Source organism: Triturus cristatus, chromosome 6 (assembly GCF_964204655.1).
Source record: "Triturus cristatus chromosome 6, aTriCri1.1, whole genome shotgun sequence".
NCBI classification, from domain to species: Eukaryota; Metazoa; Chordata; class Amphibia; order Caudata; family Salamandridae; genus Triturus; species Triturus cristatus.
This window is the reverse complement of record NC_140589.1, coordinates 216,063,306-216,207,484: the sequence shown is the minus strand read 5'-3', so window position 1 is coordinate 216,207,484 and position 144,179 is coordinate 216,063,306. Positions and strand designations below refer to the sequence as shown.

The 144,179-nt window shown below is 45.3% G+C and overlaps 1 long non-coding RNA gene across 1 annotated transcript; it reads left to right on the top strand.

Moving 5' to 3' along the window:
• Positions 1–56,954: 56,954 nt before the first annotated feature.
• On the top strand, positions 56,955–122,726 carry LOC146816668 (uncharacterized). The gene is made up of 4 exons (XR_014962932.1): positions 56,955–57,109; positions 111,369–111,517; positions 120,563–120,607; positions 121,171–122,726. It is a non-coding gene; the product is annotated as an uncharacterized LOC146816668 (long non-coding RNA).
• Positions 122,727–144,179: the final 21,453 nt, after the last annotated feature.

The window sequence follows — 144,179 nt, the reverse complement described above, 5'->3', positions numbered from 1 at the left end:
CCATGCATACCCTGGGGTCTGAGTCTGGCACAGGACACACATGGGCCACAATGTATCATCCAATACAGACATGGAGCACCATACTCACCCGTGATGGGCCCAACCAGCTGAGGGGGTGCCTGCACAACTGTGCGGACAGACCTATTTCGAAGAGCAACAGTCATGCGCAGAGGTCAGGGATCATGTGGAGTGTCCTGGGGTGGGAGTCCCAGGTATGTGTAGCCAGGTGGGAGAACTATGTCCTGCAAGCAGGAGTCAGGTGGATGTGGAGAATGGTGGCCAGGCCAAGGTTGGATGCATGGAGATGGCACAATGGGGTCTTGGATGACAGTGCCACATGGTTGTGTTGGGGGCGTGGTCGTGGGCTGCATCCTGAGTGTGGCCGTGGATTGTGAAGGTCATCCTGCAGATGACAGTGATCCATTGCCGCTATCCCTGTTGGACGGTGATGTGGCTGGGTTGCCGGATGTTGAAGCAGAGCTGTGCAGATGCACCCTGGATGTGGAAAAGTGTCATGGGAGTTGTAAGGTACTTCTCCCAAGAGTGCAGGGTAGGATTGGACATGGATGTCGAAGTTGACCTGGGGGATGGTCTGTCTTGCTTTGAGGTGGATCGAATAGTGGACCGTGTGCATAATGCAGAGTGTTCTGAGACCTGAGGTACAGATGCTGGTGATCAGCATAGCACATGTGAGCAAGCATTCCATGATGCACACCAGCTTGTGTGCGTGGACACTGTGTACCTGTGCAGGGCCCTTGCGGGTCGGACACAAGCAGTTGACCCAGCTGTAAGGGGACAATCCGCAGATGAACACCTCAGTCGTGTACAAGTCCAGCATCAGGTGGCCAACGTGCAGCCATCTGCCAATGGATACCATGCATTATTCAATATGGGAACTGGCAAGGACTGTGTCTTTGGGGAGGGTGAGGAGCACCTGCCTGTCAATGGGACACCAGATGATGATGAGATGCAGTGCGCATGTCATGGTGTAGAGGGGTATCCTGGACACATTGTAGACTGACACGCTGAGACATGATACCTGTGCCATGTGTCCCACAACGACACCATACTACATGCAGAGGCCTGGAGTACCACTCACATGGCCATGTTGGGGTACAGAGCTGGTGGGGAGTAGGAGGGACATGACCTGGTTGGTGTGACAGGGCCTGGAAGGCGTGCCAGCGCTGTGTAGGCAGTTGGAGTTGCACACTCATTATGCAAAGGTGTTGTGTGGGCGATGAGTGCATGCCTGAGTGCATGCAACAGATGTCTTGGATGGACATTGCTTGGTGGGTGACCTCAACATCATGGTGTAGCGTGATGTGGCACATTCAAGGACATGAGGCACGTGCAATGTGCACGTAGCATGTGCAGACGGTCCAGCCTTTGCCACCGCAACTGTGTCACACACAAGCAGATTACGCCAAAATGAATGGGTGGAGGGAGGAAGGGGGGGTGTCTTAGAGGCATGTGTGTGAGGGCAAATCTAGAAACTCTGTGTGTCCTTGCTGCAGGGCCTGCAGCAGCAGGCGCCATGTCCTGGAAACCATGCCACAAGTTGCACACTAACACAAGCATGTCAGAAAGGACTACTGCAAAAGGTGTATGAGAAGGGAGGAGTGTCTGGTTCAACATGGCACACACACAGACAATGGATGCACATGCAGCAAAGTGGCCGTTGTGGCAGTGAGATGGCAGAATACCTACACAGCCATGTACATCGTGCACAATACATATCATAATCCCTGACAAACAGCTTGCATCTTGCGACTCTACACATAGACTCATATGCACAATCTGTGACAACTATGCCAGACATGCCGCATGCACAGTGGCAAGAGACCTACATTGACAGAGATGAGGCACCTTGGAGGCTGAGGGACACCTTTATTAGTCATGTTTGCCAGAAGGCAAATGCATCTATATTAACAGATGCACAGGTCATGTGGATAAACATGTGGAACCTACACTGGCACCCCCCTTTGCACCACAGATGCAGGAAACCCATAGAACTGGCACACAAGTGACAGGTTTGAGGCAAACACCCTCTGCAATTCACCATTGAACCACTAATGGGGATGTCCCACACTATGTCAACCCGGTGCATCCCGTATGTTTCCAAGGGCAGTGTTACACACATTGATGCCTTCATCACAATCCACAATCACATTACAGATGACTGTCACCAAGTGTGACTATCAATTCAGGTGAATCCAGCTCCATGTCATGTGACCCATGGTGATTCTACATGTATGCTAAGTAACCAAACATGAACAGGAGCAGTGCACACACATTCCAAACACATAGCACACCCAAAAAGCCGTGGTGCATCCCTTACCCTAAGGTGATTTTTCGACATGTCCGTGCATTTTACGCTGATTCAGCACACGTTGCTGTATTCATGAGGAATAGCAGGAGCACAACAATGCTACCAGCAGAAAGCATGTGCAAATACCTGGGGATGAGAGACACACAAGATGTGAGCCAAAAGAAGCACATCCGCATGCATGGGCATGTACTCGACACTTATAAGGTTGTCAACATGCCATGCTAGGTGAAAATAGTGTCTCAGGTAAGACATACTGTTATTACACCATCACTCGAGTGACACATCCAAATACACCTCTGACTCACTTGCCAGACATGCAGATGGACCCACACATTGCAACACATGCCACACAAGGCTCAATGCGTGCACACTCAGACACTGCAACTCACCACTAAGCAAAGAAGTTGCGTATGAGCCGACTCCGGATGTCCTCTTCCTCCTCCTCCTCTACATCACTTGCCTCGTCACCAAGCCCCTCGTCCTCCACGGGTGGATGTTCCTGCTCATCCGGATCCAGGATGAGTGGTACAGCTTTCTTCACTGCCATGTTGTGCAGCATGCAGCACACGAGGAAGATTTTGCAGACCTTCACCGGTGCATATGGGAGTGCGCCGCCGGTCTTGTCGAGGCACCGGAAGCGGCTCTTCAGGAGGCCAAAGGTCCTCTCTATCACTCGCCTGGTCTGCCCATGGGCGTTGTTGTACCGGTGATCGGCAGCCGTTCTGGGGTTACGGAGAGGTGTGATCAGCCATGGCATGTTGGGATAGCCAGAGTCCCCTACATGGAAACATCATGGACAGAAGTGGGTCAGGAGAAGCAGTAAGACAGAAAGATGACGCTAAATACAGGAGTAACAGAGTATACCCACTAACAAGACATGCTCGTTCGTTGCGCAGCTGCAGCATCATTTCAGGCACCCTGCTACGCCTCATGATGTAGGCATCGTGTGCTGACCCTGGAAAACGGGCACAGACATGGGAAATCAGCATGTTAGCAAGACACACCACAAGGGCATTAATGGAGTGGTAATGTTTCCTGTTCCTATAGGCTACCTCCTGTGCCTGTGGTGGTACCAAAGCCACATGTGTCCCATCAATAGACCCAATGACATGGGGCATCCCTCCCAGGGCATAGAAGTCACCCTTGACACCTGTCAACTGCTCAGGAGTTGGGAAATGTATAAACTCATCCAGGTGAACCAACATGGCCTCTAAAAAATCATGCAGGACACGGCTGAACATGGTCTGGGACATGCCACCAACATGAGCAATGGTATGTTGGAACGTACCCGTGGCAAAGAAATGTAGGGCTGCCATCACCTTCATCTTGGGTGTCAGTGCAGTAGGATACCTGTGTAGCGGTTGGAGGTGTGGTGCCAGCCTTGCTGTCAAGTTCAGAATCAACTGTTGGGTGAAGCGGTAGCGGCGTATACAGTCACGTTCCCTCAGGGCAGCTAAGTCTGCGATTGGTCGGGGGAGAGGCGGAGCCCTGCAGTAATTTGGAAGGGACAACGAAGAGTGAGTACAGTACAACAACACTGTCAATGTACTGAGCACATGTTGAACAGCTAATACACATATGCTACATGCAGAGTCAGGTCTGTGCAATATATCCTGGACACGTATGCCAGGCAGGTGACACTCCTACCAAGAGCCATCTACAAACGTGGATTCACAAGCTCAACATGACATGGCATGAGACTAGCTGTGGGCCAGTGTAAGTGAACAGGCAGACGCATTACAGGAGTGACAGACATCCACATGTGTGCAGGAGAAGGATGTTTATCATACAGACAGGTTGCGGAACACTAGAGCCACAGGTCACATGTCCCTGAAAAAAGGACAGACCACACACCTTGCCATGAAGGTTTACATGTCAAAACTGATCACACATACATTGATACTACGCAGATATGTCCTTGTCTCGCAAGTCCATGTTCGATGCATACATACACATGTTATGTCTGATTCCACATGTGTCCTGGTGTGCATTATAGTGTGCCATGCCCATCCACACACATGCACATGTTGGATGCAGGAACTGCAGATGTATTGGACGGTACACCAATAGCAAGCTTATGGGAACACATGACACACACATGACATACTCACATCATGCAAAGCCGGTAGTCACATGTCAGGTGTCATTATCCGTGTACCTGGCATCAGGGGACAGTTGCGGGTGTTGGTGACTGTGCCATGCCAGTGACGCAGTGCTCAACAAGTCTGTACTACATGCACACATGTCAAAGGAGTGAAGGGGATGTGTGGCACATAGTGCAGCTTGACACATGACATGTGTACACAGCTCATCACACATCTACTGGGTTCAAGCATGAGGAGATTAGTGCCACATCACAGCCTGACACACCAAGGCCCGACTGAGACATGTAGCACTGCACTGACAATGACTTGATGTCCAGCCTCGGCCAAGTATGACAGCTCAATTCCTTTCTGTGTGCCGCCTGTCACCAGTGTAAGGTGTGAAACGCACCGTACACATGCTCTGAGGGTGTGTGTAGGGTCCTTATCACTATGGTAGTGCAGCCGTAGGCGTACGCCATAGGGATACGGTCCGTACACGCGTGTGTAGGGTCCGTACCACTATGGTTGTGTCGCCGTAGGCGTACACCGTAGGGATACGGTCCGTACACACGTGTGTAGGGTCCGTACCACTATGGTTGTGTCGCCGTAGGCATATGCCATAGAGATACGGTCCGTACACGCGTGTGTAGGGTCCATACCACTATGGTTGTATCGCCGTAGGCATACGCCATAGGGATACGGTCCGTACACACGTGTGTAAGGTCCGTATCACCATGGCGTACACGTACGGCAAAACTATCATAGTGGTATGGACCCTACACACGCGTGTACGGACCGTACCCCTATGGCGTACACCTACGGCTGCACTACCATAGTGGTACGGACCCTACACACGCGTGTACGGACCGTATCACTGGAGTAGTGGTGCCCTAGGGGCGTGGAACGCTCTGTACCTGTGTGTGTATAGTGAAATTACATAGGGGACACATGAGGGACAATTATAAGGGCCTAAATGCATGCTGGTTATCATGGAGACCCAGTTTCAAGTTCACATTTTTTCATCAGGTGGCCAGCAGAAGTTGGTTGGAGACAATATACAAAGTTGCAAAGTGGTTGTTGACTTGTCATCATGCTCATTTTTTATAACATGCAAAGGCACCCACTGGGGTAGGTTTAAAGGGATTGGAGGAAACGTAGGATGCAAATGAGATTGACCAATCACTCTGTACTCCTGTAAATGAAACAGACCAGCAAGGCAAATATAAGGCAGCCAGGCCCCATTAGAGAGCACTTGCCTGCACAACCTTTCATTCCACACCACTGCTGCTGCTCGTGATTCCTCTGGCACCATGTCCAGGTCTGTGGAGAGGGCCCAGCCATTCACCCAGGAGGAGAAGCAGGCCCCGCTGGACGTGATCCTCCCACAGTACCCTTGCCTGTATGGGAGACCAGGGGAGCAGGTGACTCCATTAGCTCAGACTGTGCCCCTGTTTTGTGACTGTCACTTCTGGCATTGTGTCCAGGTGTGACAGACATGCAATGTTCTTCAGAGTGGATCCCAGGGGGGGGAATGCCTCATGTCTCCCATGCAGAGCATGCTGTAGTGCATGTCTGCACTCCTCACTTGCATGGTGCTTACTGTGACAATCACTGCATGGTGCATGCCACATTCAGCCTGGCTAATCCTCTTGGGAATGTTGTTTCTACAGTCCTGATGTGATTCTGTGGGCCCCCCAGTGGGACAGGTGACTGTACCCACAGATGTGTGTGAGTTGAGTGTACTTGTGGTGAGAGTGTCCAAATGATGTGTTCGTCCCCTGGACATTGGTGTGTGTGTAAGTCCCCTGTCATGTGGGTGAGTGTCTATGTGGAGTGTTGCACCCCAGCTGCATGAGAGATGCATATACCCTACCCATCTGATGTGAGCAGGGAGCAGTGCTGTGTGTCTGACGTGCTGAACCTACCCCACACCTGTGACACCCCCCGGTCTAGTGCCACATGTGCAGAGTGATGTTTGTACCCGCAGTTGCTAATGGCAGGTGATTGTCCTGTGCCTGTGTGTGTCTGTGTACCCTGCTGAGGTTGCGCCAGTTGCCTGGGGCATGTGACTGCTTTGAGGTGCTGTACATAATCGTGGTGTAGCTTGTGATGCACAGTGTGAGCCGGGATCAGTGATTGTATTGCACCCCTCATTCCACCTGTGTACTTTCAATGCCACGTCGAGCATTTAGCCTTCCCCAGAGGATAATGTCCCTATGATGAAGGTGCAATGATTTTGCTGCATACTATGCACTGTTCAAACCAGCCAAATTGTTCAAATGTGTGTCTCTGTGACATGTAGCAGGTGTATTGATGTTGTCTCACTTTGTCATCCTCACAGGTAGGCGTCCATGCCAAGGGGGAGATCTGGAGGGAAGCCGTCAGTGCCGTGAGGTCGGTGGAGGGTCGGAGGCGGCGCCTGCCCCAGGTGAGGAAACGCTGGCAGGATATCCGGTGCTGGACCAGGAGGATCGCCCGGGTCCTGCTGGGGGACTCACCTGAGAGCCACAAGAACCGTGGGCGCCGGCGCCTGACCCACCAGATGAAGCGTGTGCCGGCGGTGGTCTTCCCTGACTTGGATAGGCGCCTAGCGGAGAAGCAGTAGCAGGAAGGGGGTAGGTACATGTGTGTTTGTTGTGTGTCACCAGCTTTTGGAAGTGCGCAGTTGCATGGATACACTGCCAGGGTTCATATGTGCAGTACATATCCTGTTCCCCAAAGTAAACCGTTGCTGTTCTTCCTCCCTTCCCCTCCTTGACACGTGTTCCCTGGTCTGTGTGTAGTCACTCTTGCACAAGGTCATCTAGGCTGCCAGTTAATCCAAGTGCCCAATGCTTGCAGCATCATGTGTGGGGGTGGTGTGTAACATGTGTTGGGACCTTGCCTGTGCCCTGGCCAGTTCAGTCAATGTGGGGTCCATGTTAGTTGGCACTGATGCTGAGTCCCTACATAGGAGTGTGTTTCTGAAAAGTGTACTGCCTTACAGCATGCATGACCAATGTTGTGGCCTCAGACATGATGTGCATGAGTGGGAGATATGCATAGTGCAGGGACGTTTGCTTCTGTTGCAGTCATATCCATCCCGGACCATGGAGGAGTGTGGCCACTACAGTCCCCTGGGGCACCTTTTCCTAGGTATCATGTGTGTCATCCAACAATGTGGACATTCACTGTGTCTTCAGCATAGGTTGGGCTCTGTGGCATTGTACCCTGGCCTAATGTGTATATACGTAAAGTGAGCTACATGTGTCCACTGTACAGGGTGACCCAATTTGGCTTGTGCATACTCACAGTGGCCGGTGCCAGTGTTTTTTGGTACAACTATCTGATGATGGTTGTTTGTCAATTGTATGTGTGGACAGGCGCACAAGGGTTAGTTCGTGTACATTCAAGATTTATTGAAGGGCATTTTAGTAATCCCTAAGTAAGAGGTGTAAGTACTTCCTCTGTGTCACTCACATTGTCTCAGGTAGGAGGGGGTTTGTGCGGGAAAGGCCTACATGTCCAAACCGTATGTGTCCTTGCCAGGTCTGGCCTGTGTGTGATGATTGTCTGGACATACACTCAACATGCGGTGACCCAGTCATGTTGGGCAGGGTTTAATGTATTTGCTAAGCAGCATGTGCCAAAAGTTACAAGACATGGTTCCTGCTCATCCCTTTTTTGGCTACGGTGTGTGGTCCAGATGCTGTACTCGACTGTCCCCAGAGACTTGCTCCTCTGTCTAATTTGATATCAAGTTCTTTGCTGTCGTGTCATGCTCTCCATTATTTCTCAGTGGCATGGTGGGTCAACCAACTGTGTGGTGCAGGGCCTACATATGTGCTTAGTATTGTAGATGTTACTCATGTTGCTTTTCATGCTATGCACTGTGACCTATGTAGTTTTGAATCATGTGTCATATGTATACAGGTGTCTGATTATTTCCTGTCTCTTCACCTTGCCCACAGCAGCGTCGGGGGAAACTGAGGGAGACACTGGCACGGAAATTGAGGAGGGATCCAGCAGCGGTGCCACCAGTGCTGGCGAGTCTGTCTCAGCGAGTGGCACGGAGGCGGAGGGGAGTGCGGCGGAGGACCAGTCCAGTCCCACCACCGACTATGACGCTGATGGGTCCGAGGCTGAGCTCCCTGAGAGGGCGGACGCTGCTCCCAGAGCTGAGAGCAGCACTCCATCTGTCGCCGCCCTCTCCATTCCCATCACCCGCCTCCCACCTGCTCGGGTCCCTTCCCACCGTGCTAGGCGCCAACAGGTCTCCTTCATGCCAGGCACCACACCCCCTGCCCCTGTCTCCCCTGCTGCCGTCAATGCCGAGTCTGTGGACATTCAGTGGCAGTTGCAGGTTGGTCAGGCATCGATGCTTACTGTCCTCCATGAGCACACCAGACTGCTGACACAGATGTTGTCGTACATGGAGGGCATGTCAGCAGCGATGTCTGATCAACGGATGTTGCTGAAGTCCATAGACTCCTCACTGACTGCAGCAGTGGATCTCCAGCAGCGCTCCGTCCCCCCCTACCCCTGCACCATCCACACTTCCTACTCCTATGTCTGTCCCACGCACACCCAGACGTCCCCATGCACGCACCCCACCAGACACAGGCAGCACACTACCAGGGAAGGCAAAGCGCACTCCTCCAGTCATGCACACACAGGGGGAAGTAGGCACACCCACTGGGTCTGGGGGCAAACGGCAGGCACGCAGCCAGAGTGGGAGTCCACATTCTTCAAGACCCACTTCCTCCAAAACCAATCCCCTTAGCTCTCCTGGCCAACTGTCACCGAATGAGTCCTTGGTGGCCACTGTGTCCCTCAGCCCCAGTGTGGCACCACCCCGCAAGCGGTGGAGGCAGTGCCCGGCCACGGGAGTAGAGTCCCCCCCCCTGTCCACACACCCCCCCGGGAGCGCTGCAACCCATCCCTCTGACCCCCCCCTCCTTGGGGCCTGTGGTACATTCGGGTGCAGGGGAGACGCTGGGCAACATGGCAGTAGTGTGTAGCGCCGTGCTGGAATCCACCTTTGGCGCTGCCCTACCCCCTGTGGTGGAGTCGTCCGTCCCTGCACCCACAACACCTACCCTTGCCCCTCCTGTCCCTGCGGTGCCTGGTCCTTCCCCCCCCACATGATGCCCCTCCTTCTGTGGATGAAATGGACATGTGAACTGTGCAGGCAAGCTAGGGGACACACGTCCTGATGTGTACCCCCCAGGACTTTGCTGATGGCCTGGCCCATGGTCCTTGTAAATAGTGGACATTTAAAACAATTTATTTTGAATGCTGAATAAAGCATTTTGTTTTTTCTTTTGCACAATTATGCTTTCCTGGACTTGCTAATGGTGGTGCTGCTCCATGATTTGGGGTGGTGATAATGTGTTAGGTGTCTGGGAAATGTTGTAGTGTGCTGCTCATGGGGTGGACCCTGGTATCTGTGTGTCATCACAAGGGCTCTGCAAATAATCTTTGATCACGTGGGCTCTTATTGTATGGTGATATTGTCCCAAGGTGTGTTCCTTCCTCTGTGGACCCTGACATCTTCCCTGCAGGCTGTTTCCCAATTGTTGTGCTGAGCTGTGTCTACATATCCTGGATGTGTGACGGATCCCTTCAACTTTGGCCATGCCTGCTCAGCAATGTCTCCACCTGCATCATTTGTGGCATCCTTGGTGATCACTGTACTAGTGTATGGAGTATATTGACATGACTTCATGTGGCCATGTTCCTCTTTACGCCCTATGCATGTGTGTACTCCCAGCCTCGCACACATGTGTTACGTGTTCTGCAGGGTCTTTGGTCACCTGACTGACAATTGTGGGCATTGTATCTGTGGGTACTCCACCCTTTTCCTTCCATGGGAGGCAACAACTTGTTGGCTGCCCCAGCACCTGTACATTCCTATCAGTCCTGGACTGTGCGTGACAGTGTGTGTTCCCTTTGGGTCTCTTAGTTTAGTAGGGTGGCACATGAGTATACAGTCTTGTTGCATGCTCTCATTGTGTGTATTGTGCTGCCAGCACCAGGGGTGGGTATGCATGTGTCATATGTCTGGGCACTGCTGGGGGGACTCTGCACCCACCCCTCCTATGTCTGGGCACTGCTGGGAGTGATAGGCACACACCCCTCCTATGTCTGGGCACTGCTGGGGTACTCTGCACCCACCCCTCCTATGTCTGGGCACTGCTGGGGGGAATCTGCACCCACCCCTCCTATGTCTGGGCACTGCTGGGGGGACTCAGCACCCACCCCTCCTATGCCTGGGCACTGCTGGGAGTGATAGGCACCCACCCCTCCTATGTCTGGGCACTGCTGGGAGTGATAGGCACACACCCCTACTATGTCTGGGCACTGCTGGGGGGACTCTGCACCCACCCCTCCTATGTCTGGGCACTGCTGGGGGGACTCAGCACCCACCCCTCCTATGTCTGGGCACTGCTGGGGGGACTCTGCACCCACCCCTCCTATGTCTGGGCACTGCTGGGAGTGATAGGCACCCACCCCTCCTATGTCTGGGCACTGCTGGGAGGACTCTGCACCCACCCCTCCTATGTCTGGGCACTGCTGGGAGTGATAGGCACCCACCCCTCCTATGTCTGGGCACTGCTAGGAGTGATAGGCACCCCTCCTATGTCTGGGCACTGCTGGGAGTGATAGGCACCCACCCCTGATATGTCTGGGCACTGCTTGGTGGACTCTGCACCCACCCCTCCTATGTCTGGGCACTGCTGGGGGTCTCTGCACCCACCCCTCCTGTGTCTGGGTACTGCTGGGGGGACTCTGAACCCACCCCTCATATGTCTGGGCACTGCTGGGAGGACTCTGCACCTACCCCTCCTATGTCTGGGCACTGCTGGGAGTGATAGGCACCCACCCCTCCTATGTCTGGGCACTGCTGGGAGTGATAGGCACCCACCCCTGATATGTCTGGGCACTGCTTGGTGGACTCTGCACCCACCCCTCCTATGTCTGGGCACTGCTGGGAGGACTCTGCACCCACCCCTCCTATGTCTGGGCACTGCTGGGGGGACTCTGCACCCACCCCTCATATGTCTGGGCACTGCTGGGAGGACTCTGCACCTACCCCTCCTATGTCTGGGCACTGCTGGGAGTGATAGGCACCCACCCCTCCTATGTCTGGGCACTGCTGGGAGTGATAGGCACCCACCCCTCCTATGTCTGGGCACTGCTGGGGGACTCTGCACCCACCCCTCATATGTCTGGGCACTGCTGGGAGGACTCTGCACCCACCCCTCCTATGTCTGCGCACTGCTGGGAGTGATAGGCACACACCCCTCCTATGTCTGGGCACTGCTGGGAGTGATAGGCACCCACCCCTCCTATGCCTGGGCACTGCTGGGAGTGATAGGCACCCACCCCTCCTATGTCTGGGCACTGCTGGGAGTGATAGGCACACACCCCTCCTATGTCTGGGCACTGCTGGGAGGACTCTGCACCCAACCCTCCTATGTCTGGGCACTGCTGGGGGGACTCTGCACCCACCACTCATATGTCTGGGCACTGCTGGGAGGACTCTGCACCCACCCCTCCTATGTCTGGGCACTGCTGGGAGTGATAGGCACCCACCCCTCCTATGTCTGGGCACTGCTGGGAGTGATAGGCACCCACCCCTCCTATGTCTGGGCACTGCTGGGGGGACTCTGCACCCACCCCTCATATGTCTGGGCACTGCTGGGAGGACTCTGCACCCACCCCTCCTATGTCTGGGAACTGCTGGGAGTGATAGGCACCCACCCCTCCTATGTCTGGGCACTGCTGGCAGTGATAGGCACACACCCCTCCTATGTCTGGGCACTGCTGGGAGTGATAGGCACTCACCCCTCCTATGTCTGGGCACTGCTGGGAGGACTCTGCACCCACCCCTCCTATGTCTGGGCACTGCTGGGAGTGATAGGCACCCACCCCTCCTATGTCTGGGCACTGCTGAGGGGACTCTGCACCCACCCCTCCTATGTCTGGGCACTGCTGGGGGGACTCTGCACCCACCCCTCCTATGTCTGGGCACTGCTGGGGCTGATGGCCACACACCCCTATGTGTCTGTCCACTGGTGTGGTACGACCCGTACCCACGTCCTACGGCCTGGGTACGGCCCATACCACCATTGCAGTGGTAATGTAGGGTTACGCTTGGTACAAGCCGTACCCACGTCCTTGAGCCATGAGTACGGGTCGTACCCCCATTGTTGGGGTGCCGTAGGGGTACGTACTGTACCCATGCCTTTAGGACGTGGGTACGGCCCGTACCAAGCGTACCCCTACATCGCCACTGCAATGGTGGTACGGGCCGTACCCATGCCTGTGGGACGTGGGTACGGGCCGTACCACCATTGTGGCGGTGACGTAGGGGTACGCATGGTACGGGCCGTACCCATGCTCTGGGGGCGTGGGTACGGGCCGTACCACCATTGTTGGGGTGCCGTAGGGGTACGCACCGTACCCATGCCTTTAGAACGTGGGTACGGCTCGTACCAAGCGTACCCCTACATCACCACTGCAATGGTGGTACGGGCCGTACCCATGCCTGTGGGACGTGGGTACGAGCCGTGCCACCATTGTGGCGGTGACGTAGGGGTATGCGTGGTACAGGCCGTACCCACGCTCTGGGGGCGTGGATACGGGCCGTACCACCATTGTTGGGATGCCGTAGGGGTACGCATCGTACCCACGCCTTAAGAGCGTGGGTACGGGTCGTACCACGCCCACCCCTACGTCACCCCAAGAATGGCGGTACGGCTCGTACCCATGCCTTTGGAACGTGGGTAGGGGCCGTACCGCCATTGTTGGGGTGACGTAGGGGTGGGCGTGGTACGACCCGTACCCACGCTCTTATGGCGTGGGTACGGTGCGTACCACAATTGTTGTGTTGCCGGTTCGCGTCCATGTTGACTTCCGTTGTGGCGGACGCAGGCCTTGGTGGAGACGCCCCCACCCCCGAAGTAACCAGGCCCTGGGGGTCAGGTATGTACAGGGCATGTTTGATTTTGGACTTGGGTGGGGGTTATGTTTCCTGCCCCTGCCCCCCCCCCTTTGACCCTGGGTGTTGTTCTGACCTTCTGCGGCGTCTGCGTCGGTTCCTGTACACCAGGTGGACTGCAATGAGGGCCAGGATGACACGTAGGTTTGGGTCCATGGCTGTCCGTCGCGTACAGGTGCTCCTTGTGCGCGTCGTCCTGATTTCCTGACAGTTTTTGGCTCCCGTAAAATATTGTCCGTGCGGAGTGACGTCGGTACGAATCGTACTTGCTGGTTCGTGAAACGCTGCCTGACTCCGTCCGGACGTCACATCCGCGGTGTTCCGGATCGGAATTGTGGGTATTTTTTGTTCGGTCGGTGTTTTTTACGATTCGTACGCAAATGGTGTTTGCGTACGAATCGTACTTGCATGTTTGTAAGGTATTTCGGCCGGGTACGAGTCGGACGGAGAAAACGCTCCGTCCGACGGTTCGTACCCGGTTTATCCAGGATCGGAATCGGCCCCCTTGTGTTTCCCACTCAGGGCCCATCCTCCTCCCCAGAAAGGCTATGCCTAACCTGCTAATCAATGTGCTGCAGCGCTTGCACTTTTCCGGCCTTCGGCACTCCAGCTTTTGAACTGCAAGAATAAAGCTACCATGGATTAGAAATCCCTGTCTGCAGCATGATACCCTCAATCCCCTGGTGTTACCCTTATTATTGTGTATCAGTCAGTGGTTTCCAAACTGTGTGCTTGGTGCACATCTATTTGCGGCACCCCTGGCTACTTTTAATGGCTCACTGCGGTGCTGTGGCACACAGATTGGGAACCACTGGTATAAGGTGTACTGCATATGTGCTCATACTGTTTAGTAATCATGGTGAAACAAACACCTGTAGGAACAAAGGGGCTCATTATGATGGCGGGAGGATCGCCACCGCCGGCTCCCGCCATCACAATGTGATTCACCCACCGCCAAATTAGGATGGCGGTGGGAATCACATTGGTTCTGCAATGGACGGGAAGTCCGTCCACAATGGTCCCACAAGCCGGTTCTTTTCTGCCCGCCTTGTGGAACTCTGAACCAGGGCATCATTGCAGCGGTTTCATTATGATGAGCTCTTCTGCCTGTCTTTTTGCGGCAGATATCCTGGTGCAAAAAGACAGGAGGAGACTGGTTTTGGTGGCCCGTTGTGGGACCCCTCTGTGGGGGGGTGCACTGGGGGGGTACCCATGGTACCTCCCTACATTTCCATGCACAAGATGGCAGGCACGGCGTGGTGACTGCCACGTTATGCATGGAAATGCATATCGTGGCATTTTCACATTGCGGACGGTGCTGCAGCCGGCAGCACCATCCGTAATGTGGAAAGGCAAGGATGCGCCCGCCAGTGTGGCGGGTGCATCCTAATTGGGCTGTTGGGACCGCCGCATGTCTGCGGTCCCATCACCATTATGATGGCGGGCGGGCGGACTGATGCAAAAAAAATGTAATCAATTAGTTGGTGCAAGTGGCCATTCGTATTATCAATGCCTGCACCTAAATTCAAATGACCATATCATACAATGTTAACCAGTAACAAAGTAGACATTAAAAATCTGTTGTCTTACCTGCCATCATGGTAAAGAAAAATAAGTACTTCACATTTGAGTCAGAAACATTGCTAGGAATGAAATACCTGCAAAGGAAAAATCATACCAGGACTAATTGACTGAAATCAAAATAATGGGTTTATTCCCAAAATTAGAGAACTCTCTCAAATACTCCAAAAGGCAGTCCATAACTTTTTTTTTTTTTTGCAGAGTTTTATATAGCGCGAACTAGACCTGAATCCAATCAGGTATCAGAGCGTAAGTGGAACTTTCTCAGGAAGGTCCTTCTAGTGGGCAGATCAGGCACCTCAACCAACTTACATGGGAAGGGGGGGCTTGCATTTGAGAGGGGTAGATTTGGGTTTAGTACGGGTGGTTTCTGGTTTGGAAGAGGTGGGTTGGGATGTGGAAGGGGGTAGCTTTTTGTTTGGTAGGATTGGTTGTGGGTTTGGAAGGGGTTAGGGCAAGGAAAAAAAGGACATCTTCTACAGGAAAATGGATAGGATGTTCAACAGGGACTTGGGTTTGGGAGCTAAAGGGTGTGGCAGTGGCTGATGTGCATGTGTCTGTTGAGGGTGCAGGTGCCTGCGAGTCTCGTGTATGTCATGCATGTTTGGGTGTGTCTTGCTTACTAGGTGTCTGTTGTTGGGTTGACTGTGGGGGTTTGTGTTTTTTGGAGTGTGGATTCTAAGGTGTATGTGTGTGTGTATGGATGGGGGTGCTATGGAGGTCATTGGCTTGGTTGTGGTGCACCTGGATGGGGTAGTGCATGTGGATGTGGTGGTGAGTTCAATGTCTGTGAGTGTGCTGGTTGTGGGGTGGTACATGTGGGTGTGGTCTCTTTGGGTGTACTGGTTGTTGGGGTGGTAGATGTGCGTGTGGTGGTGGGTGCAGTGTCTGTGGAAGTGTTGATGGTGGTGCATGGGGGTGTGGTGGTAGGTGCACTACCTGTGCTAGTGGTGGTACATGTATGTGAGGAGGTAGGTGCGGTGTCTGTGGGTATGCTGGTGGTGGTGAATATCGATGTGGTGTTGTGTGTGGTATCTGTATGTTTGGAAGGGCACCTGTGTTTTATGTGGTGTTTGTGCTTCTGTGTGGTTGTGCTTCTGTGTCTGTTTGAGTGGGTGCATGCAAAGGTGTGAGCGTGCTTGAGACAGGTCTGGTAATAGGGAATTGGGATGGTGCGGCAGGTGGGACAAAAGGATGGTATGGTGGGGAGGCAGCAATCGGTGAGGAGGCTAGAGCTTGAAATGTCCTCTTTAGGCCAGACATAGCACTGTGAATGCCTTCCAGGTATGCTACCATTTGTTGCATATGGCAGCCAAGCCCCTGGATGGCATTCATTGGTGCAGTCTGACCCACAAAGATGTTCCAGAATAGCCTCCTCACTTAGCGTTGCTGTGGGGACAGGGGGTGTGATACCTGGAACGAAGGAGACACCGCCACTTTTAGTGGGGTGGCTTTGGTCAACTGTGGGGAGCAAGAGAGAGGGTAGAGATGGTACTCTGGGTAGCAAACTAAGATGCAGTTGGTAGACTTCTTAGGTAGTTGGTAGAAAGTGCTTGCTGGAGGAGGCCTCCGAAGGTGTTGAGTAGCTGGTGGCCTCCATTGCACTCCCCTCACCCTCCATGCTACTGGGTCCCACGGTGTCAGTGGTGTCAGAACCTGAATCACAGTGGCCAGCTGCTTATCCGCCTCTGTGGCCATTGCCTTCTCTGCCTGCTCCTGATGTTGTTGAAATGACAGATACAATAGTTGTATTGAAGCTGTGCAAACAGAACTGATCATGAACTTTGAGCACAAAGCAGTTTCCAAGTTTTCATATTTCACCTGATTCAAGGCTTTCAAACTTTGGTTCTATATTAGCATAAACTCATTCATGTAGGCAACATTTTCAGAAAACATTTGGTCACAGTTTTATCGTTCCCCATAATAGTTCCTAAATCATGTATGATCTTGTCTCTTATCCATTAGTATGTCTCTCCAGGAACTGCTTAACACCTCTGAATGGTTGGGCTTTGTTGTTTAGAATAGTGAACTGATGTCACTAAAAAGGATATCAACCAAAAATACCTTTGTACAGTGTGTTCACAAGGCCCTAAAATCTGCATACTTTTAAATCTCAATAAATAAAATATGAATAAATGTGTGTTAACAAAGGTTGCAATGTTGTACCAATATTATTCTAAAATGAAAGCAGGTTACTTTTGTATGGGCATTTCATAAGGGTAACACTTACTTAAAGTAACTAAAGTATATGTCAAATGTAAAAAAATATAAATGGATTCTGTACTGCAGTAGCTTAGCAATGTATCAAATACTATGTAGATACATATGCTGTTTAAGATAGTAAGAAACGAATATTTGAGTGGATTGACAAATTACTTCTACAGCATTAGTAAATAAATAGCCCTTGAAACATTTCTAATACACTTCAGTACAAAGCAAACACATTTTCACATTTGTCCGCTAATTGTCTCTAGTTAGCTGAAGTTTGTTGAATCATTGTGAAAGTGTTTAAGTAAATATGCTGGCTTTCACTGTAGTAAAAAAATGTGTAGAACATCACAGTAAATATTACATACACTGATTCATATATAATCTTTACTTAAAAGATTCAAATTTAAATCACCATATGCAACATCTTACACTTTGCTGCATTTCTACATTTGTCATGAGTTGGGCCTGATTTTGAGTTTTCCTGATTGGGTACTCTTACATTTATGTGATGGAACATTCCATCTTTCAAAACCTCTTTAAGTTTCCCATTTTTCTCCATCGTTGGTTTATCATCTTGACATGACAAAGAACAGTGAGAAATGCTTTTGGGTATGTGTTACTCTGTCACCAATGCGCACACATTCATGTCTGTGTTTTAACAAAACTGGAAGTATGCCTATCACAATTATTTGTCCAAACACAGACTTACTTACACACATATCTGTGAAGAGTAAGACATCATGTAAATGGGTCACCTTTAATATGTATGAAACAGTATTTCTTATGCTAAACACCATTTGAATATGCTTTGATTCCAAAATGTTACCATTAATTCTCATGTCACTAGTCATTTTGGATAACATGCTCACTCTTGTTTGTGTAGAATCCCAACTTATCAATGCGGCATTTGGTATATCCACTGTGTGATAAGTGCATAATATGCTATGTCACATGTCATAGGGCTACCATTACATCATCCACAATAGTGAAGGAGAATCACATCTTTATTACATCAAAGAACCTTATGTATATGTGTTTTCAGGCAGCCATGTGTCTGCTCAGAACTGTCCTTTGATTGTGAACAGGAATCAGGTGGGATCCTTTCCAACAATAGACAAAGCACATCAGCATGCACATTGTTGAAAACTTACACCTTCAAGAACTCTTCTTGTGTGTTAGACATTGGTCACCCTTAATATTGATGGGAAATATCCTGTCTGTAAGCGAAAATTAGTCATGCAACATGTGAAACTCTAATATGAACTTATCTCCTCCCTGCTGCTGTTGGGCCCATCGAGCTTCAGATAGGTCACCGCAAGAATGCGGGCCATTTTGGATGGTCAGGGTGCAGCGCACACACTTTCCATGTCGGGAGGACTGCCTGAGCTGGACGTTGCTGACTATCTGGTCCAGCTTTGTAGGTCCTCCCATCTCTTCCTGATGGGTGTTGACCTACATGGATACGAGAAACAAAAGACAGAATAATGGTTTTGTGACTTTTTGTTTGTCTGTATTGACGTAACACAATTTTACTACATCTATCACAAGCATGACTCATAATTTTCCATACAACATGTATATTTTTACATGCTGACCAAAACAAATATTTTAATACACACTTTTGTAGTGGCTTGTTGACTACCCTCATCCCATGTCACAGCGTAAACTCACTAATCAAGGCCTGTGACATATTCTAGCCCATATTCTGTGATGTGACTTCTTTTGATCAGTGCAAAACACTGTGAACTACTGAAGGCTAAACATAAATTCTTATTACACAGTGAATACTGGCCACTGGGAGTAAGGGACCTGCAATTTGGACATGAAACACTTTGAAATTGGAGTAAAATGAAATGAAGAGTTAGCTCAAGAAGTTATGTAACTCTCCATTTCAATTGTCGTCCATTTAAGAGCGTTCAGAGGCATGTTTTTAAGCACACCTCAAAATATGACTTGGCAAGGATATATGTTTATGACAGATATACCTCAGTGCTTCAGTTGTTTGTCCCTGTGTCACAGCCACAGCCTGGTCCATGATTCTGAATGGAAAGTGCTCTTTGTCAGGCCCTGCTATCTGCAGCCTGATGATCATGATGTCGCATGAACACAGCCTTCCCTTAACTTTTATATGAAGAAATGGCCTTGTGCCCATCTACTAAGTGGCCGCAAGGCAGTGTGCTACTCCGAATGGGTCTGGGAGCTACTGGTATCTCTCAAACAGCTGTTTGGAGACCCCTGATCTAGGTTGAGTGATTTGTGAGACGATACACATGGCTAACATCTTTTTTATTTGGTTTTTAAAGAAAAAATATTTGTTTAAAGAGTATATTATGTGTTTTATGATTAACATGATGTGAGTTTTTAACATATCACATGTAAATCAAACATACATAAATACATACATATTTCTCTACATACACATCAAAATGAATCTCTGGCTTTAAACACACAACACATACTAATGTTGTTTTTAACACTGTCAAGTGCATACATATGCCAAACATCCTTGTCCTATGTAAGGAACAGAATATATTTGACAGTTAACATCAATCTCTACACTTCACTCAGGAATACAAATGGACATAGTAGCCTGTGTTAATGGAAAAAAACAGTTAGACAGATCCGCATATGCATTTCAAACATGTACTTATTCCTCTGGTGAGCTATGGAGCTGGCCATAAGGGGAAAGGACATCCTTTGTCAGCAACTACAGCTCCTTTGGCAAGAAGGCCCCCTCACCTGCAAAACCTGGCAGTGTTGCTCCCAGAGATCACAAACAGCAGCAAAAGTGAAGGAGGTAAGTGAGTTTTTTCCAACTGTAACATACACAATCTTCAGTGGAGACGGACACAGCGGTTGGCCTTCATATTTTGGTTTCACACACGTTAGTCTATGGTTGTGTCCGTCATGGAGTTGAACACCAACTATGTGGTTGACTTCTGCCTCAGAAGTCTGGTTACAAATGTTCTGATGACGAGGTCAGGTAAACGCCATTCCAGAAGGGCAAATAATGTGTTTGTGACTGTTAAGTGCGTCACCACCACTCAAAATGGTGGGTAGTTTGTTTACATAATCCAACTTTGAAGAATGCTAATATATGTTATAAGAAAAACATTTATATGTAGAGAGTTACTGTGGTTAAATGCGATATTTGCGTGGTGTTGTTTACACCTACGTTAATGGTATTTTGTTATAAAAAAAATAACGTCATTGAAAGTGTAAAAATTATTAGAAATGTCTTGACACATTTTTTCATATTTAAATTATGTGAAGTAGAAATGACAACAAATGAATGTTAGATTTTAATATGTTTTAAAACCACATATCTTTTTAGCACAACTTCACATTTGTGTTGTTAAAAAAAAGAATTATGAGGAATTTTTTTTAATATGTACACAATTCTTTTAATGCAGACATTTTAACCCAGGGAGAGTGAGGAGATGACAGACTCAAGTGTATCACTCATTTCCATACCTTGCCACCATGGAAGAAATCCCACATATATTACCCCAATTGTCAAACTCATAGCATTTCTTCATTTTGAGACCACAGGATCATTCGAATACACTGTGGCAGCATCTAGTGGAATATCACAACCAATTTCCAAAGCTGTGCTAAAAGAAGTTCTTTCGTCAACGATGAGACACATCAACAGCTTCATCCAGTTTTCATGACATGAGGTCTTTTTGATTGTTAAGGGCGATTTCTATGCTTTGGCTCACCTACCACATATGGTTAGAGCAATTGATGACATGCATATTGCCTTTGTGTCACCAAACGTCAAGGAACAAGTCTACCGGAATTGAAAGCACTTCCATTCAATCAATGGGCAAGCTGTCTGCTTAGCTGATTTGTACATCACAAGCATCTGTGCTCGTTTCCCGGGATCAGCTCATGATTCCTTTGTACTACGGAACAGCAGTTTACCCCTGCAAATATCACATCTTGGGGCATATAATCAAGGATGGTATTAAAAATTATCACCGGTTTAGCGGCAGAAAACTGCCGCTAAAGCGGCGATAATGGGCTTGATAATATGCCCTTAAGAATTCCAATAGAAGTCCATGTTCTGGTGTGAACATGGGCTTCTATTGGAATTCTCCAGGGCATATTATCAAGCCCCTTATCGCCGCTTTAGCTGCAGTTTTCTGCCGCTAAACCGGCGATAATTTTAACACCGTCCTTGATAATATGCCCCTGAGTCGTGAGAGGGCCTGGCTATTGTTGGTAAGCACAATCTGACATAATATTGTTTGGGAAATTTCAAGCTGAATCATCTAAAATGGTTTTACATTTCTTGGCTCTTTTCTTTTTTTCCATTTAGGAGACCCAAATTATCCTAACCCACCATGGTTGTTGACACTGCTCAGGAATCCAACAGCGCCAGGGAAAGTCTGCTTCAATGAGGCCCGTGGAAGAACACGGAGGCCATTGGCGTGGGCGTTTGGGCTCCTAAAGGCTGTATTTCATTGTCTGGGCAAGTCTGGTGGAGCCTTCCTCTAATCACCCAATAAGGTCTGCCAAATCACCATGGCCTGCTGCATGCTGCACTATATAGCCCTGCTACAGAACATCCTTTACATCGCAGTGGATTGAGACCATGAAGAGCCACCAGTTGATGATCCTGAAATGCCAAATGAAGATGATAGTGGTGAGGAGGAAGGAGTTGACTTACGTCAGGATGTCTTTGACACTTCTTCACATGAATGTAAGTATCTCTTTACATATTACCACATTAACTGTTAAAACAACTATTAATGTAATGAGGAAAAAAGTATGTGCTGGACATGTTTTAGGAAAGTCAAGTTCAGGGAAATCCAGGCCACATGCCTTTGTTGGTCAACGTTTTGCCACATTATTTGATTACTTATCTCTGATTGTATTTTTGAAAATGTGTCCTTAAAAAGATGACTTTGTAATGTGTACATTTTGTCATGTTTCATTACTCATCTTTTTGTTTTAATATGTTTTGGGTAGCTTCACCATGCCATCTTCAATTGAACATTTCATAGTAGTGATATTTGCAGTTATTTTGTGCTGTTTGAAGTACAAATGGATAAAGGGTTAATCCTGTTAAAGAAAGACACAGACTGTTGGGTGTACATATCCTGTACCAAGACAGCTTGCATAGAGATTGTATGGATATTTGAAGATTGCATTGGACTCATTCTCTGTGGTGCGTTCGCACTACGCCAATATATGTGCCAAAGCATACTAAAATCCCTTCACATCGTCTAAATCCTCATTTAATGTAATGTGTATGTGTCTCATCATTGTAGGACAAACCTTTTGAAGCATACCACTTATAAATTGTTTGAGACATTCGCCCAGATACTGGGGCAGTGTATTGGAATAATACTGTGTCTACCAAATGTAGTGCCGCCATGATTTGGTGTTATTAATGTGGGATTCCTTGTGTGAGCCATATGATCTAGCTCCAGCTGATCACATACATGAATAATGGTTTACCTATTGAATCTGGCTCTTTTTGTTCTATCCCTGTCTTTCATGTTGGCAAGGTCTGAAATTGGCAATATGAAAATGGCACTGAGTATTTGTGTACTGTATGGATTGAAATGTTTATGAACCTGTTGACAGAAAAATCTTTGACACGTGATAAATTACTAGTTGATGAGTTATTGGTATTTGTATTTCGTTGTCATTGTTGAGACCTTGAGAGAAACATTACCTACTTGCAATGCATTTATGATAAGACAATAATTTGCTTTTTGACATTGTAAAGTTATAAAGGAAGGAAAGAAAGGAAATAATTGAGTTGATAAATACAACACTAGTCTTTTATTTTGTGAGTTGGGATTTTATTAAACAAAATGTAATGTACTAAAACAGGATAGAAATGAAAAAATGTACCCAAAAATAGGAAAGGTCAGTCATGATGAATGAAACCATTCTTAAAGAGTCAAACCTGTTTTAAATCCAATGTCCAAAATAAAGTGAAATCACAAAGGTAAATGTGTTCATAAGTAGTCCACAGAGTGAATGGTAGTCCCACACTGGAAGGAATTAGGTTTGGGGTATCTTGCTAGTGGTGGCAGAGGTCTTGCCATCCTCACCTGCTGTTAGTCTGAATGGTTGTCCCCTCCTGCGGGGGGTGGATCCACAGTTGCAGGGACTGGGATGGGTGCCGGTTTTTCTACTTGTGACAGGGCCTCCCTTTTTGTGGTGGCGACAGATGTACTCGAGCCAGATGTTGTAAGCCCACAAAAAGGGGTAGATGGTGCTCGGAAAACCCTGTACGTATGTGTGTGAATGTCATGCAGCACTCCAGTCAGGGAGCCCAAATTGGAATTGAGATTCTCCATCTGTACATTGTGCTCCTTCTACAACTGCTTTATGTCCCAAATCTCTATGAGAACCTGGTCAATCATGTATTGGGACTGATGGAGGGATCCCCAGTGTACAAATTTACAATAATTAAATCTTTATTTCAACAGATTTTGATTTGTGCAACTCATGACATCAATTCAATTACATGACAAGAAAAGGACAAACAATTTTCAATAGAAAACATTAAATAGATTTGACACTTTACCATATGATAAAAAAGTATGAAAAGGGAGAATAACCAAAATGACATAGCAATATGATTTTCAAAAAACAGAAACAAGGCATCATGGTAGTTGTAGTTATTTCAATGATACATTCAGTACCCTTGCAAAATTGTAACTTGAACGTACCTCGTGTAACTATGCAGTTAAAAAAGAAAGTGCATGCACTTACAGGCACCAGAACATCATGTGAAATGTGATGGCTAGTGAAACCTGTCATCCTAAATTCAACTCAATACATTCATACAGACAAGTCAAACAAGATATGACTTCTATATTTAGGTTTGTATGTAAAATTAATTGTACTGAACAAATTAGCAACAGCTACCTTTAATACAAACAGGACATTTAGTCATTTAGTCTCCACTCCTCCAGGGACTCCTGTCAAGCCTTCAGGATGTAGGATCTGCAAGACCTTTTCCTCCCAAGAATACAGTTGTAATGGGAGTCTGGGGGGACCACCACCAGTCCTCTGGGCCTCTAGGTGACGCTTGGAGGCCAGGGACTGCACTATTCCCTACAGGTCATTCCACATCTTCCTAATTTCCTCCTGTGTGCACAGGTTGCTTGCTACATACAGCATGCACTCTGTCATCTATTCTGGCACACATTTCCCTTTTTCTGAGATAAATGTGTATTTTGGACTTGGGCTCCAAACAATTCTATACTCTTAGGATTTTACCCACCATGACTGACAATTCTCACACTGTAAAACGTGGATTTTTGTGCCCTCACATTATGAAATTATAAACTTAACTGATTGCAATTTCAGGGCATGTTTGATTTTGGACTTGGGTGGGGGTTATGTTTCCTGCCCCTGCCCCCCCCCCTTTGACCCTGGGTGTTGTTCTGACCTTCTGCGGCGTCTGTGTCGGTTCCTGTACACCAGGTGGACTGCAATGAGGGCCAGGATGACACGTAGGTTTGGGTCCATGGCTGTCCGTCGCATACAGGTGCTCCTTGTGCGCGTCGTCCTGATTTCCTGACAGTTTTTGGCTCCCGTAAAATATTGTCCGTGCGGAGTGACGTCGGTACGAATCGTACTTGCTGGTTCGTGAAACGCTGCCTGACTCCGTCCGGACGTCACATCTGCGGTGTCCCGGATCGGAATTGTGGGTATTTTTTGTTCGGTCGGTGTTTTTTACGATTCGTACGCAAATGGTGTTTGCGTACGAATCGTACTTGCATGTTTGTAAGGTATTTCGGCCGGGTACGAGTCGGATGGAGAAAACGCTCCGTCCGACGGTTCGTACCCGGTTTATCCAGGATCGGAATCGGCCCCCTTGTGTTTCCCACTCAGGGCCCATCCTCCTCCCCAGAAAGGCTATGCCTAACCTGCTAATCAATGTGCTGCAGCGCTTGCACTTTTCCGGCCTTCGGAACTCCAGCTTTTGAACTGCAAGAATAAAGCTACCATGGATTAGAAATCCCTGTCTGCAGCATGATACCCTCAATCCCCTGGTGTTACCCTTATTATTGTGTATCAGTCAGTGGTTTCCAAACTGTGTGCATGGTGCACATCTATTTGCGGCACCCCTGGCTACTTTTAATGGCTCACTGCGGTGCTGTGGCACACAGATTGGGAACCACTGGTATAAGGTGTACTGCATATGTGCTCATACTGTTTAGTAATCATGGTGAAACAAACACACCTGTAGGAACAAAGGGGCTCATTATGATGGCGGGAGGATCGCCACCGCCGGCTCCCGCCATCACAATGTGATTCACCCACCGCCAAATTAGGATGGCGGTGGGAATCACATTGGTTCTGCAATGGACGGGAAGTCTGTCCACAATGGTCCCACAAGCCGGTTCTTTTCTGCCCGCCTTGTGGAACTCTGAACCAGGGCATCATTGCAGCGGTTTCATTATGATGAGCTCTTCTGCCTGTCTTTTTGCGGCAGATATCCTGGTGCAAAAAGACAGGAGGAGGTTTTGGTGGCCCGTTGCGGGACCCCTCTGTGGGGGGGTGCACTGGGGGGGTACCCATGGTACCTCCCTACATTTCCATGCACAAGATGGCAGGCACGGCGTGGTGACTGCCACGTTATGCATGGAAATGCATATCGTGGCATTTTCACATTGCGGACGGTGCTGCAGCCGGCAGCACCATCCGTAATGTGGAAAGGCAAGGATGCGCCCGCCAGTGTGGCGGGTGCATCCTAATTGGGCTGTTGGGACCGCCGCATGTCTGCGGTCCCATCACCATTATGATGGCGGGCGGGCGGACTGATGCAAAAAAAATGTAATCAATTAGTTGGTGCAAGTGGCCATTCCTATTATCAATGCCTGCACCTAAATTCAAATGACCATATCATACAATGTTAACCAGTGTATGCATTTAACAAAGTAGACATTAAAAATCTGTTGTCTTACCTGCCATCATGGTAAAGAAAAATAAGTACTTCACATTTGAGTCAGAAACATTGCTAGGAATGAAATACCTGCAAAGGAAAAATCATACCAGGACTAATTGACTGAAATCAAAATAATGGGTTTATTCCCAAAATTAGAGAACTCTCTCAAATACTCCAAAAAGGCAGTCCATAACTTTTTTTTTTTTTGCAGAGTTTTATATAGCGCGAACTAGACCTGAATCCAATCAGGTATCAGAGCGTAAGTGGAACTTTCTCAGGAAGGTCCTTCTAGTGGGCAGAGCAGGCACCTCAACCAACTTACATGGGAAGGGGGGGCTTGTTTTTGAGAGGGGTAGATTTGGGTTTAGTACGGGTGGTTTCTGGTTTGGAAGAGGTGGGTTGGGATGTGGAAGGGGGTAGCTTTTTGTTTGGTAGGATTGGTTGTGGGTTTGGAAGGGGTTAGGGCAAGGGAAAAAAGGACATCTTCTACAGGAAAATGGATAGGATGTTCAACAGGGACTTGGGTTTGGGAGCTAAAGGGTGTGGCAGTGGCTGATGTGCATGTGTCTGTTGAGGGTGCAGGTGCCTGCGAGTCTCGTGTATGTCATGCATGTTTGGGTGTGTCTTGCTTACTAGGTGTCTGTTGTTGGGTTGACTGTGGGGGTTTGTGTTTTTTGGAGTGTGGATTCTAAGGTGTATGTGTGTGTGTATGGATGGGGGTGCTATGGAGGTCATTGGCTTGGTTGTGGTGCACGTGGATGGGGTAGTGCATGTGGATGTGGTGGTGAGTTCAATGTCTGTGAGTGTGCTGGTTGTGGGGTGGTACATGTGGGTGTGGTCTCTTTGGGTGTACTGGTTGTTGGGGTGGTAGATGTGGGTGTGGTGGTGGGTGCAGTGTCTGTGGATGTGTTGATGGTGGTGCATGGGGGTGTGGTGGTAGGTGCACTACCTGTGCTGGTGGTGGTACATGTATGTGAGGTGGTAGGTGCGGTGTCTGTGGGTATGCTGGTGGTGGTGAATATCGATGTGGTGTTGTGTGTGGTATCTGTATGTTTGGAAGGGCACCTGTGTTTTATGTGGTGTTTGTGCTTCTGTGTGGTTGTGCTTCTGTGTCTGTTTGAGTGGGTGCATGCAAAGGTGTGAGCGTGCTTGAGACAGGTCTGGCAATAGGGAATTGAGATGGTGCGGCAGGTGGGACAAAAGGATGGTATGGTGGGGAGGCTGCAATCGGTGAGGAGGCTAGAGCTTGAAATGTCCTCTTTAGGCCAGACATAGCACTGTGAATGCCTTCCAGGTATGCTACCATTTGTTGCATATGGCAGCCAAGCCCCTGGATGGCATTCATTGGTGCAGTCTGACCCACAAAGATGTTCCAGAATAGCCTCCTCACTTAGCGTTGCTGTGGGGACAGGGGGTGTGATACCTGGAACGAAGGAGACACCGCCACTTTTAGTGGGGTGGCTTTGGTCAACTGTGGGGAGCAAGAGAGAGGGTAGAGATGGTACTCTGGGTAGCAAACTAAGATGCAGTTGGTAGACTTCTTAGGTAGTTGGTAGGAAGTGCTTGCTGGAGGAGGCCTCCGAAGGTGTTGAGTAGCTGGTGGCCTCCATTGCACTCCCCTCACCCTCCATGCTACTGGGTCCCACGGTGTCAGTGGTGTCAGAACCTGAATCACAGTGGCCAGCTGCTTATCCGCCTCTGTGGCCATTGCCTTCTCTGCCTGCTCCTGATGTTGTTGAAATGACAGATACAATAGTTGCATTGAAGCTGTGCAAACAGAACTGATCATGAACTTTGAGCACAAAGCAGTTTCCAAGTTTTCATATTTCACCTGATTCAAGGCTTTCAAACTTTGGTTCTACATTAGCATAAACTCATTCATGTAGGCAACATTTTCAGAAAACATTTGGTCACAGTTTTATCGTTCCCCATAATAGTTCCTAAATCATGTATGATCTTGTCTCTTATCCATTAGTATGTCTCTCCAGGAACTGCTTAACACCTCTGAATGATTGGGCTTTGTTGTTTAGAATAGTGAACTAATGTCACTAAAAAGGATATCAACCAAAAATACCTTTGTACAGTGTGTTCAGAAGGCCCTAAAATCTGCATACTTTTAAATCTCAATAAATAAAATATGAATAAATGTGTGTTAACAAAGGTTGCAATGTTGTACCAATATTAGTCTAAAATGAAAGCAGGTTACTTTTGTATGGGCATTTCATAAGGGTAACACTTACTTAAAGTAACTAAAGTATATGTCAAATGTAAAAAAATATAAATGGATTCTGTACTGCAGTAGCTTAGCAATGTATCAAATACTATGTAGATACATATGCTGTTTAAGATAGTAAGAAACGAATATTTGAGTGGATTGACAAATTACTTCTACAGCATTAGTAAATAAATAGCCCTTGAAACATTTCTAATACACTTCAGTACAAAGCAAACACATTTTCACATTTGTCCGCTAATTGTCTCTAGTTAGCTGAAGTTTGTTGAATCATTGTGAAAGTGTTTAAGTAAATATGCTGGCTTTCACTGTAGTAAAAAAATGTGTAGAACATCACAGTAAATATTACATACACTGATTCATATATAATCTTTACTTAAAAGATTCAAATTTAAATCACCATATGCAACATCTTACACTTTGCTGCATTTCTACATTTGTCATGAGTTGGGCCTGATTTTGAGTTTTCCTGATTGGGTACTCTTACATTTATGTGATGGAACATTCCATCTTTCAAAACCTCTTTAAGTTTCCCATTTTTCTCCATCGTTGGTTTATCATCTTGACATGACAAAGAACAGTGAGAAATGCTTTTGGGTATGTGTTACTCTGTCACCAATGCGCACACATTCATGTCTGTGTTTTAACAAAACTGGAAGTATGCCTATCACAATTATTTGCCCAAACACAGACTTACTTACACACATATCTGTGAAGAGTAAGACATCATGTAAATGGGTCACTTTTAACATGTATGAAACAGTATTTCTTATGCTAAACACCATTTGAATATGCTTTGACTCCAAAATGTTACCATTAATTCTCATGTCACTAGTCATTTTGGATAACATGCTCACTCTTGTTTGTGTAGAATCCCAACTTATCAATGCGGCATTTGGTATATCCACTGTGTGATAAGTGCATAATATGCTATGTCACATGTCATAGGGCTACCATTACATCATCCACAATAGTGAAGGAGAATCACATCTTTATTACATCAAAGAACCTTATGTATATGTGTTTTCAGGCAGCCATGTGTCTGCTCAGAACTGTCCTTTGATTGTGAACAGGAATCAGGTGGGATCCTTTCCAACAATAGACAAAGCACATCAGCATGCACATTGCTGAAAACTTACACCTTCAAGAACTCTTCTTGTGTGTTAGACATTGGTCACCCTTAATATTGATGGGAAATATCCTGTCTGTAAGCGAAAATTAGTCATGCAACATGTGAAACTCTAATATGAACTTATCTCCTCCATGCTGCTGTTGGGCCCATCGAGCTTCAGATAGGTCACCGCAAGAATGCGGGCCATTTTGGATGGTCAGGGTGCAGTGCACACACTTTCCATGTCGGGAGGACTGCCTGAGCTGGACGTTGCTGACTATCTGGTCCAGCTTTGTAGGTCCTCCCATCTCTTCCTGATGGGTGTTGACCTACATGGATACGAGAAACAAAAGACAGAATAATGGTTTTGTGACTTTTTGTTTGTCTGTATTGACGTAACACAATTTTACTACATCTATCACAAGCATGACTCATAATTTTCCATACAACATGTATATTTTTACATGCTGACCAAAACAAATATTTTAATACACACTTTTGTAGTGGCTTGTTGACTACCCTCATCCCATGTCACAGCGTAAACTCACTAATCAAGGCCTGTGACATATTCTAGCTCATATTCTGTGATGTGACTTCTTTTGATCAGTGCAAAACACTGTGAACTACTGAAGGCTAAACATAAATTCTTATTACACAGTGAATACTGGCCACTGGGAGTAAGGGACCTGCAATTTGGACATGAAACACTTTGAAATTGGAGTAAAATGAAATGAAGAGTTAGCTCAAGAAGTTATGTAACTCTCCATTTCAATTGTCGTCCATTTAAGAGCGTTCAGAGGCATGTTTTTAAGCACACCTCAAAATATGACTTGGCAAGGATATATGTTTATGACAGATATACCTCAGTGCTTCAGCTGTTTGTCCCTGTGTCACAGCCACAGCCTGGTCCATGATTCTGAATGGACAGTGCTCTTTGTCAGGCCCTGCTATCTGCAGCCTGATGATCATGATGTCGCATGAACACAGCCTTCCCTTAACTTTTATATGAAGAAATGGCCTTGTGCCCATCTACTAAGTGGCCGCAAGGCAGTGTGCTACTCCGAATGGGTCTGGGCGCTACTGGTATCTCTCAAACAGCTGTTTGGAGACCCCTGATCTAGGTTGAGTGATTTGTGAGACGATACACATGGCTAACATCTTTTTTATTTGGTTTTTAAAGAAAAAATATTTGTTTAAAGAGTATATTATGTGTTTTATGATTAACATGATGTGAGTTTTTAACATATCACATGTAAATCAAACATACATAAATACATACATATTTCTCTACATACACATCAAAATTAATCTCTGGCTTTAAACACACAACACATACTAATGTTGTTTTTAACACTGTCAAGGGCATACATATGCCAAACATCCTTGTCCTATGTAAGGAACAGAATATATTTGACAGTTAACATCAATCTCTACACTTCACTCAGGAACTCAAATGGACATACTAGCCTGTGTTAATGGAAAAAAACAGTTAGACAGATCCGCATATGCATTTCAAACATGTACTTATTCCTCTGGTGAGCTATGGAGCTGGCCATAAGGGGAAAGGACATCCTTTGTCAGCAACTACAGCTCCTTTGGCAAGAAGGCCCCCTCACCTGCAAAACCTGGCAGTGTTGCTCCCAGAGATCACAAACAGCAGCAAAAGTGAAGGAGGTAAGTGAGTTTTTTCCAACTGTAACATACACAATCTTCAGTGGAGACGGACACAGCGGTTGGCCTTCATATTTTGGTTTCACACACGTTAGTCTATGGTTGTGTCCGTCATGGAGTTGAACACCAACTATGTGGTTGACTTCTGCCTCAGAAGTCTGGTTACAAATGTTCTGATGACGAGGTCAGGTAAACGCCATTCCAGAAGGGCAAATAATGTGTTTGTGACTGTTAAGTGCGTCACCACCACTCAAAATGGTGGGTAGTTTGTTTACATAATCCAACTTTGAAGAACGCTAATATATGTTATAAGAAAAACATTTATATGTAGAGAGTTACTGTGGTTAAATGCGATATTTGTGTGGTGTTGTTTACACCTACGTTAATGGTATTTTGTTATAAAAAAAAATAACGTCATTGAAAGTGTAAAAATTATTAGAAATGTCTTGACACATTTTTTCATATTTAAATTATGTGAAGTAGAAATGACAACAAATGAATGTTAGATTTTAATATGTTTTAAAACCACATATCTTTTTAGCACAACTTCACATTTGTGTTGTTAAAAAAAAGAATTATGAGGATTTTTTTTTACTATGTACACAATTCTTTTAATGCAGACATTTTAACCCAGGGAGAGTGAGGAGATGACAGACTCAAGTGTATCACTCATTTCCATACCTTGCCACCATGGAAGAAATCCCACATATATTACCCCAATTGTCAAACTCATAGCATTTCTTCATTTTGAGACCACAGGATCATTCGAATACACTGTGGCAGCATCTAGTGGAATATCACAACCAATTTCCAAAGCTGTGCTAAAAGAAGTTCTTTCGTCAACGATGAGACACATCAACAGCTTCATCCAGTTTTCATGACATGAGGTCTTTTTGATTGTTAAGGGCGATTTCTATGCTTTGGCTCACCTACCACATATGGTTAGAGCAATTGATGGCATGCATATTGCCTTTGTGTCACCAAACGTCAAGGAACAAGTCTACCGGAATTGAAAGCACTTCCATTCAATCAATGGGCAAGCTGTCTGCTTAGCTGATTTGTACATCACAAGCATCTGTGCTCGTTTCCCGGGATCAGCTCATGATTCCTTTGTACTACGGAACAGCAGTTTACCCCTGCAAATATCACATCTTGGGGCATATAATCAAGGATGGTATTAAAAATTATCACCGGTTTAGCGGCAGAAAACTGCCGCTAAAGCGGCGATAATGGGCTTGATAATATGCCCTTAAGAATTCCAATAGAAGTCCATGTTCTGGTGTGAACATGGGCTTCTATTGGAATTCTCCAGGGCATATTATCAAGCCCCTTATCGCCGCTTTAGCTGCAGTTTTCTGCTGCTAAAACGGCGATACTTTTAACACCGTCCTTGATAATATGCCCCTGAGTCGTGAGAGGGCCTGGCTATTGTTGGAAGCACAATCTGACATAATATTGTTTGGGAAATTTCAAGCTGAATCATCTAAAATGGTTTTACATTTCTTGGCTCTTTTCTTTTTTTCCATTTAGGAGACCCAAATTATCCTAACCCACCATGGTTGTTGACACTGCTCAGGAATCCAACAGCGCCAGGGAAAGTCTGCTTCAATGAGGCCCGTGGAAGAACACGGAGGCCATTGGCGTGGGCGTTTGGGCTCCTAAAGGCTGTATTTCATTGTCTGGGCAAGTCTGGTGGAGCCTTCCTCTAATCACCCAATAAGGTCTGCCAAATCACCATGGCCTGCTGCATGCTGCACTATATAGCCCTGCTACAGAACATCCTTTACATCGCAGTGGATTGAGACCATGAAGAGCCACCAGATGATGATCCTGAAATGCCAAATGAAGATGATAGTGGTGAGGAGGAAGGAGTTGACTTACGTCAGGATGTCTTTGACACTTCTTCACATGAATGTAAGTATCTCTTTACATATTACCACATTAACTGTTAAAACAACTATTAATGTAATGAGGAAAAAAGTATGTGCTGGACATGTTTTAGGAAAGGCAAGTTCAGGGAAATCCAGGCCACATGCCTTTGTTGGTCAACGTTTTGCCACATTATTTGATTACTTATCTCTGATTGTATTTTTGAAAATATGTCCTTAAAAAGATGACTTTGTAATGTGTACATTTTGTCATGTTTCATTACTCATCTTTTTGTTTTAATATGTTTTGGGTAGCTTCACCATGCCATCTTCAATTGAACATTTCATGGTAGTGATATTTGCAGTTATTTCGTGCTGTTTGAAGTACAAATGGATAAAGGGTTAATCCTGTGAAAGAAAGACACAGACTGTTGGGTGTACATATCCTGTACCAAGACAGCTTGCATAGAGATTGTATGGATATTTTGAAGATTGCATTGGACTCATTCTCTGTGGTGCGTTCGCACTACGCCAATATATGTGCCAAAGCATACTAAAATCCCTTCACATTGTCTAAATCCTCATTTAATGTAATGTGTATGTGTCTCATCATTGTAGGACAAACCTTTTGAAGCATACCACTTATAAATTGTTTGAGACATTCGCCCAGATACTGGGGCAGTGTATTGGAATAACACTGTGTCTACCAAATGTAGTGCCGCCATGATTTTGACTATTGGTGTTATTAATGTGGGATTCCTTGTGTGAGCCATATGATCTAGCTCCAGCTGATCACATGCATGAATAATGGTTTACCTATTGAATCTGGCTCTTTTTGTTCTATCCCTGTCTTTCATGTTGGCAAGGTCTGAAATTGGCAATATGAAAATGGCACTGAGTATTTGTGTACTGTATGGATTGAAATGTTTATGAACCTGTTGACAGAAAAATCTTTGACACGTGATAAATTACTAGTTGATGAGTTATTGGTATTTGTATTTCGTTGTCATTGTTGAGACCTTGAGAGAAACATTACCTACTTGCAATGCATTTATGATAAGACAATAATTTGCTTTTTGACATTGTAAAGTTATAAAGGAAGGAAAGAAAGGAAATAATTGAGTTGATAAATACAACACTAGTCTTTTATTTTGTGAGTTGGGATTTTATTAAACAAAATGTAATGTACTAAAACAGGATAGAAATGAAAAAATGTACCCAAAAATAGGAAAGGTCAGTCATGATGAATGAAACCATTCTTAAAGAGTCAAACCTGTTTTAAATCCAATGTCCAAAATAAAGTGAAATCACAAAGGTAAATGTGTTCATAAGTAGTCCACAGAGTGAATGGTAGTCCCACACTGGAGGGAATTAGGTTTGGGGTATCTTGCTAGTGGTGGCAGAGGTCTTGCCATCCTCACCTGCTGTTAGTCTGAATGGTTGTCCCCTCCTGCGGGGGGTGGATCCACAGTTGCAGGGACTGGGATGGGTGCCGGTTTTTCTACTTGTGACAGGGCCTCCCTTTTTGTGGTGGCGACAGATGTACTTGAGCCAGATGTTGTAAGCCCACAAAAAGGGGTAGATGGTGCTCGGAAAACCCTGTACGTATGTGTGTGAATGTCATGCAGCACTCCAGTCAGGGAACCCAAATTGGAATTGAGATTCTCCATCTGTACATTGTGCTCCTTCTACAACTGCTTTATGTCCCAAATCTCTATGAGAACCTGGTCAATCATGTATTGGGACTGATGGAGGGATCCCCAGTGTACAAATTTACAATAATTAAATCTTTATTTCAACAGATTTTGATTTGTGCAACTCATGACATCAATTCAATTACATGACAAGAAAAGGACAAACAATTTTCAATAGAAAACATTAAATAGATTTGACACTTTACCATATGATAAAAAAGTATGAAAAGGGAGAATAACCAAAATGACATAGCAATATGATTTTCAAAAAAACAGAAACAAGGCATCATGGTAGTTGTAGTTATTTCAATGATACATTCAGTACCCTTGCAAAATTGTAACTTGAACGTACCTCGTGTAACTATGCAGTTAAAAAAGAAAGTGCATGCACTTACAGGCACCAGAACATCATGTGAAATGTGATGGCTAGTGAAACCTGTCATCCTAAATTCAACTCAATACATTCATACAGACAAGTCAAACAAGATATGACTTCTATATTTAGGTTTGTATGTAAAATTAATTGTACTGAACAAATTAGCAACAGCTACCTTTAATACAAACAGGACATCTAGTCATTTAGTCTCCACTCCTCCAGGGACTCCTGTCAAGCCTTCAGGATGTAGGATCTGCAAGACCTTTTCCTCCCAAGAATACAGTTGTAATGGGAGTCTGGGGGGACCACCACCAGTCCTCTGGGCCTCTAGGTGACGCTTGGAGGCCAGGGACTGCACTATTCCCTACAGGTCATTCCACATCTTCCTAATTTCCTCCTGTGTGCACAGGTTGCTTGCTACATACAACATGCACTCTGTCATCTATTCTGACACACATTTCCCTTTTTCTGAGATAAATGTGTATTTTGAACTTGGGCTCCAAACAATTCTATACTCTTATGATTTTACCCACAATTCTCACACTGTAAAACGTGGATTTTTGTGCCCTCACATTATGAAATTATAAACTTAACTGATTGCAATTTCCCACCCCAAAAAATGTAAAAACGAGAGAGAATGTACAAGTAACAGGTAACAGGAAAAGCAAAATGAAAACCTGAGTTGAATGTGAAATCACCGTGGATGAATGTTGTGGTGCTGTGGAATGACAAAGGAGTCTGAAATGGAGTGTGTTTTATAGTGTGGTATGCAGGTGCAAACAATTAGTCAAAGCACAACAGGTGTGTGACACTAGCATCCAGCCTACAGCCACAGGAATAGTCCAATGCTAACCACGTTCCGCGACAGATTCACTCCGTCAGCACACCACTGATGATGACAGCGTACTATTTGCCAGCATTGGAGTCTGCTGCGTCTGCAGCAGTAGAGCTATGTACCAGACACAGATGGAGTGTCAGCCAGCATGCATCTAAATACAGTGGTCGGACCACTGCCATCTCGACAGAGGACTTGGGATCGCCGCCGCCGCGGGTCAGCGGTAGTACCACCAAGATTAATTTCAGGCCCTAAGTCCAGACACAAAGATCTTCAATGTGCAAAGGCACCAGTAGTATTCAGTCAGCAAGGAACCTTCCTTGGGTGCGAATTTAGAATTTCTCCCACTCAGTGCTTCTCTGCCACAGCCTGCTGCATTGCCACGCTGAAGATTTTTGACTTCCATTTCAGAGATTTAGGTCAATCAATCAATGATAGCATTTGTAAAGCGCGCTACTCACCCGTGAGGGTCTCAAGGCGCTGGGGGTAGGGGGGGTAGGAGATGCTACTGTTCGAAGAGCCAGGTCTTAAGTTGCCTCCTGAAGGTGAGATGGTCCTGGGTCAGCCGAAGGTGGGTGGGGAGGGGGTTCCATGTTTTGGCTGCTAGGTAGGAGAAGGATCTTCCTCCGGTAGTGCTTCTGCGGATCCGTGGGACGGTGGCGAGGGCGAGGCTGGCGGATCTGAGTTGGCGTGTGGGTGTGTAGAACGTGAGGCGGTTGTTGAGGTATGTTGGGCCCAATTCGTGGAGGGCCTTGTGTGCGTGGGTGAGGAGCCTGAACGTGATTCTCTTGCTGACGGGGAGCCAGTGCAGGTCTCTCAGGTGGGCAGAGATGTGGCTGTGGCGAGGGATGTCCAGGATGAGTCATGCGGAGGCATTCTGTATGCGTTGGAGTCTTTTCTGTAGTTTGGCTGTGGTTCTAGCGTAGAGGGCGTTCCCGTAGTCCAGTCGGCTGGTGGCGAGGGCATGGGTGACTGTCTTTCTGGTCTCGGTGGGGATCCATTGGAAAATCTTACGGAGCATGCGCAGGGTGTTGAAACAGGACGATGAGACGGCGTTGACCTGCTTGGTCATCGTGTCCTGTTTACAAGCTAAGGTGATATTAATTGCCCCTAATAAATAATGATACCATGGGCCAAGTTATTTCTTGGGTGTGGTAAATAACACCTATTATTAGTTCATGGGGAAAAACATGTGGATTTTGGTGCATTAAACAACATACAATATGTTTTCCCTTGTTAAATTTAAGCAGGTTTGATAATTATCAGATATGTTAATTACCTTCAAACTCTTAATTCTGACCAATAAGTAAACAGGAGTTTATGCATGGGTCTGGAATATTTCAGGGAGCTTGTGATCTTACCCTAAGTCTGAAGGTAAAACTTCCGATTTGGTCAAACCTAGTTTCTGTATCTGAACCGCCCTCCATAGCGATCACATCTAGAATCGACACTGGTGAAGCGGAACCAGATGACCTCAGTTGGTGCTAAATACCTTTTTGGTGCAATTTTTGTTTTGAACTTTAAAAATATTATCTCCAGCTCCTCTTTTTGAAGTTTAGTCATTTTGGTGTAATTTTGTTCTTTAAAGTATTCTCTATTTTTATTAATTGTTTTTTTTAATCAGTTACTTGTTTTGCTTTTTAACTGTTTTGGCATTTCTAAATGGTTTACACAGGTTTAAACCTGACTGCTCTGTGTTAAAGCTACCAAGGGTTGAGCTCAGTTTTAAATTACTGAAATCTTTACAGGATCCAATAAGAATATTGACATTACTTGTGTTGAACTACCATTCAAATCTATATAACTCCACCGTCGAACACAATTATATCAGAATTCCATACTTATATTGCAATGAATTTGGAAAATCAAAGATGGTGAAAACTTCTATAAAAAGACAAACATTGTAACATGCATTTGCTCACTAGGACAAGATTGACATCTTTAATACTTGCACCATAGTGACTTTCCTCATTATGCAGAATTTATGAAATCCTCTTTATGTATGATTGAATATTGGCATAATGAATGTCTACTTTTTCATGTTTTTTTAATGACAAGCATCAGTGGGCAAGGAGAAAACCGAACATGTTTAATAGGAGTATTGAGCAGGGACAAATACCAGTTTACAAACAGTGGAAAGGATGAGAACCTGAAGAATATACTGAGTATAACTGAAAGAAAGAGAGCTTTCAGGAAGAATACAAGAAAAAAGAGAGAACAAACTAATGCTGACAATTGACAGTTGAAGAGAAGTGTGTAGAAGAAAAATGTTATCACAACAGCACTATTAAAAGTATAAGAAGATGAGGATGATAAAACAACGGAAGGCATTGCGAAAAACTGGTGCTCATCCTTGTTCATGGAAGCAATGGGCAGCAAAAAGGGGGACAAGGAATTATAAAGAATAAAAAAAGTTACCACACTAATGAGAAACAGAGAGTAATTAAGATGATATATCGGAAAACACATTGCAAATAAGAATATGATCACTAAAGAGAAAGAAACAGACCGCAGAAATGAAAAAATGGGAACACTGTAGACAATGCAAAAATAACACTGAAGGTAAGTGAAGGAGTTCTCAGGAAGGAGAGAGATAATTAAAAGAAAAAACTAATAATAAACTTTTTCAAGGAGAAAACAAAACACCACTGAGAAACAAGGATGGAAAAAGAAAGTAAGAGGAAGAAGTCACCCAGGACGCTTATGTTGGTTAGGATGTGAACTTGGGTATGTATATGAAGCAAGTGGTAACTCAAAGTAGTCAGTATTGAGTAGGCAACAAAGGAAAATCCAAACTCATATTGAACTCATTCCTGCTTCATAAAACATCACGGAAAACTCATAATCAAACTGAGCATATGTAAGTTTGTGGCAAGATTCCAGCCCAACACTATGTTTCTAGATGGTAATTTCAGTCCAAACCATGAGAGATTATATCAAAATGTTTACGACATGGAATGCCCCCTTGACATAAAATATTGCAAAGTTGTGCATACCTCTACTTTGTAGTATTTTTGGCAACTGAAAAAAACAAAAGTTAAAGCTATTGTGAGAAATTGGGATGTTGGTTGAAGAGGTGGGTGACCCCTATTCAATCAACAGCCACAGTCCCTGTCAGGATGAATCACAAAATGTACAATAAAGTGAAAACAGAACACAAGGAAAATGCCACACCAATGTAAAAAAATAGAGTAAAATGTCATACATAATTTGACACTAAAAAAGGCAAACATTCTATAGGGAGAACCAGAGATATGCAACTTTAAAAATGTAAGTAAAAGAAGGTGCCTAGAAGCACAAAGCACCAACTGTGATTATCTAGTCGTGCCCGACCAGAACAAAGTCACAAGTTCAGTTCAACTGCGATTGAGTGGGGCCGGATACAGGGACCAAGTTAGGCCTGCTGAACAAGAGTATTTTAAATCCTGGTTTTGAGGCTGCGATGTGAGGTCCTGCATCATCATTGAGGATGCTGTTGACGAGGGGCTTGCGATGCAAAGTGCTGCATCATAGATGCGTCATGCACCAACGGTTCTGAAGAAGTTGCGAGGCTTGCGCTGAGGAGGTCTGTGTCATCGTCAAGGATGCCGTCGAGGAGAGGCTTGCAATGTGAATGTCTGCATCGAGAATGCATCATGCAGCGGTGGTTCCCTGGAGACCGAGGGCTGTGATGCAAAGTCCTGCATCAGGATGCATCATGCAGCAGCGGTCCCAAAGCGGAGATGCGAGAAGATGCCTTGCATCCACAGGACCACAGCTGGGCTGGCAGAGCATCTTCAGGTCCACTTTCAAGGGTCCAGGACTGGGGTGGCACTACTTGTGGGACAGGACTCACAGCAGACTGAGTCCAGGTGCTGGGTTCAAGGTAGTTGAATACAGATTCATACCGTTCTGTCCCTGAGGCTTCTGATCAGGAGGCTAGCCAATTGGCCCTTGGGGTCACTCTGGTTGTCCAGCCATTCACTCAGGCAGGCAGCACAAATGCAGGCCAGCAGGGCAACAGAGTAGTAAAGCAGCACAGCAGTACGTCTGAGTCTTCCACATGTCCAGAGGTGTACTGAAGAGTGGATCAGTTGGCCCCTTTTTTTTATAAATGGTGCCTTCTTTGAAGTGGGAGAAGTTTTTAGAGAATTACCATTGAAGCACTTGATGTTTCCTGACTCCCCTGCCCTGGAACTCCTAACCCCTCTATTTTGTGGCTGTCTGGAAGGAATAAACAAAGTCTAACTGTCAACTTCACCCAGGCATGTGACCCAGGAGAGGCTGTAGGCACAAATATTTTAGGGCAAGAAGATGCCAACTTTCCAAAAGCAGCATTTTCAAAAGTGTAACTTAAAATACCAATTTACCGGAGGCGTGGCTTGGACGGCAAGGGGGATGCTTGTACGAATCAGCCGCTCCGTCTTTCCGGGAGGAAAAACAACGATCCCATGAGTTTACACTGGGAGAACTGGGGGAGAATGAACTGTTATGGATATCGGACGTTCGGCCCCAGGCGATGATAGCAAATTCACAAGGCTCTCCCCCGAAACAAAGGAGAAACTGACCGTTATCACCTGAGACCAAGTGGCAGCGAGGAAGAAAGAAAATGGCGCCGCAAAAAATGAAACCGCTACCAAGAGGGACTCTAACCAAGTAGAACTGCACACAGTGAGCGGGGAGCAGAGCAGAGCGTATACCACTTAGAGCCACAAAAGTCCCTGTCCCAGAACCACAACCTAATGCAAGGGCTCCCATAGTGGAAACACAGGTGGACGAGTAAGCGAGCGCCGACATTCGGAGACGTTCAATGGCGCGGTGTAAGCCCAGAGCAGTGCGCTAGATCAAGCGAGGCGGTGAAGCTACACCGGAGCCCATTGGAGGACAAAGGGACGCTACAAACGCAGCAAAACAGACACAGTATAAGGAAGAGCGGAGTCATCACTGGAACGGAAGGTGAGGGGTGCGTTAAAAACAGGACAAAGACTCGGCGTAATCGAAACCAAATGCAACTGAGCAACAACCGCCATCTTAGGGGGTGGAGAAGTAGCAGCAAGGCCATCTGCTTACACAGTCAAGACAACCGAGTGCAGGGGAGGCGACACTCAGCTGAGGAGAGTAGCGCTAAGAGGAGACAAGCCCCTCCTGCCCGAGGCTCATACCCAAAACACACGCGACAGAACAGCGGGCAGCCATCGTTCCAGTAAAACCGAAGGCAGACGCGGAGCCAAGCAGCCGAAGCTGAGGAGCACTGAGGGTCAACCTCGCGTAGGCAGGACAGAGAGGGGCGGGAATGGAGAGCTGGAAGAGCCGCGCCAAGAGAGAGTAGCGTGTTGAGGGGCAAGATCGAGGTCCCACAGAAAACGGTGGGCTGGGAGCAACGAGCGGGACAAACCACGGTAGGAGAGGAGCTCCCTCCCAAAACCTCCCGCTTCCCTTCCCCCAAACTGCCAAGAGAGGATCCTTCACAAGAGAAGAGGGGAGCAACTCACAGATATGGAAACAAGCGCAAGAGAGTGAGCAGCGCTGTGCGAGAGCACCCGAGGCATAGTCAGGGTCAGAGCGGGGTGGCACAGAGAGCTGGATGAGCCAGGCTCAGCGCTAAAGGAAGAGAGAGGGGCCATCGAGTGCAGGAACAAGACTACATGCAGAGTGCCTACAGAGAGGAGCACAACAGCACACAGAGAGGAAAAGGAACGGCCGCTGAGAACAGGGGGAGGCTCCCGACCACCATCTGCAGACAAAGCACCACAGTCCCATAATAAATAATGCACCAGCGTGAACAGTGTAAAGAGGCGCTAGACGAGCACCACAGTAGCACACCCAACGTCTAACCAAACGTCAAAAGGTGGAAGAGAAGAGCGTGGAGAGCGTCGGGAGTGTGGACGTAAGACACCAAAATGCAGCCAACGACTACACTCGTCAATAAAACTTGAAACAGGGGAACATCATAACAGCGCCGACGCCATCACAGTGAACAGCGGGGCAGTAGCGAGATACGGAAGGTGGCTCAGGGTACCAAGGGACCCGCAAGTAACCAGGCAACGTGCCAAACAATGAGCAAACCAGGCCCCCGACGAGCATAGCCAGCATACCGGGTACTCAGAGGATAAACTGCTGCCCCCGTGAGGGAATACACCCAGAAGAGCTAACTGTGGAGACCAAACAGACCCAACAGTCACAACGAGAAACTACGCAAAAGCATAAAGTGCTGGCCGCTGCTCCAGGAAGAGGGAGAAGATTTGAGCTCCACCAGACGAAGAGAGGGATAACAAGCATAGCGGGGAGCGAAGCAAGAATCCAACAGCAGCTAAAAAAGAACAAGGGAGAACCCACGCTAACTGACTCACCCATCAAGCAGAAACCTGATATGAACAGCACACTGGAGATGACTCTAAAAAAGCTAGCAGATGTTCACGATCTGGCCAAGTCCACAAAGCAGAATACTGATGCAATCCAGCTAGAACTAGCAACATTAAGGCCGGGCATGCACGCGGCAAACAACAGACTGTCAGCAGCTGAGCAGAGAATAAGTGACATTGAAGATGCGGACAGGCAAGTAAACAAAGATCTAAAGGCCTTAACCAAGGCTACAGCCACACTCCAGAAACAAACGGCGGAGCTGGAAGATCGAAATAGAAGGGGGAACATAAGAATCTTAGCCGGCCGGAGGGCGAAGAAGATAAAGCAGGGTCCTGCCTAGCCTTCATCGAGGAAATGATACCAAAAATCACAAACCCCAAATTTGCCCAACCCTTTGAGCTGGACAGAGCCCCGGCATTCAGGTCAGCGACAAAGTCAGGAGCTCTTCCAATAATATGCAAGCCATTAAGGGCACAACACACAGAAGCCATTTTCAGTGTTGCAAGGAAAAACCAAAATATTGCATGGAATGGACAGAGGATAATCCTCACACAGGACTACTCCGAGCCCACAGTCTACATCAGGAAGGGCTTTCTGGCCTTATACGACAAGATGAGGAAGAAGAACATCCTCGTTCTCATTCACCGGCCCTACAAGATTCCGGATAAATGACAATGGGTGATCGCATATCTTCGAGAACCCGAGAGAACTAAGCAGATACCTTGATGGTCCATCACAACAAGAGATGGAGACCTCCCAAGCAGGTACCAGCAAGAGAAGAGCTTCACCAGAGTTGAGAGTGGAGTGAATTAGGCATAGACCCTCATAGAGTAAGCTGGGATGCCACTGTAATAACAACCTTATCTACCTCAAACTAGGTAAAACCGATCCTATTTAACTACTGTAAAGGGAAACCTAGTAACGAACTGAAAGAACAACCGTAGCTACCTCAGGCTCTAAGTAAGTTTGGACTAGCATACCTTCTACCTCAAGGCACTACAGGCACAGTATGCATAAGCTACAACATGACACTCCACAACTCCAGAATCCACGCTCCAGGCACAAGGGGCTGCCTCTTTCTAAGTACCAGATGAAGTCTATCAATGCCAGCCAGCTGAAGGTGCCCCACAACCAAACCCACATCTGATGAGGATCAGAGAGAAGGCAGTCCGCAGGAGGGCTTAGACTTAGCCCTGCGCAGCTGCAGCTGCACCGGTCTCAACCAACGTATGCCCCGATGATCTCTCCACAAACCTTGTAGTGAAGGCATCCGGAACAACAGAAAATCATAATACCAAGCGGCAATAACCAAAGACGACCTACATATCCTTTTTTGCTTAACATTTTGGGGGGGACGTAGAAGGGCGGGAAAAGGAGGGGACTAACACAGGCTTTTATCCTTGTATACAAAGTAGCTGCAAAGAGACTATATATATAATACTTAAAGACTGTAGAGGTGTACTCATGAGTAGAACAAAGCATAGAACAGTAACTAACAACTCCCAGGGAGACGGAACAGTGATCCTGTCGTTGCACGTTCAGCATACGAGGTTTTAATGTAGGGGGATGGTGGGGTGGGAGGGGAGAGGGGCTTGCCTGTTTTGTCTTTCTCCCTTTTATCTTTCCACTGTCTTCCATACCATCTTCACCCTCTTATCTATATATTTCTGTACAAGAAGTTACACTATGTCCAGAACAAGAATGAGAAGCAGCAGACCCAACTCTGGGACATGCACGGGTCAGACCCCTGAACCACACCAAGAAATAAACCCTAGCGGGAGGGGGATGTACGCAATAAACAAGAGTTGGGGGACGCAGAATAGGAATATTAGCGCTTCCCTATCATAGCCAATGACACCAACCAACAAGCTTAACCTGACGTCTGACCTAAAGATCGTCTCCCTCAATGTCAAGGGCCTCAACCACCCAGTCAAGAGGAAAAAGATACTCGACTACCTGGCTAAAAGTAAGCGGGATGTGGTCTTGTTACAGGAGACCAAACTATCCCTGGAGGATATCAAACTTGTGAAAGCCAACTGGATATCCCAGGTGGTGTGCTCACCGGCAGAAGGGAAGAAGCACGGGGTAATTATACTGATAACTAGGAACTCCAACCTAACTAGAAGCACACCAACACGACGAGGCAGGAAGAGGCCTGATAACACACTTGAGAAGGGGGGAAGAGATCATTCATGTTGCCAACATATACAGCCCTAACACAGACAATACCGCGTTCTGGGAGGGGGTATCACGCAAGCTAGAGGGCATCCCACAGAACGATCTGACTGTGGTGGCGGGGGATTTTAACATTGCCCTGTACCACATTCTAGACAGACAATCACACTGCCACTCCCAACCCTCAAGTGCCCACGCCACACTAAAGAACATCTGTGCCAGATTCAACCTCAAAGACCCATGGCGGCTTCAACATCCGGACACTAGAGATTACACCTTCTACTCCAACCCCCACAACTCATACAGCAGGATAGACTACATACTAATCACAGGCCCACACACACACCTAATAGAGCATACTGACATAGCACCTAGGCTAGTCTCAGATCACTCGTGCATCAGCCTAAAGTTGAGCGGGTGCCACAACGAAGAAATCCCCCGAAGATGGGGTTTTTAATAGCGATGTCTTGACTGGCCCAGTAAACAAAACCAAGATAGAGGAGGCCATAAATGATTACCTTAGGCACAATGACACTCAAGAGACTGACCCCACTATCTTATGGGATGCACTCAAGGCGACAGTCAGGGGCACAATAATAGGAATCAAGGCCAAAATCACCAAAAACGCTAACCAACAACTGGCCCAACTCGAGCAGGACATCAAAAGACAGGAAACTGCCCACACCAGGGCCATACATAACACTAGCACCCTAACTAGGAAAAAGTACGAGTACAACAAAATACTGTGCGAGAGGGCCAGACTGTGGGTGAATAAATCCAAGGCCATCAACCTTTGCGAGGCTAATAGAGCGGGGAAGCTCCTAGCTTCCTACCTAAAGCACAAACAAAGCCAATTTACCATCTCATCTATCACTGACTCACACAGCAACACACACACAAGACACCAAGAAATCCTACGAACCTTCCAAGAGTTTTATCAGGAACTTTATAAAAATTATCAGACCTTAGACCTGGGAGGGTGTACAATATACCTTGACAGACTCGACCTCCCCAAACTAACGAATGAAGAAGCACAGAATCTAGGGCAAGAAATCAGTACATCCGAGATTGAAATGGTGGTCAAGTCTTTAAAGGACAATAAAGCTCCAGGCCCAGATGGGTACACAGCCACTTTTTACAAATCCTTTCTTGTGCACCTGAAAGCCACCATCAAAAGGGTGTTGAACCACTCTGCGGAGAAAGGATTAGTCTCACAATCCATGTCTGAGGCAAACATAATCGTAATCCCAAAGGAAGGCAAGGACGCACTGTTACCCAAGAATTACAGGCCCATATCCTTAATTAATGTGGATTGCAAAGTATATGCAAAAATCCTGGCTGGAAGGCTAAACCCCGTACTGCACAGACTAATAAGCAACTCACAGGTAGGCTTCCTAAAGACCCGTATGTCAAACGACAACACCAGACTCCTATGCCATATACTGGAACACACCACCAAACTAGCAGAGCCAGCGGCGGCTATCACCTTAGATGCTGAGAAGGCTTTCGATAGAGTTTCATGGGCCTTCCTGGAACAATGCATGCGCTCATTCAATCTTGGGGAAGCATACATACAGAAGGGACTGGCACTGTACGGGGATCCCAGAGCATGCATTGTCGTTAATGGATCACTGTCCGACCCCTTCACATTACAACGCGGAACGAGACAGGGCTGTCCCCCTCGCTATTTCTGCTGGCCTTGGAACCCTATCAAGGATAATGAGGTAGTGAAAGGGATCAGTATGAAGGGCGTGGAAATTAAACTAGCCGCTTATGCGGACGACATCCTCATTGTGACAGAGCAGCTTAGGTCCTCCATTGCAGCCCTGATAGAAACTATAGAAACATACTCATACCATTCAGGATATAAGCTCAACAGGGACAAATCAAAATGTAAACCCCTCAACATCCACACCATTAGGGACTCCTTAGGGGGGTCGGGCCTGACCTGGCAAACGGGGTTCATCAAATACCTAGGGATCCACTTCGGCAACGACCTTAGGTCCACACTAGACCAAAATGAGAAGCTACTGTTAGGGAAAACAAAGACTCTCTTGGAGTCCTGGTCTCCCAAATTTATAACCTGGTGGGGCAGAATAGAAACAGTCAAGATGATGATCACCCCAATGATTAACTACCTGCTGAGCATACTGCCACTTTTACTCACTGACGACTTCCACCGCAAAATAGATAAGCTGATTAATAAATTCCTATGGCGAGGTAAAAAAGCGCGTATAAGTATAAAAAAACTAAGGCTAGACAAAAAACTGGGAGGACTAAACCTAACAGACTACAGAACCTTCCAAACCGCCTTCCTAGCAAAGCAGGGAACCTACTGGATGTCACCCCTCAAGGGTACACGCCGGTATGGCTATTAATCGAGCGCGCCATCCTAAACAACTTAGACCCACTGGTACTACTAACAGTCAATAAACACACACACTCCTCCAGCCCAATATTCAAAAACACAAAAGTTGCCCTACTCAAAATAGACAAGAAAATGGAGAACAGTGTAAGGAACTCGAAATGGGAGTCTCTGTGGGCCAACAGCAAGATTAAGTATAAGGGTAAATGCCTGTCTATAGAGGCATGGAAGATGAAAGGTATCTCCTACCCAGCCCAACTGGAGGAGGAAGGCAACCCCTTCACGTTCGCCACACTAAAAGAGAGACATAGGCTACCAGACATCGAGTTCTACAATTTCCTAAAAATCAGAACAGCACTATCAAAAGCCAAACTAGCACAACACAACCCGTCAATTATACAATATATGGCGAAACTCAACAGAATAGGCCACCAGGTATCGCACCTGTACAAACTCCTACGCCCATGCACCACCAAAATTAATGATAAGCCATCGAATTACTGTGCAAAACAACTTGGCACCACACTAAATGCACATGACGTGGCTCTTCTCTGGGCCTCCCCCTCACAGAACCAAATCTCCCCAGTACTATCCCAGACAAAATTCTGGCTACTACACAAGACCTACTGGACCCCGGCTCGTCTAGCAGCGCTAGGCCTCAGGGAAAACGACCTGTGCTAGAACTGCGACAACAAAAAGGGGGACCTAGCACACCTCATCTTCTACTGTCCCAAAATGAAAGAGTTCTGGGGGAAAATCTTCGCTTTCATAAAAAAGGCACTGGGGTGCACACTAAAACCAGAGTTCTCTACCCTTACCACCGCATTTATGACCTCAGAACTAGATTCACAGCACTACGGGGATCCTACTGACCTCGGCAGTGAAAATGGTCCTGTCCAACTGGAAAGATACAGCGATGAAGTCATACAAAGGTTGGCTTAATTGGGTGAAGTAACTCAGAGGCGCAGATAGCACCGCACAGCAAAACTCACCCTGGAGACCAGCTACTAGGGGGATATGGACATCACTGGACGAATACCTGGACCCCTACAAACCCCTGTGAGCTCACTTGAGATGGGCGGCTGCCCACAAAACAAAAACGCCACAAGCCCAGACTAGGCCTACGGCTAAAGTACTCTTCTTGTATACTATCTCCTCCCTCTCTTTTCTATTCTCTTTCTTTCTCTTTCAGCTGCCCTTAATCTCCTAGCAAGACACTGAAAAGGGGTGCAGCCAAACATGTATACCAACTACCTGTAACCATTGCAACAACAGCCAAGTTGGGCTGATACCCTGTAACGGAAAAGCGTTCTTACCTGTCTGTAAAATTTAATAAAATACTTTGAAATAAAAATAAAATAAAATACCAATATACCATTAAAGAGGATTTTTAATTACAATTTTTCAGACATCAAACATGAAATATGTAAAATTAAGTAAATAAATCCATGGAGAGATCCAATGTAAATAGGAATAAGTTTAATCCAGAGACAATAATGTCCCATCCATCAGTGAGCAGGAGCCAGGTGCAACTGGCTATCCACAGAACAGTAACATTCTATCTCCATGGTGCTAATCAAAGAGAAACACACAGGCCAAGGGAAACTCACATTGAGTATACAGAATCACACATGAAACACTAAATAAGTACTATATTACATACCTTCCTTCCACAAAACCAAAGTTATTTATTCATAATGAAGTCTTTGAATTTCGTAGGCATGGTTTTGGTTCTGACACTTCTCTCCTTAAGATGACTGGGTGGAAGAGAAGATTCATTAAATGTTGGATGGACAAAGGAACCATTTTCTAGAAGAGAAGAGTTCTTGATAACAACAACCCTATTGAGATTCCATATACTAGAATCTTCAGTCTTAATAGCATTGGTAAAAACTTTTATAACCTTATGAGGTTTTTGAAACAAACCAAAAGACTTCCGTCCAAGGGGAGCTTTGATCATAACCAAGTCACCAACATTCACGACTGTAGTTTTAACTGCTTTCCTGAGATCATAATTCTGTTTGCGTACTTCAATCTTATCCTTTTCTTTACGTTTCCAAACTCCATCCTCAGATACATTCTCCTTTTTTGAAACCACATCATTGACCCAGAAAGGCGCCACAAGAGTGCTGGGACGTCTTGCTTTAAGAAGGTCAAAAGGGGTACGCCCTGTCGTGGCATGAGGAGAAAACCTATAAACTTCAACCTTTTTGTCTAACTCTTTTTTCCAATCTAAACCATTCTGTTTTGACAAAGAAATTGTTTCTTTAAGTACACGAACAAAGCATTCCACCATGCCATTAGTTTCCGGATGGTAGAGCGAACATCTATTATGCTTTATGGAACATTTTTCTAAAAACTTTTCCATCTCAACAGACACAAATTGTACACCATTGTCTGTTAATAAACAACAAGGTAGACCTTCCCTTGCAAAGCTTTCCTTTAAGAAATAAATAACATGTTTGGAATCGATAGATCTAGTCAACTTAATTTCTGGCCACCTAGAATACATGTTGAGCAAAACAAAAACATATGTCTCACCCCCATCACCAGTGACTGGACCTAATATGTCCAAAGCTAATTCTTGCCATGGACCTTCAGGGCGCTCCCTGATAACCATGGGTTGCACCCTAGGCTTCAGACTTTTTTCACTAAGAGCGCAAGGCATACACTCCCTGATAGAACGCTCAACCTGAAGATCAACCCCAGGCCACCAGTAATTGAGCCTCAACCTCTCTTTTGTTTTAGACATTCCCTGATGACCCTTGTGTGCTAACTCAATCAAATCTCCACGAAAAGCTGAAGGAGGAATACGTTTTGACCCCCTGAAAATGAGGCCATCAACTTCAGATAATTCATTTCTAACATTCCAATATTTCTCTAATTCCCCATTTCCTTTTTTATTCCACCCTTTTTTTATTAGAGTGCATAACTCTCTCATAACATCGTCATTCTTACACTCCTCTCCCCATTTCTCTTCTTTTATGCCATCGTGTTCAATGTTGCACACCCACTCATTCACCTTGTCATCTTCAACGATTGACTCATCCAAATCAGTAAATACAAGACTCGACAAGGTATCCTCAATGCAATTTCTCGCACCAGGTAAGTATTCGACATCAAAATTATAAGCCTGAAGAGCCACGACCCATTTGGATATGCGACTAGATATAGAATCAATACCCTTTTTTATAAAAAAACCTTGCATAAGGGTTTGTGGTCTGTCCTTACACTAAACTTAGAACCCCAAAGTAAGTTCTTTAATTTTTTGGTAGCCCAATGTACAGCTAGAGCTTCTCTTTCTATCACAGAATACCTGAGTTCTGCCCCTTTTAATCTCCTAGAAAGAAATAGAATCACGTTCACCTCATCACCTTTTTCTTGCTGGAGTACCGCCCCAAGACCCTTCATGCTTGCATCCGTTATTAAAACAGTTTTCAACGCAGGGTCAAAACTTCTCAACTTTGGGGTGTCTTTTAAATGTGCCTTTAAATGGTTAAATTATTCTTCGCATTGCGAAGACCATACAAAATCAACCCCTTTGCATAACAGGGTCCTCATATTAACACTTTTTTCAGCAAACCCACACACAAATTTGCTGTAGTATTCGGCCATACCCAGGAATTTTATTAATTCATCTTTATTAGATGGAGAGGCTAAGTTATGTATGGCTTCAATCAATTCTTGTTTAGGTTCTATTCCTTTCTCTGAAATAGTATGCCCCAAGTAATTAATTGAAGACTTTTTGAATTTGCATTTGTCTAGTCTGACAGTGAGATTAAACTGACTGAATCTCTTGAACACTTGCTTCACTCTCAAGTCATGTTCTTCATCATTACTTCCAAAGATTAACACGTCATCTTTATAGATTTTGACTCCAGGTAGATCTTGTAACGCCCTTTGGAAGACGGATGCTGCCGAAACCAAACCAAAAGGTAACCTAACAAATCTGAGGGTACTAAATGGAGTGATAAAGGAGGGGTAATCTTTGGAATCCTTATCTAACAAAATCAGAAATTTTGGGAATAGGGTACCTATCAACAATGACTTGCTTGTTTAGAGCTCTCAAGTCTATGCACAGACGTAAACTACCATCGGATTTGCGTGCTGCGACTACTGGCGCCAACCATTCCACTTCCTCTATGATACCATCAGATTTTAACTTATCTAGCTGCTTTTTCGTCTCATCTTTTACTGAAAAAGGTACACTGCACACTTTACTTGAGACAGGCACAGCACCGGAAACTAATTTGATTCTATGTGTGTACCCTCGTAGGCAACCCAATTCACTGCTAAAAACATTTGGAAATGATGTTCTGAGGTTGGAAATGTAGTCCGCATTGTCATCAATGGAGTTAACTAAATTTACTTTGAAATTTTATTTTAACAGGATTGGAGGATTGCTATTAGGGTCTAACATGACACCAAGGTCTTCTTGTTGAAGCCAACTTAATATGCTGTCACCTTTGTGAGAAACATAGACCTTACCAGCAGTGAATCTCCCTTTGTATTCTATCAAACCCTCAAAATAACCTAAAAGTTTGATGGGCTCGCCACCATAAGCAAAAGGTTTGATATCTGCTTTAATCCTTTTAACCTTGTCTGTTAGACATTGAGAATAAAACTGCTTGGAGATAATAGAAATGTTTGCACCAGAATCGAACAGCATGCAAGTCCCTTTACCTTCAATCATAACTATATCCAAAGGCCCCTTTTTACTCTTTCCAAAAACTTGTGAGACAATTTGCCCACAATTAAAGTCAGAATCAGAATCATCTTCTGTGCAACCACTTGGAGCAACTGAGTTCACCTTTGCTTTTGACTTTTTTGTCCGACAAACACTTGTGAAATGACCCGTTTTCTTACATTTTGTACAAGTGCTTTTTAACGCGGGACACCTTTTGTCATTAGCTAAATGACCAGTATTCCCACAATGAAAACATTCAGGTTGAAAGACATTGTTCTGAGATGAAAGCAAGCTACTACCTTCAGAGTTGTGCTTACAATTTTTCTTCATAACATTCCCTTTAGGGGCTAACTTAACTTCATGTACTACCTCACCATTCTTTTCATGCTTTGTAATGATCTCCACACATTTTTGGGACTATTCTATTTGTTTGGCATTAGTAATTACTTCGTCTAAAGAAGGTTCATCTTTCTGCCAAATGTCATCCCTAACTTTTTTGTATGTTACACCCAAGCATGAATTGATCTCTAATTCTTTTCTCAATCAAAGCACCAAATTTACACGAAGACCCTAATTTCCTCAAAGCAGTGATATAATTCTCCACAGTTTCACCATCATTTTGATTCCTTCTGCCAAAATGATATCTTTCTAAGATGGTGCTCACTTTTGGTAAGTAGTGCTTATCTAGTTTTGTAATACATATCTCATACTCATTTAAAGTTGCATCATCAATCTCAGGAAGAAGGTCAAACACTTCTTGACCTTCTGATCCCAGACTGATTGATGCAGGGCTTCTGCTTATGCACAGAACTATGCGCAGGAAACCAGGACCTCAGTGAATTGTGGTGTACCAAAAACTCACCTCAGCACCCAGAACCCCTATCCGACCAGCATCAGTGTCCCATTTGTTATCCGTATCATTACGGAGGTCCCAATGTATAGACAACCCAGAACAAGTGACTAAGAGTATTCTCAGGAATGGTGGGAATCGGAAATACCTGTTCGCTATTATACATATATCAATCCACAACAAAGTAATCAGAGACACGGTAAAGTTTAAAAGGTTTATTTTATAAACTACGTGTCCTAAGATGCAGTACTTTGGCTAACATAAGCAGACAAATGATTATAATTAAAATCATCAGCATTGTTACAATACCATAGAAAATGAAAGGAGAAATCATAGTATAAATGACAGTGGCATACAGCCACCTTCCTTTCGCAAGTAAACTAATATTATTAGACTAGCAGAAGGTCTCTTAGGTTTGAATGGGGAACCCCATACCGTAAAGATCAGCTTTAGGTGGATCACATCACAGGATCAGCTTTGCTCTGCGCCTGGAAATGTTCTTCTCCAGAATGTGTTTCAAACGCATGCAAACTGTAATAATAAAGGCTCTCGACATTCAGGTATTTGCAGCTGTGTGCATATTATGGCTAGAGAGTGGGCCGATCAACCTGGATTCAAAAACATACATTGTCTGGCTGCTCAAAGTGTTTTGCACACAATGTTCAGACCAAGGTCGCAGTGCACGTCTAGGGAGGTGAACAACAGACGGTTCTCATGCGAAGCAAAGGCAAGCAAGCAGTTTCTCAAATAATAACATGTATCTGCAGTGTCGCGTGCAAAAGCAGCAAAAGTGGCAAGATGGCTTTCTAAAAGCTAACGCGCTTATGCTAACATAGCAATGTATGTGGCTACCTTCACTACAAGACAATGCAATAATAACACAGTTCTTCTTTCAGCACTCAGGTTGGTACCACATACCTTTGCATACCTTTTGAACACCTTCTTCCATTTTTGCCACTTGATGGGTGGGTCACCCGGTGACGACAAAAAGAAAGGTGGTGTTGCAACATTTTGCATTATGTAAAAATATATATAAATAATAAGAATAGAGTTGGAATAAGGTGTAAGTAATTTGTCACAGATAATTAGTCAGAGCAAATATAAGCCTTTTACCTTCCCCGGACCAAAACACTTATCTTAAATAAACAAATGTTGTGAAATCCTTTGTTACCCTCTTTCACTCCTTTTTTTTTTAAACAAAAAGGAAAGAGAAAAAATATATATATGAAAGATAAGAAAGAATAGGAAGGTTGAGGAAAATCAGGTTGAAAATTATAAATGAAAATCACTGCAATAATATTGAAAACCAGTAGGTGGCAATGTGACATAAAGTATTGCAATGAGTTACTTGTTTTTAAGTCTCGCTGGCGTTGCAGCGCGAAGCGCTGCCGCCAACGAGACTATTGTTGCCGTGTTTACTCCCAAGGGAGACAGACCTGGGCACGAGCCGATTCTGGTCTGGGCACGAGCAGATTCTGGTCTGTGAACGCGCTTCACAGTGGAACAGCTTGTGCGCGTTAATTCCAGTTGAGTGCTCGTCTCCGGAAGACGTGCTGCGCCGATTCTGGTCTGGGCACGAGCCGATTCTGGTCTGTGAACGCGCTTCACAGTGAAACAGCTTGTGCGCGTTAATTCCAGTTGAGTGCTCGTCTCCGGAAGACGTGCTGCGCATTAATTATAGTTGAGTGCTCCAGCAGCCTGGGGCGCCTGTCGACCTGCTGTGCTAATGATTACTGTGGGGTCTCATGCTGTGATAATTCTCACTTTCTGTGTTGTGATCGGGAGCAGGCGTGTTACTGGCGCCACCGCCACGCCTTCATTAGTCATAAAAGCTGCATGGCAAGCGATAATTAGGGCGGCATGTTTTAGGACATTTTTAGCAATTACTTTCTTTACTTAGTGCTATTAGTGATATCTTTCGTGCATCCAATGCTCTATTTAAACGTGCAGCACTGAACATTTTCTAAGAAGGCGAATTAGCGACATTCATTGGAGACACGACCTATTTGAAGACGCTTGTTTTACTGGGGTAAGTTCTGTGAACTGTTTAGTTTGTTTACTTTATTATAGTATAACTGGCAGGATTGGCTAAATTATGCGAGAAAAGGAAAAATATGCAGGAGATGATGGTATGAGGCAAGTGTGGCAAATGTATAATTATGCGTACACCATATAAAAGCAAGTTGCAAAATGTCCGGTGTTGGGCGGATGGGTTCACTGTGCTGTTGCGTCGCCTGTAGGTGTGGTTATGAGTGCATGTGACTAGCTGGCGACATGTCCTTGTACTGTTACTTGCCTTTGCACTTGTTTTTTTTTGCATATATATATAGCACGAACTCGACCCGAAGTTTATTGGAGCGCTTTACACGAGCACCGTATTTACATTACACATTCAGGCACGGGGAGATTAAGTGATTTGCCCAGAATCACAGGATGTTGATGCGACCTCGGGGCTCAAACTCTGGTTTCGAGCACCAAAGTCGGCAGTTTAGCCGACGGACCACATCCTCGCCCTTGCCCTGCTGATTTTCAGGTATGGCTGCTCTGTCTTCACAAGGGTCGGGCGAACTATGACTCCGCTGCCTGACCTGGAACAGATCTGTTAGGTGTTTGTATTTATTTTTTATTTTTTTTTATTTAGCGCAAATTCAATCCGTAGGTATTGGAGCACTTTACATGTATACCACATCCATTATAGAAGGACACATTCATGTTTGGTAGGTACGTGGATATTAAGTTATTCATAACGGCGGAGCCAAAGCTGGTCTCTCTACCTCTGTGACTCCGGTTGCTGCTTGCGCCTCGTGTAAAGCTGGTTTTCCTAGTTATCTGGCGAATACAAAAGCGGGCTTTGCTGTGTTTCTGTTTAAAGGCTACACATAAGGGGCTCAACTGATCGAATTGTAACCAGCTGTCTAACACAATACCGGCAGAAGGGCTCAGTGAGACGTACACTTGTAAGGGGCAGAGGTTACACTCCCGGCAAGTCTGCCTCAGCCTTCATTCTTCCGAGGTGGATCAATTGAATACCATTGATTGGGTAGTAGTTATATCTGTTAACCGAGCGTAGAAATGGAGCAAATTTAATACGGAGGGCTATTTGAAAAGTATAATTTTTTTCCAATGTGCCAGATGAATTTGTCTTTATGTTCTTGGGACCTATAAGAATCTTGTAGTGTGTACATCAGGCGGGTCATGTGTCTTTGGAAAACTAGCACCTTTTTGTGATATTGTAGTTGCATGATAGTTTCACATTATAATAGTGGGGGCTCGGATGTCAAACCTCCTTTCCGGGTGTTGGTCCTTGCCAGCAGTCATCACCTACTGCCAAAGACCTGCTTTTTAAAATGTATATCACCTGTCCACCTCCTTCCCCTTCCGGTAACCCCCTCACTAGTGCCCTCTCTCCCTTTCGTTTTCACCCTTCCAGCCTCTCTTCCCCCGTTCTCTCTCGGTCCGCCATTTCTCTCCATGCCCCCATTTCTCTCTCCCTGTGCCCCCTTTCTCTCTCCCTGTACCCCCTTACTCTCCATCCCATTTTCCCGTGACCCATAGCTTTGGCTGCAGGTGAGTTGGCACAACTCCTGTGAGAGAAGTGTCTCTAGATTAGGTGGCACGTGCCCATGCTTGGACCATGGTCAGGCGTTTGTCTGTTACACAGAAAACCACGTCTCCGTTAAACTGCAGTTTGAGAGTATTTTTGGTTATTGTGTTTATTTACTGTACCAAATGAATCATGGTGGAACTGGGAATCTTATGCCAGAGCATCCCAGGAATCCAAAAAGTAAAACTGAAAAAACACATTTTGGAGAAAAATCATGTGATGTTGCAGAAATCGCTTCTTCTGTTAGTGGTGTTTAATGTAGGTTATTTTACAAACCCCAGCCATCATATAAGGTCTCTGGAATGCCTTAGACCTGGCAGAGTCTCTTGATGCCCATGAGCAACAGTAAAGAGCATGTTCACCGCTAAAGAGAGTGACCACTTCACCATTCATCCCTTTGTGCCTGCAAACACGGCTGAATACTTCACCTTTCACCACTTTGCATCTGCGAACAGAGCTGACCACTTCACCAGCTGAACAACATTTAAACAAGCCTCGCTGACACCCCGTACTACCGATTTTTTTATTGCATATGATGTCCCAATCACTTCAAGTACATTTGTTGTGATCGGTAGTCCCTGTCCCCTGCTATACATTCCATCGTAAATTTTTAGATCCTGTTTTTTGTATTTTTATTCTTCCATTCACACTCCTTTATGTTAAAATAGCCATAGCTTTACTGTACAGTCGCTAGAATAGCTTATAATTTGGTATAGTGTGTAATTTTTAAATAATCACTCCCCTGCAAATAAAAACATTGATAAAAAACACTGCCATTTACAATGCCAGTAGCTCCAACTGCAACAGATGCGAGACCTATTGCATTGCAAATGCTTGTTTCAGTTACTTGTCTTTTCCGATTCTTACAACACTCGGTAATATTGTTTGATGTGATTCATCACCAGCGTCCGATGGCTCCTTCTCTCCCAGAACAACAATGGAAATTACGTGGAGAAACAAAATGGAGACCACGCAGCGCCACGTATGTAAACACCGTTACGTGTCGCCAAGCGGTGATGCAGCAGTACATCGAAAGAGAACTAAGGGGCAAAATGGTGAAGAGAACACACGAAGGGTGGAATCTTCACGTACCCTAGAAGCAGCTCAGCGTTTGTAGATGCGTGCGTAGATGACTTTTGAACGATGCAGAGTCTGCGAGATAGGCGGTATCCTAGATGCAGGTAAGCGGTTGAAAATACGTGTGCTAGTGTCCTTTAAGTGATGCAAAGTATGCGAGATAGGCGGTTGGAGCTCAAAGGATGCAGAACCTTGTGCCAGCGTCCTTTGATAATATTAAATGTTACCCATTCAACATTTTCCTCGCAATTCCTCAGCACTTTCTTCGCATTTCTTGAGCACTGACAGTAATTTACACGCCAAATTCTAAACGCTGCTGTAGCATGGGGTCAAAAATACTAATCTCAATGAGAACAGAAGATCGAGAGAGAAAACCAAAACGGCACGTTTCCTGCAATTTCTCACTGCTGTTGAAGGTTTATACAGTCATATTAAATGTTATTGAAAAACAGAGAGGAACAATTTCTTTGTGCTAAGGTAGCAATCAATAACTTAAGAACTCAAATTTTCCAAAGTGTAGCTTATGAGTAATAAGGACAACTCACAGCATAGTGATGATAAGCCATTAATTTCTTTTTTCTTAAAAAAAAAGAAATGTCCACGAAATAATATCACTAGGATATAGGGCAGGCTTCAAAATCTCCCAACTTCACAATCTTTAAGATAAGAGGTGAGATGAGCGGCAGTTGCCCTATAAAACCCAGATATAATGAAAGAAAGTCGCTTTAAAGAGCCCACATCGAAGCCTCCCAACCCTTCCAAAATAAATCAAAGGAATAGGTGAGGCATGTGGCGAATGCTCACTTCTCAATATTAAATTTGAGAGACACTCACATGAGTTGCAGTTGATTAAGGTCCTTAAAGGGAAGATCCTGGTTTAAAGGTGATGTTGGGACTTATCTTCTTCTATCTGGAAACGCAGAGTTAGTTTCATCATCCTCGTCGCCAGTGTAAAATTAAGTAAATAAATCCATGGAGAGATCCAATGTAAATAGGAATAAGTTTAATCCAGAGAAAATAATGTCCCATCCATCAGTGAGCAGGAGCCAGGTGCAACTGGCTATCCACAGAACAGTAACATTTTATCTCCATGGTGCTAATCAAAGACAAACACACAGGCCAAGGGAAACTCACATTGAGCATACAGAATCACACATGAAACACTAAATAAGTACTATATTACAAAATACTTACCTGTTCCGAGTGAAAAGTTAGCACTCATTAATAATATTATATTATAATAAGGCAACCCAATGTCATTTTGTGGAGGTAGGCAGCATAGTAGTGAAAAACACATTTAGGAGTCTTTCACTACCAGGACACATAAAACTTAAAAGTACATGTCCAACTTTTTAATTTCAATGCACTCTGCCCTATGGGCTACCTAGGGCCTTCCTTAGGGGTGACCTATATGCAAAAAAAAAGGGGGGGAGTTTAAGGCTTGGCAAGGAGGTTATATTGCCAATTCGAATTGGCATTTTTTAATGCTGCATTCAGGCTTTAGTGGCAGGCTCGGGACATGTTTTAAGGGGTTACTTGACTTATAAGTGAATTAAATATGCCGATCGGGTATAAGCCAATTTAACCATGTTTAAAGGACGATGCATAAGCACTTTAGCACTAGATATCAATGGTAAGGCATAAGAGTCCTAAAGCCAGCAAAAACGAATTCTGCAAAAATAGGAGGGTTAAGGAAAAAGGTTTGCAGGAAGACCACCCCAAGGCTGATAGGTCTAACCCTTGTGCTTCAGGTTTCAATCCGGAAGCATAGTAACAATGTGTATTTTGAATTTGTTTAATTTTGTGATGTATTCTAGAAAGTGCTGCACCACTGAATGCATTTTTTTACCAAACAGAAAGGGAATACCACAGTAGAAACTGCAGAAAGTAAACAGTGCTTATGAGAGCACTGTTTTCCTTCTTTTCTTGCTTTTGTCACTCTGTCCAGGGGATCACAAACAGCGAGCCACGAGGCACAATTGCGACCCCTAGTAATCCCTAAACGAAGTCTATTCTGGTCACTGATAAATAGATAGCAACTGCAATTGTGTTTATTAACTATTAATGCATACCATTACAAATGGCATGTAGGTTGGCTATGCATCCTGCCTATATGCGGGGTACGTCACTAGTGACATAATGCACATTCCAGGTCCATCCATTGATCAACCTGTTGTGTCTGGCTACCGTGTTGTGTAGTTCCTACTAATCCGTGGGATCTAGACATTGTTTTGACAACGTAAACTAGGGGCTTGGTGTCAAGACTGATCCCGTACACCCTGCCGGATATGTTGGCCTATAGACCAGCTAGCTCATAGTGCCATCATGAGCCTCCCTAACCTACCAGGGAGCAAATGGTTTCTGGCAACCACTGAACATGGCAAAGCTCAACGCTAACCCCTCAGGGATCAAGGAGAATACACAGTGGTACTTTTTCAATAATATTTATTGAACCAATGTTATTCTTGCAGAAAATATGTGTGCTGCAATGATTAGTAGACAGAAGCAGATAAACGTGATTACAAGCACCAAAAGTGTAATTAGTAGATAAAGCTCTACCACGGTGCTAAAACAATGGAGATATGCAGGCATAGAACACAAAGCAGTAATCAGCGTAGTTTTACGATGCAATCCCTCGTCTAAGTGTACCTAGAGTGTGTGTGTAGGTGTAAAGCTAAGAATCCCCCCAAAGGACGATCCAAAACTCATTACCTGATGTGATAGAGTGAAGGACCCTGTCATGGTCATGAACTGGACACCCCTCACGAGATGTCAGACCGATGCATGTTGATTTCTCAGCATGCACGGAGCTCTGTGTCTGCAGAAGTGCCTCCTCTGCTAATCTATCAGGATACTCATCTTTTATAATAGAAAGCAGCCTTGCGATGTGCATATAGATTAGCGATGTTATGAATATGTAGATAGCCCTGTCAGATGACATTTGTACATAGTGCAAAAAGAGACCTTGTGCATGATGTTCAGGGCGTTGTGATAATGTTGTGTGAAGCTAGATGTATAACCAGGTTTAGTTTCATGGAAACTAATCCAACATTGTCATGCATGTAAATATGTTTAAAAGGTCACAGCTGAGAATGTTATTGGTGAGGACAATGTCAGAAATTAGCTGCTTTGCTACATGGGCCTAACTTGGGAATATAACAACCGGAGAGACTAAGGCTACTACTGTCCTCAGTACCTACTTAGCTATGCCCCTCCTCTTGAAGGACTTTTGTCCAATTGGTGGGAGGTGGGAGAGAAGATGGAAGAAGCAAGCCGGCTCCTCTTTCCTCCCTCCCACAAACCCTACTCAGTGGCAGCTGGTGACATCTGAAAGTGGTAAGACGTAAAAGTTGTGTATGACTTTTATGTAGTGAGCAAGTTTAATGGACAAACTTGAAGTTCCGAATGGAAAAGATAGGCAAATGATGCATTTTAAAGCCAAAGAATTTAGTGAGAAAGCATGGTTTATAAAGCAGTGGGAAGTTATAGTCTTGAAGAATTAAACACATTAAAAACTGTCCCATATCTTACCACATTAATATGTGCAACAGTGACTGCAATGTGCAAATTGTACAACGTGACAACTTCAGACTGCTTGTCCAGTACCTTGCACTGCATGCGAAAATGTTCTAACCAGGCTTCGGGAAGCACCCTCGGGCCTATAGAAATATGTGCATAAAGTCTTAAAGTGGGAATGTGCCATTGCCTTGGCTGCCCCCAGTCTGGACTCCTCTCTCCTTCCATGGACTCTCCCCTTCCTGATTATCTGTCACTCGCAAGAAGTTCAAATTCAGTGCTGGCAGCAGGGCTGCACGTAAATATATCTGAATTAATATATACTGCAGCACAATTATGAAGTGATTCCAGCCTGCACCTTCAGTTCACTCATTGGAACCTTGTGCATAAATGTGTCGGCTTCATTTAGTTTACTATTCACAATTAGAAACAAATATTTGAAAGAACGGAATGTGTTTTTTTAATGTTCGTTGTGTCCCAGAATTAAATATTGGCGACTTTGGGGTTTTAATCATTGCCAATTCTTCAAGATGTAAACCATTTTCAGACATTTGAACTGTTTCATCAGTTATGAAAGACTGGCACAACGCATTGGGTTAATACACCTACAGGTGCCTAATTTGAGCAGCTGTCTCTCATTTTAGGGGATTGCACTTATTTTTCCTCATTGGATATTTCTAGAGGGAAAAGCAAAAACAGGTCAAAGTCGGAGGAAAAGAAATACAGGAAACCATCACAAAGACAGAAGAGGAACTCCCCAGAGAAAGACAAAGGGGAAGGAACTGTCTGGCAGTTGATTAAGGCGAAGTGAGCTAAAGAATGGTGATGGATTCAACCCAGATCTGTGACTGGGGGTGAGTGTCTGAAAAGTTTCAGCGCTCCGTCCATCGTTTCCTTGTGTTTGCTTTGTTCGCCCTAAGTTGGCAGGGTATGCCCAGACGTGGGTCCCTTGCTCACTTAGCCACTGGATTCAAGCTAGCCTGGCTGAAGAAGGGTGTTACCCAGAAACCGGTCCCAAGATGCTTGTTTCCAGTTCAGGGAAGACCTGGCTTGGCAGTTCGGGCTGGACCGTTCCCATGGGGCACAGGGTCAAGACTGATTTGTATATAGCTGGGTCTGAACTGAGGTGGCGAAGTGAGCTAAAGAATGGTGTTGGATTCAACCCAGATCTGTGACTGGGGGTGAGTGTCTGAAAAGTTTCAGCGCTCCATCCATCATTTCCTTGTGTTTGCTTTGTTCGCCCTAAGTTGATTAAGGAGGCCTGAGGGGTACTCCAGAAATGCAGACTTGATATTCAGCCCTAAAGTGTCAGCACGGGCACCAAACCTCAGCTTTAGGCATCGGCATTTTGGAAACGAGGAGCATATATCTTTAATGTTAATGTTAGAATATTGGTTTAGAATGCGAGATAGAAAGTAGTTGTAAGTAATGGAGGTAGAAGGCATCTGAACCATGGTGTATGAGGCTCATAACAAAGTGAGCTTGGAAAGAAAGCATATTTGAAGGCGTGTTTTTTTTTATTACAGAAGTGGCGACGTTGACAAAGGAGTAGATTTCTTTTTTACACATTGGATGTGGTTATGCCTGGTACAGTCACTCATTAGTGCCTCTGCGGCATGGGGTGGTGAGTTTGAGCATGGCACTGGCTCTCTGCTTTGAGGAGGCATGAGTGTGAGAGAGATGTGAGTCTGGCATCTCATTATGCTGAAGCAGCAATGGGGAAGCAAATTAGCTTAGCATATGCTGGTGAAAAAGTCAGGTGCCGCACGGACTCTCAGTTGAAGAAGTGTGGTCGTCACAGACGTGCCGTTGCCTCAGCTATCCCCCAGATGGAACCACTCTCTCCTCCCTCCATCTGCAGTCGCACCCCTCTCTGATTACCTATTACTTTCCACCTCCTTGCTCACTCAGAGAACATCTAGCCCATCGACCCTGTAGTGTCGTGCTGGACCCGTTCTAGTTTCTCAGCAGACACTTGGGTAGTCAGCCACTCCCTCGTGGGAGTGGACACACATACACCCGACACCCATCCATCACAGGTGTCACGAGTGACGTGACCCTGCTAATGAAAGGGCCCAGGTGCACGTGCTTGTGGCCAATTAACCAACTATACCCATGGTGTCTGTGTCATGATTTTACTAGCATGTGGGCTCAGGGCCCAAAACATTACAATGGTGATGAGAGGGTCAATTCCCGCGAGAGCTGTCGACCGTTTGCTGCTTTTCTCATGAGGGGAGAAGAATAGCCCCTGTACAGGGTGTGAGAAGTTGGTCTGGTATATGCTGTCCACTAGTTGTAGTGGGCACCTTGTACCAGTCCAAACAACCCTTATTGATGAATAGGTTTAAGACAACCTTTATTGAAAAGTGATAGAGCGCTTTCGGCACTCTTTGTTGTATGAGTGCATTATAGTCATAGTTGTCATGCACCTACGCACCAATATATTGTTTGATGTGTTTTATGATCATGGACATGTACTCAGTAGATACAATTATTCATTTATGGGAGTGCTATTGTTATAAGATCATTTATGTATGGTCATGCCTGCATATATAGAGAGCAGGACAGTTTATAATCACATACTATAATCGACTGATGTTTAAGTTGCCCGATTTCCTAGACCCAAGACTGTACTTGTTTTGTACCTCCTTGGCTTCTTGAGAAATAAATAATGAAATGCATGTTGTTTTCAAGAAATAGCAGTGTTCTCACCCTACTGCAGGTATCGGAATGCCAACTCGTTATTTTCAAATTGGAGAAGATACAAGGAATGCTTTGAAGACAGTTGGAAGCGAGAAGGGAGGATATCTTTCATGTCTGGCTGCTCTGGGAATCAAGGTCACCACGCCGAATAAAGTAAACTTAATTAGAGAGTGTGAACCTCCCCTTTTAGAACAAGCATTGGCATAGCCAATAGGTCTCGCCTTAGGGACCTTATAAGTATTTAGCCATGCAACAGTTGCACAAGTAAATACTTATAAGGTCCCAAAAGCGAGACCTATTGGCTATGCCAATGGGCCGTGCGGCCGCGAAAGTGATCGCGATCAAACATCAAAAGGGCCATGAAAGTAAAAGTAATTGCGGTAAAGCGCGGCGCGCGCACCCGCGCACGTGCACTGTAGCTCTAGGCTGGCCTGGTAGCACTTTTTGGATCCCTCTCAATAAGTCTCACCAGACCAGCGCGTGCGCTGGGTCAGGCGAGACCTAAAAAGTTGCAATGGAGAAATTTACCAGGATAAAACTGAGAATCAAATTCTATATTATATGATGCGCAGGGACGGAGACCCCAGACTTCTGCTAGCATTCGGAGAGAAAGGAGTATCTTAGAACTAGCTCCTACCCTTAAGCACCCTAACCCATTTGACATGAGTACTTCTCAGGAAGTCAACACGTGCTGACACCTTTGGGAATAGATGGAAGGGTACTAGATAGCATCTCCTCTTAGTACAGTGTAGGGACAGATTTGTTTAATTTCTGATGAAAAGGGACCTAGACTGTGTCAGTTTTGAGTTGCATCCTAATCCTCGAGTTTACCATTCTATTTTTGTTATGCCGAATTACTTATATTCGTAGAATCGGCTCTGTATTGATCTTCTTATATCTGTATATGTTAATCTTACGATGTGTGTACATCTTATTATTCTTCGCCTTATAATAAATTGACAAACCTAAAGTCGGAGTCCGTGGTACTTTCAGGTATTCTATTGTCATCATGTTATGAAATGTTTTTCCCCTCCACCACTGTTTAGTAGGTAAATAAGAGATCCAGAACACTAATTATTAGGAGGAAGACAGGGGTGCAATTTAGCATAATCAAATGGTAGCAGTGGATGTTTTACCCCTAAATAGTGAGGGAAAAGGAGAAATATAGGGCAGAGTAGGAGGAATTGAGGTCCGGATGTGGCAGACAGAACATCGGTGAAGAGTGGCGGAACCTGGCAGACGGTGACGATGCGGCGGAACTAGAAGGCCGGCGTGAGTATGAAAGGTTTTGAGAAGAGTGTTAGATTGCGGTGTGTTTTATTTGTATGATGTTTTGCGGAGTTGGGATGCATGTTGAGTGACTGTGGTTATTGGTACTGGTTCGAGCAAGTGCGGATCAGGTAATTTTGGTGAACGGGCTCAAGAGAAGTCCAAGATACAGGGATAGCATTGTAATGTAATTGTCTGAGTAATTGTGGGAGTCGTGAAGCACTGTCGACTGTTCACTTGTGTCCGGGAACTTTGTGTGAATGCGGGAATCACTTGTTGTGAGAGACCTCAGGTACTGGGGGTGGATCGCAATGAGTAAGTGACCAACGCAGGCCAGAGGTCATAGCAGATGCGTGTTCTTGTGTGAGTGTGCTATCGATCTTTTAGCGGACAGACAATTACTAGTTATTGTAACTGTAAGTTATTGTGACTGTGGTAGGACCAGTTACTTGGTTAATAACTTGTAGAAGTGAAAGTGTGAGCGAGTGTACGAAGCGAAATTGTAAAGGCGGGTGAGCCGCTGCACGGAGTGAGTTGTGACGTCAGGGTGCGCCGCGCTGGGATTGGTCGGTTGGTATAACGCCGCTCTGGGATTGGTTGCTTGCGTTTGTTGTGGACTATTGGATTGTGGGTTGCAAATTGATCGATTGTCATGATGTGTTGTTTTCGGATGTTGAGAGATTTGTGCAGAGGTGACAGAGGGGAGGTGACTCCTGCACATTATATGGCAAGGAATGTGGGTTTGCATACAATTGTTTGGCTTCAGAATTGGCATAAAATCACAGAGAAGGAAGGGAAATTGGCTTTCCTCATTATGGGTCATTTCGTATGGAGGTTTTGTACCAGCTGAGGGGGGTGATGGCTGCCATTAAACCTCCACCTCGACCCACACAATTTGAGGCTTTAGACGCTTGGATGAGAGCTGCATTAGCAAAGTAACGAGAGACATCACAGGGACGAATGAGGAGAGCAATGAAGGCATATCAAGATGCCAGATGGGATGCACAGCTGAAACGATGGAGAGTAGACACGATAGAAGGAGAGCGCTTGTATCCCTTTCGAATGTTAGCAGGAGAATCAGAGGGAAAGAGTAAGAAAAATGAGAATAGTGATACAGACGATAGTTTTCTGGACAGGCTGTTAGCAGAACGACCTCCACCTTGTGACTCCAAGACAGAGACAGAGAGATCGCAACCACTAGAGGAGACAGTGGGAGCAGGGCAGGTGGGATTGGAAGAACACTCCAAAGAAGTCAGGAGACAAATAGCCATGGTACGGATCCCAGGAGGGTCAGGGGGAATGCGATACCCCAATTACAAACCAGCCCAGTCTGCAGGGAATATACAGTTACCAGATGCCCTGTCAGTGCCAGTTACCATTGGACCAGTAGTCCCCACATATACTCCTGATGAGAGACAGAATGACAGTCAGCAATACACCAGTGACAGGGAAGAGATAATATCTGGGGGAAGCCTTACACAAGCGGGAGTGGGTTTAGGACAGGTACCCGTGGCTTACAGTACTCCATTATCTGCTACTGCAGATCGATCATGAATGGATAATGGGTCAGAAACAGGAATCTTGACAAATTCTAGGTCAGACCTCCGAATGTGGGTACAACCAGTGAGAGAGTCAATGTTGCCAAGAGAAGAAATAATGATGGCAGAGCCTTCTAGGATACTATGTGGCCCGCAAGGTGTGTGTGCAGGTAATCACTGGAGGAGTAGGAGCTGGGATAGAGAAGATTGTTCAGCAGCAAAGAGGGAAGAAGGAGCTATACCGAGGAGAACACAGAGTTGTGACAGAGAAGATGTAGAAAGGTAAAGAAACCAGAAAATGTTGCAGAGTGCAATAAAAGCGCCAATGTTGGATGTAGTTCGATTGAAGGTGGAAATAGATGAAGTGGTAGAAGGGAATTTGCCTCTGGAAAGAATTGAGACATATGACCCTAATGAATTGTTGTTTGTAGCCAAGGACATTACCAGAAAGGCAAGGCGGGATTATGATGCCCTATGGCAGTTAGCACGAAAGTACGATGTTGATTTGACAAAGACCAAGATGATGCAGGGTTCTTGCAGATTGAATTACACAGACAAGGATTTGGAGGAAAAGCGAACTGTTGGGTTGAAAGCTCAGATTAGAGAACTGGTAATAGGCATGCGAGCTTGGAAAGCGTTAGACAGATGGGAAGAGAGGTGGGCCAAAAAGAAAAGCGCTAAGACCGTAATAGGTACCTCTTCACCTCAGGGGGGAGGGATGGAAGCCACTGGAAATTTCCCTTTAAGAGAAGTGCAAAATGGAGGGTAATCTACACGTGCCATGGAGCAGAGGTGATTTGGCTGCTTTTACGAATGATTTTCCTCAGCTGAGGGAAAAACCTGCGGAATGGTATAGCAGATAGACCGGTTTGTCAAGATCTCGAAGGTGTTGTGGATCGATTTGAACACTTTGTGTGATATAGTGGTTCTGGCAGATTTGTGGTCTGCATGCAAAATTGCTATTGAGTGGCCAACAGCAGAACCACCTAGAGATTCTGTAACGCATGGTCCCTCACCTGATGTCATGAGGAAATATGACCAAATAATTACTTGTTTGCAGTCGAAGATAGCGCCGCAGATTGTGGATTGGCTTAAAATCGATAGTATGACTCAAGAGCCTAAGGAATCAGTCCATGATTATTATGAACAATTGTTATTGGCATTTAAACAGCATTGTGGATTGGATACTATTGATCAGAAGAATATGGGACAGTTTGTCTCCAAGTTTGTGTTGGGTTTGAAATCCGATATTAGTCTGATGATACAGCACTACTTAATCTGTTGGCAGAATAAGTCGGTGGATGAAATACTGCGGTATTCTAAATATTGTAGTGATCAAGTAGAATCAGCACAGAAGAAATTGAAAGACAAGGTGATATTGGCTCAGTTGAGAAGTGCAGACTACATGCAGGGGGTTGGATGAGATTTAGGTCGAGGCAGAGGAAGCGTCCGAGGTATGGGTCAGCAAATGGCAACCCAACCAGGTCAGGGACGAGGAAGAGGTACAGAAATGAGTACAAGTGAGTGGGTGGCACTACAGAAAAAGGTGACTGCCTGCTATTTTTGTCACAAGACGGGACATTGGAAGCGCGAGTGTCGCTTGAATCCTGCTAATCAGATTCCATATGAGGGAGAGGGACACATGAGCGAGACTCTACAGACAGTGACTAGACCTAGGTCCATGTACGGAGGTTTCTAGCCACAAGTACAGGTGCCAGAGCCTCCCAGAATACCAAGCACGTGCAAAAGAGCTGTCTGGATGCCCGCTGGAGAGGACCATATCAGGTGATATTGGTCACGAATACAGCAGTGAAGTGTGAGGGACTGCCACATTGGATTCATGCTTCACATACCCACAAGGTTCCAGAGCCGGTAGAGCAGGGGTCTCCAACGAGTACCTTCAAAGTAGCTCTCTGAGGTGAGGTCAAGCTCAGTATCAATTTCAGAGAAGGTGTCTATTAAAGAAGGCAGCACTGATCATCGTAAGACCCCAAGAGTGACAGCCAGCCAAACTTATCACAGTAACTCATACTAACACTCAAACACACACTGTGCCAGCTTATAGGGCCTGCTACATGACCATCTGTATCCAATCTCAATATAATTAAGCCACAAGGAGAATGACCATCTTGCAGTCCCTCCTTTATCAGTCACAACATGTGTGTGTGTGAACAGTCACCAAAAAAGTATGGCGGCAGTGGCCTGAGCTGTAATAAGTGCTGACCCACCGAAGTGCGGGACTGCAGGAGGAGTCAGAGTGAAAATGTGTCAGTTAGATGCATGATCAGCTCAAGACCTAAGGAGAACAGGGTATGATCCAGACCAGAGAAAATTAAGAGTTTCATCAACATTTATGAGCCCTGCCTTTTCACAGAAGAATGTTCTCTGTGCGTCATCAGACAATCATGAAATTAATATTTGTAAATCCATAAGGGACAGGCCTATCTGTAAAACTGGAGCCACTATGAACTGCGACCAGTTTTACTAAGGATACCAGAATGCGTAATTGATTGGTTATTGAATTTGCCTTTTGGATTCCTCTCCTTGATATATCTGTCCTACCTCATGAGCACTTTCCTTTTTCACACTCCCCTTGGAGCAACCCCTTTCTCTATTTGGAGCATTGAATATGGTGATCTGTTATAAAAAGTAACTAAATAATAAACAGTCACTATTGGAGGGATATTTTGTGCCTTTGTCTCTTTTGAAGATACACTTGTTTGCATTGAAAATGGTGGTACATTAATGATACAATGCTAATTCTATATGTACCGGATGCCCTTTGACTAATGAATGTTTTTCATAACTGAATTGTTGCTTTAAAGAAGTCTAGGACCATTGTTTCCTATACCAATGGTGAGCTTCCATGGCATATGACTGTAATACCTGGGAATTCAAAGTAGTCTGTCCATATGAGGCATTTGTACATGGGCGTACATGATGATAATGACAAGCTGACGTTTTGAGAGTGTGCATTTCTCAAAAACTGAAAACTGATATTTTAAAGGCAGTTTTAGTTTTCAAAAATGGGGTTTCTTCTGGAAAATTGAGTTTGTTTGCCCACAGTGGAAAGTAGTATTAGATAGAAAAATGTGCATTTTCCGAAACTGGTGAATGAGAATTCAAGCTGAGCTGCGGAGACGTACTGCTGTGCTTATGTCCTTTGTGCCACTGGGCATGTCAAGATTTGAATGTTACTTCATAAGTCAAGGGGAGGCATTTAATATTGAAGAACTTTTTCCCAGCATTTCTGCTGGTAACCGCACTTGGTATACTTGGGTGGTAACTACTGATAATCTTGCTTTGGGTGGTCATAGAGTAGTCACTATTTTACAGTTATAACATATTCTAGTAGCTCAGGAAGACTTTCCTTGAGCAGATGTAGCTCTCACTACAGAAAAGGTTGTAGACCACTGCGGTAGAGGAAGCATACATTCCTCAAACTGCTTGACGAACAACTGAATCTGAAGACTTACAGAGAGAACCAGAGCAGGAAGAAAGAGAACTGACTGTGGAAGAGCAAACTACAGAGCCTGAGATTGATGACATTGTGGAAGTATCCTGTGAACCAGATCAGAGTGAACGGCCTGGTGCAGAAGGAACAGACCAAGAGGAAGAGCAGAGAGCAAGTGCCAGATCAGACAAGTGGCCAGCAAGAAAAGAAAGGCTGAACATAAGACTTGCATGTGAGAAAAATCTTGCTCCGATTCGTGAAACGTCTGAATCCGGACAAAGTGAACAAGAAGATACTCTGGATGATCTAAGAAGCTCAAGAAGAAAAAGAACACAGTCTCAGAAATATGCAACTCCAGAGTGGACATATCTGGTTGCAGATGCAGGGACCTAGTGAGCTACGGAGGGGACACCCTCTCGATTGATATTCAGCTGTTAGTCCCGGGAGTTGAAGCCTTTGGAACCTTGACATTGCAAGGTCAGAATCCACCCAGGTTGAGTGGACTTCGATTCTTGATCCTTAATCAAGTTGTTTTCCTGAATTTTGGTCGACAGCTTACTGCCTTGGAATTGGGAGAAATTTGTGCTGAAATCCTGCAAATGGTTCTCCAAATACTTGGCTCTAACCTCATTAGAAATGAAGCTTGAACTGTGATCGAATCAAATAACTCATTAGGCCTTAGAAAGAAGATAACCTAGCCCCCAGTGAAAGAAGATTTAAAAGTAGGGTCCTTTCAATAGAGAGAAGAATTCAGGATTAGGGCTGACTACTTCTCTACAATAGGCTTAGTATTGATGGACTAAATTCGGCACTAATCGAGTGAAAAAAATCAATAAGGACATTGTAATTTGAAACTAAAAGTACAGAAAAGAAAACAGAGACTCTAAACGTTTCTTTGGTGTATCAAATACAACAGTGAAATAATGGCTTCTGAAACATCTAATCGAAAACAAAAATGTATTATTGGAACTCTAATAGCAGTAATACAGCTTGTCATAATCGTGGTGATTGTCACTTCTTTGAGTGGGTCTCCCAATGATGAAAAGAATGGGGAACAACCTACCCTTACCCCACCTGGTTCAAATGTTGATATAGAAGAAGGTCCATCTATGAAAGCTAAGGAAATGATCAAGGAAACTAGTCGTAGATTGCATGTAGATTTGCCAAAGGGTGATTTCACGCTGAATTCATATGCACGCTTGTTGCACAAGTACTTGGACACAATGGAAGCAAAAGACTGCTATGTGTGCATGCAATTACCAGCTTCAGTAGAGGAGGGCATACAATACCACCACTTACCTGTGACTTATGGTATTACATGTAGTGTACTATTAAGTATGTTTTACAGCAAAGCCTATTTTGAATATTATTTCTCGAATTATGATGTGGCACTCTCTGAAGTGCCAGTTCTAAAATACATGAACAAATATGATTATTACAAGGAAGTAGAGTGCATGTCTAAGTACTTCGCGCCTACCATCACTCTAGATATGTCCTGTGCACACAGACAAAATTTAACCTGCATGTTAACTGACATGGAAAAAACATTTGTAGATCAGATAGAAGATCGACATAGGCAAACTTTGTTTCATCCAGATCCGAAGCATAAGGCACTGCCATGGACCAAGGAAGAATTAGATCACAAGGCAAAGGGGAGTTCAGGAACCATAGCTTTAGACTTTCAGCAGAAAGGAAAGTTGGGCATTAGACATCCGTCCACATATAAGGACAAGATATTCGTGGGTGAAAGCGATTGTGTGTTTTTCTGATTGAAGAGTCCATAAGAAAAGCACTATTGGATAAATTGGCCATAGTGCCTAATGTTTATTTTGTGTGTGGTAAGAATGCTTATGTGAAACTCCCAAAGAATTGGTACGGGACATGTTATTTAGCCATCGTATTTCCCAAGATATTTCATGTGGATGATTTGTGGCCCTTGGAAGGAAAAAGCTATTATAGGGGAAAACGTGGTGTAAGTGCTGGAGAAATCATTGGTGATGTGTTTGGTGCCATGATACCTAGTTTAGGTGTGGTTTTGAATGATGTAAAAATTTGAAAGCTGGCAACGATAGTGGATAAACTCTCCGTGAATACAGCACAAATCCTGTTATTAGTGGATGGTGAGATGGTCTCGATAAGGGCTATGGTTCTTCAAAATAGTCTTGCTTTAGACGTCCTGCTAGCAAAAGCTGGAGTAGTCTGTAAACTTTTGAGAGTCCAACAGTGCTGCACTTATATTTCAGACAATAGTCGGGATATAAGGAAATATATTGCCAATATTTCAGATATCCATCAAGAATTGAGTAATTTGGCCGCTGAGGGACTCTGGGTTCACATTGGCAAGGGTTTCGGACAAATTGGCAGTTGGTTTGGCAGTTTGGGACAGAGAATTATGGGTTATATCTTGAAACCCATTATCATTACTGTCATTTGCATAATTATATTATTGAGAGTCATCAAGGCATGCAAATGGCAAAGAGTCAGACTTCAAGAAAATGTCAAGAACAGCAAATGGAAAGACTGCAAGACAGTCATTGCCAGCATCTTAAAGGATTAGAGAGATTTAGACACGAACAGCAAGCTACATCTTCTGTTTAGGTCAATCTTTTCTACAAGGAGGAAATTCTGAAAGAATGTAATATGGTGTTATGACACTAGTCATAAGAGGGGGGAACTGATAGAGCGCTTTCAGCACTCTATGTTGTATGGGTGCATTATAGTCATAGTAGTCATGCACTTACGCACCAATATATTGTTTGATGTGTTTTATGATCATGGACATGTACTCAGTAGATTCATTTATTCATTTATGGGAGTGCTATTGTTATAAGATCATCTATGTATGGTCATGCCTGCATATATAGAGGGCAGGACAGTTTATAATCACATACTATAATCGACTGATGTTTAAGTTGCCCGATTTCCTAGGCCCAAGACTGTACTTGTTTTGCACCTCCTTGGCTTCTTGAGAAATACATAATGAAATGCATGTTGTTTTCAAGAAATAGCAGTGTTCTCACCCTACTGCAGGTATTGGAATGCCAACTCGTTATTTTCAGATTGGAGAAGATACAAGGAATGCTTTGAGGTTGGAAGCGAGAAGGGAGGATGTCTTTCGTGTCCAGCTGCTCTGGGAATCAAGGTCACCACGCCGAATAAAGAAAACTTAATTAGAGAGTGTGAATCTCCCCATTTAAAAAAAGTTGCAATGGAAAATTTTACCAGGATAAAACTGAGAATCAAATTCTATATTATATGATGCGCAGGGACAGAGACCCCAGACTTTTGCTAGCTTTCGGAGAGAAAGGAGCATCTTAGAACTCGCTACTAGCCTTAAGCACCCTAACCCATTTGACGTGAGTACTTCTCAGGAAGTCAACACATGCTGACTCCTTTGGGAATAGATGGAAGGGTACTAGATAGCATCTCCTCTTAGTACAGTGTAGGGACAGATTTGTTTTATTTCTGATGAAAAGGGACCTAGACTATGTGTCAGTTTTGAGTTGCATCCTAATCCTCGAGTTAACCATTCTATTTTTGTTATGCCGAATTACTTATATTCGTAGAATCGGCTCTGTATTCATCTTCTTATATCTGTATATGTTAATTTTATGATGTGTGTACATCTTATTATTCTTGGCCTTATAATAAATTGACAAACCTAAAGTCGGAGTCTGTGGTAGTTTCAGGTATACTATTGTCATCATGTTATGAAATGTTTTTTCCCTCCACCACTGTTTAGTAGGTAAATAAAAGATCCAGAACGCTAATTGTTAGGAGGAAGACAGGGGTGCAATTTAGCGTACTCAAAAGCTATCCTAGTGGTAGCTATGGAGAGCAACCTTCAGGCTAAGTCTTGAAGGAGTGTAAAGCAGCTTGGTTTACCAGATTATAACCTCTTGAATAATTAAATGAAAGGAGAACCACACAAGGTATAGATATAAAATATATGTATTTATTTCTAAACACTCTCTACTAACCTCTTTATGAAGTTAGAGAGCAAGGCACACAATAATACAGTTATTAAACAACAGTATATAGCACAATATACAATGGGCCCCAGTGGGAGACCAAACCATATATTAAGAAAGTGGTATAAGAACCACGACTTGACCGACGCAGTGCCTAGAGCATGTAGAATCGCAAGGACCCCAAGGAACCACCCAAGGTAGTAACACAGGAGACCCACGGGGGACGTGTGCAGTGTGATAACACAGCCGCGAGCCCCGTACAATTCAATAGGAAAGTCGTGGTTGGAATTTTAAAGAATAAGAACACTTAGAAGAAGACTTTGAGCAAACCCCTTTAGACTTAGGGGGTTCTAGGGCCAGCACCCACGGGAGCACCGGAGTACTCATGTTACCTCACCCAGGAAAGCCGGGTGCATAGGTGTCAAATGGTGTCGGGAATCATCGTTTATTTCAATGGCGATGTGCTGCAAAGTGCTGCTGCTGTGGAAAGGAAAAGTGTCCAGTGTGATCTAAGCCTGTATCGAAGATGTGAAGAACCTGGAAGCAGAGGGGACAGAGTCTGGGTCACTTGCCAGTGACCAGGGGCACGATAGACGAATGCCCACCGATGTCAGGTGTTTCTGGTGCAAAGAGGTGAAGCTTGACTCCACTGCCACGGGGACCAGGAGGTGTTGACAACAATCACATTCTGCAGGCAAGCTGTCCTACAAAGGATGTCGAGTGCTGGGGCATCAGTTTCCGGATTGACGACCAACAAGCCTTGGCAACTGCAACCCATGTGGTGATAAGAAAATGGCTTCGGTGTGGACCAGCAAGGTCCTGTGGACTCCCCAAGCAATGGAGAGTCAGGGCATATCTGGAGCAATCAGGAAAGGTCATTGAAAGTACAAGTGCCCTTCTTAGGGACCCACAAGTTGACGGAAAAGGGATCGCAAAGGGACCTCGAGAGAACTCACTAGATACCAGCCCACTGGTCACTCGAGGAGTGTAGGCCAGCAATCTTCAGTGGAATCACTGCTCGGGATCTGGACTACAAGTAGCCCAAAGAACAGCCTCAGGGATTGCCAAGAAGCATATGCTGCTCCAAATGGTCACGGTGTCCAGGGGTTCGGGTTTCACGGTCCCCACGAGGGCTTTGGATCTCAGAGTTGCTGAGAGCATGGATCGGCCTCGGGGAAGCTTTGAAACCCACCTCGTGTGTTGCAAATTCATCAGTGTCCTTCGGGAGCAGCGTCAATGCAAACTGGATAGATGCGTCTTTGGTGCCTGCCTTGCAGGGGAGTAACTCCTTTGCTCCAAGGGTCATTCTTCTGTCATACAACGTCGTGTAGATAGTAGAAGTTCTGGTAAATCTGTAGCAGAGTTTTGTCCAGGTAAATCTAAAGTCCTGTAGTCAGGGGTTCCTACTTTATACCCAAGGAAGGGGTGGGACAAACTCTGGGGACCCACCTATGGGAGGGTCAGGAAAGAGGGATGGCTACACCCATTTCCTTTGTCCAGTTTCATGCCAGAGCAGGGGCTGGTAGCCCCTGCAACCGGTTTGAGCTGGACTATGCACAGGGACACCAAATTTGCCCTCAGTGCAGACTTCAAAGCACTCTTGGAGTGCACCCACCCAGCCCCAATACACTAAAGCCTGTCTGGGAGGTGGTTACACCTTCCTGTGACAGGGAACCTATTGTCCAGGCCTCCCCTGCCAGAGTTTCGTCTAGCAGCAGGAGGCAGACTCGTGTCTGTGGCTGGCAGCATCAATTTTGTTATGCAAGGACCTGTTAAGCTGGTACCGGGTATACCGGTGCTGTCATGTTTCTCCCTCTAGTAGGGTGGAATAATACCTCCCACACCAGTTACTGTGGGGGTATGATTCCTAGGTGTTTTACCAAACACAACATGTTTCCATGCAGCCATTCCAAAGTTAGCATTTACCGCAAGGTTATAATGCACTTAAGAGTATATGGTTTGGCTGCATCACAAACAACCCTGGAATAAAGGTTCCGAAAGCTGCAGAGGGGCTCTGCTCATGCATGGGCACCCACCCACATGAAACCTAGCATCCTGCCTTCAGGATTGTTAAGGCCTGCTATAGGGGTGACTGATAGGTTTACATGTGCAGTGATATGGAGAGATATAGGTAACCTAGATCTCAGTAATGGGGTGCATACACCACCTTTCACAGGCTGCTGTAGCAGACCTGTTGTGTCATTTTAAAGGGATTCCCAGTGGTGACACAATACATGCTGCAGCCCCTGGTAGGCCTCTGGGGTACCTATGCCTTGGGTACATAATATACCATATACTAGGGACTTATACGGGTACCCCAGAATCCAATCTGAAGTGTACCTAAAGTACATGCAATCAATTTAGAGAGGAAGCAGCTAGACTGGGGCCCTGAATAGCAGGGTCCCAGCCAGACTAAAGTCGAAAAACAGTGAAACATTAGCAAAAAGTAGGGGTAACCAAAAGAAGCAGATCCTACTCTCCTACACAGGACATTCCCTGCATTTGCTGCCTGCCATTGTGGGCTAAGAAAGGGAAAGAAGAGCTGAAGCACACAGTGCTGGAGGTAGCTGGGCCACCGCCGACTCCATTGGAAGAGGCACTCACTGCTACAAAATGCCCGCGTGGGCCAAGAGACGGTGCTGACACTGAAGCAGCCACAAGGCCAAATGGTGAGAGGCTCAAGGATCAGCCCTCAACAAGGAGTCCCTCACGACCTGCACCACAAGCGATGAGTGAGCCAGCACGCTGACTGGCCCAAAGATAGGACCACATTGAAAAAGGGAGTAGTATGCCACCTCGAGCACAGAGCGCACCCACACCACCTGAGCAGTGACTCAGTGCAAGGCAACCAGCTGCCTATGGAGGCCCAGCCCGCTGGCAAGACAACCAAAGATCGCCCCGCGGGTGCCTCAAGGGCGAGTGACATCCCCCAAAAGTGACCCTGTTGCGCAGCCGAAGGAAAGACCACACCTACAATACATAGCCCGCATCTCACACTGACCTGCAGATCGACAAAGGCGGCCTTGATGCCAGTTTGCAGACCGCCACTGCCAAAAGAGAACAATGAATAGCGGTTATATGTCTGCATGAGTGGCGTTGCACTGTCCCCAAATTCAAGAAGATAGTTGCGGCACCCCGCAGGCCTGGAGAAGCAGCTGCGGCCTGTGAAGAGCAGCAGTGATAATGCTGCACCCGGCCGGTTGGGCTACTGCACTGGGACAGAGGCTGCCAAGGATGCCTGGCTGCACTGGCAGTAGAACCCCCCAAAGAAGAAAGGAAAAAAAAAACACAGCTGTGCCCTTTGCTTCTCAGAGGCACCACCTATCCCTACCTGCGGGAGACTCCGTCTGTTCATGCTGCCAGTTTCTGCGGCAGGGTCTGCAGCTCCACTTGGTGCCCCACAACAGCAGCTCGCATTACCTGTTGCAGCCCCAAAGTTTGCTTGACCCACTGTCTCGAAGTAAGATTCACCAGCAGTGCAGGTGCGGGTGAGAAGGCTGCCACTCACCAGTGAAGGAAAGTACCCAGGCTGCAGAAAGCAGAGCCTCATGCAGGCAGCCCCAATCCCAGCAGCAGTGCTGTGGAGCTGCTCACAACACCATGTGTGAAGCTTCTCAAGGGTGCGAGAAGTCCTGCACCAGCACAAAAAGCTCCGCACTGGCATCTTCACCGATGACAGCGCGCAGCATCTGAGGGGCCACTGCAGCCTCATGGAAAAAAAGAAACAGCCACACCTAAGGACTCATTTGAGTGTGGTAACCCACAGCCTGGGCCTCCCTCCTATGTAAAACACAGCTGAAGCCCATCACGGGCATGAGGAGCACCTCAACAGAAAGGAAACCGGCACATGCGTTTAGGCACTCACCCGGCACCTGAATCAAGAGCGCCCAAGTGACTGTCGTGACACAAGGAGCACCTGCAGTGCCACCTAGCATCTGCCTGAGTGCTAAGCACCAAACACTAAAAGGAACTGCAGTGCCCTGAGCTCCCAACAGCAACGAGCCAAGGAGGCGGCCTATTGGTAGAAAAGGGAAAGTGCAAGCAAGTGAGCAAAGAAAAGCTCCCAACGAAGTAGACGTTTGTACAAAGTACTGCGAAACTTACTCTCATCTGAGAGCGTGCAGTGCATACCTCATTGCCGCAAAGCAATGTTCACTGCTGCCACCAACAGTAAAAGCTGCCAAGATTCCAGCTAAACACAAGGCAGTGAAACCACAAGCAGCCAAGCCCTGCTAGTCAGCCAGCAAGCCCACTGAAGGCACAATAAGCACTGTATGCTGCACGCGCCGCAAGCAGCAATCTGCGGCCATCGCAATTAAGAAGACGGAGCTGCATGCCCCCAGTGGTGAACAACCACTACTGCAATAGAAGGTACAGGCATGCAAGGCGCCAGCTCACGAAGGTCCTCCTTGGCAAAGGCAAGGTGCAGCGACACTACAAGAGCCCCAAGAAGCCCAAAGCTGCACCAGCCCAGACAAGCGTCAAATAGAGAAAAGCAGCCCAAGCCACAGTCTGTCAGAGAAGGCTCAAGAGGCATTAGCCAAAGAGAAGCGCCAAATGGCCAATCAAGGACCAGCAAAGATAATGGAATTGAAAACAACCTAGCCATCCCCACCTAAAGCACAAAAAGACAGGTGCAGAGAGCGCACCCCCAGTGGCTGCCCAACACCACCGCAGGCAAGGAAATTACACCACATGCCCCAGTGGTGAACAGAGACTACTTCAAGCTAAGAAAAAGACACCCCAAATGCCTGAAGAGGGCAATCACGAAGAGGACTGGGCGCACGAGGGCAGAGAGGCGCAAAAGGCTACACCAGAGAGCCTGACAGCACGGGCTGGTGCCCAGGAGAGAGAGAGAGACCTCTCTACAGAGAAGAAGCAATGCAGAAGGAAGCAGGGAGAGCTCCCACATCTCCACTGCATCATCGAGGCCCAGCAGTGGGCCAAAGACAGCACAGAATGTCCTCTATCACACAGACAAGAGGAGAAGCAAGCTGCCACCGCAACATGTGCTCCAAAGACATGTGACACATGGCCGGATGCCACATCGCACAGCAAGCAAGGAGCACGTCACATGCAGTGACCGACCTCGTAAAGCACGCCTGAACAGAGGCAAGTGCCATGACGGCACAGGCTCGAGGCGCAAACACTACGCCCTCGAGTGAAGAAGGTGACCTGCCATCCTGGTAAAGAAGCACTGCGAAAACTCCTGAGGAGGTGATGGGGCCTACGAGAGGTCCACAAGGAGTAGAAGCAAGTCCTAGTGACAGGACAGACCTGCAAGAGATCCACGCAAAGAAGAGTGACAATCCCGGCACCATGAAGAACTGGATGAACTCAGGTGTGCTGGAAAGAACAAGGGGAGAAGTACGAAGACTCATACCACTGCAAGCTAAGAGTGCACCCATAGACAACAGACAGCCACCAAGGCAGACCGACGCCCCTTGAGGCAGCTCAATTGGCGAATCAAATATAAGCTGCAGCTAGCGCAAACCGCGTCTCTCTCCAATGTTTTCCAGTGCGACCGTCCAGTTCAGAGCGCTGGCAGTCTAAGTTGGACAGCATCCCTGCTCCTGACCGCAGATGCCACAGGTGAAGAACAGCCTCAGCAAGACCAGGATAGGTGGCTGCAAAGTCCCTCCAGACATCCTCTCTCCCAGCAAGTCACCACCACCTGTCATCCATGTCCAATGCAACCACAACATCACTGCCATGTGCAGCACTCCATCCAGCCGAGCTACATCATCACCGGGGTGGAGCCTTGCACCTGCTGAAGAACCAAGAGACCGAGGCACCTCCATAAAAATGAGAGACCAAGTGTCCAGGAGCTATCCGACAGTCCACGTGCCCCTGTATCCTGTTGGCAAGCCCACCGACCATTAGGTCACACACACAGGTGGCTGCCCAAACAATGGTTGTCGGATGCTGTCAGTGTTCCTGCAGCGGCCCCCAGGTGGCCCACAAGGAGCCCTGCACAGCCCACGCAGTATCATGGCAGCCCCACACAAGGGCCTCAAGAACATTCCTGCACCCTGGGATCCTCGCACAAGAGGCTCCACTGACAAGGTACAGGGAGGCACTGTGGCATCAGAGGTTAACGTCCTGAACATTAACACCATTCCAGCCATGGCCAATTAGTCATCACAGTGCCGAGACATTTCAAGCAAAGACTCTGTAGCAGGACTCCACTGACGTTCCTGATGCACCATCGTTTAGTTGACAGACACCAACAGCATCATTGCCAGAGCACACAAGTTCACACAGCAGTGTGCGAGAGGACATTGATCTGACAGACAGGCTGCCAAGAAATTCGAACTTCATCAACGCATCGTTCGTGCCCAGTAGACTCTGGTTAAATTATGAGCATGTGCCGAGATGCTCGGGGGCTCCCAGCTGCACCTGTCCACTATTGTCCCCCAGACTGCCTCTCTGACCAAGAGACTGTGTGGTGTCATATGTGAATAGTTTGTTTCCAGAGATTGGACTTTGTTTTACGTTAAATAAACTTTGGGAGGAATGTAGTGTGCTAGACACGTTCTAGTGTCCCAGCAGACACTTAGGCAGTTAGCTACACCCTCGTGGGCGTGGACACACATGCACCCCACACCCATCCATCACAGGCATCACGAGTGACGTGACCCTGCTAATAAAAGGGCCGGGTGCTAGTGGACAGTTAACCAACTATACCCATTGTGTCTTTGTCGTGATTGTACTAGAATGTGGGCCCAGGGCCCACAACATTACAGACACGTCTCTCCCTTGGGTCCATCACCGTTATAACATAACATAACATGTGAATTTGTAAAGCGCACGTATCACCCAAGGGTCTCAAGGCGCTGAATAACAGATGTATATTGTTACCCAACGGTACTCATTTTATCGACCTCAGATGGATGAAAGGCTGAGTGGACCCACCGGAATTAGAACCTGTGACCATGAGGTCGAACACAGGCCCCTACAGTGGATGCATTAGTCCACTGCGCCACCAGACCCGTCAGCAAGCAGCCACCCACCCCATTCTCGTCTGTTTTACTTTACACCCCACCCCTTACACACTCCTTATGAAATCACAGCTTCTTTCATTGCATGCCCTCCCGTCCCCCAAACTGTAGGTACACAAACTCAGCATCTACCTCCTGTGACTCTCTCCACATCGCTCTTCCATTCTTCCACTGACCAGTTATCGCTTTAACACCATGCTGTAACTAGGTTGAGGCCGTCCAGCCAGTGGTTTAACGAAAATTGAGGGTGCCTCCTTGCAAGGGACGTGAAGGAGCCCCCTCCGGGCTCAATCAAGAGCTCTCCGGTATGAGTGCTGTGCTGAGGGCCCCTCCCCACACCGCGGTGGCTGCAGGGGTCTGTGTTACGCCCCTGCGTCCAGCATTTCCAGTCACCGTTATTACTGCTGGTGTACTCCAGTCCTCACCCCACCATTAAAAAAAAAAACATGACCTATCAATAGTGACTTCAAAATAAAGCCTCAGAGTGATTGGTTATGCCATTAATCACCCTGCCCCCACGCTCCCTCGAAAACGAGGGCCTGCAAGGGAAGACTATTCTGTCCAAACCAATTCAGGCTTTACTCTAATGCAGCTTTATACTTAAAGGTGCATGACAGCAAAGCAGTCATTGGTTGGAGCAGGTGAGCACAACGCTCCATAGGAGGCCAGATGGACTGTGTTGTGTTCCCTTGGCTTATGTATACAAAGGCTGTTGAGAAAATTGATTTCTCGTGCCCAAAGGGTAGAGAGGATATAGGTCAGAGTAACACCTCCCAGTATAAATAGTTACACAAATAATTTTACTCCAACTAACCATACAATGGTCATTATTGTTACATGTAGATGGAATGATATGATGAACAGGGGAACTTATAACTTCACCACTAGGTGAGCAAGGAAGCAATTCCTTTTGATTTAGGTACCCTCACACACCCTAGTGGTGTCATGCTTCATCATCGGGTCACCCCGACGCCTAAAAGTCGGGGTGGGCTCGACCACAGTGTTGGGAGCGCTTTGAAGAAATTGCAGACCAGGGAGGCTATAAGATAAAAAACCTCAGGCAGATCCCCAGTTTCCCTTTATTTTTTGGGTCTGTCTGGGTTGATTAAAAATAATAAGAGTAGGGGTATATATAGGAGTGTTATGGTCCTATGACCCTAGTGCCAACATGTTTCAGTCCACAGTGGCCATAAAGGTCCAGGACTTTCTTCAGGGCAAACGAGGCCACCCTGGGATTCAGAAGGGGGAATTCCCTATTCTGTTTTATTATGGACAAGGGTAGAGTAGCTACTCCTTGTGTGAAAGACTGATTTATTAATCTGTCTTGCGTTGTACATCCATCTGTAAAAGAAAACACAAAGAAACACATATCCAACTTATACAAATCGGTTTGCATCATGGTGTTTCCAAAATGACGTGTTTTAAAATCGTGTTTGGAATCCAGAGCCACACCTATATGTGCCAGGTGGTCATAAAGGCATTATAGTGTGCAGCTATATCCACATATGTGTCACTCAAAAATTGTATCTGTGTACAGTTAATTGGCGTGTCAGATATATTGTGCGGTGGCGATTATGCTCGCATTCTATCTGAAACCAGTCGCCAAAAAGTGGATGCTATCAATGGCAAGAAACTCTCGTAAAATCATCCCACACACATCTCATTCACACCGTATCTGTGATTCAACACAGCATTAAAAAGCATGCGTGACTGTTAAAACCTATGGGTAATTGTGAAAGTATCTCTCACTCCTGCATACTTGCTTACCCGGACTTCGAATGGTAGTCGTTTCTCAGGGGATGGAAGGGCTAATGGAGTAGCTCTGTAGTCAAACCCCAACGTTTGCCCCAGGGGAAATATGAAGAGGAGTGGTTTGAGAATCATCAAGTTAGGGCATCCAGGACCAAACGTATTTTTAGATGATTCCTTCTCTGATGGGGGACCAAATGCTACGCTAATAGTCCTAGAGTAACAGACTTACTTCGTCAAGAGTCCTGCTCCGCTTCGCCACCTACTTGGACCCGATCCCCGGCGTTTCGCGCCGTGTTACGGTGATCGGGAAGTTTATACTTCCGTATTGTTTAAAGCGGAAGGTTAGATTGGTCAATGCGTGCATGTGATCGGTGACGTCTCCCGAACGGGATAGGTCAGCCACGACCTGTGACCCAAAATGTCAGCAAATAGTAAAGTGTGTAAACACGAAGAACGCCGAAATAAACAGATGTGGATTTTAATCCGTTTATTCATAATAGCGTCCTTATTTTAATAACCCAAAGGAATGTAGTATGCATTGTTGGGGGCTCATATTCTTGATTAGCGTGCAATTACTAACGGGCAAGGGATTACATAGTGTGTGTGCTTTGTCCGTGCAGAATCGAGGGCGATCTTCGTAGCCAGTTCAAACGGCTGATGGGAGATGTAGTTTATGTATCTACTGATGGTGATATAACTAATACCCTGTAAGATACATAGCCAGCGCTATTCATTATTCTTGATCCCATCAATAGTTGAGTGTTTTTAAGTATTTAAAAAAGGTATTTTTACACTGGGTGACAGAAATGTCGCAATAGACACTACGCAGGTGTAGTATATACATATTGGCATTTCACAATTGGGAGACAGTGGACGTTTAAAGGAGTATAGTATATTTATTACATGAGTCTTAAGGTTTATGTACGATGATAGCGGAACCCAATCTCCAAAAAGGGGGGATAGTGACATATGGAAGATTCTCATAATATTATAGATCACCCATTTAAGATACATACAGTAGTCATGACGAGGGATGTGCTACATCTACTTGTTTAATTGGTTCCAGGGTATACAATCATTGAGCCCCTTCTCATGGGTCTTTAAACGATAGACCCATCGTTGTTCACGCTCTAAGAGTTTTTGCTGCAAGTTGTTCCCCATAGTTGTGACCTTTTCTAGTACTGTCCACTTCAGCTCTGTGTCCTTATGTTTTTTCTCCTGGTAATGGGCAGTAAGCCTAGTTGCTGTGACTGATCTACGTATAGTGCTTCTATGTTCGCTGATGCGAACTTTGATCTTACGACAGTCCACAGGGGCATTTTATCATATAGATCACGGAGTCAGAGTTACAATTTGTATGTGACCTTTGTTCCCATGGAGAATTTAAGCCCAAATCCAATGTTTCGGTGTGTTCTGTAAAGGGGCAGGCCACACATGACCCACACGGGTAGTGTCCTACAACAGGTGATAAACCCCATAATGTCTGCTGATCAGTTGGTTTAGGAGTAAAGGAGTTGGTGTGTACCAGGGCATTCCTCAAGTTAGAATTTTTTCTAAAAGAGAACATAGGTTTCTCAAATGATAACCTGTTAGATGTCAATATTGACCATTTTTTGTTAATTATTTTTTTCAGGTCATTGGATGAGGAGTTATATGTTGTCACACATATGAGTTGATCTGGTTGCTCTTTTGTGTATGTTTCTAACAGCGCTTCCCTTGGTGTATTGCGCGCTCTTTTGTTTGCTCTTTGTATGATCTTATTAGGGTACATCTTCTGTTGGAGTTTGTTACTAAGAATAGCTGCCTCTTTTTTGTATGTTTGAATGTTTGAACAGTTTCTACGAATCCTCAAGAATTGGCCTACTGGCAAATTCTCTCTTAAGGATCGTGGGTGGGCACTATCAAATCTTAATAAACTGTTCCTGTCCGTAGGTTTTGTATACAGCGAGCTTTCAAGAGTGCCATCTTTAGCTGTGAAAGTGACATCCAGAAATGAGATACTTTCTTTATTCACATTCATAGTGAAATGAAGGTGTGGGTTCAGTGAGTTGATCCATGTTTTAAAATTCTCAAGACTAGTTAGATCACCTCTCCAGATCATCAGGACATCATCGATATACCTGTACCATTTGCAGATATTCCTACTAAAAGGATTTTGAGTCCATATATGTAGGTCTTCAAAATAACTGACGTACAGGCAAGCCAGACTTGGGGCGAATGTACTCCCCATTGATGCCCCATGTATTTGTAGGTATAATTGATCTTCAAAGGTAAAAAAGTTTTCTGTCAATGCCAAATGTATAAGGGTGATCACCCACTCGATAGGTGCTGCCCACAACCAATCTTCTTGTCTGAGGATCTCTTGGATTACTCTGATACTTTCCGCCTGAGGTATGTTTGTGTATAAGGCTTCTACGTCCAAACATACCAAAAAGTTGTCTACTGGATTGTATTCTACTTGTGTCAGAAGATTGAAGAGGTGTTTAGTATCTTGAACATATGATTTAATCTTCTTTACCAAGGGGCGTAAGAACCAGTCGGTATATTTTGACAGTGGTTCCAGAATAGAACCAATCCCTGAGACAATGGGTCTCCCAGGGGGAGGGGTCTTCCCTTTGTGTATTTTAGGGATGGTGTAGAACAGAGGAATTCTGGGGTTCTCCTGATTCAGAAATTCATATTCTTTCTTCGTAATCCATTCTTTGGTCAGGGCATCTGTTGTTAATGTCATGATAGTTGTTTTTATCCGTTGTGTAGGATCCCTATTGATCTTTTTGTAGTATTTTGTGTCTGCCAGTAGATTCAGACATGCAGTTCTGTAAGCGTTGGTACTTTGTATCACGGTCGCTCCACCTTTATCCGCGGAAGACCCCTCCCCTGGACGTAGAAGCCTTATACACAAACATACCTCAGGCGGAAAGTATCAGAGTAATCCAAGAGATCCTCAGACAAGAAGATTGGTTGTGGGCAGCACCTATCGAGTGGGTGATCACCCTTATACATTTGGCATTGACAGAAAACTTTTTTACCTTTGAAGATCAATTATACCTACAAATACATGGGGCATCAATGGGGAGTACATTCGCCCCAAGTCTGGCTTGCCTGTACGTCAGTTATTTTGAAGACCTACATATATGGACTCAAAATCCTTTTAGTAGGAATATCTGCAAATGGTACAGGTATATCGATGATGTCCTGATGATCTGGAGAGGTGATCTAACTAGTCTTGAGAATTTTAAAACATGGATCAACTCACTGAACCCACACCTTCATTTCACTATGAATGTGAATAAAGAAAGTATCTCATTTCTGGATGTCACTTTCACAGCTAAAGATGGCACTCTTGAAAGCTCGCTGTATACAAAACCTACGGACAGGAACAGTTTATTAAGATTTGATAGTGCCCACCCACGATCCTTAAGAGAGAATTTGCCAGTAGGCCAATTCTTGAGGATTCGTAGAAACTGTTCAAACATTCAAACATACAAAAAAGAGGCAGCTATTCTTAGTAACAAACTCCAACAGAAGATGTACCCTAATAAGATCATACAAAGAGCAAACAAAAGAGCGCGCAATACACCAAGGGAAGCGCTGTTAGAAACATACACAAAAGAGCAACCAGATCAACTCATATGTGTGACAACATATAACTCCTCATCCAATGACCTGAAAAAAATAATTAACAAAAAATGGTCAATATTGACATCTAACAGGTTATCATTTGAGAAACCTATGTTCTCTTTTAGAAAAAATTCTAACTTGAGGAATGCCCTGGTACACACCAACTCCTTTACTCCTAAACCAACTGATCAGCAGACATTATGGGGTTTATCACCTGTTGTAGGACACTACCCGTGTGGGTCATGTGTGGCCTGCCCCTTTACAGAACACACCGAAACATTGGATTTGGGCTTAAATTCTCCATGGGAACAAAGGTCACATACAAATTGTAACTCTGACTCCGTGATCTATATGATAAAATGCCCCTGTGGACTGTCGTAAGATCAAAGTTCGCATCAGCGAACATAGAAGCACTATACGTAGATCAGTCACAGCAACTAGGCTTACTGCCCATTACCAGGAGAAAAAACATAAGGACACAGAGCTGAAGTGGACAGTACTAGAAAAGGTCACAACTATGGGGAACAACTTGCAGCAAAAACTCTTAGAGCGTGAACAACGATGGGTCTATCGTTTAAAGACCCATGAGAAGGGGCTCAATGATTGTATACCCTGGAACCAATTAAACAAGTAGATGTAGCACATCCCTCGTCATGACTACTGTATGTATCTTAAATGGGTGATCTATAATATTATGAGAATCTTCCATATGTCACTATCCCCCCTTTTTGGAGATTGGGTTCCGCTATCATCGTACATAAACCTTAAGACTCATGTAATAAATATACTATACTCCTTTAAACGTCCACTGTCTCCCAATTGTGAAATGCCAATATGTATATACTACACCTGCGTAGTGTCTATTGCGACATTTCTGTCACCCAGTGTAAAAATACCTTTTTTAAATACTTAAAAACACTCAACTATTGATGGGATCAAGAATAATGAATAGCGCTGGCTATGTATCTTACAGGGTATTAGTTATATCACCATCAGTAGATACATAAACTACATCTCCCATCAGCCGTTTGAACTGGCTACGAAGATCGCCCTCGATTCTGCACGGACAAAGCACACACACTATGTAATCCCTTGCCCGTTAGTAATTGCACGCTAATCAAGAATATGAGCCCCCAACAATGCATACTACATTCCTTTGGGTTATTAAAATAAGGACGCTATTATGAATAAACGGATTAAAATCCACATCTGTTTATTTCGGCGTTCTTCGTGTTTACACACTTTCCTATTTGCTGACATTTTGGGTCACAGGTCGTGGCTGACCTATCCCGTTCGGGAGACGTCACCGATCACATGCACGCATTGACCAATCTAACCTTCCGCTTTAAACAATACGGAAGTATAAACTTCCCGATCACCGTAACACGGCGCGAAACGCCGGGGATCGGGTCCAAGTAGGTGGCGAAGCGGAGCAGGACTCTTGACGAAGTAAGTCTGTTACTCTAGGACTATTAGCGTAGCATTTGGTCCCCCATCAGAGAAGGAATCATCTAAAAATATGTTTGGTCCTGGATGCCCTAACTTGATGATTCTCAAACCACTCCTCTTCATATTTCCCCTGGGGCAAACGTTAGGGTTTGACTACAGAGCTACTCCATTAGCCCTTCCATCCCCTGAGAAACGACTACCATTCGAAGTCCGGGTAAGCAAGTATGCAGGAGTGAGAGATACTTTCACAATTACCCATAGGTTTTAACAGTCACGCATGCTTTTTAATGCTGTGTTGAATCACAGATACGGTGTGAATGAGATGTGTGTGGGATGATTTTACGAGAGTTTCTTGCCATTGATAGCATCCACTTTTTGGCGACTGGTTTCAGATAGAATGCGAGCATAATCGCCACCGCACAATATATCTGACACGCCGATTAACTGTACACAGATACAATTTTTGAGTGACACATATGTGGATATAGCTGCACACTATTATGCCTCTATGACCACCTGGCACATATAGGTGTGGCTCTGGATTCCAAACACGATTTTGAAACACGTCATTTTGGAAACACCATGATGCAAACCGATTTGTATAAGTTGGATATGTGTTTCTTTGTGTTTTCTTTTACAGATGGATGTACAACGCAAGACAGATTAATAAATCAGTCTTTCACACAAGGAGTAGCTACTCTACCCTTGTCCATAATAAAACAGAATAGGGAATTCCCCCTTCTGAATCCCAGGGTGGCCTCGTTTGCCCTGAAGAAAGTCCTGGACCTTTATGGCCACTGTGGACTGAAACATGTTGGCACTAGGGTCATAGGACCATAACACTCCTATATATACCCCTACTCTTATTATTTTTAATCAACCCAGACAGACCCAAAAAATAAAGGGAAACTGGGGATCTGGGGTTTTTTATCTTATAGCCTCCCTGGTCTGCAATTTCTTCAAAGCGCTCCCAACACTGTGGTCGAGCCCACCTCGACTTTTAGGCGTCGGGGTGACCCGATGATGAAGCATGACACCACTAGGGTGTGTGAGGGTACCTAAATCAAAAGGAATTGCTTCCTTGCTCACCTAGTGGTGAAGTTATAAGTTCCCCTGTTCATCATATCATTCCATCTACATGTAACAATAATGACCATTGTATGATTAGTTGGAGTAAAATTATTTGTGTTCCCTTGGCTCCCAAAGAGAGCGCTGGGCTCTAGGCCTGAAGTGCGCATGTCAGATTGAACATAGTCTGAGATCCGTCCAATCCGACATGCACACTGAATGTTAGCTGAGGCGGTCGACCTTCACTGCCAATCTGCCTGATTGGCCATCCCCTGCCTTTTCAATGCACTGTCTCTGCAAGCTACATGTACGGAGCAGCCGGAAATCCCAGCAGTCTGTGGGCATGGAAAGGAAGGACTTCATTTATGGCACTGGCTCCAGCTAGGTCAATGCTCTTCTGTACTTGACCCTACCCCACCCACTCAACAAAAACAAACAAACAAACAAACCAGGAAGTGGAGACTGGAAGAGGATTGACTAACATTGCTTTTAATCACTCCTCTTTCAAGCCTAATTTCCTGATTCAGTTATAGACAGTTCCTTTGTCTATCAGTGCTTCTCTGTCCAAGAGAAGCATTAGGAGAAGGAGGAACTGTGGGCCCGATTCACAGAACTAACTTAAGACAAAATCCTAAATTTACTACCATTTTGGTATTCACAGAAGGCACTTACTCATTTTGGTATTCACAGAAGGCACTTACTCATTTTGGTATTCACAGTAGGCACTTACGCATTTTGGTATTCACAGAAGTTAGGAGTCCTAACTTTAGGACTCCTAAATGCCTTCTGTGAAAACCGAAAGTCTTAAAGTTAGGATTTTTCTCAGTTTAGGAGTCCTAAAGTTAGGAGTCCTAACTTTACTACTCCTAAACTGAGAAAAATCCTAACTTTAAGACTTACGGTATTCACAGAATGCATTTAGGAGTCCTAAAGTTAGGAGCCCTAACTTTACTACTCCTAAACTGAGAAATATCCTAATTTTAAGACTTTCGGTATTCACAGAAGGCATTTAGGAGTCCTAAAGTTAGGACTCCTAACTTCTGTGAATACCGAAATGAGTAAGTGCCTTCTGTGAATACCAAAATGAGTAAGTGCCTTCTGTGAATACCAAAATGGTAGTAAGTTTAGGATTTTGTCTTAAGTTAGTTCTGTGACTCGGGCCCTGTGTGTCTGAGCCTCGACAAGGAATCAGACACTGTCTGAATTTTCTTTTACCTAAAGAAATAATATGAATAGTGTTTGACTCCTTTGCCTGACCCATAGTTTTGCACCCCAGCAATGAACCTGATGCTATTTGGAATTGTTCATATCATCAAAAAATAATTCAAACAGCGCCTGGCTCCTCGCTGGGGTGCAGACACACAACCATAGTCGGAGGCTCTGTAAGGAGCGAGGACACTGTTTGCATTTGTTCCAACCCAAACAGCAACTGGCACCATTTTCATTTTCTCACTAGGGCATTCCAATGCAAGTCTGGAGCTCAGGTCATCTGGCACACACGAAAACCTACCAAGCATAGACATGGTTCTCGGTCCTGGGTGATATAACTTGCATGTATGTCCTGCACAGGTCTAACATTTGTTGAAAAAACAGAAGTTTCACATTTCTGTGACAGAATGCCATGGAATTTGTGGAGAACAGAAAAACTCCCACCACCCACTGTCCCCACATTTCTACCAAGAAAAACAATGCCTCACATGTGTGGGCGAGCTTATCCTAACTAACAGGACTAGGCCAATCGAGTGATTGTGTGAAGTTAAAAAAGAGTGAATATGGCCTTCACATGGCCACAATATTAGCCTATGCCTATTTCATGCAACAGCCCCTAAAAATGACGGGATATCATTTGTTTTAAGAAAAGTGGCGGAAAATTTGATGGTATGACTTTTTCAATTTGCCAGAAGTTCTGAAGTTTTCCGTCATAGACTAAGGAAGAATTGTGTTTTGTTTCCTAACTTGTGATGGATGAAGGAATTCTGGGTAGTAAAACCAGTTGGGATGCATGAAAACCAGAGCACCATGCTGTTTCCTTTGAACTAGTTTTCAAAAATGCTTAAGGTTGGAGGCTTACCCTGATTGTGGCTGACCTTGCGCACAAATGCCACAAGCATCGCTCTTGCATCTCCCACATCAAAAACATTCTCTGTTATCCAGTGTGTGGCTCACTGTTTTGTCAGAATCGCTGTCAGAGGACAATGGAGCAAGCAGGAGCTACTGGGCCCAACTGTGAGGGTTGAGGTATTTTACTCCTGATGTCCCAGGGCCCGACTTACTATGGGTCCTGAGCAACTAAGCCAAGTGCTCCTCCAGCACTTGATTCTCAGTGGTAGTGTGGGTTGAGCAGTCCAAGGCATTTTTTGGGCGGTCTGGGTAGATGCAGGGGGTGAACACAGGCTCATAACTCAAAATATGTTCAGTGGCAGCAATAAATGATTTTTCAGCCAAAATGAAAAATGAGTATGAACACAAAGTGAAATACAACATACGAAAATGATACAAACAGACCTCCTAATGTCAGTACCTAAATAGGCAGGTTTATGAATCCCACTTCCTTCTCTCTAATGGTAGTGGTTATTCCCCATTCACAATAGGTGGCTTTCAGGTTAGGTCCCCCTAGAGATCTGAGTCCTGGGAGTCCCATGCCGACTCTCTTAAAAGTCAAAAGTGTTCCCACGCCAGTGCTAGGAGGCACACCAAGTTCCTCTGGAGCCACATGATCAGTCTTATCCGCTCCCTTGGGGTGGCTCTGTCAGCGTCCATGGGAGCATTCCACTGTCAGGCATCGTGGAGATCTGCAGAGATCTGCAGCGACTAAAACAGTGAGCAGCACTGTCAGCTTTGTAGGGGCAGTGGCAGGTCGTCCCCATCACTTCCACCAATTACATGCAAGTTCCTCTGAAAATTCTCACAGTTAGGGGTGATCGCTCGGCTTCAGATTCTTCAAGCTTGGCCCGGGTACTCAAAGGTCACCAAGGTGTCCCTTTTTCTTGGTTTCAACTAAACCAGGTAAAGACTCTTGCTCTATCCCAGCGGCCCCCACTGGCATACGGGGTCACCAACTTTACTCCATACAAGGGATACAGCCTATTCGGCACAGCAGTGATGCACCTTTCACAGTGGCCCTGTCTTGCATATGGGGTCGCCGACTTTATTTTGCACACTGGCATTGGCCTGATCGGCATGGTAGTGTCACAGCTATAGAGGCTATAGTGCCTGAATTCCACCACAGGGATATTATGGACTGCCAAAGAATTTTCACATTTTGCCCCACTGAATCTCAACTTCCAATAACTATGTTGGAGTGCAGAGGTCCCCAGGGAAAAGGGTAAGGGATAGAGAAGACAGCAACCAGTAATGGATCCAATGGTCAACGCCTAAAGAAGAAGATAAACACTCATTACTACTTCTATATTAATTCAGTAGTCATTCACACTAAGAATGAAACCCTCCTTTTGGTTCATACATTATTTATTTGCTGACTGCCTCTCTGTAGAGATGTGTGTATACAAGTTTATACTTAGCCAACAAATGTTAGGAATCATAAACTTAGAAGAGAGTCACATTTATATATTCATCTAAAGATAGCATGCAAGACTTCCTGTGTATGGGTTACCTGTTCGATATATTTTTCGATGTCCATGACATTTCTTTCATGTCCACAAAAATTACAGAATTGTTACTTCACACTCTGCTATAGTTTTCTTACTCCAAATAAAATAGAACCAAATGCTGATCTTTCATTCACCTAATTACATTTCAGAACAGTTATATCTTTAGTCACTAGATGGCAATATTGATCCTTGCTGAACACAAATAGAATGAACTTGTGTTGATTACACTTTCTAAGCTCCAGACTCTTTAAATCATAAAAAATAAACACAAAGATTATCAGCTCGGCAAACTGCATCAATCTTTTAAGTAATTAGCAGAACTTCCTGAGTTCCAGTCCTTTACCTCTCACAAGATAAACACAAAGGATATTGACATCTATCAACTTGAGCAATCCTTTACATAAGTAGCAGAAAAAACAAAACCTGTTTTCCTCCAGACCAGCAGTCAAGAATCCTTGAAGCAGATCTCAGGACTGGCAGAGATTAGGGCATCCTGCTTCAGAAGCTGCCCCAAGAACACCAGTTGGGAAGCACTGATGTATGCCCCATCTCTGTTTAAATAGTCTCCACAATGGAACACGTGACTGCAGACTGAACCAGTAGACCACAGATCCAAAGGTACACGCAACATGTCTACCACGTATGTGTAGAAGTTTAATTATTTAATTAAACTGGATCCTTTCTTGTTTCCTGAATGTGTACAGCAGTAATTGGAGGAATTGAGTGCTGAGAAACAGATGTTAAGGCAACAACCAGCTGCGATTTCACCCTTTCTTGCCCTGCCTCTGAATGCAAATAAGGGTGTATTTCACAAAGTACTTCTGAGTCCTGACAGGCAGTGATGCCATCTTTACTGCAGCCCCCTCTGGCATATTGTGCCCCCAGCGCCTTGAGACCCTCACAGGTAAGTAGTGCGCTCTACAAATGGATTGATTGTGTCGCCAACTTTACTTCACACATTGGCTATCACCCAATCAGCACAGCAGTAACGCACTCTTCACTGTGACCCCACTGGCATACAGGGTCGCTGACTTTACTTCACACACAGACAATGGCCCGATCGGTGCAGCAACAGCTAGCGTTACAGTGACCCCCTCTGGCATAATGGGTCGCCGACTTGAATCTGCACACAGTCAATGGCCTGATCGGTGCAGCAGCCATGTCCTCACACATGTAGAGGGGGATCCACTCCCCAGGATACCCCACTGGTCCTTGCTGCCTCCAAGCGCTCTCCTCTTCATCACTAGGCACGCCAGTCTTAGCTAGCAGGCAGGGGCTGATGCTCCAAGCTCAAGGGCAGGTGGTCTTGAATTTCCCTGGGTGATGTTGACTCACCCAGCTGGGAGACTGCCAGACCATAGAAACCAGCTTTAGCCACAGGTAGAAGTTGTGCAGAGCTTCTTTTCAAACAGCCTGACTTGCTGCTTGGCAGTTGAGCCTCAAGCCCCCCTTCTTATAGTACAATTCAAGGCACAGAATGTGATCTAGTATCCGAGTCTTTGAAGTTTGTAATGGGTCTGCTTCCTTTTGAAGTGCTCACTTCTCTGCTCTGCCCGTCCTCCAGAAAGCAGTCTATTACAGTAGGAGTGAATCCAAATCTGATAGCCCCACAACATTGGCCATGGGAGAGACAAGAGGTTCACACCTGAATGTCACCCACAGTGATATATGCATCGCAAGGCATCACAAGGCTACCCCCAAAGTTCCAGCCCCACTCTTTATGATTCTCTTTTCCCCCCTATCCCCTGCCCAGGCCCCTTTTCGGAGATCTCTTGCCGAGACAAAGAGCACCCTTTGAAGGGGACTGAAGAGCCTGGCTCTTCCTTCCTCCACTGTCTGTCCCGCCCGGCTCTCAGGAATGCAGCAATCCATCAACCTGTCTGGGGAGAATCCTCTACAACCTCATATTCCCCCAGTCAGCCCTGGTACCCCCAAAATGGAACCCAGCATGCATGTGCAGCACTACATACTAACCCGATGTAGCCATGGGGTGAGTTAAACACAATGCAGTGGAACTTTACATGAGGGGGTTTGTAGGCTTCACTTCAGTGACACAGGAAAAAAGACCTGTTCAAGATCGCAGTCCATGAGACAGGCCTATTGTTGAAAAGTGGGTTACTAGTAGTGTTAAATGTGCATCTACCACTGGCAATAAGGCCACTAACACACTATAGGGCTCAGAATAGGGCTGGATATATTATTACCTTGCTCGACCATTGGTAGCTTGGCTACGAGCAGACAGGCTTAACTCAAGAGAAAGGTATGTTAAGCATTTAACAACAGCAATTCAGTAAAAAATTAAGACACAACAAACAATAAAAATCCCACACCAATTTATAAAAAAAAAAAAAATATTTATCTTTAAAATGACACCAAAAACTACAAAAATCGAATGTAGGCAACTGGAGATATGAATTTGTAAAGATTTAGCACCATATAGCACTTGGAAACTGTTTAAAATGGGGTTTCTGATTGAATAAGGGATTCACCTAACAGGCAGAACCCACCACTCTAGTCAGGGTAAGCGAGTTGTACACCCAAGATAACTCCTGCTCACCCACTTGGTAGCTTGGAAGAGCAATGTGTAAAGCGTTTGCGCAACACACACAAGGTTATAAAAAGATATATCTCATATTTCTTTTAATAACACATTTTATTCAAATTTATAGTGGTACAGCAGAGGCCCGAGGCTGACACATCTATAAGTTACATATCCTTGTCATATTGTACTAGTGAAATAATACAGAGAAAATAGAAAAGAAAACATACAATAACCTTAGCTAATATGAGCACTGAAACAGCTCCCCCCACCACATCTCTTGATCTTTAATACAGTACGTCTTCTGGATAGCTGTATCCAATGCACGGAGGCTACACCATTAAATTACTTTCCCGCTGTATGAGAGTGTCTGGGGATTCCACTGCCGGTACGTCAATACCCCTGTACTCTGCCCATCGTTGCCATATTCTTCGGTGTTCCTGTAGTGAACCTTGTGCCAGAAACACAGCCAATTTCATTCCCATACACCGATCTAGAGCTTTTTTCCATTTCCCCAAGGGCGGCAGGGTGCTACTCTTCCAATACTGGGCGATATCCCTTTTGGCGAGTGTGAGCCCTATAAAAAGTAAGTGCTGTTTGCACTTATTGCCACCTATTCCATCTGTGCTAGACAGTAGGATGACTTTGGGATCAGATGGAATATTCCATGAGAATATCTTGCCCAGGCTGGTCAGTATTTTATACCAGTTGGATTGGAGGGTACTGCAGCTCCATACTGTGTGCAGGAAGGTACCCGCCTCCCGAACACACCACAGGCCCATCGGCGAAGGTATAACCCCCATGCGCAAAAGGCGATGTCTAGTGTAATAGGCTCTGTGCAGAAATTTGAATTGAATCAGACGATAACGGGACACTATGGCCGTGCCACTGGGACTCGCCAGCGCCTCCATCCAATCATCGTCCAAGAGATCAGGTATGTCGCATTCCCAACTCCGTCTGAGTGCGTCTAGTGTAGTATTGTTCTGTGTACCTATAGTTTGATATATTTGCCTAATTTTAGGGGCACCGATATTCCCCATTAAGTGTCCCTTCTAGCGGGTGGAATTCAAGGAGCTCTGTCAGTGTTGCGATGTGTGGGGATGTCACAGTTGAGGGTATTTGTAGCATTGGTTATGGTGGAGATGGAATTCTTCTTGTAATTGATGAAAGAATTTAAGAACTATTCTCTTTATGATGTCCCCAAGCGTGGATATGCCAATGAGATCCCATGTACGGAACCATGAACCTGTAAGCGACCCCACCTGACGAAGACAGGATCCCTGCCATAACGGAGTTGTCTGTGTTAATCGCCCTTCCCATCCCATCTGCCGGACCACACGTCTCCACTGCTGAATAACAACTCTAGTGGCTGGGGGCAAATTGCCCAATCGGTCGGAGCTATACAACAAGTTGAGTAATGTTTGGTCCTCCATCATGATTCTTTCAACTGCATAGGCACGGTCCGTGTGGGGATTGCACAACCATTCATTAATATTAAGGAGGTGGGAGGCTACATAATAAGTGAAAATGTTGGATGCTGCGATCCCGCCACAGTAGGTGGATTGAGTTGTAGTAAGTGCCCTGTTTAGGGCCACCCGGGTCACTAACAATCACCTCTCAGCCTTCCGTACAAAATGAAGATTCGGTCAGACAGTAGAAAATACAAACCAATAACTGTTTATTCATATGCACTCAGAGTCGAGCCCCATCTGTACAGTCGCTAGGAGTGCTACAGAGGGAACTAAAATCAACAAGCATAGAGATATATTATGCACATTTCATACCCGAGTAAAAACACAACCACAGTGGAATTTTCCAAGCAGATGCAGCTGAACAGTGAAATACAAATAAAAGGTTTCAACTCTCGTATCTTACACAAACTAGCACAGTCCAAGGTCGTTCCATCCTGGGCCCGCCACCAGACAACTTTGAGAGGGCCTCTATCTAGTGAGAAATCTAAGCACTGACATGAACAGTGTACTCATTACTGAAACAAAACCTAACATTACAGAAATTAAACTCAGGAGAGGGCATTGCTCAGAATTGAACAAGATCAGTTTCGAACAGCATAAATGGCACCTGAAAAGAAAATGGTGCAACAAGTGCTAACTTACATAGGGCACTGTGTAAGCATTAACGGGTCTATTCTAACAGAGTACATGTCCACAGTGCGACACGTGTAGCCCTACCGCCCCATACGTATTAAGGAGTGTATTGACTTGTTTAAACCAAGATTGGGGGACGCCACATGGGTAATTTTGGAGGCTATATAGGATTCGTGGTAATGAGACCATCTTGAAGATTGCCGATCTGCCATTAGGGACAAAGGGAAAGGGGACCAGGCCCGCACCTCCTTTCTGATATTGATTATGAGGGGATTTATGTTGTGGGCTCAGGGCTTTGCCTGATCCGTTGATATGAAAACCCCCAGGTATGTAAAACTGTTGGATGTGTATGTCAGTTGTCGTCCACGTACCCCACCCCTAGTCTCCGCAGGCCGCAAAGAGTATGGACTTAGACAGACTCGTGCAAAGGCCAGATGTTTCCCCAAACACCCTCAAGATCTGCAGTATTCGTGGGCCCGTAAACCCCGGTTGGTAAGGAAGAATAGGACATTGTCCGCATATAGTGCAATCATATCTGTCAATTCTCTGGACCACTGAAATCCTCGGACCAAGGGATTCTGTCGCACCCAGTTCACCAGTGGTTCTATAGCAAGGACAAAGAGGAGCCTGGGACAGAGGGCACCCTTGCTGCGTGCCCCTACTAATAGGAAATGAGTCCGACATGGCCCCGGCGACGTGCACAGAAGATGAGAGATCCGGATATAAGAGACAAATGTAGGAGATAAATCGTGGGCCAAGTTTTAAGGCCTGTAAGAGAAGGAATAGGTACTCCCAGTCCAACAAAACAAAGTCTTTGTCTATATCTGCGAGCAGGAACGCCGATGGACGTACTAACCTCGGTGCCATAGCCAGGGCATTATGTACTCGCCTGATTTTATTTCTCGTGGATCATTGTGGCATGAAGCCAGACTCTTCGGGGTGGACCAATTCAGTAATGTGCGGTAGGAGACGGTTGGCCAGGATCTTATTCAGAAGTTTCACCTCGAGGTTTAGTAACAAGTTGGGACGATAAGAAGCTTGATCATCTGATGGGTGCCCTATCCTAAGAAAGACTACAATTTCGACATGTCCCAATCGGGCGGGACGATTCCCAGCTGAAGAGACTCCTGTAGTGCCCCCAAGAGATGAGGACCCATCTGAAAGATGCATCCTCTAAAGAACTTGCTAAGAAACCCATTAGATCCCGGGGACTGGCCCAGGTGTATAGCGGCAGTGATCTCTTCTAGTGTGATGGAGGCATCCATCTAGTCGCGCACCCCATCTAAGAGTTGTTTCGAAGGTATGTCGCATAAGAATTCTCATATTGAATCAGGGGATAGACATTCCCTGTTTTGGGAGAGGCCAGTGTAGTATGTGGCAAATGCGTGGGCCACCGTGTGGGAGCTCGTGTAGAGGGTGCCATCTATGCTCCGGAGTATTGGTGTGGGTGTCTGAGCTTGTGTAGCTTGACTTAGTCAATGTAGTGTCTTGCGTGACTTGTCACCCCACTGATGTATACGGTGTTGCATTGCCTGACACGCCAGTTGGGTTTCTTTGAAAGTAACTGGTGTATCTGTTGTTGTGAAAAGAGAAGCTGTCAATGGGCCCGCGCTCTGCTCCCTGTCCACATCTCCTTCTCGAGCGCCCTCTGCCGCGTCTCCAAATCCATGATCTGGGCTAGGCGCTGCCGCTTTATCCCTGTACGGTAACTGATATCAACGCCCAGCATAGTGGGCTTAAGGGCCTCCCATAGCACTATAGCTGAGGCTGTAGATCCTGTGTTGAGGGACAAATAATCTGTGACAGCCTGGTGGAGGGTTGCCATGTATTTAGGGTCTCGTAAATGCCATGGCAACAACCGCCACTGGGGTCAAGATCGCTGAGGTCCTATGTGGAGTTTAAAGGTCACCAGTGAATGGTCAGAAAGTCCCCGTGGGACAATAGAGGTAGACGCAACAATATGAACATCCGGTAAAGGAAAAAATATATAATCGAGCTGAGATAGGGACCCTTGTGTAGGCAAAAGGAAGGTGTATTCGGTGGCAGTCAGTGATATGCCCGCCATACATCGGACCACCCCATGGAGGATGCTAGGAGACATACCTTGGATTCACTTATGGCCCTATCATGGACACCAGGGCGCCACCTGTCAATATGATGCATAGTGTCATTCCAGTCTCTCCCCCATCATGGACAATCCATCAGACAAGGTTCCCCATAAGCTTATGACTTTCTCCATGAATGTATGTCCGAGCGGAGGGGGGCATAAAAGCTGCCTGACACAAGGGACTCCCCATGCAGTGCACCCGCAATTACGGTGTATCTTCCGCTAGAGTCCAGCCATATCAAAGGAATCCCGCAATGAATAAGTATGGCTGTACTCTGTGATCCCAGAGTGAATCCAGAGTGAATCCAGAATGATATATTTGATCAAATCTGTAGCATGCTAAGCAAAGGGACCGTTGCCCATCATGTGGGTCTCTTGTATCAGCAGTAGATCAATCCCCAGTCTCTTGGCCTGTTTCAACACTGCGCCCCGCTTGATTCTATCCAGCATCCCTTGTACAATCCAGGTCATCACCTGTATCTCTCCAGAGTTAATCATCCCTGTAGCAGCCGTTAATAAATCTTGGGGGATGGTAGTGCCTCGGAGTGTGGTGTATGGAAGTAGGCAGACACCTGTGTCCATGCTCAGCCATTAACAGATATAACCCACGGAACATGAACATCCCTAACCCCCTCCCCCAACCCTTATACTTCGAGGAACTTGAGGTATCTGAAGCGGCGGGGGCTCTTTCGAGACCCCAATGGGGGGTCCGGGAAGCCCAACACCAAAGGAGTCTAAAAACTGCAAAGGAGTCCTAAAAACCACATCCCAAAACCATCAGTCCTTAGGATGCGTGAGTGTGGCTCACGGAGGCCCGCCGTGAACTGAGTTTCCCCACACATTACTTGGTACAAAGCAGATTGATATGTTGTTCCTAAAGGACAGTACAGGAAGATGTGTGTGTGGAGAAATACTATGCTCACTGTAGGCAGGAGAAAATTAATCTCCTTTCGGAAAAAGACCGTCACAAACCCAGTCAGCTAGGTGTCTTGCTTCATCATTGGGTCCGCTCCTCGTCGGGTCGGCGCTGCAATACCCGATCGGCACCCATGATGGGGCCTTCTAGCGGAGATCTTTTTTCCTGGCCATCGGGTGCAGTGCGTGGGAGGGCCCTAGTGAGTGTAGATGTGAAATTGTGGGATTAAAACAGGAAGTAGAGGTCCCCTCAGAACAATTTTAATGAATGTGGCCACTCTCCTGAATAAAACAAAAATTGGCGCACGCCTGTTGTTGGGTTACAGGGTACTGCGCTGAGAAGTCAGGTCAACATGTTTCTTGCCAGATCTTCAAGGCACATTCTAAATATCTGCTTCTGGAGGTAAGAAAAAGTAGAGGGTGCAGCAGAGTGAGAGACATAAAAAAGGGTGGAAGATACAAGGGACTTTCTTCAGCTGACTTATGAGTCTTCTCCTTGAGCCTGGGAGCGCCAGTTCGACCGTGATCGGTGTCGTCTCTTCAACAAATGTTTTTTTGTGTGGCTCTGTCTGTTGTTCTGAGAGGAGTTCGATTCCTGTGGAAGCAGAGAATGCTGCTTATGTGTGGTGGTTTTGCCCGTCCACTTGAAGATCTCTTCCGGGGTATTGAAGAATACAGTTTTGGACTTGTATATGACTCGCACCTGCACGGGGTACAGCAGCATTGACTGGATGTTGAGGTCTCTCAACTTGCGCTCGGCGGCAACAAAAGATTGACGTTGCTGTTGTACGAGACATGTATAGTCAGGGAATATCATAATATTCTGCAAGTCCTAGATCAGCTTATCTTTATGGCATCGGGCGAACTGCATGATCGCATCTCTGTCTGCGTAATTCAGGAGCTTGGCAATAATCGGATGGGGCCGCGCACCCGGGAAAGGCTGCCTCGCTAAGGCCCTGTGGGCTCGCTCCACAACAAAACATGGAGAGAGGGATCCCTCCGGCATCAACGAGCTCAGCTACTGCGTTATGAATTGTGTTGCAGAGGTTCCCTCACAGTCTTCGGGGATGACCACAAAGCATAAGTTGTTGCGTCTTGCGTGGCCCTCTGCGTCTTAGACTCTTATGGCGAGTTCTTGCGTAATGACAGTTAGGTGGTTGACTTTTTTTTGTAAGGTTGTGACTGTGTCTTCCATGATCGATACGCGGGACTCTGCTTCAGTAATCCGGTCCACTGCCATACGGAGATCTTGACGAAGAAAGGAGACTTCAGTGCCAACTGCACCAATTTTGGCATTCAACATATCTCAGGACTGTGTTATCGTGGCCAGCATGGCCGTATTGTCCGGTACCAGGTTTCGCCCCTCTGTGCCACCTGCTGCGCCAGTGGGGGCGGTCGTGTATTGATCCAGTGTGCTCTACTTCGTTGAAGACATGGGCACCTTGTCATAAGCCATGATGTCAACACAGCCCGCACGCCCAGCCAGTGGTCCCCAGCTGGTGTTGTCTTGATGGAGTGGTGATGGGGGGGGCCCAGGATTTGGCCCTCATGGACTTAGCCTATCCTGGGCAGCAAGCCACACTGGGGCTACCACAGCTGCTTCTGCCACCCAAAGACTAACTACAAGTGGACCCTCTAAAAGGATCTCACCCGCCGGACCATCAACTCCCAGTTTATCCTCCTCAAACCAATGATACAGGTCCGCAGCTATGCCAGGGGAGGGCCCGGTCTCCCAGGTCACCTGTAGGTACAGCCCCGGCCTCACAATGTTTCTGATCGGGCACGGGGTCGCCCAGCAAGCCAGGGGACTTCTCTTACATCCCAAGCATCAGCAACATCCCGCGTTGTGAGCATTTTTGGGCTCCTCTTAGTCTGGGCCATCTGCGGATATCAGCAGAGGTCCCAATGATGTGGGGGAACCACCAAAGCCACCCCAAAGGCACAGGCAACTCATGTTACCGGCCCTCTCATCCAGCTGTCCCCACAGCCGCTGCATGCCTCGAGCCACGTTAACTCGTTGCCAATGCATTTATCATCCGAGTACACGATTTGTCGTGGCCTGGTACAGCCGCCCCAGTAATTCCTCTCCATCGAGGAGGGTTCACAAAGCAACTTTAGAAAGCGTGGAATCATGTAGTGCCAGGCTTCATTGCAGTCGCGGCTACTCCCGGCAGGCGAAGGGGGGCCCTGCTGCTCACGGGCAGCAATGCCGCCAGCCAATGTTTGTGCAGGTAATAGCGGTGGGGTAGTGGGATGATGTGGGGGGATTTTGAGGGACGATGCCGAGGGAAAATTAATTATTTATTTAATTTTCCCTCTGCATAGTCCCTTGAAATCCCCCCATGTGGCCCCACCGCCCCACCGCTGTTATCTGCACGGCCCGCAGATGAATGCTTCACAATTCAGTGGCCGCCCCCGGGCTATATGGGCCTAGGGCAAGCGCCGGTCTTCCTCTGGTGGAAACGCTGATCCCAATGGTGGCGCCCGCACCACAGGGCCTCAGCATGTGTGGAGCAGCCTGATACCACTACCACTCCGGCACTCTCTACAGGATTGGCCTGCGTCCTGCCAGCCGGCCCGGTTGACCCGTCTACGGGAGGCGCCTCCTGTCAGCAACGCAGGGCCTCAAGTCCAATGTTTGTGCAAGCGGACTGGCCGTGTGCAGAGCCACCAGTATTTACGGGGCTGTGTGCTCCCCCTGCTGCACTTGGAACGGCTCCCTTTGGTGCTGCAGTGACTCACTGCACCTTCGGGTTCTTGGTGATCAGCTGCATGTCCAGTGCCACTCGGTGTGCCCCGCAGACCAGAATGACTGGAGTGTCCAGGGGGCTCCTCAGCCCCCACCCGCAGGGCCCCAGCCGTGCCCCTCTTTGAGGACCAGTCTCTCTCCTGTTGCCGAAGATCATCGATCAGGCCCATGCTGCGATGTCTAGCCCACCGAGTCCAGCCTCAAGGTACCAAGGAGCGCCAGGTGCAGCACCCTCGGGCCGACCCCGCTGATGGGAAGCACAGCATCCTCCTGGCAGGCCCGTCCAAGAATGGCACCCACCAGCAGAGCACATCATCCTGGAGATGCGGCAGCATCTTTGGTATATATCGCACCCCGGAGCCTCCAGATTTGTAGAGGGTTAGTCTAGACAGCAATTGTGGGGAAACTAGGTAGGATTTTTATGGATTATGGATGTGGTGGGCCGGAGCACTCTAGCAGGCATCCGCCAGGTTGGCTCATTCGGCCACGCCTGCTATCATATATCTCATATATTGAATATAAAACACATAGACCACAATTACATAAATCACAAATGTTTTGCCCACCAGGCAATTGTCAATAAAGTACAAGTAGTGCAAATAAGTAAATACTTATGAGGCGCACCCGTCATAAAAAGATCTTCTCTGTGCATATAAATGTAAATCCTGAAATAATAACCACTATCATGTCAGGGCAATATAAGGATTAAAATAACATAAACCACAATATCATGCCACACATCAATGTACATATATCACCAACCATTACGAGGTAACATCCAGTATCATCATAACTTCAGAGAGCACAGAGCTTCTGTGCTTCGAAAACACATAGTATGGCAATCTTCCACAACACATAGGTGACAGGGCCGCTAGCCCACCTACACCACTGAATGCGGTAATAAGAGTACCAACTGTAGGACACATTAGCACCTGCTTGCCTACTACAGTTAATATGGTAAATTGTTTCCGAATTTCCTAAACCAACAAAGTTGGGGCCTCCGTCGAGGTCTCACTCCGTTTAGTGAAAAGCGAGAAAGTGACCCCCGAAGGTGATGGGTGGAGGGTACAAACTATAGATTTATGCGGGGGAGACCTTGCCCAGTCCTCCACATGTCCAACTGAACAAGACAGCTACTTGCAAATGTGCTGAGCAGCTGCCAGTTGCTGGTCTCTCACAGCTTCTCTCCTGCTTTGCAGAACCGCCAACAAGGCTGGTGTGTCAGCCACGCTGTTTTACCCTTTAGCGGCAACCGGATCACCGTCCCCAACACACAAGTCTTTTCTCTGGGCAGCACCCACTCCCCAGACACTTCCTCGGCCAGCAGCTTTGCAGGACTAAAGCGGGACACTGAGCTTAGTCTCCGTCTGCTTCACTACCTTCCGCTTTCATCGATGCCGTGGCGCGGACACACGCACCAGCAGCCAGGGAGGAGGAGAGCACTTCCTTGACAACTAGCTTATCCCTCCCGTGGCTCACAACACATGGGGCCGTGCAGCGCAGTAATGGACGTCCGAAACGCCACCTGTCAGCTGATGGGTGGCGTTTCAGGCGTCCATGTGAAATTGTGAAATATTTTTTAGTTTCTTTGTTTCTTTGTTGGTTCTCACTTTTTTACTATTTCTTCTTATGTCATAAGATTGAATAACACTTGTATTTACTTTTTTGGTTCTTTTGATATTGAATATATTTTTCTTCTATGATCATCTCCCCTGGGACACCTAGGGGAGACCATATGGGTACCTTATATGCTAAATTATTGTAGATAATCAATTTTTAAGTGCCCCTACCACCAATGTTGAGTTTGGGCACAATTTATATTTAAAAGCAGTGCTGCAACACACGGCTGCTTTTAAAATGACCTGAGGCTCTCAGCAGTGCACCCATGCAAGTGTAGAAAGGGCTGCTGGCCTCTAAACTGCCATGCTCTATTTTATACTACTTACAGGGTAGGTCATGACACTTCTAAGTGTACCCTAATATATAGTGTACCCTCATGCATGTGTGTGTTTTCCCTGTGTATTCAGCATAGCACTGGCCCTTGGCCTAGTTAGGCAGAGCCCAGGGACAGTCAGAGTCTGTTACCACCAGTGCCAGTCAGCACAAAATGGGGGTGCACAGGGCACACAGGCAGTGCTTCATTTAAGCCGGTGGTTTCCCATGCCCAGCACCAGCACTTAATTGGTTTCCAGTGCTCAGCACTGGCACTTAATTGTCAACACTGCACTGAGGAAAGTCTGCCACATAGTGGCGCTTCTCATCTAATTTAGAAATGAGCAGAACAACGGTTGTTTATGAATTTAATGTACAATAAAAATAACTACTACCTGTCTCCTCAGCCATTCCTTTAGCTTGGTAGATCTGGAATAATCAGACCTGTCACACGTGCAGGCGAGAGAGATGGTTAGTAGTCATTTTGGTAGTGATGATAGGGGCGATGAATGGTGCAAGCTGCAGGGCCCTGGCACTTATTATTTTACAAATTAAGTGCTGCACACAGGATCACTTCACAACATTTCCCCGCCCCAAAACAAAAGGTGATGGGTTACTAACCTACACTCTGGTAGTCCTCATCAGCTAAGTGGAAAAACCTGGAAAGTACATTCACATTGGCATAGACAACCCCATGTGTGTGTTCTACTGTAAAGTCTATTACCTGTAGGGACATGGACCACCTCAGCTCAGGATTCTCCCCTCTCATCTGCATGAGCCATCTGAGAGGTCCGTGGTCCTCATGTATGTGTTTGTGTGTTCTCACTGTGTTTTCACCATAGCACTGGCCCTGGTTAGGCAGGGCAATCAATCACGTGTTTGTTAAGCGCGACAACTCACCCGCAAGGGTCTCAAGGTACTGGGGGGGTGCAGGTTCCAGTCCATCAAGGAGGGGGTCTGTTAAAGAGCCATGTTTTGAGGTTTCTTGTGAAGATGGGGAGCGATGTTGTGTGTCTGAGGTGGAGCGGTAGGGCGTTCCAGGCTCCGGCCGCGAGGGAAGAGAAGGAGTGGCCTCCCGATCTGGTCTTTCAGGTGTTGAGGCCACGGTGTAGGAGAGCTGGGCTGATCGTAGGGTCCTTTGGGGTGCGTGGAATTTGAGTCGGCTGTTCAGGTATGCTGGCCCGGTGTTGTGGAGGGCTTTGTGTGTGTGGGTGAGAATCTTGAAGGTGATTCTAGTCTTGATGGGGAGCCAGTGGAGTGTGTGCAGGTGGTGGGAGATATGGCAGTGTCTTGGCAGGTTGAGGACCAGTCTTGCGACGGCGTTCTGGATGTTTTGTAGCTTCAGGGTAAGGTTTTTGTTTATTCCAGCGTAGAGTGCATTGCCGTAGTCGAGTCTGCTGGTGACTAGGGCGTGAGTGACGGTCTTGCTGTGCTCTGGGGGGGATCCATTTGAAGGTCTTACATAGGAGGCAGAGGGTGTGGTAGCAGGAGGATGCGACGGAGTTGATCTGGCGGTCCATTTTGAGCTCGGAGTCCAGGATGATTCCAAGGTTACGTGCGTGGTCCGTGAGGGTGGGTTGGCTTCAGAGGGCGGGGGACCACCAGCTGTCGTTCCAGGCATCGGAGTTAGGACCCAAGAGGAGTACTTACGTTTTGTCGGTGTTGAGTTGTAGGCAGTGGCTTTTCATCCATTTGGTGACAGCTTCCATGCCTTCTTGAAAGTTGTGTTTATCTGGGTCTGGTGGCTCAGTGGACTAATGCGTCCACGGCAGGGGCCTTTGTTTGACCTAATGGTCACAGGTTCAAATCCCAGTGGGTCCACTCAGCCTTTCATACAATTGAGGTTGATAAAATGAGTACCATTGAATTGGGTAACAATAAACATCTATTATTCAGCACCAAGATACCTACGGGTGAACGTGCACTTTACAAATACACATATTATGTTAGGGTATGTGTTGGGTTCGTTGGATAGGGAGAGGAAGAGTTGGGTGTCATCTGCATATGACAAAACGTTGAGTCTGTGGGTTCTGACGATGGGGGCCAGCGGAGCCATGTAAACATTGAAGAGCATGGGGCTGAAGGAGGACCCCTGGAGGACTCCGCAGGTGGTTGGTGTAGGGTCCGAGACGAAAGGAGGGAGTCTGACCTTCAGCGTTCTGCCGGAGAGGAAGGAGTTGATCCAGTCAAGGGCCTTGTCCCGGATCCCTGCGTCGTGGAATCTTCATGTTAGGGTGCGGAGGGAGACTGTGTCGAAGGCCGCTAAGAGGTCGATAAGGATGAGGGCTACTGTCTCTCCTCTGTCCAGGAGAGAGAGGATGTCGTCTGTTGCAGCGAGGAGGGTGGTTTATGAGCTGGGGTTTTTTCTGAAGCCGGATTGGGAGGAGTCAAGGATGTTGTGCTATTCGAAGAAGGTGGCAAGTTAGCTGTTGATGGCTTTCTCTATGACTTTCACTGGGAACGGGAGCAGGGAGATGGGTCTGTAGTTTTTGAGGTTGGTGGGGTCCGCCGTGGGCTTCTTCAGGAGGCGGTTGATACCGGCGTGTTTCCAGTCATCGGGGAAGGAGGCATTCGCCAGGGAGCGGTTGATGGTGTGGCGGAGCATGTGTGTGATAGTGTCTGCGACCCTGTTGAAGATGTTGTGGGGGCAGGGGTCCCGGAGTGGATTGACTTCATTGTCTTCAGTGTGTCTTTGGTGGTGAGGGCTGTCCAATTGTGAAATCATTGGCTTCAGAGTGCCGGGGTGGCTGGTGAGGGTTCAGTGTGTTGGTTGTCTTCGTCAAAGTTGTCGTAAATGTTCTTGATTTTGTGGTGTGAGAAGGTGTTGAGTTTGTTGCAGAGGTCTTGTGAGGGAGGAATGTCAGTAGACTCGCTGGTGAGCTGGGCGAACTCCTTAATGATGCTTAAGAGTTCTTTGCTGTTGTGCTTGTGTCTGGAGATTCTGTCTTCGAACACTTTTTTCCTCGTTCCCCTGAGGAGTTGGTGGTAGGCGTTGTTGGCGGCTCTGAAGTTGTTGTGGGCTTCTATGGATTTGGAGTTCCTCCAGGCCTTTTTGAGGCGGTGGCATGTGCGTCTGGACTCTTGAAGTTCGATGGTAAACCATCTGGCTTTCTTGGTGTGTGTGTTGTTCTTCTTCTTGAGGGGGGCTATGGTGTTGGCACTGTCGGAGATCCATCTGTGCAGAGTTCGGGCTGCGGTGTTGGGGTGGTCGTCTTCCACAGTGGTTGGGGTGGAGTTGCGGAGTGAGGAGGTGAGCTGGTCGTCGGTGATTTTGGTCCAGTTTCTTTGTGGGAGCAGGTGCTGGTTTCTGTGAATGGTGGATGTTCTGAAGGTGAAATGGACGCATCCGTGGTCTGTCCATGGGAGTTCGTGGTGTGGCTGAAAGTGATGGAGTTTCCTGTTGTGAATAGGAGGTTGAGGGTGTGTTCTGCTCAGTGCGTGGGTTCGGTCATGATCTGGCGGAGTCCAATGTTGCAGAGGTTGTCCAGGAGGGCTGTGGTGTTGGGGTCTAGTTGGTTGTCAAGGTGGAAGTTGAGGTCTCCCAGCAGTGTGTAGTTTGTGGATGCGATGGCTTGCGGGGAGATAATATCAGTGATGGAGTTGGTGAAAGGTCCACGGGGTCCGGGAGGTCCTCGGAGGGTGGTGGTAGGGCTGGCCTGTATTTTGAAGTGTAGGTGTTCCATCAGGTCTGTTGGCCCATCGGAGAGTGCGCTCAGCCGGAGGGTGGAATTGTTTGACGATGGCGATTCCTCCTCCTGGGCGCATGGGATGGTCCTTCCGGGAGTTCTTGTATCCTTGGGGAATGGCAATGGGCGTGTTGTGCTGGGTCCGTGTTCCTGATGGTGCTGCAAGTGTGTCGGCAACGGTGACAGCTGAAGGGTCTGTGGGTGTCTGCTGGTGATGCTAGCTTGCAGTTGTTGTTGCGGCCTGGATTGAGTGTGTGAAGTGCTGCTGGGTTGTAGCATTGGCGGTGTGGAGGTCCAGGGTTCCTGGCACTGGTCGGGGTCGGGGACAGGCGCAGACAGGCTTGCCAGCAAGGTGCTAGTGGCGAGGCCAAGCAGCAGCCGCCATTAAGTAGGGGTCGTGGTGGGTTGAACAGCTGGGAGGCAGGAGCGGGGAGGGAAACTGGCTCGGGCTGGTCGCGCTGGTGTGAGGGGCCACAGGGGCAGCAGCGGCAGGAAAAACGGGGGAGAAGCAATCAATAGAGAGAAGAGGGGGAAAAAAAAGGGTGAAAAAGCAAAGGAAAAAGGTATAAGGAGTACAAGGATGAGAAGAATAAAGGGTGAAACAGAGCAGAAAGCAGAAGAAAAGTGCTATAGAGAGTGAAAGGGTGAAAAGCTAAAGGGTGAAAATGGAGCAGATGGGGCAGAAGCAGAGCGAGAGAAAGGAGTCAGAGGTCCACCAGGGATGAGGCGCAGGTATAACCTGCGGGTGGAGGAGGGCCTCGAACACCAACACTACGGGAGTGCAGGGCTCAGAGAGGCCTCACTTAATGGTGGAGCTGCGAGGGTGGGAGAGCAGTTTCACTGACAGTGAGTTAGTGGTCTGGGACAGGGACAGTCAGAGTCAGTTAACACCAGTGCCAGTCAGCAAAAAAATGGGGTGCACGTGGCATACAGGATGACTTTGCAATACCAACATTGGAGCACACACATGATCTATGTTCACCCATTGCAACAAAAATCCGAACCAGGGATCCATATATCATTACAGTTGTGTCACTCTGAGCAGGGATCCATATCCATCACTATGAAATGGACATGGATCCCAGACCCACATGCTCAAACCCACGGAAACCCACAAATTATTGACAACCCCACTCTCAGAAGACCTAAACGAACAGAGATTTGTGTCAAGCCTTGGAAGTGATATGTACCTGCGAGAAGACTGGAGGAAATTAACATGTTTTGGGAAAAAATATAAAAAATACATTGAATTTCATGTTCAGCACAATATTACAGCTAGCCAATTAGGGTGAGGGGGGTATAGCATACAGTTGTATAAACCTTGTGATGTGTGGATGTTAAAAATATATGGGCGTGTTTTTTTCTATTCAGCACTGGAGGGATTTCTCTGGCCAAGTGACGGGCAACCCAAATCAGGATTGCGCCTGCATCCGCTTGAAAAAAAAAAGCAAAATGCGCTGCACACAGTTTATTACCTGTGAGCATTCGGAACCCGTTGAAAACCAATACCATCTGGTAGCCCCATGCTCAGGAGATTCAGAAGAACAAACCGTGGAATACGTTCCTGCATAACTGAGACAGGAGGGATTTACCTTGGGGGCGTGGTTTCGGCGCCTTAGAGGATGGCCGCCGCTACGATGAGCTCCGCAGCGATGTGAGACGCCGCAGCTGTTCCAGGGCACTTTCTCCTGCTGTCGGAGCACGGAAATTGCTTCCGACTTCATTGGAAGTACTGCTCCAGTCGTTAAGCTCCAATTCCTGGTATATGGTGAGCGAGAAGACACTTTTTCGACTTCATGACGGTTACGATTTACCCGCGGCCGCCATTTTGTTTTTCATGAAGTAATCTCCTCACATTTGCCGCCCTGTTCCGCAAACAATGCAGACTCCCAATGAAAAATCTCAATAATGAAGACTCGGGGACAACTTATTGGAACACTTATGGGAACGCATTTTCTGCCTTTTCACTACCTTGACTAACTTGTTCTCTCATGCTTGTTGCTGGAGAAGGTCTGAGCTCCTCAGAGGTCAGTCATATGAATCCTCCGCTCTCAGCTGTTGCCTGCTTCTTTTGAATATTACTCCTTTCTGAGTAATAACTTGACATTACAATTGGCGCTTTTTATACCTAAGACCACACTCGTGCATAGGGTGTTCTGCTTTCAGTGACTTCCTACTATTATACCTCTCTCACAAATTTTTTTTGCTGTGGGGTGCTTTTCCTCAACTCAGTCATGGCAACTTCCCGGACTGCCCGTAAGGATACTCTGCAAACCAGTGACACCGCTCTGGAGGACTTTAACCCTTTTAACATCCTGCAAGAGGGAACAGACGATAATTCTGGTGATCCTGTCACTACGAAGGGCTCTTCTTCCTCTATGACTCGGTTAGGTGCCAAACAGGGTTCCAAAATACCATCTTCGGCTTCCTCTACGCCTAGGAAGAGAGGAAAAGCGAATCCGCCCTCTCCCACCAATTCTTCTTCACCTCTCTCATTGGAGCTTATTCTTGAGGAGATTCGTGCTCTCAAACCATATATGGAGGAAACTAACACCCGTCTGTTGAGTTTGGAAGATAACTGGTCCCATACTGTGCAAAGGGTCGACGTTCTGGAGAAACGGGTTGATACTGTTCAAGATCTCGCTGCTCAAGTTCCTCATATTCACAAAGAAGTCGATCACCTTAAACAACAGGTCGAGCAGTTAGAAAATCGCAATAGGCGCAACAATTTGCGCATTTATGGCCTGGCTGAGGGACTTGAAGGTTCTGATCCGTTATCTTATTTTAAATCTTTCCTTCCTACACTTCTTGGTTTTTCAGCATCTCCTCCATTAAATATTCAACGTGCACACCGTTTGGGTCAGAGTTCTCATGCTTCATCTTCCTCAGCAAAGCCTAGAGGAGTCATTCTGTACTTCTTAGAATATACTGATCTTCTTAAGGTTTTGCACGCTGCCAAACAGAAGGGAAAGATCATTTGGAACGGCTCTAACCTCTTTTTTGCCCAAGATTATGCCAAGGTTACGGCTGATCAACGCAAGAAATTTTTGGACATGAGGCCAGTACTTCGCAGCATGAATGCCCGTTATGGCTTGTTCCATCCCTGTCTGTTCAAAGTAACTTACAATAACAAAACAACCAACTATGAGGACCCTGAGGTGCTTCAAAAATTTCTGAACTCATGTAGTGGAGTCTCTATGGACATCTCTAAGCCTTGATCTGAGTTGAATGCCTTAGTTCCAATTGCTCATAGTTTGTTTCTTATTTGCCCTCAACTCTGACTTTTCTTTATGTTTCCCATATGTGTATACGTTGGAGTTATGTTGCTTCCCATGTTAAATATTGTTAATTATTGTGCTTATATTCCCCTTTAACAGGTTGCGGTTTCTGTGTTCCCCTACTTTCTTCGTTTTTTGCGTTCATCCTGGATGATGTCTTGCGTGTGCCCCCCGTCCTGCGATCCCTCATCCGGCGTCTGGCCTCCTTCGTGTGGCTCCACCTACCCCACCATGATTGTTCATTTGTGGTATGTTTTTTCTATTTTTTGTGTGTCATCGCTATTGTTCTTATTCTTGTTCTGTCTCTTTCCTTCCCACTATTTTCGCTCTCTCCCTCTTTTTCTCTTTTCTCCTCTGCTCCATATATATTTTCGGCTTATCTTTTATGCTTCTTATGTAATTCATTTCTTTTCTTTGCTATCTTATGATCGTCTATATGTCTTATTGCTATCTCGCTACAATAATACCTTTTTTCTGTATTTTACTGCATTCTTCACATGTTTTTTGCTTGCATGCATGGCAACTTCTTTAACGAATTGTTTTTGCTAAGTTTATAAAGATTTAAATGTCGTTAAACATTATATCTTGGAATGTTAAAGGTTTGGGTTCTCCTATCAAACGTCAACGAGTTTTGTCACATGTTGCAAATTTAAAAGGAGACATTGTTCTTCTGCAGGAAATCCATATACAGGATACTGAGATAACTAAACTACGGCGAAATTGGGTGGGCCACGTTTTTGCATCTCCGGGCTCAGGAAAACGCAATGGGGTTGCCATTCTTTGCCATAAACGCTTGGATGTTCATCTCATAAAGCAAGACAACGATTCTGATGATAGATGGGTTATGACCTCTTTGCTGATTAATAAGGTTCCTCTCACTATTTTTAATGTTTATGCTCCTACTACACACGATAAACTGTTCTGGCCCCAAATTCTTTCTCTTTTAATGCAATGCACTGACGAATATTTGGTTTTTGGTGGGGATTGTAATATGGTTGTAGACCCCTTTATTGACAGGCATTCTAAATCCAAATTTGTCCCCTCCGCTGCACATTCCCAATTCACTTCCACTATTTCTCAAAGAGCTCTTGTAGACTCTTGGAGACTCTGCCACCCCACACTTCAAGAATATACTTACTACTCACCTGCCCATTCCTCACAATCCCGAATAGACTACCTCTTTATTTCCAAGGCCCTACTTCAACACACTTCCCGGGCGGACATAGGATCTATATTGATTTCTGATCATGCCCCCGTTTCCTTGAGTTTGGATCTACTCCCTCCCACTAAAGGGTCTAGAGGATTAATAATTCCCTTTTACTGGATCCTAAATTCACACCAGCCTTTCTCGAGTTTGCCTCCTTATTTTTCGAGGAGAATGAATCTCCTCAACTATCTCCTCAGCTTATATGGGACTCCTTCAAAGCTGCCTCTAGGGACTTCATCATATCCTTTGTTGCACAGAAACGTCGCGCAGCCTTTCTTTCATCTCAATCACTCAACTTACAAATTAAAAAGTTAGAACACCTTTATTACATGTCAAATAGCCAATCTATTCTAAAAGAACTCATTAACGCTAAGCTTTCTTTTAACAAAGTGTCTACTGACTCTGCAAATCTGTACTTGCTTAAATCTAGTGCTAAATATTACACTGCACAAAACAAATCCGGCAATCTCCTGGCTAAGTACCTCAAGGTTAAAAAAGAACGTACCAAAATTGAATCTATCTCATCGTCATCAAATACTGTGCTTCATAGGGACGAGGACATTCTCTTGGAATTTTCCAATTTCTACAAAACATTATACACCCCAGAGTCTCCACCCCTTCTCTTGATCAATATTTAGCCTCCATTTCTCCTCCTCCTTCTTCTTTCTCAATTTAGTAGTCCTAAGTTTAGACTTAGGACTACTAAATTGAGAAAAATTCTAATTTTAAGACTTTCGGTATTCACAGAAGGCATTTAGGAGTCCTAAAGTTAGGAGTCCTAACTATACTACTACTAAACTGAGAAAAATCCTAATTTTAAGTCTTTCGGTATTCACAGAAGGCATTTAGGAGTCCTAAAGTTAGGAGTCCTAAACTTAGGACTACTTAATTGAGAAAAATCCTAATTTTAAGACTTTCGGAATTCACAGAAGGCATTTAGGAGTCCTAAAGTTAGGAGTCCTAACTATACTACTACTAAATTGAGAAAAATCCTAATTTTAAGACTTTCGGTATTCACAGAAGGCATTTAGGAGTCCTAAAGTTAGGACTCCTAACTTCTGTGAATACCGAAATGAGTAAGTGCCTTCTGTGAATACCAAAATGAGTAAGTGCCTTCTGTGAATACCAAAATGGTAGTAAGTTTAGGATTTTGTCTTAAGTTAGTTCTGTGAATCGGGCCCTTCGTCTTTCCCATTACTCAGAGGAGTCAGACAGGGTTGTCCTCTTTCTCCGCTATTATTTATCCTTACCCTAGAACCCTTCTTATCTAAAATCCGGATGAACAAGAACATCACTGGTTTTCCATATGGTGATCAGCAATTAAAAATCTCAGCTTATGCCGATGATATTCTTTTATTTATTTCTAACCCCCAATCTTCTTTACCGGCCTTCCTCTCAGAAGTCTCTAATTTCTCCTCGGTCTCAGGGTACAAATTGAATGTAGACAAATGCGAAATTCTTCCATTAAATAAGTATTGTTTCCATGCTGACTTTGTATCTTCCTCCTTTCACTGGAGCCCTGCGAAGATTAAATATTTAGGCCTATGGTTCACTCCATCTATTAAAGATACTGTAGCGCTCAATCTTAAAAATCTTCTATCAACTTTATCCGACTCTACAACGCGATGGCACCCCTTGTTTTTATCCTGGTGGGGTAGATTGGACTCTATAAAAATGATGTTGGTTCCTATAATTTTATTTTTATTGTCCAATCTTCCTGTTAACATTCCCAAATCCTGGTACAAAAAAATATATACTATTCTCTCACAATTTCTGTGGCAAAAGAAAAAGTCTAGGATGTCTTTTTCCAAACTCAAACAACCTAAACACTTGGGTGGTGTTAATTTTCCCGACTTTGCATCTTATCATACCTCCTTCTTCCTGAAGAATTCCTCTGCAGTACTATCACAGAATGCAACAGATTTGCTGTCCTTGCCTTTGTGGGTAGAAATTGAATCTCATTTCATTACCCCTTTCTCATTTGATGAATTTCTGTCTTTATCTAACACTCCCCAAAAATTTTTTCTCCCCATTCTTATGCATGCGCGTAAAATATTTCATCCTATTATGCTAGATGGTTTAGATGTCCGAAATAGTTTCTTACGTTCTCCGATTTGGTATAACAATCATATTAAGATTAAAAACCGGACTATTTTCTGGAAGGATTGGTTCAATCTTGGTCTTAAGTGGACTCATCAGCTTTTTCTAGGTGATACCTGTATACCCTTCTCTACACTACAATCGTGTTATTCCCTCCCTCCTTCGTATCACCCTAAATATATATTACTGACCCTAGCTGCTCAAAGTTCTTACGATAAACTTATGACTTCTTCTGTGCAGACCTCCCCCTCTCCAGTTCCAATCTCATTCTTAACAGGGAACACTTCAGCTTCTCAAATTTATAACAAATTAAGATCCACTGGTCAGTCCCGTAATAAATCGGCAGTTGAGTCTAGTTGGGAGTCTGATTTATCTACATCCTTTTCCACTTCAACCTGGGATAAAATTTGGATTAAACTTCGGAAATCTTCTAGGGCAGCAAATACCACACAAACACTGTTCTTTTTATATAACAGACTCTTACTCACTCCTGCTAAACTACATCAAATTAATCATCTATCTCCCTCTACCTGTTGGTCATGCCCGGCCCCGGTTGCAGACCTTATGCACATGCTATTTACTTGCCCAGTTATTCATCAATTTTGGTCTAGGGTTTGGCAACAAATTAATAAAATATTTCATACGCAAATCCCATTTTCTTTTGTCCATATTTTTCTCGGTAGTGTTGCGGAGGTTTGGTCCTCTTCCACCTCCCTTAATATCCTCATTATTGATTTACTTATTGCTGTTGCCTTTCAACAAATTACCAAATCATGGAAAAATGCCTCAAATGTTTCTTTTCAGGCCTGGTGGTATGGAGTTTGTTATAACCATCGATTAGATAGAGCCTATGTTCACCCGATTACATTAGCCATTAAACGTGACTTACTGTGGCTGCCTGTGACTAACTTCCTAAATGTGTCTGCTCAATCGTTGCCATCGCATACCCCAGTTATAGAAGAAGTTTCCAAGCCTCCATAGATTATAATCAGTTTAATATGTTTGTATTTTGTGCTTTATTCTCAATATATAATTAAGTTTGTAGTAGTGAGATCAACATGATATTTGTGTTGTATATTAGACCAATGTTTTCAGTGATATAAGCATATGATATTTCTATTTGTTTACTTTTCCTCCTCTCTCTCTTTCTTTCTCCTTCCTACCTCCTTTTTCTTCTCTCCTTTTCTTACTTTTTCTTTCCTTATTGTACGCAATATTTTTTCTACTTTGTACCATTGATTTATACTGTATTGTATTATTGCTCTATCTTATGTTTATTTCCAATAAACTTTTCTTTAAACTGAAAAAAAAGGAGGGATTTACCTTGTTTTACGAAAATAATTGTTAACAATCTGACAAATGTGGCTCGTATGAGTACAAAAAGAGATATATGTGCTAGAAAAACCTAATGCTGTTTTTTTTTTTTAAACTCCCACACAGAGGTGAGCAAACACAATGACAGTGAAAGGGAAAATTATGGAATTCGTTAAGTGTCTCAAAATGATACATTGTGGGATTTTGCATAATGTTTTTTTTTTACCAAAGTGCACATATCAACAGAAGATGTGCGAGATATCAACAGAAGTCTGCTTTTCACAGAAAATGTCTTTCTGTGACACATTTTATATTCGAACCAGTCTTCCACGGTGTCCCGTACGATTTATTTAAGCAAGGTGTGAGCAAATAAAGCGATGAGAGAGACCTGTAACTCACGTTTCTCTATACAAGTGTAATTTCACAAAATATTCCATGTATCGCAAAATTCAAGAAGACACAATTATGCGAGGTCATCCAGCTTTACTTATCAATCAACTGCTAAAGCCTGGGTCTCATAACCCTGGCTGTATGATTGACAAGCAACCATCAAAAAACAAGAAAATTACCACCAGGACAATCCCATGTCAATTACCGCACTTCTTCAAATACTTTCACATAATGTGTGTTTCATCTCGTTGTGACGCCCCTTGAGATCATGACCTGACCGCTCGGTGGAAAAAGCAATTTTACAAAAACCCGCAGAGAGGTTTACATTCAGATATTTCCTCTTAGCCTGTGCTTCGATGATGACGCCTCTCATTGCCGCTGGCTTGCATTCAGATGTTTTTCCCTGTCCGATCAGTCTTGGATAGGTTTTGCCAGCTCTACTGGTGTTTTTGCCCCTCTCTCTCTATACTGCAAAAATGTCTTCGCTCTGTCCACTATATTTTTTGCCAGACTCCAGTTCTAAGTCTGTATCTCAGTTTTGCGTCCCCTTTCTCTGAGTTTTTAACTTCGCACACTTTGAACCACTAGGGTTTATCGCACATAAAAAGAAAGGAAAAATCGAAAAGGAAAAGTAAGTCAATGTGAGGGTGTGTATTGCACTCACGAACACAAATCCTCTCAGCTTCTGTATAAATGTGGTTTATCCCTGCTGGCATCACTGCTAAAAATAAATAGAAAAGGCACAAGGCTTGTGCATCCTTCATGTTAAATGAGAACTAGTGTGCGGCTCCACCTATTCATCTCGATAAACTGGGGCTTTCTTAGGAGTGAACACTGGCGTTGAGGCTGTCTGCCTCACACAGCTCTGCCTCGATGACCTGCAGTCGCCTTCTTCAGTGGGAGGCCTGCCAAGTTGCTATTCTCACCCCAGGCTGCCCTCATGCTGCTGCCTGCACTCCCTAGACAGTACACTTCCTTACTCTGTGACTCTGTAAACTAGATCTCTGTCCATCTGCTGAAGAGCTGAGCTTTGTGGCCTGGAAGATGCCTACTTCCCACTGTGCTCCACCTGCTGTGTACCAGCAGCAGTGGCGTAGCAAGGGCGGGTGGGGGGTTCGGTCTGCCCCGGGCAGCATGTGTTTTGGGGTGGTGCCCCCTCTTACCTGTGGCCGTCACAGCAAATGCAGGGATAGCCAGCATCACCCCCACTCCAACCTGTGTCCGTCACTAGGGATTGCCAGCCTCCCCCGCTCTTACCTGCTGCCGTCACAGGGCAGCAAACGCAGGGGCCTCCAGGGCATCCAAAGGCCTAGCTGCGCCACTGGCCAGCAATACTTCAATCATCAACTGAACACCATATGTAAGACACCTATGTGCATCTCCCTGACCTCCCTGCTGATAAGGCTATTTTGAATGTGCTGTGTACCTCACTTGAAACTCTTTACTACATGCAGCTGCTCAATGATGAGTGTTCCCTCGTCCCGATGAGCGTGCTGCTGCCTGTTCACACGCGGAGCCTCTCATTTTTAGGTCTCGCCTAGGTAGCGATTGCGCTGTCTCTTCGAGACATTCTGTATTCAGGATGTGGGCATAAAGCTCCGCCCATTTTCCGCCCATCTTTTTAATTGCCTCCTGCCCCTGTCCTTTGTAATGGGTGACTTTTTATTGGTCAATAGGCTTACTAGTCCCACCTTTATCAGCTCCACACAGAGTACAACCTAATCCAAAACTAATGTAATAATTATTTTGTCTCATTTCAAAGCTACTAATCATATATATCGACATAGCTATTTGAATGTACTCATAGTACAGTCTTGAATGCAATGCATTATGGGTAGCGTGGATTTACCATATCTTCTGTAGGGTGTGACCAAAAGAGGTCCCCTTTTATCCACAAATGGTACTGCACTCTGCAACATGGCTAGGTAAAAACTGTGCCATTTATAATGCTAATAACTCCAACTTTGTAGACATGCAGTGCTGGTGCCTTGCTCACTAGGGACCTCTAGGAGCAGCTTGCGGTAGTGCTCCTAGACATGCAGTGCTGGTGCCCTGCTCACTAGGGACCTCTAGGAGCAGTTTGTGGTACTGCACTGAGACATACAATGCTGGTTCCTGGCTCACTACGCAAGCATTTGCAATGCACTAGGTCTTGCATTACTGAAAGTATGAGCTATTGGTGTTGCATTATTATTTGCAATGCCAATACCTCAAACTATCAATAATTCGAGACCTATTGCATTGCAAATGCTTGTTTGTTCTGGCCTAGAGACAACTGTTGCAGGGCACAGCACGAGACGGAGCCTGATTTACTGGTTGATTTTGTTATTCTTCGATATACATGGACAACACACAGCAATTCCTGTTGACTGCACCAAACCGCACCACAACTGACAAGATATGGAACACTCTCCTGGAACGATGACACCATGGTTCTAAACCAGAATACAACACCATCTTCCACCTTAACAAAACACAATAAAGGAAAAATAAACATAAAGAATCCTTGCGCAAAAAATAAAAATAAAAAGCAAAAGTGAATCACATCAGCAACAAATAACAATAAAGATGCAGGATATCAGTAAAACAATAATAGTTACTGCATATATAATATCAATATTTTCCTAGAACATTAACACTTATTAAACTGGAACATGTTTCCATTTAACATTAGCAATAAAACAAACAATAAAATAAATTATAAATAAACTAGAACATGTTTCGATACAACATCAGTAATAAAATAAAGCTATAAGTATAATACCCCACCATACCTAAATAATTAATTCAAAATGTAATCTTGTAAATATTTGGGGCAACTTGTGTTTCTTCTGCCTCTCCTGCTAGTGGACACAAAGTGGGTATTAGTATCCATACTTCCACCTTGAATGTCACCAGAAGAATCCCTGGAAGGGACAACATGCGCATTGGTATCCACACGTTTACCTTGAATGACATTAGAGTCAAGTCGTCAATTTTGTTGTATGGTTAATAAAAAACTTTACAGACAGTAAAAAAGCATTTAAATGTGCAAAATTCAAGTAAAACCATATAATAAAAACATTGGTGGGAGACGACTAAGGAAAATCAAATAGGTCTTGCTTTCCTAGTGGATGGGAAACACGTAGAACATGTGGCAGGATAGACCTTTATAGGTAGGATTAAGCAATGGGCTTACGGCGCTAGACACAAGAACCAGACCCAAATGGTAAAAAGTGGACAGAGTGAACTGGTCTTGTTGAAAATAATTAAAAGCAGTAAACCATACCCAAAATAAGACCAGCTATACACATAAGAATTTCAAACAGTGTGCAAATTTGGCATGGCTCGGGCCTAGGAGTGGAGCAGTCGAGATAGGGATAAAAGTATTTTGCTCGAAGGCTGGCCTGGTGTAATCCATACGGTACAGTTTGGAGTGAATCTGCACAAGGAGTGTCAGCACAGGGTGCATAGAAGGAAACCAACTTATGCAAAATGGTTATGAGCTAGGTGCAAATTTCACAGAGCAAAGGAATGGATATAAAGAGTCGACTGGAATGGAGAGAAGAAATTCTCATGTTCAGTGACTGGCCTGGTGCAGTCCAGACTGTCAATTTTGTAGCAAATCCAATGAGTATAGTAAGCACAGGGGGCAATGAATGCTGCATTTAAGAATGTGTTGCCGCAGCACTAGTGCCGACGACTGAAGCCAAGGAATTTCAAACAGTGTGCAAATTACAAGGCGCAGCCTAAGTATAGAGCGGACAAAGTATTAATCAAATAATTCATTTGCTTAAATGCTGGCCAGGTGCACATCAGACAGTTCATTTTGAAACAGTTCTATGAAGAGAGTGACAGCATAGAGTGCAAAAAAGGGACGCCGACTTTGCGCAAGGGAGTTATAAGCTATGAACAAATTTCACAGAGCTAGGGCCTGGATATAAAACAGTCAACTAGTATTGAGAGCGAGAGTACTTTAATTCAATGGTTGGCCTGGCGTAGGCCGGAAAGTGCGTGTTGGAGCATATCAATTGAGGATGGTAAACACAGGGGCCTATGAGTGCAGCATTTAAGAAGACTAGTGCCGATGACTGAATCCAATGTAATCACTGCCATCCACAGAAATGTAACAATTTTAATGTTTCTGTCTGAATTTAGTGCATTGAGGCTGACAACTATAGCCTGCCAGCTGGTAAGCACTCCTACCCTGCTGAAGTTGGCACGGAGAAGGTTTCTCCTTTGCTGTAGTAATTGGGGGCAATGCATAGAGCATGAATAATTTTTTTTTTCCTTGTCCGCATAGGGGGCAGCTTGTGTGATGAGAGGCAGAGCAGCGCCAGGATGAAAGGTGAGCAAGAACATTAGAGTCCCCACCTCCATGAGTATGTGACCCTCACCTGGTAACTTGCTTCTCTGCTGACCACCCACTCCACACTCATTCTCAAGCCACCAATCTTCCACAACACTTGTGCTATCAATAGGCACCCCTTCAGTAGGTATCCCAACACCTCCATCACCTATCATTTTGATCAACGCAGCATTCCTTTTATTCCACCACTTCCCATTCTCTACTAGTATTGCATGCCTAGATAGCCACACCACTTGCGCAGCTGGGAAGAACTTTGAACCGCTTCTTTTCTGATTATGTGGCCTTTAACTTTTACCAAATCACCCACCTTAAACTGTACTCTGTTCAATGCATCATACCTCTCCTTACTTTACCTCTGGATCTACTTGGTGGTAAGCATGCTCTCAGATCTTTTGTGAAGCATACCTTGGCACCTCCCACTTGGGCTGACATCTCTTGAATCTAGGGTTGGGGAAAACAGTCCACCAAGATATTTTTATTCAAAGAACTGAGGTCAACACAGAGCCTCATGTCCCCATTCTTTTTCTTTTCCACAACAATAGATGGGATCCACTGGAAGTAATCAACGTGTTCTAGGAACATTTTCAAGCACAAGTTGTTCAAGTGCTCCTTCAATTGACTCCTTAAACTCAATGGAACATTCCTGACTTTGTGCACTACCTGTACTGTATTTTCCTACAGCATGAATTCATGCCTAAATCCCTTGATCAAATCAGTCTTCAAACAGCGACTTGTGGGTGTCTCATAAATTGTCCACAGACTGTGAAGAAGAGAGAGGAGCGACAAAAGAAATGGAACATCCCGTGCTAGACCTCAAAACTATACCAAACGCCCACTGATCCTTCCAACCCAGGATTCTGTATCCTTTCCTGGCTGCATATACTTTCATGGTAATATCCCTGTCTTGGAATGCGACTGTTTTGGGAAAGTAATCCATTGGGTTAATACTGTGCCCCCCAAATGCCACTGTATAGATTCCAGAGGTGATAATCGGACTGTTATCCATTCTGACCAGAATAAATAACTGGTAATAGGAGAACCATAGTCCACGGTAACTCCCACTTTTACTTTCCCAATGCCAATATCACAAACCAGGTCATGACCTTTGGGAAAGCTTTGATTTGTCTCAACCAATTTGACAGGCAGCACCACTCGGCTATCCAGATTTTCCACTTCTTCACTGTGACTTCTTGGGGTTTACTCATCCCCGATGAATGACATTTTCTGGACATTTCTGCACACCTCTGCAAAAGGTCCTACCCTTTTGCATTTCAAACATGTTTTTCCAATAGCAGGGCAACTCTGTGAAGCATATCTGAAGCAGGTATTTGAACTAGTAGATTTTTTCCCTCCTTTTCTGTTGTCTTTTACTATGCTTGTGTTCAGATTAGGTTTTCAAAATGCCGCATTTAACTCCTCGATATTCATATGGTCCTTGCCTTTGTTTAATTCCTTAGTGGCCATCACCGACTTTTCTATCCCCCTGGCTATTTCTAAGGTTTCGTGAAGATTGGGATTATGACAACACAATAACTTTTCCTGATTATGTCTTTCATGGGAATTGACTACAATCTGGTCTCTAAAAAAAGGATCTAAACTGCACTCAAATACGCATGTTGAAGCCAGGATTCTTAGTTCTTCTAAGAAACCATTCATGACCTCATGTTGCAACTGTTTCCTTGTAAAAAATCTGTTGAGTTCTACAATTATACTAGTGTCAACCTGAAGTGGTTGCGAAGCCTGTCAATGGCTTCCATGCAGGCATCCAATTCCACATCAGGTAGTTGAATAGCTGGAGGCAAATTTTCCAAAATACGTTATCCTTATGCGCCCATACAGCTATTAAGCAATGCTAGTTTCCTTTTAGGGTTAAACTTGTCTTCATCAATAGCTATTAAGTAACTATCAAAATGTTTGTACCAATGTCTTTACTTAAATTTTTGTATTCCTTGCTCAACAAGAAAGGGTATGGGAATGTTTGCCTTTTGCATGATTATGCACACGTATTGTTCTTTTTTACTGGTAGTCCAGGTAAATGGCGAGACACATAATTCCAGATAATATGTAGCTGTAAACCTGCTTAAAAGATCTATCCTTCACTTGGGTGCCTATTTATTTGCATGGGTATGTTAAAGTGACAAAGTTGAGAGCATACATTGGAAGACAATGAACAGTCTGAAACGATGAGATGATCTAATCAGCAGTGTAACAACACAAGTCAATCAAAATGCTGGTCCATTAACTAATCAGCTATGTGCTTGCATTTGAGCCCTTAACCAATCAGCAACGAGTTTCCTGGCAACAATGTGAGTACTGCTGCAATTTCACTTTAATAAAGATTACTAAATTGTCTTAGATCGTTTAACAAACTTCAGAACAAAGGAGAAGGCTTCCTGCTGTGCAAATTGCCTTTGTCACAGTAAGCATTTATTTCAGGCACCCAGCTAAAATAATTGCTTTCACAACAAAATGCCAGTCTGAGCCAATCAAGGTTTTCTTTACATGCAGCAGGGTTCCCAGCTGGTAAATAATTGTTTTTAACAAGATGTCGGTTGGAGCCTGGCAATGCGTACCGTAAATAAGATCGCCTTATAGTTGGCTATGTGACAGTCTGGGAAGTTTAATTAACTTTCTTCGCCTGCTCCCAGCTCAGATAATTGCTTCCTGATCTGACTGCCTTCACCTGATGTCGGTCGGAGTTAATTTAAGAGCGAGTGTCGAGTTGCGCTCCCTTGGCCGATCCTTGTGCTTACATGTGCTGCCTCACAATTGTACCATAACCGTTGGGCCCCTTAACTGCAGTTTGCTACCCTGGGTGCTCTAAAATTTGGCCATTAACTTTTAAAACCTGTGAGAAAGTCATCCTTTTTGCCCTGATTACCTCTAATTTTTGACTGATACTGGTGGTTACTGACTCGGATTGTGCTTTGGGCTCTTCTAACCATACCCAGAGCCAGTGCTCTGTTTAAGGTAATTAGGTGTAATTACAATTGGCATGTCAACCTACCTGTAAGTCCCTAGTATATGGAAGGGCATGTAGGTTTAGAGGCCCAGTAGATTGAATGCACTTAAGTGTGCACCACTGTGGTACCTGCTGTCAATTTAAAAGCCAGCCCTGCCTGCAGGCTGCTTTTAAAATAAAGTTATATGCAAATGTAAATTTGGAATTACTGGTACTTCAAAAGTCTTAAACAACCTATTTTTATTTAACCTATTTTTTATGTATAAGTCACCCCTAAGGTCTCTGCTGGGTGCCCCTAGGGTAGGATGCCTCGTAACTATAAGCAGAACAATTATAAAATATGTTTTATATGCCCAGATGAGGGAAAAACTGCCAATTTCTTATTTCCCCATTGATTAATAAAGTATAACTACTAAGAGAAAGGAGCTAAAAATATACTTCAAACTATCATAACAATATTTAGAATAGATCCAACATCTTGCCACTGTTAGATTTATTATAACTATTATAATATTGAAAAAGTCAACGCCAATATGAATAACGTTGTATTCATGTATAAAAACTAAATTGCATCTTTATTGATGATTTCGCCCCTTGTGAACCCCCCGTCTCAGAAATACGTAGTGAGGCAGGAGCTGAGACCCAGGCCTGAGGTCACTGAGTGACAGATCACAGGTGGGGTGGCACGTAGCCAGCAGACAAATGCACAAACAGGAAATCACAGATCAATCCCCCAGATAGGCGCAGTGACACCACAGTGGTCCAAGGAGATTGGCTCCATGGCCGAAGGAGTGCATGTGTTCCCAAAACACCAGTCAGATGCCACATAAAGTTAGGAACACTTAGCCAATCAGGACACAACAAACACAGTACACACAGTGATCACATGCTCCCCATGCCGGACATTTGGACAAGTTACTCACAGGATGCATTGTGTCCACGCAACGTCGAGGCGCAACTGGATTCCTCATTCAATACATTCATTTATTGCTCCAAAGACAGAGGTTCACATTCCTTACAAATAGAGGATCACCAGAACTATTTTATTGTATCCAACTGTGAATCAAGACAGTCCTCAGACCCTTTGCCTGTGATTGTGCTCCCAGACACATTTTTTAATTAAACAAACTGTTCCTGTTTAGCCAAATACCTCGTCGCTTTTATTTTCAAGGTGTTTCATGTTCAAGCAACACTATCACAGAAAATAAGTTATATAACTTTATTTTTGGTAGGCCAAAATCCAGCCTTCGAGCAGCCCTGCTCTGATTGGTCAACCACTGCCAGGCTTAGCCAAGCTGTCTTACTGATGTGTGAAGTGGCCTGACTAGAGACAAAGGATTTTCTGTAGGAGGAGAACTGCAAGCTGCAGAGCAAAAGGCAGGATGAGGTGGAGTATCCAAACTGTTCTTCAAATAGGGCAGCACAGGCTCACCCCCACATTTTGCACTCCCAGTCAGACAGGAGTCCCTGTAATTAGATTAGCAGAGGGGCTGGAAGGGGAGTGTTGAGGAAACGAAGCCACGCCAGTTGAATGGCTTAGCCAGATCTAAACCTCCAGGAAAGAGTTCTCCATTTTGGATTTTGGAAGAATAGTGCTTTCTGGGTCAAGAATATGCCACACTTTGGAGGAAGTGGTCATACCTGAGGGTGGCACCCTGCGCCCCACTGGTCAGGGGTTCTCCTCTGCTTGTAACCCAGGAACTGCAAATAAGTATGGGCGTGTTGCCCAGCAACTTACATCCTTACCTTAAACAACAAGGAGAAGAAGGACTGCCATGCTGGAACTCTGATCTGCACCCCAAAGATTGCACTCTGAAGGGCTGCAAAATCTGGAACTACAGCCCTCAGGGCTTTGCCTGGCTTCACAAGGATTAAGGCGGGGACTCCCTGAAAGTAACAGATTAAAAGAGCTCCACCTGAATCATCTTTACCAAGGAAGACCCATCTGAAATGCGTCCAATGAACTTTTAAGGAGTTGGCCAAGAAACGTAGTCCCAATATCACAAGGACCATCTCAATCCTTAGATTGGTGTTTTGGACTCCTTGAATCCTCAAGAGGAACTTCAGGAAGAAGTTCCAGAAGTTTGGAGTAACTTTGGTAAAAAGCACCATCAGAGGATGACCCGCCAGCGAGAGTAAAGCTGCCAACATGGAACTGTGACCAGGCTTGGATTTGAGATTCGTCCCGCTGAAATCTCCAGAGTTCAAGACTTCCAGGATTTCACAGAGACCTCGTGCTAAACCAAGCTGCCACCATCTACTCGAAACCAAAACCTGACGAGGAGCCACGCTCGACGTCAAGGGAAAAAGCTCAAGAAAAACGACTATGTGTGAAAATAAAAAGTTAATGGGGCCTCCGGCTTAGTGTATCCGATCGAGGCTCCTTTGTGCTCAGCCTCAAACTTTGACTTTGTCCCGATCAAGTGCAACCAGATGTCCAAAGCTGGAGCTTTTGGTTTATAGGCACTAGAAAGTGCTCATTCTAAAAATTCACATCTCCGGTTCCCTACATTAGATTTTTCTCGTTTTGGTGTCATGTTAAAGATAAAAAGATTTCCAATGTTTTATAAATTTGAGTTGTATTTTTATTGAGAGTTGTGTCTTACTAATTTAAAGGATTGTTGTTTTTAAATGCTTTACACACTTGTCTCCTGAGTTAAGCATGCCTGCTTGTTGCCAGCTACTAAGGGATGATCCAGGGAATCATTTATTGAGACCTTGACTGGACCTTATATTGTGATTGTGGCCTTATTACAAGTGGTAGGTACCTACCTAAATCTATAATAAACCACATTCCAACATTGGTGTTCAACACTGAGGATAGTACCTGTGTTTAAACTACACCATAGAGTATTGAAGTGAAGCTCATTAAAAATCCAGTAAATTGACCTGGAGCAAAATAGATTTTAGAATTTTTGAATTTGGACTAAACTGTTTTCATTCATTTCTAACTTGTTCTATGTCTGATTTGCACTTTGCGACCCAAAACTAGGGAGACCAACGAGCTTGATCTGGCTAACCTGTCTAAATTCACAGGAGCTGAGCCTAGGGCACAGTGCAGGTCCAGGGGGCTACCTAATTTTAAACATGATTAGGAAGGAAGAACTGATGAGGTCTCTTAATGCCTGGAAAAAGACAACTCCAGGGAGTGAAGGGGAGGGGAGAATGACCCCTCTGACAACCTCCAGGTGGAGGTTGATGGCAACATGTCCATAACTTCCAGTACTGGGTTCATATTTCCAGCTAAGGGAGGGAGAGAACACTCCCACACCGAGGAGGAACCAGAGCCAGAGCTATAGAGAAGGAGAAGCAGGAACTAGCCAAGAAGAAGTGGACAAAGATAAGAGAAGAGAAGAAATGGTGGCAGCGATAATGAGGAATATGCTGAGATGACCAAGGGTGGTGGGTTTGATCCCAGGCTTCCCATGGGAATAGTTCACATGTATGTAGAGGGGGACGCCATTGAAAAATAACTGACTGCATTTGAAAGGGCCCTTAAGATGAGAGGGGTCCACTATAAATATTGGATACACTCCTGTGAGAGTTGGTACCAATAGCTGGGAGGGATAGGCTCCTGAACCTAGAGGGATATGAGGCAGAATCCTACCCACACATGAGGGGATATATAAACGTGCATTTATATGTCTACACCTTTAATATACTGCACCCTGGCTCCTGGGCTTAGGATGTCTATGTTAGAGGTGACTGACATATATTATAGAAAGTGCTTTGAACTTGCAAACTCATGGTGAGAGTTAGGTCCAGTTAGAGCAGTTTGCACTGTGCCTGCAGCCTCCAATTGCAGGCCTGCTGTCATCTGTTTACTTGGGTCCATCAGGGTGGCACAAATAGCACTTCAGGCCCTGGTTACCCCTTTAACACCCACACCCTTGGTACACTTGGTACCACTTTACTAGGGACTTATAATGGGGGGTTAAAGTCCTTGCCAATTGGGAGTACCAATTTGCTACATCATGTTTAGGGAGAGGCCACTGGCACTGGGACCTGGGCAGAAGGCTCTAGTGCACCATCAGAGTCATAAACCAGCATCTAGCTCTTGATGCAAGATATTAATTATTGCATCCATGTCTTTTCAAAGTCACTAATAAGACTAGGGCTCATGATGATCCTCTCACACTTCAGCAATTCCTAAAGGGCCGTTGACATGAAGCTTTAGAAACATCAAGATTGGATGTTCCTTGAACTTTTGATGTCTCCAATTGGAGATCATATTTTGTTGATAAAATACTTTTTATTATATTAAAATTTTCCATTCATATCTTGACTCATTTCTTCACACATATTCTCTTTCTTACCGGTATATGTTTTATATTTCTACTAGTTCGCCTGTTATATAAATCTGTATCAAATTCAACATCCAGACCTCCATCTCCATGTTGTGGTTCCTTCACCGCTAGCTGTTTGTGTACATGATAGGCATGTTGTTCTTTTTTCTCTCCTTTTTAATTCCTATTGTTACCTGTTTATTCTGCTTTTCTACCGTCTCTCTTTTCTCCTCCTATTCTATCCCTCCTTCCACTTATCTTGCTCTCTTTACTTTTCATTTCTTCTTTCAGGTTCTTCATTTCTTTCTCTTCTCTTATCTTTATCTATATGTGGTCTGAACCACTTTATGCTGATGTTGCAAAAAACCCATACAAATGCTAATGCACCTGCTAAACTTAAATGTAATTGGGTGGGCAATAATTTCTTCCCACCATCCACTGATATTTGTACAGCTGACGATTGATAAGATTCCGGTCACATTAGTAAGCATATATGTCCACCTGAAGCTGATCATACGTTTTGGAATCACAAGTCCTCTAAACGGAATATGCTGATGACCACCTTATTTTTGCTAGAAATTGCAACCAATTAATGGACGCACTCCTTGACAGACATTCTACTGTCAAATATATTCCCAACACTATGAAAAAACAAATTTTCAAAGCCATTAAACAACAATCCTTGAGTGATGGTTGGAGGCTTGCTAATCCTGACACACAGGAATAAACTTTTCACTCACCAGTCCATGGACCCCAAAAAAGAATAAACGACGTATTTCTTAGTAAATCCTTAACACAACAAATAATACATTCTGAAATTGGCCCTATCCTAATCTTGGATCTTGCACCGCTAATAGTTGCCATAGATTTTGTTTTACCCTCACAAGGCGCACGCATTTTAAGATTTAACAATACACTTTTATCTGATCACTTATTTACACAATCTTCTCATTCCTTTGCAGAAGAATTTTTTACACATAACACTACTCCAGACAAGCCTTGCCACATAGTTCAGCAGCTGTGGACTTCTTTGAACGGTTTATTACTATGAAAAATAGAGCAAACACAACAAAACGGAAGGAGAGATTGTCTTCTACTGAACATCCTGAACAATTACATCATACTTCTAAATCATTCCAACATCTGGATGCACTAGTAAATGCTAAGTTACAATTCAACAAATATTGCTTTGTACATGTGTCTGATTTTTTACTAAAATACTGTGCACAATATTACAGAGGTCAAAACAGAACGGGTAAACTCCTAGCCATTTGTTTAAATATTAGCATACAATCATTAAAAGTATACATACTAACACTGATGTATTAACATAACAAGGCAAACACATTTCGCAATCATTTGTAGACTATTATAAAGCCTGAGTGCTTCTGAACTGCTGGCCCTAACTGAAAAAATATCTGACTATCTTTCCCTGCATTACTAAAACACTTCTCTCTGACAGTGATTTGAGATCATTGAACATAATGTCTCTTTAGATTAAATTACCTTAGCAATACATTTATTAAAAAAGAATAAGGCCCATGGTCTTGAAAGCTTTTCAATCAAATATCCATTATTAAAATGTTTTGCTTCCTAAATTGTGTGCTCTTTTTACTCACTACACGAATTCTGCAACATTGCAGGAAACTGTTCAACACACCTTCATTTGCCTTATTCCCAAAAAGGATCGAAACCTTCCATTGCCACCCTATTTCCCTAGTTAAAACAAATTATGGGATTTTCACCAAAATCAAAACCCTTGAATTAGAATGCTACCTTCCTAAATTGAATGGCCGAGAGCAGTCTGGGTTTGTAAAACCTCATTCTTCCTCTGACAATACTAGATTATTCTTTAATGTGCTGCGTAAATCTTCTTCTTATAAATATCCCCTAGCGGCTCTCACTCTTGATGTGGAACAAGCTTTTGATACAATGAGTTGGAAATTGATGTATCATATCCTTAAATTGTTTCAGTTTGGTCCCAAAATATATATAGTCATCTTGTATAAAGGCAATAGTGACTCAGCATAGTTCCTGTGGAATATACATCAGATCTTTGCATGATTCCACCGTGGGCAGCATGTACGTCTGCAAATCTCCATTCAATCAATTGATTGAACGGAGGTGTGTGGGCTTACACTCTGTGCACTATTGCCTTTATGCAATATCTATTGATGTCTATTTAATTCAATTGGTTGCCATTTATTAGCCATAACAAAGCTTGTGGATCATGAGTGAAAAGTATTGGCTGCATGGCTGAATTTTTTATGAACAAATTGGATAAACAATAATTAATTGAATTTTTCTACTGTAGGAAGCTGGCTCTGTATATACTTTACCAAAGTGAGGTATAGTGTGCACAGAGTCTGGTGGAACCCCAAATGTAGGCAGAGGTAAAAGTAGATAGCACCTTACTCTCTATTTGTGGTAGTGTGGTCCAGCAGTAAGGCTGTATAAGAGTGTAGTGTTAAGCATTTGTTGTACACACTCAATCAGCAAATGATAACACACGCTCACACACTGCGTCGGGTGCGGGGGTACCTTTTAGGGTCAGATCTTCTTACCAGCTCCTGTTCGCAGTTGGGGGGACCTTCCGGTTTGAGGCTGCAGGCATCGGCTAGAGGCTTGAGGCAGGTCAGGGTACACTGGATCTCAGGTCAGGATCGCCAGGGAGAACTCCTCGTGGTGTTGGGCCACTCAAACTTGGGCCGCTGGCGTCAGGTGCAGGGTGGAGGAGACCCACGAATCCTTGCGGAACTGGAGTCTGTTGATGGACAAATCCGGTGTTCACCGGAGACAGAATCTTTGGGATGGAAGGCAGGCAGGTCCTCCGGGTTTCTCGAGGTTGCTGGCTGCAGGACACACCGGGATTTCGCTGGAGCAGGTTCGGGGTGGGGACAGGCCGGTAGAGCTGTGGCCATGTCAGTTGGCGTCCTCCTCTTGTTAGCTTCGGCACGGTTGTTCGGGCCTTCTTCTTCTTTTCTTCTTCTGGTTTCATGTCTGCTTTCTTGATTCAGGCCTGCCCCCTAAATTCTGTATTTAGGGGGCGTTTTAGGGGCCTCGGGGTCAGTAGCCAATGGGCTACTGACCTTGGGGTGACTACACCCGTGGTGTGCTCACCCCACGTGGGGGAGTGAGCACAATCCCTAATCCTGAATGAGGAGTGCCTGCCATCTGCACTATGGCGGGCACTGAAGAGTGGGCTTCACCTCGCCTCCCCCACCTGAGGGGTGGGGTTGGCAGAGGTGGGCACACCTTCTGGGCTGGCTAATTTTTCCCGTTTGTCTTCTTGCAGAAAAGGAGGGAAGACAGGAAGGGGGCCTGCTCCTGATAGCAGGAGAGGCTGGGGGTCGCATTACAAAGGCTGCAAGGGCTTTGAAGCTCCCCTGCCAAAAATCTCCTTTCCAAGATGACGGTTAAAGCTCTGTAAACCCATGTTGATGCATAGTAGTCTGTCATTTAATTTCACCCGTGTAGTATTGTTTGAAAAGAGAGTCTCAGTGTTGGGCTGTACGAACGGTAGGAGCTTGAAACTCTCAGTTTAGTGAACAGTTGGTAGAGTAGACGTTGTTTGCTTATTATCGGCACAGCAATGATGTGTCATTTATTTCAGCTTTTGGCTTTTGAAGTGTGTAGCACGAAATTGGAGTATTATACAGCCCTCAGGTCAGTTGATAAGTAAAGTCTTACAGGACTTGTAAGCATTAGCGAGATTCCTGTGTACTCAAGAGAATGGGTTGTTGTTTTTTGATTCATAGATTTTTTATTCCATCACGAATCAGAGTTGCGGTGTTGTCTTTGACATTGAGTAAGTTTTGAGTGATTCTGACGAACTAATTGGCATGAATAAGGAGAGGTGATATTTTATATCATACACTTATCGAGCTCACGTATCTTCAAGCACACAAGGTGTGACACAGGGGGGTCAACAACTGGTTGAACACAATAAGACATGGGATGTTGCACTTTAATTCGAACAAGACCATTTGATAATATTATTATCACCATCATGCATGATACCTAATTGTTTAACAGCATAAAGTAGAAGTGCTCCGATAAAAGGACGATGAAAGATTCACCCTGCACTTTGTCATTTTCATTTTTATTCTTACAGATTAGGCCCCTGATGAAGAGACACATGTCCCGAAATGCATTAGGCATGGAACAAAAGAATATGTTTACGTTAAAAACTTAAATGCATAATCTGTGATGTGAACAGAACAAACAGATGTATTAATGTATATGTTGAAGTAAATAATTTTGCATTTTGTATATGTTTCATGAAGATTCAAGTTGAGAATACCTCTTTCAAATACAAATCATTTTGTGAAAAAAGTAAAACATTGCAAGCATTTTATTTTTGCAAAAGTGCACATGGGAACAAGTACAAGTACTTGAACATATGATTTTGATGACTTTAAGGCATGCCAGGCATCATGCCTCCCAATGTAGCACGCAAGAGTAAAAAGGATCATCATTCACAATTAGGGTTTAGATAAGGAATGCTCCACTATTATTCATTACAAAAGATGTTCTTTTCCAGGTAAAAATGGCACTTTAACCCTGCCCACACAGGCTGCAATGGCAGGCCTGAAATATGTTTAAAGGGCTTCTTAAGTGGGTGGCACAATACGTACTACAGGCCATATAGTAGCATTTAATTTACAGGCTCTGGCTACATGTAGTACCACTTTACTAGGGAATTAGAAGTACATTAAAATACGACAATTGAGGATAAACCATTGTTTCCATTTTTTGAGGCGTGAGCACATGCACCTTCGCACTGGTTAGCAGTGGTAACATGCAGAGAGTCCTAAGACCAGCAAAACAAGATCAGAAAAAATTAAGAAGAAAGGAAAAAGAAGACTACCCTAAGGCTAACGGTTCTAACAGCCCCTCAATGTGGAGCCAGATTTGGAGGAAAATTCATGAATCTTTTTACACTTTTACAGCCATACAAACTCTTTTGTATATTTATAACAGATTATTAGTCACACCAGACTTTCTTCATAATGCCTCCTTACAAAATACCTGTTGATCCAGTAAATTTCCTCATGCAAATTTATCACGTATGTAGTTCTATTGTACGAATGTCTCAATTGTTTGGCTTTAAGTCTGGCATCAAATGAACTGTATCTTTCAAGTTAACATACTGTTTAACATTACAGATATCATTTAGGTAACTGATCAGAAAAATGTTATGCTTGTTCAGTAAATAATCATATTGTTGATCTTTTGATTGCTGTTGCATTTCAACAAATTATAAAACACTGGAAAGATAAATCAAAAGTCACTTTTTTAGCCTGGTGGTAGGGAGTACGGTACAAACATAGATTGGACACAACACATATAACACATTTGACTTCCTCCAGCAAGCAAGAATTGTTATGGTCACCTGTAACTTCCTTTATCTCCAAATTCTCAAAAGACTCCACATTGCACTCTAAATATGTTGACGAAGTGCCAAATCCACTGTGATGTATTTTTTAGAATTCCATTGTATATTTTTTGTTTATTAAGTAGACATATTTTCCTGAAATATTAATAGACTGCATTTAAAACATATGAAATACTTAATTTATAACATTTTCTAAATGTTACATTGCCACTTGCCTTCCCTTGTGCCCCTCCTTCCTCTTATATTGCATTAATAATTCTGATCTATACTACTTGCGGGTTATAGCACTTGTTTTTATTATGTTTACACTAAGAATAAAATATAAAAAACATTGGAGGGTTATCCTTTCTCCACTGCCCCCTTTTGAGGCTAGGGAACTCTTACGTCTCAGGAAGATGACTCCTGAGTGAAGGAAGATTTTCCTGCTGGCCTGGAGGCTTGAAGTCCAGTAGTGAAAGAGACACCCTCAGTGATTTGTCTCTCACAACTCTGGTGGTCACATGGGAGAGTACAATAAATAGCGGAGGGCCCAACTCACAAAGTTGATTTTTTTAATCGAAATCTCTGAATTATGGGTTTGCTCCTGTGATCTTTGGAAAATACTGGGAAGAATGCATGAATCTTTGAAAAGTGTAGATCTCCTTGCAGTCTACTCCTTCCTGATACTTACTCCAGCAGAATATTCATTGAGTGTCAATCAGGAGGAGGGTGTATAGTAAGTACAACCAACTTGTGCTTTACACAAATATAACTTTTTAGGTCAAGTCTAGCGGCAGCGCGTATGCACTGCTCACTCTGCGAGACTGCCGTAGTAGAGTATGGGAGAGAAGCTGCGCCCACTCTCCGCCCATATTTTTCATTGGCTTGTGTCATTGTCTTTCGTAAATGCTGCCTTTGGATTCGTTAATAGGCTTGTTAGTCCCTCCGTAGAAGGGCCTTGTCTTCATTTGTACCCTCCCATGGTGACTGACCCCTTTACTTCGGTTGGTACTCAGGACCTGTTATTTAGTCTGTAAGCACTAGTTACTTTATTGAGTTTCTCTTACTGCAGGCCGGACATGCGCTGCTTCAGCTGAAACCGCTTGTGTTCTTTTTTAAGCAGATTGGCTGCCCCCGTAACTCGGGTGCCTGCTTTCAATCACTTTAACCCAGCATTATATCATGCGGTTTTAACCCCCCAGGTAAAATGGATTTAGAAATGATTAGCAAATTGAGTCATGTGAATTCCAGGTAGCACATAATCCTGTGCTAATGGGCTGAAGCTGACAACAGCACATCTGTGTTACATGTCATCTGTACTAAAGCCACCTGACAGGTTGTTTTCAAAAGCCGGTTTTAGTAACAACAACAACACCACCACCAATACCACCACCACCAATACCACAACCATCAATACCACCACCTCCACCAATACCACCAATACCACCACCACCAATACTGTGGATTTGGGGGACTCCTCAGAAGACCACCCAAAGGTGCAGGGTCACCCTTCTTCCACGGGTCCGGAATATAAATTGAGACCAACACTGGAGCACGGAGAGAAAAGATGTTTATTTTGATCTCATGAGAGAGAGAGCATCAGCAACAGACACCCATAGCTGTCTGAGGAGGCAGTCTGCTGAGTACTTTGGTTCCGCATATATATATACCCTTCATCCCCACCCTGTGCGTGTAAGGAGAACAAACAAAAACCCATATTCACACAACAAGCAGTTCTCAATCTGATAAATCAGCAGATGGTAGCCGTTAGGCCCCTGCAGGGCGTAGTGCGCAGGGTGAAGACGATAAGCATCTGGGAAACTCCCTGTCCAACTGGTTGAGTATGTGTTGGTCAGTTTGTGGCAGGCCAGGCACGAACAGGGCGTGGGCATCCATGCAGGAATGAGGCAAATCAAGAGTGAATCCCCAGAGAGTTTGTGATACAGAGAGAAGGTCAGTAATGAAGAGTGAAGCGCAAAATGGCAGCGCAAATGGCAAGATAACAGACATACTTTTCCACAGTCCCTCCTTTTGCCATAAGCGAAACCATTTTCCGTCAATTAAAATGTTCATCAATAGCTGTGTCTCGCGTTCAGTCATTATTTTATAGTTCTCGACATGTGCATTTAGAGGGACTGGCTTGATAGCCTTTGCGCAGGGGCCGCAGAGTGGGGGACCACATTGAAGGCAAAGACAGCAAAAGAAGATCAATGCAAGAGGTATTAGGATAATCATTAGGACCCATGCCAGTAGAAGTTGCCATATCCAGGAACCAAGGGATCATGGGCCGGTGTCTTGATGGAGATCAGAGACGATTTGATGAAGAGTGGAAATAGCCTCGTAGACAGATGAGGAATGATCAGGGATGTACACGCAACAGCTGGTGCCGATGATGCGGCATGCTCCTCCGTGGTCAGCTAGGATGACATCAAGGACCATGCGGTTTTGTAGAGTGAAGAGGCGTACCACTTGGAGCTCCGCAGTTTTGTTGGCCAAAATACCAGCTGTGATGTTGACGTGGCTTCCATGACTCTGGTGAGGTGGCGAATGGCTCCGCTGTTTGCCATCGGTCCCCAGAAGGGAAGGAAGCCCTTCATGCCATCCAAGAATTGTTGAGAGGTGGTGTCTGTCTGGTCGACCACATCATTGCTGCGGCAGGCGCTATGATGAAGAGGAGAAGCAATATAGACAGTGGAAGGAGGAAAGCTATATAACATGTGCCTCCGCAGTTTTTGTGAAGCCAGGTGTATGCCTTTGTTCCACACACGAAATAGGTGCTTGGGGAAGCAACAAGGGGCGGTGGAGATGTCATGTTCAGAGTATTTGTTATGGCACAAGAGCTGTCCCCAACGTACTCAGTACCTAAGCCTCTGATACATACAAGTCCAGGAATGCGAACAACAGCTAGCGGTGGCGTCTTCTTGTCGGGTGTCCTTGCTTTGAAGTTGGAGAAGCGAGGTCTATTGGTAGAGTTGAATACCAGCATTTCCTCCTTCTTATCCTCAGACATGTGTGTAGAATTGTTAGATGGACAAACAGCGTTGCCCGTTTTGTCTGCCAAAACTCATCTTGCAATTGTTGGAGAACGATATCGGCGAGGCCGTTGGACCTATGGGCGTCCATGATGAGCGACATCCAGGCAGTGCAAGAGGCGTGTATAGAGTAAGAGTAAGGAAAGAAGGGTATGTTATTTTCTGTGGAGTGAGGTAGGAGACCACAGACCCAACAGTTTGTTTTATTCAATATCGCATTATTTTGATTCAACATTTGGATGAAGGTGTTGTTCCAAAACTCTTGTCGCCTATTTTGGAGATAAGGGGATAAGGAAACATTGGAGTGTTCAGGAGGCGTGGCATCAATTGGCAATATGGTATCCTTGGCTGATGCCCCTTCGTCTATGATCCAGGGGAGGATGGTGAAGATAATATTAAGGGAGAGAACTTTCGTCAAAGCTATTGACCTGTTATTATGCAGTTTGTTACATAGTGCTATCTTCTTGTTGGAAAGTTCCATTGTTTCGTCATTGGTCATAATCAGTCTTCTTTTGGGCTCTACAGCTGTTGGAGAGGAAAGTTGAGCCCTTAGTGTCGCCGGTAGGTGGTGGTTGCCTCACTGGCTAGGCTTCTCGGTACCCCACTACAAAGAGTACCAATCCACCCATCCAGCCTATACTACCGCCCTGTGACTTTTGGCTCACCTAACCTGTCCGGTTGCTAGAGCTCCAGAGGCTGTGCGTGGATGGAGGATGTATCCATCTTTGGTTGGCACGGTGTTATCTTCAAATAATTCGAGTTCTGGTTCTTGGAGGCCATACACGGGGGGTTGCACGTTAATACTTCCTTGTAGGTGGATAAGGTGGGATCAGTTTGGGTGATACTGGGTACCTTCCGGCAATGTACGGCATGTATCCAGGATTTCTTCCCTTCCACTCGCAGGGCCATTCTAGTTGTCAGGAGGACTAGCAGGGGACCCTTCCACTGGGGTTCCAACATTTCTTGCGAACGAAATTCTTTATCATCATGTGATCACCTTGTTGGATGGTGTGTCCCGGCCCGGTGGATCGGTCAGGCAATGCTTCCTGGATCTGTTGATGAATGGAGGACAAAGTTCGTGTAAATACAAACAAATAATCACTCAGAAATTCACAAGGGGAATCAGACAATGTAGTAGCAGGGGGCGCACCCCAGATGTTCATTGGGTGTCCAAAAACAACCTCGTATGGGGTCAACGAGGTGCGAGAATGCGGGACAGATCTTATTGATAGAAGGGCCAGTGGCAACACATCTGGCCATCTGAGCCCCGTAGTTTCCACTATTTTGGCTAATTTAGATTTGCATGGCATTGTATCTTTCCACCAGGCCTGCTGATTGGGGGTGGAAGATGAGAAACAAAAAACAGGAGTAAGCCAGTTATCCCAGCAGAGACCGGGCAATAATGTTTAACAAAACAACAATGTCTCAACTGGATGTCATTAAAAAGGCAAATTTCAAGGCAATGATGAAATCACAAGGGGAAGGAAGGGAGACCACAAAGAAATTCATGAAAAGAGTATATTGTAAGTAGTTAGAACAGCACTACGGTACAATAAAGGTACAAAATGACCAAAACACATAAGTGAGCACTGGGCGTGCTAGTGATGGTGAACGGCGCAGTGAACACAATAGGTGAAAAACAGCGTGAACGGCGATGAAATAATAATGACAATGTGGTCGTAAGAATATAATTATATACAATCTGATTTGAACAACTTTACAAGTGACCACAGAAAAGCCAAAGTTCTTTGCTGAGGATTGTCGACGGCGTTTCAGCCTGATTGATTTCAGGCCATCATCAGGACAATGGTCATAAATAAACGTGTGCTGGACGTAATACAGGTAAGTATGGAGAATCCAATAGAGGTAATTCTAACTGGATGCAAGACAGCATATAATCAGTAGTAATCAGGGGTCAACATCACTGGGGTCTGCAACCGGGAACCACTTGAAGTCCGGGAGTCAGGTATAGGCATTCAAAAGTACGTGCCTCAGGAGAAGAATCCGATCTGACTAAATCGAAGGGCAGGAACAAATCCTCAAGAAATGCGGGACGGGACGGGCGAATCAAGCGTCCATGCCGGTCATGGACGCTTGATTCGCCCGTCCCGTCAATCAGGCTGAAACGCCGTCGACAATCCTCAGCAAAGAACTTTGGCTTTTCTGTGGTCACTTGTAAATTTGTTCAAATCAGATTGTATATAATTATATTCTTACGACCACATTGTCATTATTATTTCATCGCCGTTCACGCTGTTTTTCACCTATTGTGTTCACTGCGCCGTTCACCATCACTAGCACGCCCAGTGCTCACTTATGTGTTTTGGTCATTTTGTACCTTTATTGTACCGTAGTGCTGTTCTAACTACTTACAATATACTCTTTTCATGAATTTCTTTGTGGTCTCCCTTCCTTCCCCTTGTGATTTCATCATTGCCTTGAAATTTGCCTTTTTAATGACATCCAGTTGAGACATTGTTGTTTTGTTAAATGGGGGTGGAAGATGGCATGAAATTTCTATTGAACCCCCAATACCGCTAAGATCTGCTTGACTGCATCTCCAATGAAGTGACCCCCGCTGTCACTCCAGAGGACTCCGCAAAGGCCGTAGCGGGGAAAAAACTCCTTTAACAGTATCTTGGCAGTAGGTAGGGCAGTGTTGTCTCTGACCAGGTAGGCCTCCACCCATTTGCTGAATGTGCAAACAGCCACCAAAACATATTTAAGGTTGTTGCATCGTTCCATTTGGATATAATCCATCTGTAGGACTTCGAGGGGTGAAGTAGGGATGGCATATCCTGCCCATGGTACCCGAGTCCCTTTTCCTACAGTGTAGCGGAGGCAAACCAAACATTGTTGGACCAGCCTGGTAGCAGTAGACCGGAGTTGGTTGTTATCCCACACTTCCTGTAGTATTTTAGTCATGGTGGCAGCATTGGTGTGGGCCGGTAAATGAGTCATGTTCAGCAATGGGAGGAGATAGGCATTTGGCAATTTCCAAAGCTTTGTGTCTTTGGACCGCCAACAATTTTCTTCGTCGAGCATGCCCTCTTTTTCTCATTGTTGAAGTTCTCCAGGAGTGGCAGTAGACTGGATATCCCGGATCTGTTGTCTAACGTCATGCCACTTCTCTGCTTGGGATTTTACTATGTACCATAGTGGTATGTGCTATTTCTTGTGCAGTAGCCCGGGCTGTCTCGTCAGCAAAGGCATTTCCTAGTCCTATTTCGTCTGTGACTTTTTTGTGTGCGTTGCATTTAACAATAGCTAGTGCTCTGGGCAGTGTCAAGGCTTGGAGTAATGCAGTTACTAAGTCACCATGTTGGATGGGTGTACCATGGGATGTTAGGAACCCTCTTTCCTTCCAGAGGATACCAGAACTGTGGGCTACTCCAAATGCATATTGGCTGTCGGTTTAGATGGTGACAGCGAGACTCTGGCTAAGGATACAAGCGCGGGTGAGAGCTATAAGCTCTGCTGCCTGAGCCGATTTCTGAGGTATGCGTGCAGTTTCAACAATGGGGTGGTAGTAGTGACGGCATAGGCAGCAGATGTAGTACCATCTGATAGTTTAATACAAGACCCGTCCACCCACAATTGCCCATCTTGTTCCGTGAAAGGGATGTCTTTCAAATCCACCCGCCCCTTAGTCTGTTCTTCTGTTTGAAAGAGGCAGTCATGTGGAATGTTTGTGGCGTCTGAATCTGGTGTGGGCAGGAGTGTGGCGGGGTTTAAGGTCGTACATCGCTTTAGCATGACATGGGGTGCTAACAACGTAAGTTCGTATCCTGTCAGTCATGTGCTAGTGAGGTGTTGTGTCTTGGTCTGGTTCAGTAATATGTCGACTGCGTGGGGAACTAATATCGTCAATTTGGATCCCAAAACAATTCCCTCACTTTGTTGTATGGAGACGGCCGCAGCCGTGACCACTCTAAGACAAGGGGGCAGACCTCGGGCCACAGGGTCTAGAGTGGCCGAGAAGTAGGCACATGGGCGTGGTTTGGTGCCGTGAGCTTGGGTCAGGATTGAGAGAGCGCATCCTAAGCATTCATGGGTGTAGAGGCAGAAGGGTTTAGAGTAGTCAGTTGTGCCCTGTACTGGTGCAGAGCAAAGAGCGTCGCATAAGTCTTGAAAGGCTTGGTCATGTTCATGTGTCCAAGAGAGAGGTGTGGGTGTTTCTTTTGTAAGTAAAGCAAGGAGTGGCTTAACTAAAAGGGAACAATTTGGAATCCATTGATGACAAAAGGAAGTGAGACCAATTAGTGCATGAACATCTCTTTGGGTAGTAGGAGAAGGAAGGCGTAGTATTGTTTGGATGCGTTCAGGTGTGAGGGTATGTCCCTCCTTAGACAGCAGATGGCCGAGGTTGGTCACCTGCTGTCTACAATACTGTAGCTTATTCTTGGACACCTTATGGCCCTGTGATGTCAAAAAGTGTAAGTAGTAAGTGATGCGGTGGGGGCCAGGGCAGGAGTGTCTGCAGCCAGAAGTATGTCATCGACATACTGGATGAGGGCAGTGCCAGGTGGTAATTTTATCTGATCCAGCTGTTGTTTAAGAGCTTGGCTGTATATGCTCGGACTCTCAGTGTACCCCTGGGGGGCCCTACAGAAACGGTAGGATCTGTTCCTGAGGGTGAAGCCAAAGAGGTATCGGGAATCTGGATGGAATGGTATGGAGAAAAAGACATTCTTGAGGTCTATCACTGTAAATTCTGCAAATGTTCATAATATTGGGCCATCGTTAATATTTGTGCTGGCGTGGACGATGGCCATGTACTTTCACTACTCTGTAACTTGGTTGAAATAGGTGGCAACAATCCTATAACAAAAGTCTGAACTAGCAAGTGTCGGCCTGTCTCAGTTGTCGAGTCCTGTCCGCTATAGTCAATGAACACCTAACTGAGGCGGGAGAAGTAGTCAGATGTGGTTTCCTCAGATTTTTGTTTACAAGCCGTGATGACTGTCCAATCTACTTTCCTGGCCGGAATTGTTGCCTTCAACTTCTTCACTATGTTACCTGGTAGCGCTAAGATTGCTACTGCAGGCCTTTCACCTGGTTTTCTGTCCCTAACCATTGTTGCCAAATCTTCCCACTTATGTCCGAACAAGGCCTCATTGTCAACTTTCCATTGTGTAAGTGGTAATAACCGAGTCCAGCCCTTCGTAGAATCCCATAAGATTCTTCCAGGGGTCAGGCAGGTCCTTTTTAAAAGCTAGGACATCAGCTCGAAGCCATGGAGTATACACCCAGATATAGAACGTCCTGCTCTTCGCATTCCGACTATCTACTCCCCCAGCAGTACAGTGTCCTCGAGCAGGGACAAAAACTGGGGCAGCCTCTCTTATTGGCCCCATGCGGCCTCCTACTGTGCCTTCTATTACCGGTAACTTTTCCTCCCCGTCCTCGCTCCTTCTTAGACCTTCCATCATTTGTAGCGTTAGTGCTAACAAAGTGTGGCTTTCTTCAACACTTTCTCGCCCTTCTATCAGGTTACGGTACAATCCTCTAACATGCTCTTCTGGTGTTACTCTGTAGCGTTTCTCATACAGGGAGAACACTTCATAAACAAATCGTTGTAGGAAATAAATCTTCTGTGGTGGTGTATAGGCTTCGCAAATGGCGCAAATCTGATTGGGGTGGAACGGTCCTCCAGACAGATGCGGGTTAGGCCTTCAAGTGCAATTTTTTCCATTTGGGTGACACAAGGTATTTGGGATGGGGCAGAGGGCGTTGGTTTGGTGTCAATTTGGGCGGGAGGAGCAGTGAGATCAGGAGGTAGGGGCTGAGCGTTTTCGGGGTGTCTTTTCTCATCCGTCTGTGGGGGGGCACAGGGAATGTGAGGGACATGATATGGTGGCGGTAACAGGAGGAGGAGGAGTTCCTCTTCATGGGGGTCTGCTCGCGATGGTGGTGCATAACACACAGGATACTGACCAGACGTATTCAACCTGCGTTCCCTATCCGCACATGCGATGTTGGATGCAACTTTTTCTTGTTGTAATTTTATCAACGCCTGGTTATCGTTTTTTCGAGCCTTATTCTGTAGCCTCGCCTGGGCCCTACTTTCTCTCTCAGCTCCCTCCTTTTTCCATTGGCCTAGAGCGTCAAACATAGCTTGTCGCGACCTTCGTCTATGGAGTCGTATTTCTACAGTCTCAATTTTTTGTGCTTCAAAAGAACCGTATATGGGCCACTAGGTCTCTATATCTTTAAGATGTGTATTTGTGCCACAATGAGTTATATATTATGGGAGAAATACCATATCTTATGTACATATCCTTACTCGGGGTAACCTGCGGGGGGGCTGGCTGACTTTATCCCAACACCTTTGAGCTAGATGTGCAACAACAGCACCATCATACAAATTTACGAAACACGGGCATGTTCTTTATGTTATCTTTACAGAAAGAAATGTCTTTTACAAGTTTCTAAGTCGGACAAAAAGTCCACATTACCTGTCTACCTTCACTTTTTGCACAGTGAACGAGAACCAGACAACAAAACGAACAACAAAAAGGTGTCGCAAACCAGCGACCCTACCAGAATCCTTTGTCTCGTACTTCAGGCGGTCTCTTTACTGCAAGGATCGTCCAAGTCTATCGGGGGCCCGAGTCAGGACCAGTGCCACTTGCGGGCGTCTTTTCAAATGTAGTGAAGGTTAGGTGGTGGCTACGAGGACGAGGGTCGGTATACCCCAACACCGTCCGTTCAACTTTCTTGTTGGGACCCCTCAAACGGGCAGCCGCGTCACTGATGGGGTCCAACGTTAGGCGCCAATTGTGGATTTGGGGGTCTCCTCAGAAGACCACCCAAAGGTGCAGGGTCACCCTTCGTCCACGGGTCTGGAATACAAATTGAGACCAACACTGGAGCACGGAGAGAAAAGATGTTTATTTTGATCTCATGAGAGAGAGCATCAGCAACAGACATCCATAGCTGTCTGAAGAGGCAGTAAATGTAAATGTATGTGTCTTGTAAAGCGCACTGCTGCCCTGAGGCGTCGTGGCGCTGTAGACCGCTGGGGAACCCGTCCTGGTTATCCCTGTGAGATGGTCCCTCCAGGGTATCTCCAAGGTGAGAACAGGCATCCCCGGCGAATGTGGGGGGCGTTGTGGAGATGAGGCAAGCTAATGCCCAGAGTTGCTGAGTGTGATCCCTGGTTAGAGTAGGCACCAAAGCGAGAATTATCGAGTCCGCTGGCCCTGGTCCACGACCCTGCCGCGTCGGGAATTGAACCTTGGTCCCGGGCCGTCCTCTGCTTCCGGGTCTGCTGCCTCTAACCAGTGAGCCACACCACACCACTCCAGTCTGCTGAGTACTTTGGTTCCGCATCTTATATATCCTTCATCCCCACCCTCTGCGTGTTAGGAGAACAAACAAAAACCCATATTTACACAACAAGCATTCTCGAGTTAATCAGCAGATGGTAGCTGTTGGGCCCATGCAGGGCGTAGGCGAAAACCCTAACTACACAACAAGCAGAGGTCAATCTGATAAGTCAGCAGATGGTAGCTGTTGGGCCCCTGCAGGGCGTAGTGCGCAGGGTGAAGATGATAAGAAGGGTGAAGCGCAAAATGGCAGAGCGAATGGCAAGATAACAGACATACTTTTCCACAATACCACCACCACTGCCAATACCACCACCACCAATACCAACACCACCACCAACACCACCAATACCACCACTAATAGCACCACCAACACCACCAATACCATCACCACGACTACTACCACCATCAATACCACCACCAATACCACCACCACCACCAATACCACCAGAAATACCAATACCACCACCAATATCACCACAACACCACCACCACCAATACCGCCACCAATACCACAACCACCACCAACAATACTACCACCTCCAACACCAATACCACCAAAA